The 141,959-nt window shown below is 33.8% G+C and overlaps 14 protein-coding genes, 3 long non-coding RNA genes, 9 other non-coding genes and 1 pseudogene across 28 annotated transcripts; 9 read left to right on the top strand and 18 right to left on the bottom strand.

Moving 5' to 3' along the window:
• The first annotated feature begins 575 nt into the window (after window positions 1–575).
• On the top strand, window positions 576–2,051 carry LOC146952334 (protein BIG GRAIN 1-like A). Its single transcript, XM_085700965.1, has one exon. The coding sequence runs from the start codon at window positions 838–840 to the stop codon at window positions 1,939–1,941; it is 1,104 nt and encodes a 367-aa protein (XP_085557091.1). The 5' UTR covers window positions 576–837; the 3' UTR covers window positions 1,942–2,051.
• A 6,423-nt stretch (window positions 2,052–8,474) lies between these two features.
• LOC146952333 (uncharacterized) lies at window positions 8,475–9,156 on the top strand. The gene has a single exon (XM_085700957.1). The coding sequence runs from the start codon at window positions 8,578–8,580 to the stop codon at window positions 8,953–8,955; it is 378 nt and encodes a 125-aa protein (XP_085557083.1). The 5' UTR covers window positions 8,475–8,577; the 3' UTR covers window positions 8,956–9,156.
• Window positions 9,157–9,222: 66 nt separating this feature from the next.
• On the bottom strand, window positions 9,223–13,749 carry LOC146952332 (thermospermine synthase ACL5-like). The gene is made up of 10 exons (XM_085700949.1): window positions 13,512–13,749; window positions 13,237–13,303; window positions 12,803–12,897; window positions 11,905–12,007; window positions 11,064–11,152; window positions 10,772–10,928; window positions 10,428–10,503; window positions 10,037–10,095; window positions 9,816–9,952; window positions 9,223–9,721 (listed from the first exon to the last, which is right to left on the bottom strand). Exons 1-10 carry the CDS (start codon window positions 13,691–13,693, stop codon window positions 9,643–9,645), a joined length of 1,044 nt encoding a protein of 347 aa, XP_085557075.1. The 5' UTR covers window positions 13,694–13,749; the 3' UTR covers window positions 9,223–9,642.
• A 23,978-nt stretch (window positions 13,750–37,727) lies between these two features.
• Window positions 37,728–41,279, bottom strand: LOC146952323 (uncharacterized). The gene is made up of 2 exons (XR_015005806.1): window positions 40,531–41,279; window positions 37,728–39,627 (listed from the first exon to the last, which is right to left on the bottom strand). It is a non-coding gene; the product is annotated as an uncharacterized LOC146952323 (long non-coding RNA).
• On the bottom strand, window positions 38,228–38,314 carry LOC146952331 (small nucleolar RNA R38). Its single transcript, XR_015025284.1, has one exon. It is a non-coding gene; the product is annotated as a small nucleolar RNA R38 (small nucleolar RNA).
• Window positions 38,422–38,507, bottom strand: LOC146952330 (small nucleolar RNA snoR20a). Its single transcript, XR_015025078.1, has one exon. It is a non-coding gene; the product is annotated as a small nucleolar RNA snoR20a (small nucleolar RNA).
• On the bottom strand, window positions 38,573–38,648 carry LOC146952329 (small nucleolar RNA snoR64a). Its single transcript, XR_015025101.1, has one exon. It is a non-coding gene; the product is annotated as a small nucleolar RNA snoR64a (small nucleolar RNA).
• Window positions 39,054–39,134, bottom strand: LOC146952328 (small nucleolar RNA R16). The gene has a single exon (XR_015025293.1). It is a non-coding gene; the product is annotated as a small nucleolar RNA R16 (small nucleolar RNA).
• Window positions 39,199–39,282, bottom strand: LOC146952327 (small nucleolar RNA R16). Its single transcript, XR_015025295.1, has one exon. It is a non-coding gene; the product is annotated as a small nucleolar RNA R16 (small nucleolar RNA).
• LOC146952326 (small nucleolar RNA Z278) lies at window positions 40,579–40,694 on the bottom strand. Its single transcript, XR_015025274.1, has one exon. It is a non-coding gene; the product is annotated as a small nucleolar RNA Z278 (small nucleolar RNA).
• On the bottom strand, window positions 40,779–40,870 carry LOC146952325 (small nucleolar RNA Z223). The gene has a single exon (XR_015025103.1). It is a non-coding gene; the product is annotated as a small nucleolar RNA Z223 (small nucleolar RNA).
• On the bottom strand, window positions 40,980–41,118 carry LOC146952324 (small nucleolar RNA snoR134). The gene has a single exon (XR_015025315.1). It is a non-coding gene; the product is annotated as a small nucleolar RNA snoR134 (small nucleolar RNA).
• Window positions 41,280–42,661: 1,382 nt separating the features above from the next.
• LOC146952322 (uncharacterized) lies at window positions 42,662–43,369 on the bottom strand. The gene has a single exon (XM_085738444.1). The coding sequence runs from the start codon at window positions 43,367–43,369 to the stop codon at window positions 42,662–42,664; it is 708 nt and encodes a 235-aa protein (XP_085594570.1).
• A 4,944-nt stretch (window positions 43,370–48,313) lies between these two features.
• Window positions 48,314–49,026, bottom strand: LOC146952321 (uncharacterized; annotated as a pseudogene).
• A 3,327-nt stretch (window positions 49,027–52,353) lies between these two features.
• Window positions 52,354–56,242, bottom strand: LOC146952320 (uncharacterized). 2 transcript variants are annotated; one of them, XM_085700914.1, is made up of 7 exons: window positions 56,105–56,217; window positions 55,976–56,018; window positions 54,995–55,096; window positions 53,750–53,812; window positions 53,211–53,318; window positions 52,797–52,849; window positions 52,354–52,673 (listed from the first exon to the last, which is right to left on the bottom strand). In XM_085700914.1, the coding sequence occupies exons 3-7, from the start codon at window positions 55,086–55,088 to the stop codon at window positions 52,533–52,535; spliced, it is 459 nt and encodes a 152-aa protein (XP_085557040.1). In that variant the 5' UTR covers window positions 55,089–55,096; window positions 55,976–56,018; window positions 56,105–56,217; the 3' UTR covers window positions 52,354–52,532. The 2 variants fall into 2 exon arrangements, with proteins under 2 accessions (XP_085557040.1, XP_085557046.1); XM_085700920.1 differs by lacking the exon at window positions 53,750–53,812 and having other exon boundaries at window positions 56,105–56,242.
• Window positions 56,243–64,324: 8,082 nt separating this feature from the next.
• LOC146952319 (B3 domain-containing transcription factor VRN1-like) lies at window positions 64,325–66,547 on the bottom strand. The gene is made up of 3 exons (XM_085700906.1): window positions 66,297–66,547; window positions 64,871–65,329; window positions 64,325–64,781 (listed from the first exon to the last, which is right to left on the bottom strand). Exons 1-3 carry the CDS (start codon window positions 66,399–66,401, stop codon window positions 64,521–64,523), a joined length of 825 nt encoding a protein of 274 aa, XP_085557032.1. The 5' UTR covers window positions 66,402–66,547; the 3' UTR covers window positions 64,325–64,520.
• A 484-nt stretch (window positions 66,548–67,031) lies between these two features.
• Window positions 67,032–73,664, bottom strand: PEX10 (peroxin 10). 2 transcript variants are annotated; one of them, XM_085700902.1, is made up of 11 exons: window positions 73,433–73,664; window positions 73,310–73,341; window positions 72,860–72,949; window positions 72,132–72,226; window positions 71,823–72,024; window positions 71,454–71,523; window positions 71,293–71,371; window positions 68,968–69,101; window positions 68,388–68,479; window positions 67,451–67,542; window positions 67,032–67,340 (listed from the first exon to the last, which is right to left on the bottom strand). In XM_085700902.1, the coding sequence occupies exons 1-11, from the start codon at window positions 73,629–73,631 to the stop codon at window positions 67,238–67,240; spliced, it is 1,188 nt and encodes a 395-aa protein (XP_085557028.1). In that variant the 5' UTR covers window positions 73,632–73,664; the 3' UTR covers window positions 67,032–67,237. The 2 variants fall into 2 exon arrangements, with proteins under 2 accessions (XP_085557028.1, XP_085557029.1); XM_085700903.1 differs by having other exon boundaries at window positions 71,823–71,902; window positions 72,132–72,219.
• Window positions 73,665–73,757: 93 nt separating this feature from the next.
• Window positions 73,758–73,829, bottom strand: TRNAD-GUC (transfer RNA aspartic acid (anticodon GUC)). The gene has a single exon. It is a non-coding gene; the product is annotated as a tRNA-Asp (tRNA).
• A 5,275-nt stretch (window positions 73,830–79,104) lies between these two features.
• Window positions 79,105–81,323, top strand: LOC146952316 (uncharacterized). Its single transcript, XM_085700897.1, has 2 exons — window positions 79,105–80,913; window positions 81,007–81,323. Exons 1-2 carry the CDS (start codon window positions 79,409–79,411, stop codon window positions 81,179–81,181), a joined length of 1,680 nt encoding a protein of 559 aa, XP_085557023.1. The 5' UTR covers window positions 79,105–79,408; the 3' UTR covers window positions 81,182–81,323.
• A 3,882-nt stretch (window positions 81,324–85,205) lies between these two features.
• LOC146952315 (uncharacterized) lies at window positions 85,206–88,121 on the bottom strand. The gene has a single exon (XM_085738150.1). It carries the CDS (start codon window positions 88,119–88,121, stop codon window positions 85,206–85,208), a length of 2,916 nt encoding a protein of 971 aa, XP_085594276.1.
• Window positions 88,122–93,836: 5,715 nt separating this feature from the next.
• On the top strand, window positions 93,837–94,272 carry LOC146952314 (uncharacterized). The gene is made up of 2 exons (XR_015005758.1): window positions 93,837–93,876; window positions 94,155–94,272. It is a non-coding gene; the product is annotated as an uncharacterized LOC146952314 (long non-coding RNA).
• A 2,177-nt stretch (window positions 94,273–96,449) lies between these two features.
• On the top strand, window positions 96,450–97,412 carry LOC146952313 (uncharacterized). The gene is made up of 2 exons (XR_015005757.1): window positions 96,450–96,760; window positions 96,847–97,412. It is a non-coding gene; the product is annotated as an uncharacterized LOC146952313 (long non-coding RNA).
• A 386-nt stretch (window positions 97,413–97,798) lies between these two features.
• CKX7 (cytokinin oxidase 7) lies at window positions 97,799–103,645 on the top strand. The gene is made up of 4 exons (XM_085700863.1): window positions 97,799–98,583; window positions 98,829–99,104; window positions 100,350–100,612; window positions 103,133–103,645. The coding sequence occupies exons 1-4, from the start codon at window positions 97,909–97,911 to the stop codon at window positions 103,446–103,448; spliced, it is 1,530 nt and encodes a 509-aa protein (XP_085556989.1). The 5' UTR covers window positions 97,799–97,908; the 3' UTR covers window positions 103,449–103,645.
• Window positions 103,646–115,100: 11,455 nt separating this feature from the next.
• LOC146952311 (F-box/LRR-repeat protein 15-like) lies at window positions 115,101–123,075 on the top strand. The gene is made up of 17 exons (XM_085700848.1): window positions 115,101–115,716; window positions 116,192–116,429; window positions 116,556–116,688; window positions 116,876–116,972; window positions 117,046–117,243; window positions 117,327–117,597; window positions 117,697–117,795; window positions 117,884–117,972; window positions 118,122–118,221; window positions 118,308–118,478; window positions 119,071–119,223; window positions 119,809–119,969; window positions 120,047–120,245; window positions 121,056–121,522; window positions 121,602–121,665; window positions 122,443–122,529; window positions 122,655–123,075. The coding sequence occupies exons 1-17, from the start codon at window positions 115,373–115,375 to the stop codon at window positions 122,739–122,741; spliced, it is 2,958 nt and encodes a 985-aa protein (XP_085556974.1). The 5' UTR covers window positions 115,101–115,372; the 3' UTR covers window positions 122,742–123,075.
• A 2,034-nt stretch (window positions 123,076–125,109) lies between these two features.
• On the bottom strand, window positions 125,110–125,643 carry LOC146952310 (uncharacterized). Its single transcript, XM_085700854.1, has one exon. The coding sequence runs from the start codon at window positions 125,558–125,560 to the stop codon at window positions 125,225–125,227; it is 336 nt and encodes a 111-aa protein (XP_085556980.1). The 5' UTR covers window positions 125,561–125,643; the 3' UTR covers window positions 125,110–125,224.
• A 3,805-nt stretch (window positions 125,644–129,448) lies between these two features.
• On the top strand, window positions 129,449–131,529 carry LOC146952309 (F-box/LRR-repeat protein 15-like). The gene is made up of 9 exons (XM_085738049.1): window positions 129,449–129,508; window positions 129,774–129,906; window positions 130,004–130,100; window positions 130,174–130,260; window positions 130,452–130,722; window positions 130,822–130,920; window positions 131,006–131,094; window positions 131,256–131,316; window positions 131,407–131,529. The coding sequence occupies exons 1-9, from the start codon at window positions 129,449–129,451 to the stop codon at window positions 131,527–131,529; spliced, it is 1,020 nt and encodes a 339-aa protein (XP_085594175.1).
• LOC146952308 (F-box/LRR-repeat protein 15-like) lies at window positions 131,256–135,375 on the top strand. The gene is made up of 9 exons (XM_085700841.1): window positions 131,256–131,355; window positions 131,444–131,614; window positions 132,130–132,282; window positions 132,727–132,887; window positions 132,968–133,166; window positions 133,694–134,160; window positions 134,240–134,303; window positions 134,960–135,046; window positions 135,190–135,375. Exons 2-9 carry the CDS (start codon window positions 131,582–131,584, stop codon window positions 135,274–135,276), a joined length of 1,251 nt encoding a protein of 416 aa, XP_085556967.1. The 5' UTR covers window positions 131,256–131,355; window positions 131,444–131,581; the 3' UTR covers window positions 135,277–135,375.
• The last annotated feature ends 6,584 nt before the right edge of the window (window positions 135,376–141,959 follow it).

The following is a 141,959-nucleotide window of genomic DNA, read 5'->3' as shown; positions in this document are numbered from 1 at the left end:
TTAAGTTACTTTTTGGTTTCGTTTTGGTCCCTTAACTATTAAAAGTTTCGTTTTGGTCCCTTAACTTATTTTTTGATTTCGTTTTGGTCCCTTAACTTATTTTTTGGTTTCGTTTTGGTCCCTTAACTCTTCCTCCGTCAACCATTTTGGTCCTTTACGTTAGAATGAATGTATTAGAGTTAAGGGACCAAAACGAAACCAAAATATAAGTTAAGGGACCAAAACGAAACCAAAAAAATAAGTTAAGGGACCAAAACGAAACTTTTAATAGTTAAGGGACCAAAACGAAACCAAAAAGTAACTTAATGGACCAAATTGTAACGTTAATAACTTATGGGACCAAAATGTAACCAACAAATAACCTAAGGGACCAAAAGAGTAATTAAGCCTATATTTTTATACACTTAGCTTGAATCTAAATAGGGAAAATGAAGGACCCTTTTGACCATTTGTGAATGCTAACTAACTTAACCTGACATGCCAATCTGTTGTTGCCACATCAGATGTACAACAGGACCCACACTCACTAACCATTGAGTTACTAGTTATGTGACCTATATAAAGCCACCCTCTCCCCTTCATCTCATTTCAACTACTTTCTCCACACCCTACCTCTCTCTCACCCAAAATCTGAAAAACCATCATCAACTACTTCCTACATACATATGCCTTCCCCTTTTTCTCCTGCAATTCCCAAACACCTCCTTAAGTAACCATTACACCATTATAACCAACCTTTTCATAACTCTCTTCTTAGCCTTTATTCTCATAATCACCACAATTCTTGCTCCTTTTCACACATATACCTTTCCTTTTTATTTGTTTTACCAGCAAAAGATGTACAAGTATGAGAAGAGATCAACAAACCACGAGAGGTTCATAAACCCTTCATTCTCTTCCACCCTCTTAGACCAAATTTACCGTTCCATCGACGAAGGAGAAACAAAATTAACCACTGAATCAACAAAATTTTACAGAGAGCAAAAACCAACGATTTTAAACAAACCAACAACCGACAGAAAACATAACAATAACAACAACAAACCAAAAATCGAAAAAACTGTTTCTGTCGCGAAAGAAACCGACAACAGAAAATTCCACCTACGTGATCACGACCAAGATGCTCTGTTCTTCAGTTCCACTTCAATTTCTTCGGATTCTAGCTCCGGTGGATTCTCCTCCTCCGACACAGATTCATTATACGGAACGAAGTCACATGCTTCGTCGTGCTTCATTCCACCTAGGCCAAAACCGGTTAGAACAAGCGTGTCGGCATCATTTAGGCTTGAAAAGGAGAAACAGGGGAATCACGTTTTCGACAGGTTTTGTCGAAGTTCTCAAAACAAACAAAGCACAGAAAATCACGGCGAGGAAGCGGTTTTAATAAAGAACAAATCAAGAGCGGTTAAGATTTACAATAACTTGAAGAAAGTGAAGCAACCGATTTCGCCAGGTGGAAAACTCACGAGTTTCCTCAACACTCTATTTGCTAATAGTAACAATGAGAAGAAAACGAAGACAGAGAATCCAACAAAGACGAAGAAGCAGATGAACACATGGGAGACTCATGAGGGAAAAGTAGCTTCCACGTGTTCATCTGCTTCTTCGTTTTCGCGGTCTTGTTTGAGCAAAACCGCCTCATTTTGTGGTAGAAATGATTACAAAACGGTACGTTTTTGTGGAGTGGAAGAGGGTAGGGCTAAGGTGGAGGAAGCTACTAGAAAGTTTTTGAATGAGTACCAATGTTATAACAAGAAGAAGAATGATTTAGTTTTATTAAAGGATTTGTGTATTAATCAAAAAGAAGAAGAGGATGAAGATGATGATGATGTGGCAAGTTGTGCAAGTTCTGATCTTTTTGAGTTGGATCATTTGAGTGTGTTTGGAGATAGTAGGTATTGTGAGGAGCTTCCTGTGTATGGAACTACTCGTGTTAATTAGTTAATTATTGATGGATTAGTACTAATAGTGTCATTGTTAATGCATGGGCTCATCGTAGTCTAGTTAGAAGCATATATCATAGATACATGAATAACAGAACCATTTTGATATGTATTTTTCTAAGTTTTTTTAGTGGTTTTCTAAATTATACTTTGAAGCAATTAACTTACCAATGATTGCAAGTGTGATGTGAACAAAAAGAACAAAAATAGAGTAATGTTTAACTTCACGAATAGTTGTATCGCGAGATGTTCACGAGCGACAAGACGTGTCATTTATTTTGACCCCAATTATACCACGACAAATCCTTTATTCCACCAAATCTAGAATTAACACTCTTTCTAACATTAAACATGTCTGTATTCGTGAGTTATTGGGACGTTTTCCTTCGCACTATATGGTAGTGCTGAAAAATATACAGGATAAAAACACAATTGTTAATGTAAGTAGTCGATCATCCGCACTCTCATGTATGGTCAACGCTATTGGTCAAATATCTTATTTTTATGCATTCTTCTTTTTTTTTGTATAAAACTTCTTTTTTTACTGAATTTCTTGTATAAATCCATACTACTCTCCCATTAATTTGCAGATTGGTTTATATAATCCCAAAGGATACTTGAAAGAGATATAGGAGGGCTCTATAATAACAAGTGTAGTTTGAAACAATCAATCTCACAAATTACAATTATCATAGTGACAATGAATTAACTTGCTGAGCCGATTGGCTCATGATTCTCTAGCCTTTTAAAGAATGATCATATACTTTACCCACTTTTTGTCTCACTAATAGGATTACCATCACAAGCTAGCATATTTGCATTAGGAAAAAAAAGTTGAAACATTTTACAATGGTGAAAATGACTTGTGAAAATACCTGATTAATTTTACAAAGTGTTTCAAAAAGACTTTTTCAAATGCTTACAAGTAGTTTTTTTAAAAAATTATTTGATCACTACTTTTTTTTTTTTGTTACCATGTTATTGGTGCGAAGTTTCCACAACTGTTTAACAATGTCGTCGACAACATTAAGATTTTTTTATATCTATATAAACAAAACAAGATTGCTTAATTATGTAATTAATTTTGAAGTATCGTACGAAACCAAATTGATGTAAATTATATGGTGAGTTTATATAAGTTTAGCTATTATGTTTTCAATGAGTTGAGTATGATGAAAAGGACATTGCTAAATTATGTGGAGGTGAGAACATATAACTAATCTAAAGCCTCTTATTGGTAAAGCGATGTTTTTCTTGGTGTATGTGTATTGTGTATTTTTGTAGTTGTCATAGAATCTGCTATTTTTTTGAAATGATCAAGAATATGATAGAAAGAAGAGTAAATGGGGGTACTTTGATTGTTATGATCAAAAGAAAGTGTTGTTGGGATACGTTAATTGTCGATCATGATAAAGCATTCCAATGGAAACTTACTGACAAGAATAGGTTTGAGAAAAAAGGAAGAAAAAGAAGAGGGAAAACGAGAGATTCGAGATGGCAATCACAAGCAAACTGAGTGAGAAGGGTTTGATGCTGATGGTAAAGGCAAAGGCAGATCTTCATCCATGGGAAAATGAGAATAGAGAAAGTGATCCAAGACTAAAGCTTTTGCTTTATCTCTTTCTTTATTTCTTTCATTCTAAATTCTTGATCCTATTTTGAAATTTACATATCCCCATTAACTTGTAGATTGTGCTACCACTTGTTCTGGACCTAGCCTGGACCCAACTTTTAGTGGATTATGTTACGATAAAATGTTGCAGCGCCAACACACCTAAGCGTTATCATCCCAAAGACGAATCACCACATGATCAACATTATAGGACGATCCGTGAATTGTGACGAGAATCTCTCAACGACTTCAATGAAATTCACCTTAATCCTCTTGAAATGTCACTTATAAAAGGATACTTGAAACCAAGAGAAAGATAATCATGATAAAAGCTAAATCTAATTTCTTACACAATCAATTGTTATGTAAATGCAAGACACTTGCAATATGTTATTAACTAGCTTATGCCTAAACAAATCCGTTCATTGTAAAACGAAAATCAGGCCTCTTTATTGAAGATTAAAAGCGAAAATGGATTAAGTCGAATTAGATTTTGCAACGTCTATTGTTCAAAAAAATTCAAAGTCATGTTCGAAATAAATTATTTTAAAAAAATGTTAACTTGCTATAGAATGTGAAATTCAAGGGACTTATCATTGGAGTGCATATTAGGGTCACCCTTCTTTTGAAAGGCAAAGCAAATTGGGAAGCTCGTATGAGAGTTTTGTACTTTGAAGGGTGCTGGTTAGTTATAACTAACCATGTGATAAGTAGGCCTCTACAAGACTGCAAAAAAAGTGGTGGAAAAAGTTGGGTTGAATGAAAAACATTGGGGTCGCTAATGATGTGGCTTGTTTTTGTGGTCCAAATCAAAGTTCACACAATATTTAGCTTTGTTATGCTGGAAAAGACAAAGTCATGAACATCATTGGCGATCCCGAGGTTAGTTTCCAACAAGACCATGGATCCACTTTTCCTTTATATCCTCCTAGAACTAGAAAGAACAAGTGATCAAACTATGACCATGGTCATGATTGAGATACTTTTGTATCCACATTACAACATTTTGAGGCTATGTCAACATTAGTACCCTTTGAATGAGAAACTTTGTTCCTAAATATAAATATTTTTCAAATTACTAGATGTATTGATGATCTTTTTCTTTCTAAACATCACCCCTAATTAGTATTATCAATTTGTACAGGAACATAAACAATTGACATCAAATACATCTATGCACAAAAGACAATTTAATAATATTTCTACATAATCCTTAAAAATAAAATATTTCTACATAAATTATATATATTAATTGCACTACCATTTTTTTTTATTACCATGATATTTGTACGAAATTAGCGCAACCGCTTACCAGTGATTAATCTCCGTCGGAGAATCTGTAGGGCACACAAGATGGGTTCTCCTCTCCGAACTTTTCTTAATAAATGTGAAAAGAATACTACATTCAGTCATTATTATAAACAAAAAAAATCACTTTTTAAATTCATTGAATAACTAATGTATATGATTTATAATCTAGAGCAGATACATCAATGAAACTAAAAAATAATTTTTTATTTATAATAATGACCAAAGGAGTACAATGGATGTTTATAAATAGATGTGCGTTATTTGAACAGACATTTGCATGACAACTTATGGGAAAATCATAGATTTACAAAGAAAAATAGATGTTGACACTAAAACCAAAACAATATAGAGAGAAAGTAAAAATATAATGTGAGTATGAGAGAAAAAATTATCACAAAAATTGTCACAAATTAGTTGTACAAATATCATTTCTCTCGTAAATAAGGACAAAGTGAGTTTCTTTTAGTGGTGAAAAACTATTGTATTATATTAGGTAATTTCGAAGAATGTGATTGTTGGCATTAGGGCGTAAATTTACTTTTTCGTAGCATATTATACTTTATGTCCACAAATATTAACTCAACTAGCAATAATGTCAAAATTGTTAAGTCGGACGTCGTGAATGAAGTTCAAACCTTGACTCATCCATTTATGTGTGTGAGAGTTTTCAATGACTTTTGTCCTTTCGTTAATCAACCAAAAAAAATCATACTATACTACTTATCTTATGCTTCAAGTATCTTCTTGTAATAAAAAAAATTCTTCTATTCCCCCCCCTCTCTCTCTATCTCTATCTCTATCTATCTATCTCTCTCTATCTCTCTCTCTCTCTCTCTCTCTCTCTCTCTCTCACACACACACACACACTTTATAAAAAATTCTTCTATTTCCTCTCTAAAACCTACTCCCTCTGTTTTACAATGAGTGTCGTTTAAGGTTTTGACACACAAATTAAAAAATGGAATGAAATAATCATTAAACATAACACTTTTACTAAAGTGCATTTACTTTATAAGAAAGGGTCATGTTAACCAGTGCCCCCGGGGCACTGGTTAAGGAAACTAAAAAAAGAAAGTTTTAAAATGAAAGTAACACTTTTCATGCTTTTGAAAAGTTGACAGCACAAGTTTCAATGTACATCTTACCAACCAGTGCCCCGGGGGCACTGGTTAACATTACCATATAAGAAAAAGACAAACTTAAAGTTGTATAGAAAATTATGTAAGAGAAAAGTTGGAGTATTTATTGAGGGTAAAGTTGGAAGTAAAAAATTAAAGTTGTATTGGAAATGTAAAATGACATTTATTGTGAAACAAATTTTTTTATTTTTTGCTAAAGTCACACTCATTTTGAAACGGAGAGAGTACTTATAAAGATATTGAACCGATTTTAAAAGTGTCCAACGATAGTTAACTGCCGCTAGAAAAGTTGAACGGTAGTTAAGTCAGTACCAATTGTGTTGTTTTTGAGCAATTTCATAACTGAGAAGAGTAAAAATCATATTGTGGTCGTATCACGGTCCACAATTTGAAACAATACTTATTAATAATAGGCGACAGTGGTATTGACTTATGACATATGAGTGTGCTTCTTCTCAAGATTTTAAGTTCGATTCTCTTTGATGTCAATTTAGTTGGGCTAATTTAGCTTCTTCAAAAATAATAGGCGACTTGTGTTTTTTTTCCTTGATATAATTTTCAATTTTATTTTCCCTCAAACACTTGATCCCTCATTCTTTGATATTTCTTGACTCTTTTTTCTCTCTCTCAACAATAGTGTTTCCCTAATTTTTCTCTCACAAAAAACACGGTAAAGGAAGAAGAAAGAAAAAGCCTCTCTTTTTTCTCTTCTCAATGCTATTCCTCTTTTTATTTTCTCCCAATTTTAATTTTTACCGCAGCACTTGAGAATCATATCCCTTTTATCAACTTCAAATGAATAAATCCAAAAGAAATCCAATAAAAGTGCCAAGACCAAAACAGAGAGGATGACTCTTTAGACATCTAGTAATTGTTTAGAGACATCTAAAAAAAACATCCTCGAATGGCAGTTAACCATCACTCACTCTAAAACGGTAGTTAACTACTACCTCCGTCCCAATTTAATTGACCTACTTTGGTTTTTCACACAGATTAAGAAAAGTGTATAAATAAAAGGGAAAGTGGAATATATTGTATTGGGAATGATAAAAGTAGTATTATTTAGTGTTATATTGTATTGGGAATGATGAAAGTTGTATTGAAAATTGAAATGGGTCAGTTATTTTGGGACACTTTTTTTTAGAAAATGGGTCAGTTATTCCGGGACGGAGGGAGTATTGTTTTAAACTTTTTATATCAGTTAAAATACTTTTTAAATTAGCTTAATCGATTTAAAAAGTGTCTGAACAACAATTAACTATTGATGAAGTGTTTTAGTTGCATGTGAGCAATCTTCGAACAAAGAAGGAACAAGGATAAAAAGCCCAAACTATAGATTAAAGGCCCAAGACTACCAAAGTGATATGTGAATCACACCCCACACTATCTCCTTAATAGAAAAGACACTGTTAAGATTTTATAAAATTAAAGTGGATAGTAAATCTATCAAATTATTCATCAACTATATACGTACTCGCCTTTATCATAAATTCAAAGTGATAAATATTAATTTAAGATTGATACACATAATATTAATTAGATAGTATAATTTTGGTATAGTTTTTCTAATAATTTGGTCAAAAAATAGTTTAAATTTAATAGTTTTTTCTAATAAAAAATGCAGATGAATGTACTTTTTCACATGTTCGTATTAAAATGCTCTATCACCTGGATACCTAAACGATCAAGTACATTTTTGTTTTGTAAGTAGTTTAGTGGTTAGAAACTCATATCTTAAGGTATATAAGTGGAGTGTTTGATGTTCGAACCCATATCTTTACATATATTATGCAATGTCTCTATCAATTGAACTAAATTCTCGAGGATAGTCGGGTGCTTGTTTGATTCAATGATGGAAATACTTTTAAAGTTTGTTGTTTTCAATGAAAAAAAATACTTTTAACTTTCTTAACTAGTGTCTATGAAGAACTAGTTAGCATGACCCTATTTATACGGTCAAAATGTGATTTTATCATAATCCATATTTTTATGTTTGCTTTTTAATTATAAGTGAAGAAATTTTGGTTTTTGAATCAATTTTAAGCTTAAACAACTATTCATAGTTTTTCTTCTCTAAAAAAACATTTTGTAGTTTTTCTTTTGAGGTTGAATCAGTTCAATCTTTTTGAAAATTTTTAACTCCAAGTTAAAATTCTTTTTAGTAAATTACAAGTCAAAAACAATTTTGATTTCAAGTAGTCAAAGACTCAAATACATATAAACCACTTTCACATAAATGCTTCCTAACATAAATTGCTTTAAACTAAACTCATTTTTAGTCAAAGTTAATTTTACAAACAATCAATTCATTTAAAACTAATTTCCAACTCCTAACAACCAAATACACACTAATACTTTCAAGAGGCTTTGAATAAACCAAAAAAATCAAGAGGATAACCTTATCTCCATTCACAAGTAGAATAACTCCCACATCATCAAAAAAATCTCCATTTTCCATCTCACATCCAATTCCACACATTTCTTCAACCACTAATATCCAACCCTCATATATCCAACCATGCATCACAAACACTTATCTCAAACAAAAGCAAAACCAAACCAATAATCAATAATGGCTTCAGCTTCTGTTTCAATGTCTTTACCACTAACCCAAGCCACCCACAAAAACCTTCACAATCCTTCCACCACACCCTTCTTGAAACCATTGCCCTTTCCACAAGCAAAGAAGACACTAGTCAACAAGTCAACTTCAAAATCCAACCTTGTTGGAATTCAAGCATCATTGAAAGACAAAACAGTGAAGGGTCTAACAGCTTTTGCATTAACAGCCTCTATGGTGTTACCAGATGTTGCTCATGCAGCTGGAAATGATTTTTCACCATCTCTTAAAAACTTTTTGCTTAGCATTGCTGCTGGTGGTGTTGTTCTTACAGCTATATTGGGTGCTGTTGTTGGTGTTTCCAACTTTGATCCTGTTAAGAGAACTTAGTTAAACTATGTTGTCACAATCTCAAAGGTTTATATTTTAAGTTAATCATGTTATTTTTTTCCACCTTTTGATTTGTTTGCAATTGTTTCTAATACAAGGTGAATATATACCAACAATTGCCGAGAACGTTTAAAATTGATTTAGGGTATATGTATAATATGAACCGTTCAATCTTAAATAAATGGTCGAGATTGATTACTATATGAGATTTTTAACTTTGAATGGCGAATCTGAGAAAACTGAATGAAACCTACTACTCAAGCCAAGTTGATGAAACAATTTGGAACTGTTTATTATTGAATTATTTTATGGACAATACTTAGATACCGTGCCTTAGACACAATTCATCAGGTTTGTGACATGATTTGTTCTAAACAACATCGTATATGTCTTTTTTTGATGCAGCTGTTGGAATATAAAATTGATAGTTTTTGATGAGACAGTACCTATAGAACTTTACCTAAGTATTTTCCTTATTTTATCTAGGTAACTATGCTGGCATGCTTTATTGTTCTGAAACTATACATCAAATTCTTACACACTCTAACACCATATGCAAATTAATGAAAACATGCATGTATTACATAAATTGAATTGCCCTACAGATTGACCTTAAAGTCAAATCTGGACTAATAATATAGCGCAATACTTTGGAGGTGAGAGCATGCAAGAGTCATTTCCTTTCCTTTAGGGACGACATGCTATGCCATGACCAGGAATAAATCTAGCATTATCTTCAGTGTAAACATGAGTTTCATTCTTCAGCCTGAAACAATAATAATTTGGATGTCAAATTCTTTAAAAATGGACACGGTTAAATTACACTAGAGGTCCTTTAAATTTGAGGTTTGTACACTTACGATTTGAACACGGTCTTATTCATGATGGTAGATGAATGGAACCAAGCACCGTCTAGATAGAGCAATTTTCCTTTTATTCTTGCTTCAATTCTTTTGTCCATTTCCACAGCATCAATCAATATTGGTTGGTCTGAAGCCTGAATTCAAAGCATAGAAATTTTATAAAAAAAAATCACAAATAATCATAATAAAAAAAGCATGAAGTATATTTTTTTGCTTACCATAACCCATCCCCATGAATCAGCAAATGATGGTACATGAGTCGAGTATGCCACCACATCTGCACCAAATGGGAAAGAAGGAACGAAAAAGAAAACCAAAAGCACGTAAGCAAAACATATTTTAGTCGAATGTCAAATTGCGCGACACCCACAATTTCATGTACTGAATTGTCACGAAATGTCCATGTTTTGTTTGAACAAGTGTTTTAAAAACTGAACTGAAGATCGAACGATGAGACATCTGAAGTCTAATTATGTTCAATTGGGTTAAATTTTTTGTGTAAAAGATAGAAAAAAAACGAAGCAGTGAGCCAATAACAAATTCAACCCGGTTCGATCCGGTTATAACAAACACCTACTAGTAAAAGATTTGAGGTAGATCTATTCTTACATTTGAAGACCTGTTTTATGGTGTTGTGTATAGAGGTGAAGACCTCTTTGTGTGAAAAGATACCTGCTGGTCCAGCCTATAAGAAAACATACAAAAAGGAAAATGTGAAATGTTAAATATTGATTAGATGGGTAGTGAGAAAAGCGTGGTAACAAAAATATGGTTGTTCAATAGACTCTTCAAAATCGCTCACTTGACTGAAAAAAGAATACCAGTCAGGAGTTACAACTCAATCGGATTTTACACAAAAACAGTTGATCAGAAGTTGTGATACAATCGGAAGCGAAATTTAGGAGCCTATTGAACAACTGTCTGACATAAAAGTGTGTTCCTCAAAAGTCTACCTGGGTCACAAAAATGCCATTGTCAGTGAGTTTAGGCTTCACAACTTTCTCATAGAAGGACTTGGTGTAGAGCTGATAGCAAGGACCATCTTCAAGTGGGTCAGCCAAATCTCCAACAATGATATCAAACTTCTCCTTTCTTTTCTCTAATTCAGCCCTTTAACACAAAATTGTGAAGCAATTTTTAAGTAAAAAAATCACCATGAAATCCACACACACAAAAAAAAAAAAAAAAGTAATTTTGACACAAAAGTAAATAAATTCCTATTTGCAAAATGAGCTAGCTTATTACTTTGCACAGTTGATGACAAGGTCGAGCTTCTTGTCAGCAAATGCCTCCTTATTTGCAACCAGGTATTTTCTGCAGAAATCCACCACCTCCTGCAGGAATATTTTTTTTATTAATTATTAATTTGAGCATATATAATACAACATCAATCTTAGAATAAGTTTTAAAGTTATTAATGAACCATGTCTTACAAATTCTTACCAATATTCTCTCTCTGTTCCATTTTGTCTGTCCTTTTAGCAAAATATTTTTGTTCAACTTTAATTTAAAATTTTGTTCAATAATCACACATTTTTCTATTATACACACTTGACCATTACTATTGTTTTAAAAAAAAAAACTTGACCTTCCCTAAAAAAAAAATAAAAACTTGACCATTATCAGTATATAATTTTATCAACTTATTTTTTCTTAGAAAACTTAAGTCATTTAAGGGATACTGGTATAGAGTATATTGAGAAAATACATAAAAAAATTATAATAAAATTTATAACATGAGTTTTTAAATGTATGTATCAAAACAAATAAATTGAGACAAAATGGCTGTCAAACATTTATATATTTTTATAAACTTCTAAAATTCGTTATGAAACAGACAGTCAACATTAATATTTTAAATGCTTAAAAAACACTAAAATTATATAGCAAAGTGTCCTTATTTTTCTTAAACAAGGGGCACTGCCCACATCAATATGGATATTATTATTAAGTTTTCAATTTGAGGGACGGCTAAGTAGAATATGATGATTTTGCTCAAAAAAAAAAAAAAAAGAAAAAAAAAAGTAGAATATGATGACATACTTTGAACCCCCAAAAAAATAAGAATATGACTTAAAGAAGTAACCTTGTCAATATCGCACATAACTACTTTGTCCATTGACTTGTGCTTGAGAGCTTCCCTAGCTGCTGAACCTTCACCACCTCCCATTATAAACACCGTCTTGGGGCTGCCAATATATTACCACACATGCCTCTTCATATTAGTCCAAGGTTTCATCAAACATAATCCCAATCAAGTCTATAAAAAAGCATAATGGTGTGCTATTAATTTGTAAAAGGATAAAAACATAGGTGGATTTTTTTAGGTTTTTTTTTAATGATTCTTAACTAAAAATACATTTTTTATGACTTTGACAATCTTTAAAAAAATTATGAATTTGAAAAAAATCATATATAGTTTAGACTAGAATCATACGAAAAACATATAAAAAAATGTACCATAAGTTTTTTCCTTTGTAAAAATATCCAATTACTAGTTTTTTTTTTTTCTTTTTAAAATGACGATGGTTAACCACACTTACTTTGTCAGACTCTTTTATACTCTCTTGTTGGATATAAACATTGTATACATAGGTCCAATATAAAGTGGTATGGTTTATATAAATTTCATCTGATAAATGAACGATGTTCAATTGAGTGTTGCTATCAATATTTTTGCGGTTTTGAAATGAGTTGTCAAATATTGATTATTTTATTCACTTATTACAAAGATATTATAATACTATAAACAAAATGGAATAAGAGAATATTACATCAAGGAATAAGAAAGTATAGAAAACAAAGAAAAAGTAATTTGAATTTATACATATAAATTGAAATGACATAATTTTTTTTCATTTTAATATACATGGACAATTCTCATAACGTCAGACCAAAAAGAAAAAAATTCATATTTCATTTTTATTAGTAAAGACAAAGAAAGAACTATAACATCCTCCCCTGATATTATAAAACAAACTTACTTTGGATGACATAAAAGAGAGGGATGAATCAAGCATTCATGATAAATGAATTCATCTGCTTCAGAACTCTGCATCTTTCCATCAAGCATCAACGCCTATATGCAGCATAAATAACAATCAGTCAATCACATACTTTTTTTTAGAGGAAGAATCACATACTTAGCAATTGCTATTCAAAAAATAAAATATAAAATACTTTAACAATTATTATTTCTTATAATTATGTATTATTGAAGAAAGAAATACATAATTTTTTACTATTAAAAAAATAGAATCAATAATTCATATTTTGATTCGCAACGAGTGTGGCACGATCACGGTGGTTCGTAATTTCGATAAATCTACGGTGATTCCAAACATATACTAAATTTTGTTGTTACTTTAATTCTTTTTGTAGTATTTTTGTACTTATTTAAGAATCAAAGCTTGCAAACCTTTCCAAAACGCTTTGTATCCAAGAGAGCAATGTCCTGGTATTCACTAATCGCTTTATGAAGCACACTGTTAAAAATAATAAGAAAATTATGAATTAGTAAGAATAATAATAATATTAATAATAATAATAATAATAATAATAATAATAATAATAATAATAATAATAATAATAATAATAATAATAATAATAATAATAATAATAATAATAATAATAAAGATAATAATGTACTATATCATATAAAACAGAGGAAATTAAAAAGGATAAATAACGAACCTGTTGAGTTTAAAGGACCATTTGAGATCATCATCAATGATTTCCTCATACCATGTGGAAGAATCATCAACGTTGTTGACATGGTTTGGTTGAACTTCAGGGACAACCTTTGCAAACTCATTAACGTAAAACATTTCTGGTGCCTCTCCCATGGTTTTATTTGTTGAAAATACACCTCCCATAAAACAAAGAAACAAGTGACAATGGTGGGTGCAAAGTGCAATGTGGATTGAGGGGTGTGGCAATAGTGGGTAGCACTTGGTTTTATAGCAACAAGAAAAATAAAAAAATGGATAATATTTAATTAAAGGTCTCTCATGATGACTATAAAAGTAAAAAATTATATATTGACCAAGTTGATGACCATACTCTTCAAAAAAAAAAGTTGATGACCATATTCATTTTAATTTTTGAAATGATGACTATATTCATTTTATTTTTCAAAAGGTGATGACTATATTCATGAAGCTTTTAGATTACATTTTTAACTTATCATATAAAATATTATATTTATTGTCTGATTAACTTCAATTTTTATCAAAAATATAAATTATTCTATAAAAACATCAAAAAATAATATATCTATTGTTTTATGTGATAAATACTTGCTCCTCAACACTTTATAACAAAATAATGAGGTATACTCCTTCGCCTAACTCAAATATAAGCAAAAATAATACACAAATTAAAAATATTATTACTCAATTACATTTTTTAGATATAACCAAAAACTTAGATTCTCTAAATTACCTTTTCTCTTTATTTAACTTTTTTTATATTATTTTTTTACAAAAACAAAACGATGTCCATTCATTCAAATTAATAGAATACATCATAATCAACATCGCTAAAAACGTAAAGGATGAATCTGCGAACAAACACACAATACCCAAGTTAATAGCATACAACGACCCAATGCCTACAAACAATATGATAAAATCTAAATCACCAGAATACCAATGTTTCTGAATCTGCAACGTTGACGTCCAAATCATTGATTGAATATGTGATTGATTGAAGTTGATCTTTCAATATGAACCAAATGAACACCGTAACAAGACACAAAATCAAACAACACTGCATAAGACGACGAACAACACAACGCCGTACTCAGACGACGAAATCACAAAAAAAAACTTGATATATGTGAAATAACTTATTTAGATTAAAAGAAAGTGAAAAAAAAAGATGTAAAGTGGTGATTCTAGGTCAAAAAATGACTTAAAACCACCCCTCCTCGACGAGTGAAAGAGAAAGAAAACTTAGAGAGGAGTTGGAGTTCTCTCACTAAAAAAACTAGGGCCGGCTAACATTGAAATAGTTGTTGTTTATCTCGTTAATTAACTTTTTTTTATATGACATCTGCTTCATGTGAAAGTTAATCAGAAGGCATAATCTTTGGCTTTCAATTATGGAATGGTCAAAAAATAAAATAAAGATTATTGGTAAAATTTTAAAGTTAGTTGATTTTTTTTTTTAAAATTGATGGTATATTTTTTAAATTTCATTAAAAGTAAAGGTTATTGATTTCAATTATGGCACTCATAAATAATATGTTATATGTTAAACACAAGCAACTAAACATCCTTGAGTCACATATCGAAAAGAAGAGTAACCAAAAAAAAAAAAAATCCTTGAGTCAATCATATCAAACATCCTTTCAGTGAGGTGTCTCTTAGATCATTACCTAATTATTTGGTGCATCTTGAATTATATGCTAACACTGAAAATGGTTAATCTCAATGTCGCAATGCGTCATCAGACTTCTTGTGGAGTCTTGAGATGATTGTGGAGTCTTGAGATGATATTAGGCCAATGTATAGATTGTCACATAATGTATAGATTGTCACATAAATAAGCACGAATATAATATAACTTCTGCCTAAAGATTTCAACAAGTGACTCGGTGTAACCGACCATTCTACCTCGTGTAACACATGATAGTGGACTTTGTTGAAATTGATGTCTAACTTATCCTTACAAAATCGGTTCATAAGGTGAGGAGTGACTCCTCTTTATAAACTATTATCAAGAGTTTTATATATCTGATGTGAGACTTGAGTTTTTCTCGATACACCCACTCACGCTCATCACTCTTTTTGGACTTGGTGTATGGATAGGTAGGTGACCCTTGAATTCAACAAGCTCTAATATTATGTTAACAATATTGGGTTTAAATAAGAAATAACAAAGAGACAGGTAGGGTTTCCAATAATATTGATAGCTTAACATTACAAAAGAATAATAGAGAATATATATAAACCCGAATGGACTCTAAACTAACTGACTCAATAGCACAACCCATTACTTTATTATCTAACACCTACCCTCAAACTCAAGATGCATCAACAAAACGCATTTTGAGTTTGTCAAACAAAATACTAAAAACATATTAAATAATATAAACTTCTAACATTACCCCTCAAGTTAAAGCTGTAACACCCCGTTCTCCCAACAACGTAATATTAATTATTATAATCAGAGTAAACCATACAACGGAGTGTCACACTGCTAATCAAAATTTCATAAATAGAAAATAGCTATTTATTTAAATCAACATTTAAAATATCTCCAAAACTGCATCGGAATAATTCTTTAGGAAATACAATTTCAACCAAATCCAACATAAAGGAAAATCTTGGCACAAAGGCCTCAACGTAATCAACATTATTTTTAACAACGATAAACTCCATTATTAAGTCTTTTCCCAAAAATATGATACATAAAAGAAATGAAGAAAACGAAAACATTCGCGACGAATCACCATCCTAATATGTATCAGAGCCCTAGACACTTGAGCCAACCAACCTACAAGCCATCATTACCTGCAAGTTACCCATACGAAGGGCAACATTTTCAAGCAGAAGGGGTGAGAAACTTATCCAATAATAATAATAATAATAATATATAATTCATCAAATTAATGAAAGCAACAACATATCACAACATACATCATTAATAATGTATATAAAGAATACATATAGCAACAACATAATCATTTTCCGCAACAAAGAGCAGCAACAACAACAACTTCATTATCAACAACTACACCGACAACTCGACAATGCAACAACGGCAACAACAATTCGACAATGCTACAACGACAACAACAACTCGACAATGCGACAACGACAACAACTAATGCATCATGCAGGTGATACCAATCTACGCGCGTTGAATGCTAAGCATTCCAGGGCATAAGCCCCCAACAATTTTGATGGTTAAAACATCCCAGGGCATAAGCCCCCAACAGGTGAATGATAAACATTCCAGGGCATAAGCCCCCAACAGATGTGAGTATGCAAATGGACTCAACTTGTGTATATCAACATACAACTTCAACAGCGACTACAACAACAACATATGTGCCTACAACAATTATGACACACTCCCCAACTTCGACATTAGACGATACAACAACGTCAACAACGGAAATCAACAACATAGTATATATAGAAATCAATTACATTCATCTCAAAGTCCAAAACATCCTTCAAAAGCAATTAAGTTTTGATCAATATGACATAAGCCAAATACCCATAAAACACCTCAACTAAATCCCTAACACTTAAGTTTGAAGTTGGGAAACCAACCTTAAGTTTTTGGACCAACTTGGGATTAGTTATGCTAAGTTTTCTTAAAGTTTTATGAGGACCCACTTGGACTATTTTCATCATAACTCAAAATCTACACATAATTTTCTAGTCACTCCAAATCCATTAGAGAGCTAACTCAATTATCTACAACTTTGATGTTTACACCGAAAGCTAATTCAAAACAGAAATGAGTGAAAAATAGTGAGCAATCGAGGAAAAAGTTTGCAGAAAACGTGTCACGATTTTGGAAAACGTGCCACGTTTTTACGACCAGAAAAACCCAACTTTCGACATTTTAAAATCGTGCCACGATTCCCAAAACGTGCCACGTTTTTGACAGTACCAGGTCAAAAAAACAGCTTTTCAAAAGTGCGATTTTTACCATTCTAAGCCCTTCTTGGGTTCATAATCGACCCTAACTTGACTGAAACGATGTACTATGGTTACCCTATGAACTGTAAACGTTTTTCCACATCAATTCTATGGTTTTTCATCATCTAGTCATCAATTCACCACTTTTAACCTAATTCTCAAACAACCAAAACTATGGATCTCTACATAAGATTAACCCTAATCCCCAAATGATTTGCAATAATGTTTATAGGTTCTATGGGAACATAGCAGTCAAAACAACATAGAAAACATGCATTCTCAACATAATTAATTTCATTATAGCAATCTAGCATAACTTTCTAACCCTAAAATCAAGAATACAACAATTCATCAAATTTCAGAATTATACATATTATTAGTGAAAGGAATCCCACCCTTACTTTATCTCAGCAAATTCTACAGCAAAAACGGTTGGATTCTCTCTTCCTAGCTCTTCTCCTAGCTTTCTCTTGGTTCTTCTCCTCTTTCTCTCCAAAAACCAGTTTTTCTCAATTGTACGTGAAAAATGTTTCTGTTCTCACTTTTTCTTTCTTTTACTCCCAAAAATATAACTCCTTTATTTTCATTTAACTCCCACTAAACTCTCATAATTATTTACTTAATTCCCATTAACTAAAATAAATAATAATTCTACCTATGTCTATTTCTCCTATTATTTCTATCAAATAATAACAACATTCATTTAAATATTATACAACTCCAAAAATCATATAATAAAATAGTATCACACCATATATCACATAAAAATCATATAATATATATATATATATATTTCACATAAAATCTCATATATATAACAAATAAAGTCATATAAAAATATTCATCTATCTACTAAAAATAATTAGAAATAAAATGGGGCGTTACAAAATCTTACTAAGCTTTAATCTTGTTACAAATTAACCCAGAAAAATAAAACAAATCAACTGATAGCAGAACCAGTGGATATCAGCAACCAAAGTAAGTTGTCATCATAGAGAGTGCAGCAAAGACCATCACCAATAACCGGCAAAAGAGAGAAACCATCCAAACAAAGCTTTAATCAACTGATTAGTAAGCTTTAATCAACTGATTAAAGCTTACTAAGCTTTAATCTTGTTACAAATTAACCCAGAAAAATAAAACAAATCAACTGATAGCAGAACCAGTGGAGATCAGCAACCAAAGTAAGTTGTCATCATAGAGAGTGCAGCAAAGACCATTACCATTAACCAACCAAAGAGAGGAACCATCCAAACAAAACCAAATCAAATCATTTCAATCCAAACCGAATAGAAGAATTAGTAAGGAGAAGCAACCAAGACAGAAGAAATCAACACAGAGATAAACAACCAATCAGAAGAAACCAATAGAGAGATACAGTCAAATGGAAGAAACCAAATAGGAAAAAAGAAGCAATCAAACAGAAGATCTAATAGATAGATACAATCAAAGAGAAGAACCAAATAGAGAGAGGATCAATCAAACAGAAGAAGCCAATGAGGGAGAATATAAATCAAAGGGTTAACAGTGTTTTTCACCCCTGTAATATAGGTCATTTCCGGTTTTCGCCCCTGTAAAATTTTCTGTTTGATTTGCATCCTTGTAAAAAAAAAAAATTCCAGAAAAAACCCCTCCCCAGTCCAACTCAGCAAATTCGCTTACGTGGCGCTGATTTGACATTTTTTTCATTTTTATTTTTTTATTATTTCCACATCATATTTTAATTTTAAAATATTTGAAAATAAATTTTTAAAAATAAAAAAAATCATAAAAATATTCAGTTTTTTTTCAAAAATTTAAAAAAACGCAAAATAATTTTTAAAAAATTCAGAAAAAATATTAAGATTTTTTCCAAAAATTAAAAAACAGAAAAATAGTCATATTTTTTACCAAAAATTTAAAAATAGTCATAATATTAAGATTATATGATTTTAAAAATTATTAACATATTTTTTCAAAATTTAAAAAATTAGAAAAAAATCAGAAAATATAATCATATTTTTTTAAAATTAAAATGATTTTAAAAAATTCTGGAATTTAATTTTCAAAATACAAAAAAATTAAATTTTCAAAATAAAAAAAAGGTCATAAATTCTGGAAAAAAATTAAAAAAATTCAGAAAAAAATTTAATTTTTAAAAACCTGGATACAAATTTAGAGGGTTTTATAAAAGTCGTGGAAATTCCATTTTTCCTAGAATTAAGATCTTCCTTAGAGGAGGTAGAAATCATAAATCTTATAAAATATTTTCACGACGATGGCAAAACCCTATGATATTATTTGAGAATAAAAAATCATATTATAGCCCCAAAATGGAATTTTGTTAGAATCATTAGGCAAAAAAAATTTTGTGGAATGAAATGATTTTTTTCCCAATATTTTATTAAAATTGTGGTATAAAATTTTCGAATAAAAAATCTAAATTTTTTCTATATTTGTATACAGTTTTTTAAAAAAATTTCAGATTTTTTTTTCAAAAAATCGGACCTCTTTTGTAATTTTGTAAATTAAATTCCAGAATTTTTTAAAATCTTTTTAATTTTTAAAAAAATCTGATTATATTTTATGATTTTTTCTAATTTTTAAAATTATTTTTTTTCGATTTTTAAATTTTTTGGAAACAAATATGACTATTTTTCTATTTTTTTATATTTCAGAAAAAATCTTAATATTTTTTCTGAATTTTTTTTAAAAAAATTCTATTTTTTAAATTTTTGGAAAAAAACTGAATATTTTTATGATTTTTTTATTTTTTAAAATTTATTTTCAAATATTTTAAAAATAAAATCTGATGTGGAATTTTTTTTTCACCTGGCCATTTAAAAAAAAATGTCAAATCAGCACCACGTAAGCGAATTTGCTGAGTTGGACGAGGGAGGGGTGTTTTCTGGAAAAAAAAAGTTTTATAAGGATGCAAATCAAATCGAAAATTTTACAGGGGCGAAAACCGGAAATGGCCTATATTACAGGGGTGAAAAACACCATTAACCCTAAATCAAACAAAGAAGAATCAAAAGGGGGAGAAACCAATCATAAGAATCAATAGAGAGAGGAGCAACCAAACGGAAGAATCAAAAGGGAGAGACAATCAGTCAGAAGAATTAGAAGAGAGAGAAACAATCGATCAGAAGAATCAAAAGAGGGAGAAACAATCAATCAAAAGAATCAGAAGGGGGGAGAAGCAATCCAAATTGTGAGTACTTTACTCACGAAACAACCAAATTGTGAGCACTTGACTCACCAACCAAACAAACAAATCAATTGTGAACGCTTGACTCTCACCAAACAAATCAAAATCATGGGTAACCAAGTAAAACTAAAACAAACTAAACCAAACTAAAATAAATTGAAAAACCATTATGAATCAAAACGAACTAATCCAAACTAGGAGCAAAACATTATATATTCAACTTCCACAATCCACGGTTTGAATTTTACAACTCACCATACTGTGACTTTAACCAAACTCACAAATTCCAAAATTCCAAGCTCTTGCAAATTAATTAACAGCCACGTGTGTCAGCGGCTTTGAAAATTCCAAATTGCCAAATCTTCCTTCAATATGAACAAACCGAATGACAAATAGCTCTATCAAAAGACCAATAGAGGAACAACCAAAATAACAAGTTGGGAGAACCAAATCATAATTAATATAATCAATCTTCAAAAGGAAAACCAAACACAATCCCAAACTGATGGGAATCGATAACAGAAGCGACGAGTGGTTCAAAGCAGATTGAAAAGTGTGATTTTGTTTTGTAGGAACTTAAAATTTTTGAATATTTATAAGGACCATTTACTTAATTAACCCTTTTTAGTTTTACGAGATTGGGCTACTCTCGAAAAAACAACTATAGAAGAATTTTTTCTTAGCACGTGTCAAATCTTTTTAACTAAATAGTTTTCTAATTTTTTTTAACATCAAAGTTTATATAGAATGGGAGAAGTACATACTATATTTAACCCACAAATTAGAAAAGGTACAAGGAGTAGTCCTTTTAGACAAAACATACACCCTATATTAAATATTAAGGCAAAGAAGATGGTTCGAAAACCATTCAAAATACATAAAAGCCCCTCCATTTTTCCTAGTGATAAAACACCTCCAAGAGATAGATTTGATATCATTAACTATCTCTTCCACATGTGGAGTCTTTGAAGAGAATATAATCTCATTGCTAGCCTCCCATAATCTTCAATTTGTTGCATGCCAAATAAGAGTTAACCATTTACGATGTTTTTTGTTCGAAGATGATGATGATGATGATGAAAAGCAATAAAAAATAGTGATCACCTTTCGTGGAAATATCACACCCGTTTCGATCCACTTAAAAATCAAGTATCAAACCCTTATGTACTTGCAGTGAGTACAATCTAGAAAACTAGGGTTTAGTCTGTTTTGGTCATGCATTGAGAATGATCTCAAGGTCGGTATTCATAACCCTTTTTGGGCTTGTATTTCCGTGACTTAGGCCCTACGTAACTTAGGCCCTAATTCACTTTTCTTATGTAGAACACGCGCTCTAGATGCTTCTAAAAGCCCTGAATGGCGGTGGCGAGAGCTTAAGGGAGAGGGCGCGTCCCGGGGCTAGCAAGCCTTTATAAAGGGGTACTGAACCCTTGGTAGAATATTGATGGTCCACCTTCCAACAAAGTTACATCTACAAAACAAATGGTCTTTCACTTCAAGGATTTCTTTGCACCATAGTTATCCGAATTCATACATACCCAACCCAAGCTAGTAGGATGAGATAAGAAATTGTCAAAAACTTTTGGTGACTGCGGGGAAGTAGCAAGCAATAGCAAATTAGCAATTGTACCTTAGCACGCGGGAAGTTGGGGGTTGTAGTGACATGCACACGAGGGCATAAAAAGTGACACGCGGAGTGAAGTTCTTGTTATTATACAGTTGGATTAGGTCCAATGAAAAATATATGGTGGGGACTTTAATCCATTCATCACGTTGTACAATTTTATTTCTAATTATTATTTGTGAGACAGCACATTAACTAGGTTGTGTTCAAGCCAATCTTTGATAATACCACCCACAATGTATTCTTGTGTTGTCTGTGGGGTTAGTGAGAGTGGATCATGAATGTGTTATTTTACGATAATTTCCATTAGCAATCTTCAAACATAATATACTCAATCCAACAGTATTCAAAAACACTAAACCTCCAAAGAAATAAATTTGTGCATAGTACAACATTTACATTACTGGTGGTGCACTATAAAACTAACCTCCAAAAATTATTTTTTTATCAAAACCTCCAAAGAAATAGTATTAAATAAAAAAAGTTATAGCTGTCCCTTTATTGTTTTAGTTTAATTTTTCACCGATATAAATGCTTATGTTCATAATAATAAGAGTAGTATCATTTTTATAATCACATATGTTGGTCGTTAATTTGTTAAGGTCCAATTTGAGAGTTTCGAAGGAGAAGAGAGGTCGATAGAACAAGAGATGAAAATTTATAGAAGGAGAGAGAAAAGTCTTCTGCCTTATTTAAGAGTATATTTGTGAAGGACAGGAAAAAAAATATCTAATGTTTAATATATTATAATTTTGAGAGTATAATAAAAATATTAAAATTATTTAAAGAATTTCTTAGGCGTTCCAAAATCTTCAACCAATATTTTTTTGAGGACAAAATATTTACTAGGTTTTGACCTCTAAACTTCCTACACATGACTTCTACCGTCTCTCAATCCATATATTGGACTATACCATTAATTTAATGAGCAAAATTTTTACGGTTTTGTTTTGTGAAAATATTTTTTATTGCTTATTTTTTAAAATTTATATTAATTTTGTATGTTAACAAAGAGAAAAGTGATTCATGAAGTGAAAAATAATAATTGTCTTGCATTTTCGCTAACAATTGAAAATGCTGAAATATCTATTTTTATTATTTTACGAAATGCATCATGATTAACAATTTATCTTTCTGTCAAAAAAAAAAACAATTTATCTTCTTCATCTTATTGATACTTTAATAGTCTTTTTCCTACTTGCTAACAAGTAAAACTCACACAAATTTTAGAAAATTGAAAGTATTTTCATAAAGTAAACAAACTTGTATTATTTTGTTCCTAAGATGAGAAGTGCTAACAAATCTTTTTCAACTCACTATATATAATTAGTTGAAATTGTGATGGGACTACTAAATCATGTAGGCCCTAGAGTTGACCAATTTGAATTCAAACTAACTAGAGACGGTGATTTGAAAAGAATATGTTGCTAACCTAATTCTTTTAAGATTTTGTAAAGAAAGGCATACGAAAAATTTATTTGATTAAATATGTCTCGGTCAATATATGCAAAATAATTTATTTGATTAAATATGTCTCGGTCAATATATGCAAAATACCTCTCATTTAAGATTAATATGTTCTTCCTTAAAAAAAAGATTAATATGTTCTAATTTTTTTCTCCCTCAAAAAAAATGTTCTAATTTTTTTCTCTTAAACTTGGACCTTACATGTTATATTTTTTTAAAATTAAAAATAATCATGTGTTTCTCTATTAAAAAAAAGTTAAATAAGTTTTTTGACCTTGAAAACTTACCAAATTCCGTTTTTCATCCCCACCACCAAAAATCTGCATGCTTTTGTCCATACAAAATTTTCTTGCACGCAGTTTTAATCTATATGGGTTTCAATTTTTTTTTGTGAACAATTCAAAATTGTTTAGTTATCCTTAGACTTTTGAATGATTTTTTTTAGGTATGTTTAGAAAATTTCTTTACAAAACTTTAATTTTTGTTTAATATAGGATGATTTAGATATAAAAATTTTAAAATTTCAAAAGTTCAAGATAAAAGTAAAGAAAATCTCGATGCTTATATTGAGATACAACGAAATTGCAAAACATGTGTGTGTCAAACAAAAGAATTATTATCATTGATTTGGAAAAAACAATAATACGGGCATAAAGTAGTATTTATTTTTAAAGGACAAAGTAGTATAGTTGTTTACGTACGTATGTGAGAATTATTATCCATCAATGTAAAAAATGAGCATGAAATATTATGTGTGGGGCCATGCAAATTGAGGAAGGGCAAAGTTTGTGGTTGAGTTGAGCGTGGGTTAACTCCACTAAGGAATTTGTGGAGAATCCACTCTTTAAATTTGTATGTCCTATATAGTGTGTACTTACTCACTTCTGTAGGTCCTTATTCTTCATAATGAATAGCAATTCTTTCTTGATAAAAAGAAAATCTTATTATGTTAATTTAAAGGAAAATGTTAGATATCAAGAATGGATTTTCTTGATGAATTCAAGAATGACATGGCAGAATAATCACCCTTAGATTTTAATCTTATTTATTAAAGTTTCATAAAAAAATATATATATAACACCCACCACCCCATGATTTCCGGTCAGGCTGATATTTTATTGGCTAACATTAATTTCGGGACAATTTCTTGATAAAATCTTTCTTGATAAATAACATTGCTCTAATTTAAAAGGATACACACGAGAAAAGATAAAGGAATATATGAGACTCCCTTCTTTCTCTAGTGGTTCTGAAATTTCAATTTATTATTATTATCTCTATATTTCTCATGCTTGAAGAATATCTCATTTACACGTTTTGGAAATAGTGGTAGAAAAAAGGGTGGGATTGTGGAATCAATAGTGAAGATTAATTGTGCAGCAACAAAGTAATAGGTTTGGTGGTAGTGAACACTTTATAAGGACAACGAGATTAAGATCTAAGATCAAGTGGTCACGAACGGTATTATTAAATGGAAAATGTTACTTCTCAAGAAAAATAGCTTCAAGAATTTTTCAAGACACAGTTGGCAAATTTTAATTGGATGATTTATTTGTCCACTTCCTATTTCCAGCCACACCTCCTTGAATTGTGGCAAATCAAGTGGTCACGAACGGTATTATTAAATGGAAAATGTTACTTTTCAAGAAAAATAGCTTCAAGAATTTTTCAAGACACAGTTGGCAAATTTTAATTGGATGATTTATTTGTCCACTTCCTATTTCCAGCCACACCTCCTTGAATTGTGGCAAATAGTGCATTGTGATTGGTTACTCTTTATTCTTGAAGAAGTCTTGATGTTATTTTTCTAGAGATATAGCATTGCTCTTATTAAATACTCTCGTGAAATTGTCTCGTACGTACTACTGATCATAATGTAAGATAGTGCAGGGAAATTTGATATATTTGATGCATGAGTTTGAACATGTATTACTCTTCAACCACTTAGATTGATCTAATGGCGTTGGTTTGAGAACTTGTAAAATTTTAAGTTTGATTCTCTTTGATATCAATTTTGGTGGACTAGTTTAGTTTCTTCAAGAAGAAGAAGACATGTAGTACTCCTCTTTTATGTACTTGGGGTATGTGATTTTTTCCACCGGGCATAATTAACGTTTCAAGTAAACTCATTTAAACGAAAAAATTCTGAAAAACTAAAAATCAGTATACAACAACTCCTTTAGACCATTTTGCAATGTGAGAACTGTGTGAACTTTATAAGCTCCATTTAAATCATAATTTTAGGCAATGTGACATTTAAAGTTTCTTTTTCCAATATATATATATATATATATAAAGTCGATATACATTGACACTAGGTATAAGTCAAAAGACTTGCAACATATCTAAACTGTTTGATCTAATCCATCCAATGGTCTCAATGTTTAAACATAGAAATTTAATAGAAAGGAATGCAGTGAATTATTTTCCTTTTTTGCCTTGATAGTCTTTAATGGGGACGAATCAAACTGCCGGAGCAGCTGCAAACTCAAAACAGTCTTACCATTCTGCAAATGTAGGGCTTATAACCAACAAACTAGCCAACAACCAATGACTACATATGCATGCATTATGTATAACTTATAACCAATAATGAATGACCGGTTCTTCATATATTACATGAATATATAGATAAACAAGAACCGATACATTGTTATGTGTTGCATGAAACATGCTCAAGTGATGCATGAAGGTATAGATAAACAATATCAATGATGTACATGTGACATACTTATATGTTGTGGTGAAGAACACTCATACTAAATTTTCATATTTATGATAACTCTTCACTTCGCTTTGTTCCACGCTACACAATGCGGGACTTGGATGAATACTTACTTTTAGACGACATATCCTCATTTCATCTTAAGTCTCACATTTTTTCACTTTGTCATCAATTTCATTTTCACATAGTCAAAGATCACATTGCACAAGAGATAGGCACTCTTCAACTTTTCTATTTTCTGGAACCAAATAGCCTTGGGTGGTGCATTTCAATAAAGATACATTCTTTCATCAAACAAAGGAACATTCAACTTCAATGTTGTCATAACATATATAAACAAATACTCCCTCCGGTCATATTTATAAGCAAAAAAGCACTTTTTAGATTCATTGAATACATAATGTATTTGGTCTATATATTGACCAAATACATTAAGCATTGAATGAATCTAAAAAGTGTTTTTTTGCTTATAAATGTGACCGGAGGGAGTAGATGAGAACTAACATGTCTTCATGTTGGATGCAATACACTATTTCGACCCACTCTAGATACACAATGTGCATTTTAAACTTCGGATTTTTAGGGGTATCTATTCACCCACTCTAGATACAATTCGATCGAGATTATGATAGATTGAATTGAAACTTGCCAAGTGTTGGGATTTTAAGGGGTGCCTAAAACCCTGGCATGGATCAATTTATAAGATTAAGAGAGACCATACAAGTTGGCTTGAAAAATAACATAAGTTTGTGTTGGAACAAAATGTGTTTAACAATGAACCTTAAAGAGTTTTGATGATAACAAGGTATTAAAAATTGTAAATTGGACTAGCTAATATTTGTTCAAGTGTACAGGACCATAATTATAAAGTCACATCATCATTGGTTCTGAATGAGCAAATAAAGAGCAAAAGAAAATGAAGCTTAGATGATTCTGAAGGCAAAGCGCTCCTGAAGTCAAGCTGCTCCTGAAGAAATAGCGCCCCTGAAGTAAAGCTGCTCCTGAAGAATAGTGCTTCTGAAGACAAGAGGTCCAGAAGCCACATCATCAGAAGCTGCATCATCAGAAGCTGCCTCATCAGAAGCTATTTCACCAGAAGCTGAATCTCAACTGGATTTGCAAAAGATTCAAGAATTGAAGAATTATCAATGCAAAAGCTGTCCATTGGATTCGAAAACACAAACAAAGGATTAGTGGAATTTTGCAACGGTCATTTCAAAGGTGTTTGAAGGCTTGTGCTTGCATTTTGGACGAAAGCGTTGACATTGTACTTTGTACGAATTGTACAACCACGTTCTCCACTACTCTGTTTTGTGTCCACGCTTCAAGACAAGAAAACAGCTCCAGAATACGGTCTCGCCTGCATATATGTTCCTTTGGATAAGGAATGGATTTCAAATTGGTTCTTCATAGGACAACAACCAAATCAGGCAAAAGATCATTGGTGAAAGATCAAGCTTCACTAACGACTCTTTGGTGTGCTGGCAATTTCATAACGTCTCTTTCACACCTCTATATAAAGGAGTGAAGACCTAGAGAATTGGTAATGCAAGAACGCTAAACGAAAGACTCACAAGATTTTCACAAGTACCAAACCTCTGCTGAAATTGTTCTGCATTCACTTAGAATTTCTGTGTCTCAAAGTCATATCTTAGAAATTCTTAAGTTCATTGAGTCTGTATCTGATTTGTATTGTGAGCACCTCTGATTGTATATCAAGTGTTCAACCTTAAACAATTTTCTGTGTAATTTTGTTTAGTTAGGAAGTCTCTTGCAGTTGTGCTTGAGCAGGAAGTCTCTTGATTGTGTTCTTGAGCAAAGGAAGTCTCTAGCTTGTGTGCTTGAGCAAAGGAAGTCTCTTGCTTGTGTGCTTGAGCATTTGTAATCAGATATTACTCATAGTGAAATCTCCTTGGAAGTGCAAGGGGGACTGGACTACTTCCGGATTGTGGAAGGAACCAGTATAATTGCTTTGTGTCGTTCTTCTTCTCTCTCTCTGTTTTATTCCGCTGCATTTAGATTCTGATTATCACTTCAGAAGCTGTCTCACCTAGCTTCTGATCAGTGTGTTCAGTTTTTAGGAGAAACGAAGAATTTTTCAAAACACAATTCAACCCCCCTTCTTGTGTTTTTCTCACCTTCAGTTTGATTACTAACGTGGTCTATCTGGGAGGTAACCCAACCCTAGTAAAAGTAGATGTCTCGCTATCGACTTGAGGATTAATCTCATAGCGGGATCAAAATACCTAAGCCATATGGGTATCTTTGGATGCTTAATTACATTAGATTTGTAAGAACAAAAAGTAATGCAAAGTTTATGTGTTTCTTTCTGTAATATCCCGCTTATTATTACTATTAGACTATAGTAATATTTAACCGAATTAGACAAATTCTTGAGAGAAAGGCATAATAGTCTTTACCTATCCTAACTATATAAACAATTTCCCTACATTTCCTCTATTCCAATTCATTCATTCAAACTTAACCAAACTTCTTCCTCTCAAGCCATATTTTTTACATCAAAATCGAACAAAACAACCAGTTGTGAATGAGTTTAGTTCACGAGTTAGGAATAAAAAAATAGTTGAATAAAAAATCAACAAGTAGATAACAAATTATAACAAGAGGTGTAACTATGAACAAATTTGAACAAGCAGCAACAAGCCAAGAACCTCATAACCGCTAGACAAAGGTCATGGTGGTGGTGCAAAGACAAAGATTGTGGTGGTAGTGCAATGACGGTAATGGGTATGTGGTTTTGTGATGATGAAGATCAGGTTATTGTGTGGTGGCCCACTGATGAACGATTTAACAAGTGTATTTAGTTCGTCTTCAAGTAATAAAATTTAGGCTTAATAGCAGTTTTCGCCACCTAACTTTCATGAAGTTGCGATTTTGGCCCCCTAAGAAAAAAAACTACAAAACCGCCCCTAAGTTTTGCAACTGTAGCAGTTTTGGCCCCCCAAGACCAAAATAAATAAATAAAATAACACGTGGCACCTCACTTAGGGTGCCACGTCAGCGTAGACCGAGTTAAAATTTGCCTTGGGGGCCATAACTGCTACATGTGCAAAGCTTAGGGGGCGGTTTTGTAGTTTTTTTTCTTAAGGGGCCAAAATCGCAACTTTGGGAAAGTTAGGGACTAAAACTGCTATTAAGTCTTAAATTTATAATGTTTGTATCCACTAAGATTGTGTGATTTCAACAATATTACTAAGATTATGATTAATATGTGTAAAAATAAGGGTTGCACTTGACAAATTAAACTTTGCTTCATTTATTGTCCATTTACGAGAGAAATAGACACATGTAATAGTTTAGTAAAATCCATTAATGGGACCCACTAAATCACTAATCTATTTCTTGTGTATATCTCTCTCATAAATAAACAAACATGCCATGGATCACTTTGAGGTATGAGGAGCAAGCGTGCTTGGTGCGTACTGGTTACTGCATGGTGAGCTGTCTGAGCACTATGTTCTTTACCTGTCTCCACTTCCAATAGTTTCCCCTCTCCATATTGTCTTCCTTCTTAAAGAAAACAAAAGACAAACCAAACACATAAAATGCGCACAACATAGACATACATAGCGACAAACTCATTCACAAAATCACTTTTCCTATGCTGGCTGCTGCTATGCTACTTCCTTAGTGCTCCTTGCTTGGTGTGCTCACTAAACCACTTCTACATTTTCCTTTTCAAGATATATTTATTATATACACTCTTATTTCTTACTTTTTCTATTCCATAATATAGATAAATCACTTTGTAAATAACACATGAATTAAGGGGGGGGGGGGGGGGGAAAACAAAATAAAATTGCCATTTTTCTGTGTTTTTTTTTCTTCTGATATAATTATCCAACTGAAAAAAATAGTAGTCCATTAACTTTGTTGGTTATTATGACATGCCGTCAATCTGTCTTCCGCACGTGCTGCTATCTTTGATCTTCTTACTAACCTTTGCTTTTTGCTGGTTGACATTTGCACAAGTTTGAAGTTTCTCAAACCAGAGACTAGCTAGTCACATACATTAATAATGTGTGCTTCTTATAAGTCACTTTCAAAAATTAAGAAAGAGAAATGATAATTTGTGTCTTTAAAATATATGTTAAAGATTTTTGTTAGTAGAAATTATGTATAAAAATTGTGTCAATCTATTTAACCAAAAGCTGAAAATTTATATTTTTCAATAAATATTTTTTATTAATGGAATCTTTAACATGTGTCTTAAGAACATACGTTAGCATGATCCATTAAAATATATATATATATATATATATATATATATATATAACATTTTTTATTAATGGTATGGAAAATAGAATTGAAAAAATATATTATAATAATAATAATAATAAATATTAAATGGTATATGATATAAAAAGAAATACCTTAGTCCCTTATTAATGGAATATTTTGTAAAATTTACGGATATTAAAAAAATGTATGCAGTAATTTATAGACATATTTATATTTAGAGATAATTTTTTTACAAATAGTCTTCAAATTAAAGATGGAAGGAATATTAATATTTCATAGATATTCTAAAACAAATTATAGCCTGAGACAAAGTTACTTTTAATTTAAGTTCGATGGAGTATTGACTAAGTTAATACAAGTTGACCCTAGATATCACACAAATATGAAAACAACTGATAAGATTTTGCCATACCTAGCTTTCCTCAAACACCAAGTGTCGTAACTTTTTTAATATGCAAGACAAGATATACTCAATGAATGATATCACTGTCACCCCTTTTTGTGTGTTCTTTTCTTTAATACGTGGGATTTTTATCCAACATAGATCATAATTGGCTTTCCATAACAAATTGGATAGAGTGCAATAATATTTCATAAGGTCTATGCATTGCAAAGATCTCCTCGGACACCAAATAATCACCATGTTTGGTCTCCTATTGGCCACTACCAATATACTATTAAGTGACCAAAACCAAAGAATTTGGCCTTACACAATATGGATAATCACATACTAGTATTTTTCTTTACATTAGTTTTTATAGTGCCGCCCAACCGAATATTGCAATTAATAAACTAATCAAATTAATTAGTTACAATGATCATCAACGCATGCTTCTAATTTCTTATAGCACAAGAGAATATAAAGATCGTATGGTGATGTGAACAAAAGCAAGAGTTGAGATTGAATTGAAAATGAATAAGGAATATACCACCTTTCGCCTGCCGTCATAACTAACATTGCATCTTAAACAAGTAACCACTGTTTTATTTACAAAGATACTATAATTGGGACAAAATGGAAAACCTTTATTAAAAAACATAAAGTATTAAGGTATTAACCAAACAATTGAACTCAAGTAGTTAATGAATTTTACCATAGACGAATCATTTGGTCGAACCCGAATTCGATTCTTGATTAAAACAATTCTTAGTCAGGTTATCTTTATTTCACGGTGGAACCACAGATTATCAAGATCTCTTTCTCCTCAAGGACCAAAGAGTTAACTCAAATATAAAAAATACATAAGATATTTAATATGTTTATAGAATTTTGTTTTTAGTTACCCGTGCCCACCTAGCTAACCATGTTTAATACCCACTTCTTCACATTATGAGTATCCTATTACAAAAAGGATGTCTTAAATCAAGTGTCATTTTCATTTCAATATAGTATTAATTGCTTCATTGTTTTTTCAATTTGTGACCTTAAATTAATATATGCATTACTTTTAACCGAGCCATCCATAAAAACAAAATATTAACTAGTTGAAACTGATTAACCTAAAAACAAAATAACTAGGGAATTTTGGAGAGGGAAAATATGAAATCTCTCTCTAATTTGATCGCTAAGTTTTGTTACTAGGAAATTAGTGAGTGATATAACCTTTTTTAAGTTTTAGGGAAATGTTAACGAGTGCCCTCGGGAGTATTGTGGTTTCAGGTAAGGTCAATCCAGTTTGTTCGGCTCCGCTTTAAAGTTTACTTTAAGGGTATGTTCAATGATCAAGATATAATAGAGACGAGATAAAAGATATGGAGTTGAATAGAGACATGATAAAATATAAACAACGTAATCATTTATCATTTTATCTAAAAGTGATACAATCAAATGTGATACTTGCTACCCAAAATAAGAATTTACATATATGTTCTTTCCAGATGAGGAAATGAATATAAAAAATACTTGAGAGATAAATTAAAATAAACTATTCCAAATACAACTTTAGTTCTGTCATTGTCATTTTGCTCTATGTTGGTCGTTGGCTTGAGACGTGTATTTTCTAACCATAATCCAGGTGACAGCAAGTCAACGAGTGTTGGCTTTTGTTGGATTTCAAGCTGCCTGTCCTTGATAAGGGATTTATTCATTAACTAATAGTCCTATAAACTTATATTAACCCAAAGCATGCTCCCCTTCTTTTTAACTAACAAAAACAATTATAAAGAAATGTAACCATTGTTCGTTGATATGCAAAATCAACGTATTCAACATACATTGTCGTCTCCTAGTAATCACAGAGAGCCCATGCGTGGTGGTAGAAAGTTGGACTGGGTTAAAGTTCTATACTTAAGACCCATGATGATAATTAGGTCAGATCCTGCTAATCATAAAAATATATATATATATATATATATATATATATATATATATATATTGGATAGATTTATTTCTATAAAATTAAGCTTGAACTTTTACATCGCTAATCGCTATGAATTTGGTAATTTTCATATTTGCACTATAATTGGTTTTGATAAATATGATTTAACCCAGTACAAAAAATAAATGCAACATTTTTTAGTATTTGATTACTCAAAGGCAAAATTATTTTTAAATGAATTGATTCTAACTACAAGTGGGTTGGATGTAAAGTAATTTATCTTGTGATACGATCGTGTAAAATTGAATTTAACACTAAAAATCAATTGTAGAGACAAAAGGTCAGAATCATTTTTTAGAGTCAACATCAATTATACTCTAAAACATCTAAATTATAACATTGAAAACAATTTGTCTCTTTTAAAAGTGGAACCAAACATTTATTTTAATTGTTTTATTTCATTTTAAATATATGAATGGGACGCTGATATATCATTTGAAATTTGGGTTAAGAAATTGAATCGGTTAATGTGCATAAGCGGTGTTTTAAAAATAAGACCAGAGATCAAACTATTGTACATGCGAGTAGTGGTGGAAATAGTCTGGATTTGCAAAACCTAAGTTTGGTCTGTTGAAAAAATTGAAAACTTAAGCTTGGCTTATAGTGTATCATATGTTTATTTTTTAGAGAAATGATATTTGAACAACCATTTTTTGACAACTTTTGTGACAACTTTCTCTCTCATACTCACATTATACTTTTACTTTATCTCTCTATTGCTTTGGTTTTCGTGTCAATACCTACTTTTCTTGATAAATTTATGGTTGTCCCAAAAGTTGTCACCAAAATGGTTGTTCAAATAACACATCTCTATTTTTTATGTCTAAGTATGATCTAGCGAAAGCATAATATAATATGTTATGAAGGTACTTAAATAAATAATCTTTTTTATAGATAAATAAATAATCTAATTTTTCTTTAAATAGGCTAATGAGATTAAACGATCAATTTTGATATTTAACATGACATTTCTAATAATTATAATAATTTTGTAATGTAAACTCAATTTTGATATTTAACACGAAAAGTGGGATGGAGGTAAAATTGATACCACGGTTGATCCAAATAATAAATAAATAGTAAAATATTAAATACGTCTAAGGCTAAAAAAAAAAATTTGAATGGCAAAATATATTATATATAAGGGGATTAAATTCCAATTATTACACAAAAAGAGGAAATAAAAACGCCAAAACCCCCCAAATAAAAACCACCATCACCCACAAAATGCCGAAACCCCTAACAATAGCTCATCAAGGAACCAACACCACCAACAGTGATCAATAAGACACCCGAAGTGATTATGCTTCTAATTCTAAAATTGTTAGAAAAAATACGTCTAAGGCTAAAATTGTTAGAAACATAATGCAAATCATAATTTGTAACGTAAACTTCATAAAACTCGAAAAATTACAGAGAAAAAAAATTCATACCAGATAACTCGTAAAAATTACAGAGAACAAAAATTCATACCAGATACATAAGTTAAAAGAACAATACATATAAATTAGGACCAATACTAGGATAAAAAAGTGGTGGCATTTAGGGTGGGAAAGGGAAGTTTTTTCCCACCATAGGAAAGTTAGATTTTTACCATTAGATTAAAGAGGTCTATTGATCTTATCATGGGGTGTCCACATTATATTTTTTTCTTTCTCTTTACCATTTTCTTCAACCTCCATCAAACTACCATTGACCCAACACCGATTCACCACCAATAACTTCAGCCATGAGTACTAATATTTTGAAACAAAAAAAGTCTGAAGGAACTACAATGGTATTATGCTAGTAGAAACGTTCCTTGTCCTCAATTTCAGTATCACAAAATTCAAGTTCTGATAGGTGTTGATGGGTCACTTTACAGTGATATCACTTGAATTTTGGTATGGCAGTTTGATGGTGTTGATGGGTCACTACCATCAAACTTGTATTTTGGTATTCTGCCATAGCTTGAAGCCCGTGTGCAAGAATACCAAATTGATCTCCAGTTGAAAGGGACAAAACAATGTCAACAGATAAAGGTCGTCGGAAAATTGATATACTGGCCATGGTGGGTAGTGGTGGTTGATTTCTAGTTGAACAGTTGATGTTAAAATTGGGGAATATTAGTTTAAGTTTGAACATGAACAGTGGATCTTGCGGTTGTTGCGGTGGTTGGGCAAGGAGAGAGATGGGTTGTAGAGGGTGAGTTGTTAGATCTAGTGTTGACAGAGCATGATAAAACTGTGAACTTGATTTGATCTAGTGGTTAAAAAAACACTTTCCCATGGTGGGAAAAAAGTTTCCTTTCCCATGCTAAACCCCACCTAAAAAAGTAGGCCTAATACATACTTTCAAAAGAAAAACTCCACCTGCCTATGCCTATCTCCTGAGAAGTCATTTGATTGAGAGTTTCTCTCTTCAACCTTGAGAAATTTAGTTCGAAACCCGACAACCAGAAAAGAGAAACTCCAACTTAAGTACCTTTTCATGTTTATTTTCTTGAAATGTGGTTTCCTAAGTTAGCTAATTCATATGCACTCCCCTTATTCCCCTACCCACGAACTGATTGTGACGGTGACATCGGAGGTGGATGGCAGGCAAGACTTGAACCAGCCCGGTTTCCGATTCAATCAATTGAGCATGTCGGAGTTTGCCGCCAAGACTTTTTTACTCATTATTTTTTTTTATATTAAAAAATTTATCATAAATGAATGAAATATTTTATTTTATTTTTTGGTTCAATCACTTTAGTAAAATTAATTTGTTCCAAAATTGCCTTGGTATCCGGTATTTGTTCCGAAAGTTGTTTGCAAATATCATTACTACACTACACCCAAAAAAATAGACAAAAACATAAAGGAAACCATATTCTTATCAAGTTTAGGAGTAATGTGTGGGTCAGATACTGAATGTATATGTGCTCTGCTCTGTAGTCAACTCAATTTACCTCCTGATCAGAACTCTCGACAATGTATTTTTAGCAAAGTGAGCAAGGTGGCTCCTAATTCCTGACATTCATAAAATGATGGTAAAGCATGATACAAAATGATGGGAATGACAGTAGGCCAAAGTGCTTGAGAAAAACATTGTTGTGAACAAGTTTCAGGAAACTGGGATGTCAAAATCTTCATTATTATTGTTAATAATCTTTAGGGTTAAGTATGCGATTCGTCCCTGCAAATAGGGGTCGTTTAAAATTTCGTCCCTGCAATCGCTAATCCTTTTTTTTTGCCCCTGCAAAGCTTAATTAGTTAAAAATTCGTCCTTTGACCCAGTTAATCACTGCCACATCAGCAATTTACCAAAAATGGCATGAGAATTGACGAAAATAACCCTGGCTTATTTTTTTTTCCTTCAAAAAAATTTTTTTCCAGATTTTTCCCGAATTTTTTTTTACAATTTTTTCTCCGAAAAATTTCAGTTTTTTCAGTTTTAATTTTAACATTTTTTTGTCCGAAATTTTTTATGATTTTTAATTATTTTTTTAATTTAAAAAAAAATTCAAGGAAAAAAATAAGCCAGGAGTATTTTCGTCAATTCCCATGCCATTTTTGGTAAATTGCTGACGTGGCAGTGATTAATTGGGTCAAAGGACGAATTTTTAACTGATTAAACTTTGCAGGGGCAAAAAAAAAGGATTAGCGATTGCAGGGACGAAATTTTAAGCGACCCCTATTTGCAGGGGCGAATCACATACTTATCCCTAATCTTTATTATTATTATTATTGTAGGCCAAGGTGCTTGATAAAAAGATGGTAGAGGAATGAGAGTAGGCCAAGGTGCTTGAGAAAAACATTGCTGTGAAAAAGTTTCAAGAAACTGTGATGTCAAAATCTCTATTATAGTATTAAGGGTTAAATATGTTTTTGGTCCCTATAAAATGGCGACCTTCTAAGTTTAGTCCTTACTTAATTTTAATAGCTTTTTTAATCCCTACAAAAAAAAAATTTACTTATAATTTTAGTCCCTGCTAAAATAAATTTTGTTTAATTATCCTTAAACTCTTAAATTTTTTAACGATTCTTTTTATACAAGTTTAGAACACTATGAACGGTTCATTTACTAAAATCTATAATTTTTTAACATGAAATAAATTAAATATGAATTTTTTAAAACGACAAAAGTTTAAGATATAAGTAACAAAAATATGGACGTAGAAATCAAATTTTTGCGAGATTTTTTTCGGAGGACCTTTTAATAACGTTCTTAACATGCCCGTAAAAAATTGTTTAAAAACTTAAAAGTTTAAGCATAAATTAAACAAATTTGGATTGAGTAAGGACTAATATTAAGTACAGAAATTTTTTATAGGAATTAAAAATGCTATTAAAATTAAGTAAGGACTAAACTTACAAGGTCGCAATTTTGTAGGGACCAAAAACATAATTAACCCTAGTATTAATAAGTCTTTTCATTTTCTTCTTTGTTTAAAGTATCATTGACGTTGTTCTGGTTGGTTCGGAAATCTTGAAAGAAGCTGAGAAGATACAAAACTGGTTTAATCCAAACAATGAAGGCAACTGGTAATGTTGGTTTAATTACGAAAATTTATCTTGTCAACAATAGGCAATTGATCCATGTTGATGGTGGTGTTAGTTTTGATTACTAATAAGAATATGTCACGTTAATATTGGCCAATTGAAGCCTTCTGCTATATTAATTATTAATTAATCTTTACAATATTAATATTTAAGAATGATTTAACAACAATCAAAGAGTACGAAAAATACAAGATGCCAAAAATACCCCCCAATTGGCCCTAATAAAATACATTTTTCTCGTCCATGCTGCTCAACTTATTCAATTGTTCAATCATATCGTATTTTCTAATGGCTTTCTCAAGTCAAGGTACTTCTTTGATGCTGCTATCTCATGCCAAACACAATGAACTGTGAAGCAAAAGAAGAAAATAGCAACAAATGCTTAGGAAGGAACATCTAGAAAAGCTTAAGTCAATTGTTAGGAATAAAAATGAATTTAATGAAAAATTGTCCACTAACTTGGCTAGGACCGTAAAGCTTCTGCTATGATGAAGATGCATGAATATAATCAATAACTTTCTTAAAACGCAAGAAATACAAATATACCCCTAAACAATCAATTGATCAAATTTGAACCCATGAGTGTCAGATTACAAATTTTCAGCACCTGCACTGCAGTATCAGACAGGGATAACTGTAAAAACTTATTCTCATCATCCACGGCAAAGTTTGATTCAAACAGATACTATGCTGTTGAAAATGAATACAGATACAGAAATCACACACACTTAAATATAAAAACAAAATACTATGTTGAAAATGAATTTAATTAGCCTCAGACCGTCCTAGTTCAAAATTTTCAACAAATGCAAGAAAAACTTGGATTTCAGAACCATATATATAGTTTCAATCACAAGCTACATTGATGAAAAAAATAACAAAACAAATAAAAGATATCAACAGTTGAAGAAAAAACAAAGGAGGCATCAAATCTTCCTATTCAAATAAAATATTCATAGAACTCAAATCAGTGTTTGAGGTCTCACTGATTTAAAACATTCATCATTTGGTCAATTAGACTGAAAACATATTGACAAATGATTAAATGAAATAATTATAAACAAGCGATAATACTGCTCATATGTCCAGACCGAAATAATGCAACATAATCATAGCAGAACTAACACAACTTCAAGTGAACATTCCAAAATAAAACAAGATAGTATCATTTAAAATTAAAACTTTATGCTATTGATTGAATTTGAATCTCAGAGACATTCCATAGTTGGAAGTGGCAGACAATCAACAAGGCATCATTTCAGTCCGCCCGTCTGCTTTTCTACATCATAGATCAATCAATTACAAAAAAATATCATATCAAATTAAATTTTACATATCAATCAGACAAGTAATACAAATATTAAAAATAAAAAACTGAAATCAAATTAATAAAGCTAATACATGGAAGGCAGATAATAAGCGGAGTTTTTTATCATCACAGAATAATATGTCTAGAAGGAGAAATTTTTAACATCATTTGCCAACCCTTATAAAAACCAACAAGATTAACAAAAACAGAACAAAAAATAATAAAATTGAGGAAAATGTAAATGGCATCAGTTAGTCAGAGGTTTTTGTCAACACTTTTATTCAGTATATCAATAAGTGTTAAAATTAATCGTCATTTGCCATATGCTTTCCTCATTGAAAAAAAAAAAAAATCATTGATCATTGAAAAAAAGTATTGAACAAATCCATTTGACCCATTGCAATTCTTTTTGCAATCCTTTAATCCACAAGTGTTGTTTCATAATATTCTATACGTGTACTGGGTGTATATGATTCACATTCTGTCATTTTATCACAGGCAAAGAAACAACCAAAAGAAAGAGTGAACTATCTCCAAAATAGATGAAAACATCGTCACAGTTCATTACTCTATTTGTCCCCAAGGATCTAAATGAATCGTTCCATTTCCATTGAAAACATATCCACGATCCCAAAATGCTAATAAAACATCTTCAAAACCATGCATTTCCTACAAATGATGGTGCAAAAAGGAACATAAGAGAATATTCCAAACTCCAATCACATTTTCAAAAAAGCACAACCCTAACTAATTCCAACTAATAACAACCCTTCCATGTGGAAACAATGTTCCTGAACTTCTATTTTTTAAGGTCACGCATATCAAATTCCCCTATATCTTAGTGGAAACAGCCCAATGCTCTATTAAACCAAACAGAAAAGATCAAAACTAGTATTCCAATTTAGCATTTTCAAACAAAACCAGTTTAATATGTAATTAAAGGTTATTATCAAACAGGTTATGAACCGAACTGGTTGAGTCAACTAAGAGAACCAGCTTAGTTGCAAACTGCTTTGACTAATTCAGAACCATTTTAACTAATTCCAAACCAGCTTTTGACCTGAAGCAATTTCTAAAACAGTTGTGTTAGAGCTGGTACAATTAAAATGCCACATTCCATCAAACTAAGAAGGCATATGAAAACAGCAACTAAGAGCCTATAAATCCTGATTGTAAAAGAAATATCTAACTAAACACAGATATGATTGAAGTGAAAATATAGAGATGTAGGAATAATCCAAACTCCGAGCACATTTCAATCAGCACAAGAAGCCTAACTAATTCCTATAAATATTTATTTAGAGCATTATCAAAAAAAGAACTCCTCAAAGCTTATGAATAAAGCCATGGGAAGACATTAATGCTCATATGTCAAAATAATGTTTCTTCAACAAATGTCATAACTCATAACATCACATCTTTATGAAATGAAAACCCTATTTTTATATAAAAATAATCTCACATTTCAATCATGTATTTTAAGGGGCTAATATGATATCAATAACACTGATTGAAATTGAACCATAAACAATAAGTGTAATGTCACAAAACCATAATTTATATGAAACTCACGTATCAATAAATGTGGAAGATTCACAACCATTGAACAGAATCATGTATGCCTCAGTGAAATCCATTGAAGTCATATGAATGAAGCTTCACCAAGTAGGTTCTCCCTGAAAACAGGGGCTTGGCTCCACAACACCTCAAACAAGTTGGATTATATCATCATAGGCAACAAATGTTAATAATCATGTTAATTGAAATTAGACATTATACTAAAATAATAATTTAATTAAATATTGAAGAGTCTTATAGAAAAAAGGCTCAGAACATTTCAACAGCTCTAACAATCACGATTTTTCAGAAGCAGAACTGGCATTAAGCTGATTATTCATCTTCACAGCCAATGAAGCATAATTCATATAAATAATTCAAAAATAATCATTATAAAAAATTTAAAAAGAATTTATTAAATATCAAGATCTGGCTTGAATTTCTTTATATGAGAAAGATCTAAACGATGTAGCCATTACTTTGACACAGATCAATCGTGAAATTATCGAGATGAACTGCAACACGAATGGCATCGATTTAGCACGTGCAATGGGGCTTTCACTTCCTTCAAATTTCAGAGAAGCCCGGGGTTGCAACGTGCGTTTAATTTGAGGAAGAAAAAAAAAATGACTGAAATTAAAATATCTATGCTAATTAAAGTACAGGGAATGGTTCGGTGCCAAACAACTTCTTTTTTAGTTGAAGACAACACAAAAATCATCTCAATTTGAATCGCTGCCGCAAAACCCTAATCTAGCTATGTTGAAAGAGATAGAAGGCAGGGTATATTATATAGGCACAAACTAAACCCTGAAAACAGTTTAGGGTTGTGATCGGGCTTTTGTTGATGGGTTACCCGATCCAGTTGGATTGGGCTTAACTTATATGGTCAGGTTTTAGGAGTACTGCTCTTTACCCAAACGATTTTGCTAATTCCCAAATGAAGAGACTAATATACCCCTACACATGTTTATTCACACTAGTGCAAATGTGAACGTAAGTTAACACACGTTGCGTGAGTTAACATGCGCTAGTGTTAATTGCAGCGTGAGTTAACTCACGTTGCCAATTGCACTAGCGTGAGTTAACTCACGTTCATAGCAAACAGCAGAAACTGCATTAAATGCAGTGCAGTACTGAACAAGTAATTGGAAAGTCAAAAATGACCCGTAATCACGCCACATTCATAACTTAATCGAATTATGCCAGTTTTACAACATTATCAGATAATATGATATAATAGATCCAAATTACACAAAATCATCGTTTTTCTCACAATCACGTAATCACCAATAAACGATCCAAACGGTCTAAATTACACAAATTCGCCGGTAATGACTCGTAACCACTTAAACACACTTATTGACATGTAAACGATCCAAATTACACCAATTTGTCCATAAATTTCTAAAATTACATAATCTCACATAAACTGTCAAAATTACCGAAATTCATCGTTAAATTACTTGAAACACAAATTCATTAAAATTCAACAATACGGACACAAATTCGGAAAATATTACACTGTTACACTTAAATAATTACTACACTTCAACGGATCGGACAAAAAGATACAAAGTGTTATTCTCAACCATTAACCTAAACATGTAATCAATGTCGCTATCATCTTTGAGAAGTTGTGAATAATACACGGTCTTCCAAAAGTCCTCTTTTTATTCTCCCCCAAGTCCACGCCTGACACATTTACTATCACATCACGTGTTCTATGATTTGAACCAATATGGATAAAGAAGTCGTCAAGTAATGTCTTCAACTCGTCCAACGTGTCGGTTGGGTTTACAGTCAACCAAGCCCTCGTTTTCACATCTACATAACGAACTTCAAGTTTAACTCGATCTTGTGCATCTTCAAACATGTTTCACTTCACAAAAATATAATGAAAAACAAATATGAGATAAATGAGATAAAATAAATAGCTAAATAATTAGTGACAAAGTAATGCGAGCAATAATTGGTGTGACATAACCGGCCACCAAGAAAATAATTCATTTCATATATTTATATAATATATAATATTAGTTACATATTGACCATAAATATTCAAATTACACAATCGGCCACCAAAAAATATGTCGAGGTGTAATACCACCAAAAAATAGGACGAACACCAACCGACCCAAAAGTGTCATAACCTATCTAAGTAAACTAGTGATAGTGCATAATATTCGTCTTCATCCATGACTTCAAAATCTTGCTTTGGTTTTTTCGGAGTTGGAGTGTCACAAGTAATAGGATTGTGCTCATTTGTTGGTTTCTTTGGCGGCTTCGACTCCTTAGACATGAGATCATCGAAGGCGGCTTGTCTATCCATAAACTCAAAATGCCATTTCTCCGCCTCACCAATCTTGTGAGTCATCCACTCCTTACAAGGAGGTGGTAGCGGACAATCTTCTTTCAACTTCACATGAAGAAAGTGGTCTGGAATTAAGCAAAGGCGCATTATGTTGGAATGTGGCATAAGTGGTGGAGCACTCCGGATTGGAAAATATGTCTCACATGAACCACCTATTTCAGGGAAAGTCAATAGAACAACCGCTCTATTGTAGCAAGTAGCAATAATGTGACCCATATCCGGAGTGGTCAACCACTTCTCTACCGGCGCAATACCACTTTTACTTGTTAGAGGGTGTAAACCATCCAAGATAAGTTTATAACGCCTCTCGGTGCCATATATCGGAAAGTAGTCACTCTTATGATTTTTCAACTCATTAATAAGTGCATGATGAACCAAAACATGATCTTCCTCATTTAATCCCATGTGCCTAGCTATGACCCGGAAACCACAGTTACCATCCCCTCTAACATTCACAATGTCTTCAATGTAAGGTCTCATCAGATTTGGAATTTGTGAAATGTATGGTATTTGCAAATAAGGTTTTGGTTTTGAAGTAGGAGTCGAAGCTTGTGACTAGGAGCAAGTGCCAAGACATGAACCTTTACTCTTTGGAAAATTACTCTTGCCATGTGAGCATTGACTATCGGGATTTTAAGGATCAATAGTCTCCCACCTAGAGGGGATTCGACCCGAGGACTTCGTTTTCGGTGTAGACTTCACCCTTTTAGGTGCTCCCTTGGTGGCCACTTTTCTCGGAGGTGGCTTCAATATTGTGTCCTCCGAAAATCCTAGGTCACGCAACTTTTCTTTGATGAAGAGTTTCATCTTGTAAGGGGCCCTCTTAAGACGTTCTTGAATGGTGTCCCATTCCTCCATAACGGAAAAATTGGCATCAACCTCTTCTCCAATTACACTTAACTTTCGCCAATGAGGGTGTATTTCATCCAAAAGAATAGGCAATTTTTTCTTTCTCTTCTCAACAAGAATACAAGCACAAGGCAACCCGAACGTTGTCATTTGCACACAACCACAATCTTCTTTAGCAAAGCCGAATCTCCTAGAGCGTTCAAATTCTTCACAGATGAAACCCAAAGCAGCCTTAGAGACATACCCCTCCAACTCTGAGAATAATTTGTTTTTTCTGTATTTGTGTACCATGACGGTTATGCTCCTCCCAAAACTCCCTTGTATCTCATCGAATTGGTTTTTCAACATTTTGTCAATTTCATCCCAACATGATGCCAAATCTCCCACACTACTCCTCAAGTATCTTTTCAATTGTGCATGAGCCGATTCAACAATGTTGGTGGTTCTACACCCTAGATGCAAGTATTTTTTTATCCATGCCCTCACAAAATGCTTCTTAAGGGACAAAACGGTTTCCTCAACATATTTAACAAACAATGGAAATGGTATGCATACCTCATCTTTGAATGTCAACCATGCAATTGCAAATGAATCCTCCGTAGGAGGGTTAACCACATCTCTTCAAGCCCTCACTATTTTCTTAACAAGTGATGACATCTTGTCATTACGTAATTTCTTATGTATTTTGATAACAAAAAGGAGTTCACAAGAAGACTTATGCAGCAAAAAGAGCAGAAAAACTGAAGAAAATGCAAAGAAAGGAAACGTGTCACGATTTGGTGCAAACGTGACACAATTTGGGAAGCATCAGAAGCATTGATTCGACATTATGGAAACGTGTCACGATTGGTAAAACGTGACACGATTTGGTGAAACCCTAATTCAGTTTCTTGCTCCATAAGGTAAAAACGTGTCACGATTCACTTAAAACGTGACACGATTTGGGCGATATTCTGTGCCTATTTAAGCTGAAGTCTATTCCAAAAACCAGGGTTACGAATTAAGGAGAGCAAAGTGCGATTTTGAGACTACAAGACGACCAAGGAGGACGATTTCTTCATCCTTCCACCACTTTGTGTATGTTTTAATCCCTCTAATGATTATGTTATTTGTAATCACTATTATGAGTAGCTAAATCCATTAGAGGTTAGGTCTGAGATGATTCTTTGTAACCCTAATTGATACATGATGTTGTGAAACTCTATTTATTGTGAATGATTATTTAGTCTTTATTCAATTCAATTGTTCTTAATGCTTTTTATATCCTGATCAAATATAAACATGATTTAGTGAGAATGAATGACTACTGACCATAGCTTTCTACTTAGACTTAATTGAATTGTTCTAATAAACATGGTTAGTCTAGGAATGGATAATCGTTTATTAGTGATATTAGGTTAACGTACTTTAAACCTTCAAAGATTATTAGACCACCTAAGGGATTACGGGTTGTAGTTTGAGAAGAGGGTCCTAACTCAAGGGATTGATTAGGACTATTTTGTTAACTATCGTGGGACTAGAAAATCATTCATACGAATAGGTGCAACATACCAATTAGCGAAACATTGATGATTCGAAAAACCTAAACTCATCTCTCTCTTATTCTTAAAAACCAATTTTATTTTCAGCAATTACTTTTATGCAATCAAACCAATCTACTGCCTAGCGGCGAAACAAAACAACCTTTATACATCCTAAAGTACAACGTAATTGAGTTATTGAGATCAAAACAGTCCTCGTGGGATCGATATTTTTACTACTTCGATAGTATTTGGTGCACTTGTCAAACGCCTATCAACAAGCTCACAATGTTTTGTCATCATCCGCTTCCTTCGCATCTTTGCCAACAACTTTTGCTTTTGAAGGCTTGGCATTGACTCTACAATCCGTGATGCACCTAGATTCGACATTCTTCTCGATATGAAAATAGCAAAGTACATGGTCTGTTTTAGGGAGAACTTCGGCAACGACTTTCATCAAAGCAGGGTCCCTATCGGTGACAATCACCTTAGGCATGTTGCGTAAAGACCAACCAACATCTCAAGTATCCAAATGAAAATATTCTCTTTTTCAAAGGAAAGAAAGGCAAATGCAACCGGATAGGTCATTTTGGTAGAGGTGACACCATCAATCTCAAACAACGGCATTCGGTAGGTGTAACGCCCGTCATAATTATTTAATTATTTTAATGAGTTTTAGCATATATTTATATGAATTATGTGATTTATGAGAGAATATATGATTTTTGTGAAGTTATAATGATAGTGCGACTTATTTTATTATTAAATAAAATAAGATTTGAAAATAAAATAATTATTGAGATGTGGGGATGTTTTATAAAGTTAGAGAGTTTAGTGGTCTAAGAGGAAATAGAAAAGAATAGAAGAGATATAAATAAGAGAAGTTAGGTAGAAAGACATAGTACGTACGTTTTTTGTGAAAAAGGGAGAAAAAGTCAGAGAGGATGAGAAGACCTGGAGAGTGCCGATTTCATCTGTTATAAGGTAAGGGTGAGACTAACTTTCAATATTATTAAGTCTATGATTCTGAAAAATAGATTTAGCATGATGTAGGTAGAGTTTTATGAGAATTGAGAATTAGGGTTAGAGGCCGATTTGATGATTGAACGATGAAAACTAGTTGAATTGATGAATTGTGTACAAACCTTAGATAATCCATAGGGTGATTATTATAAGTTGTTTTGAGGTTAGAACCATGAGAATAGGTGAAAATTTGATGAAAACTGAATTCTGGCCGAGCTGACCTTCATTGCTCGCAATGGCGAGTAGCTTAGCTCACCTCGCAAGCTATGAACTTCAGCGCTCGCCTCGCGAGTAAATCAACTCGCAACGGCGAGTAACCCAGTGAGAAAATCATGATTTTGTAATTGATGTTTTAGGCCAAGTTTTATATGGTTTTGAGTGCCTTAATAGTTATAAGAATGATTAGGCAAGTTTTGGGGTCAAGATTGGACCCAGGGAAATTAAAAATGGGATTTTTGGGTGAAAAATGTCAAGAACCCGAGAGCATCCAAACTTCAGCTCGCCTCGCGAGCAGACCAACTCGCAACTGCGAGTAGCCCAGAAACATGAACTCGCAATGGTGAGTAGAAGAGCTCGCCTCGCGAGCAACTAAAAGGCAGATAACCTTGTTAAGTTTTGCGATCCTTTTTGCACGTGTAGTTATGAGTTGATCCTAGAGGTAAAAATGAAGTTGTTTAGAATGATTAAAGCTGTCCAGAATCTGAAATAGATGACTAAGATTATTAATGAAGAGATATTGCTATTATACACTATACGTGTTATTTATGATGCTTATGTTAATGCGAATCCATTCTTTAATGATGATATGATATACAAGCACTGTTGTATGCTGCGTTTGTTGTTGTTTGCTGCTGTTGACCATTTAATGTCACAGAGTTGTATAAGTCGGTCTAAGTTGTAAAGATTTGAGAAGTTGTCCATAATAATGGAAATATAAGAGATGTCCATGAAGTTGTCTAAGTTGTAGGAAGTTGAGTCCATTGCATACTCATTAAAGATGGGGGCTTGATGCCCTGGAGCTTTTGCTCAACTACGTTGGGGGCTTGATGCCCTGGAGCTTTTGCTCACTTTTGTTGGGGGCTTGATGCCCTAAAGAGCCCATTTACACTCATATATGTTTGGGGCTTGATGCCCTGAATGGTACCACATGCATTTGCATATCAAGAGGTTTTAAGATGATTTAAGATGTTAAGAGTTGCATTGTCAAGTCGAGGCGCATTGTCGAGTCAAGTTATGAAGTTGAATTTTTACAGTGAAATATGATTTTGATGATGATGTTTAATTATGAATTGATTATGATTTGATATGATGCTAAGTGATAAAGGTTTGATAGGTTAATGATGTTTAATGTTGTTAAATGTATTTTGATGAATTATATGCTTAATATGTTGTTTGTGAAATCTCACCCCTTCTGCTTGAAAATGTTGCCCTTCATATGGGTAACTTGCAGGTAATAAAGATTAGAGGCGGTCGTGAGTGGACTCCTCACATTGTGTCTAGGTGCTCTGATACGTAACGGGATGGGACTTTGACTTTACTTCTATTCCTTACGTATTATCTATGGATTTTTATGATTAAATGTTGAACCAGACTTATGAGATTTTATGATGAGGCATGCGTGCCAAAGACTTTTATTGATGTTGAACTAATTCCGCTGCGAAGTTTTGAAACAATTATGTTGAATGATTTTTGAAGGTTAAGTTGTTATTTATTTAATTTATGAATTTTTAAGAAGTGTAGCATTCCGTTTAAAGTTGATAAACTCTGATTTTTAATTGAGAAATTTTTATGTTGGGCAAACGGGGTGTTACGGTAGGCATTGGTTTTGTAAGTGGAGTCCATGACCAAAACGGTGGGAAAAGTGTTAAGCATATCAATTGAATCCGGATGAGCAAAGAATAAGTCTTCAAGAGTGGTTTCCTCGCTATTTGCTCTTGTGAAATAGACATAGTGATGCTTCTCAAACTTTTTAATCAAGTATTGCAACTCTGTCTTGTCCTCTCTTTGCCCCTTGCGCCATCTAGTTCGCACATTATACACTTGCTTGATTAGTGTCACACTTTCTTTGTTTTTTTCCTTCAAATCAGTGAGAATATTCCTAGGCGCAACCAAGCTCTTTGTCATGTCGATAACTCTTTGCTTCTCCTCCGCTTTTAGTCGACCCGCAAGAAGGTGACCGGATAACTTTGGCGCCAAGTCATGGTTGTGAATTCCACAAAGCATTGCAATCCACCAATCTTGTGTTTTTTTTTCAAAGAAGCATTTCAACCTAAACGGACAATTACATTTCCTTGAGCCCGTGCTTTCAAGCTTCGGTTTCTTCCTCGTCTTAGGCGGCTTGTATTCACCACTCCTTTCACATTGCATCGTCATGTATAGCGTTATTGTCCTAGATTTATCTATAGAAATAGTAAATCCGGCCCTAGCCGCTTGTCGACGAACCCAACCAAGTAATTCTTCTCGATCTTTCCATCTTTCATTTGTTGTAAAAAATGACCCGGTGTTTACTTGAATAACACGAACACCGGTAGGTACCGGTTTAGGTTTTTATTCAAAGTTACCGGTAGGTACCGGTTTTGCTTGGTTGTGAACAATGTGAGCTTGAAAAGGAATTTTCACTTTAAACTTCACATCATTGCTTGGTTTGACATCGCCGGATGCTACGCCGGAACCTACGCCTACGCCGGAAGCTTTGCTTTTGCCCGGTTTCGGTTCAACGGCATCCTCCGCCACATTTTCAACCATGTCACTCAATGTCTACTCAATAAAAAAATAACAAAGAAAAAGTAAATAAATAACTTGTGCTGCAAGCAAAGCAAGTAAAAAAAGTGGCGCAAAAATTCAAAATTTGGGCAACACAGTAGCGTGAGTTAACTCACGCTAGTGTTATCTTCCTGCACAAGTTAACTCACACAGCACTTACAAATAGCGTGAGTTAACTCACGCTCAACCCTATCGCCTACTGGAAAAAAAAATGACGTAAGTTGCAGAAAAACCAGGAAAAAAGGATGAGTTTTGACGGTACATTACCTGTTCTTTGATGCTTGATGAATGTAGAAACTTGCTTCCTGACGATTTGCAATGATTTGGAACGAAGATTTTGACCCAAAAATTCGCACTTTTTGGGTTTTTGGAGGTGGAGGGAAAGAAAAAATGGAGCTGTGTGGTTGTCTGCTGGGTTTTGATCGAAAATAGTACCCTGCGTGACTTAACTCACGCAGCATGAGTTAACTCACGCTACGTAAGTTAAGTCACGTAAGGGCAAAACCATCTTTTCATTTGGGAATGAGCGAAACTGTTTGGGTAAAGAGCAGGACTCAGGTTTTAGAACTAATTGGTCAGTTGCTCTTTTGACCCCACAAATGCACAAATTGCTATAGATAATTTTTTAACGACATTTTTTTTTGTTTTTTAAAGATTTCAGAAGGTGACTTCCAAAATTGTTTTTTTAGGATGAAGAGTAACTAGTGGAGCCAAAGTAACATCTATTATTGTCCGTGTGAGTTTAGCTCAGTTGGCATGTAAATTACATGATATATGTAGAGTCTGGGGTTCGAACCTCGGACACTACCACAACAAAAAGTAACATCTGTCATTAATCTTAGATACGTCAATCAACTTTTCACAAGACCCTTTATCAGTTTTAGGGTCTGTTTGGTTCCATTGAAAGACAAAAGAAAGAAAGGATAGGGAAAGAAATTGAGTGAATACAGTGACTTTCCACCCTTTGGTAGCACTTCCAAAAGAAGAGGAAAGAAAGTTTTGAAGTGGGACCCACGCTCAAAACCTTTCAACATGGAAAAGGCACCAATTTCATGAGAGAAAGTCCAAAATAGCCTTGTTGTAATATATTAATAACATAGTGCCATTTTTTTTACAAGCATACTAGGCACTTATGATTCACCGAAAAAAAATACTAGGCATTTATGATTTTGACACATACTCTCAGCGTAAGAAAAAAATTAAAAATTGTTATATCTAAATTAAAATATATTTAAATGTGTAATTTAAAATGATATGTAGCTAAAACTTTTCAAGGAAGTAATTGTCCTTTTACAAATATACACATTATTTTTTCCTTCCACTTTCTATTCACTCTCTCTTATACCAAGCAACTAAAAAGATCTTCTCACTTTCTACTATCATTATTTCCTTATACTTTCATTTCATTCACTTTCTTTCCTTAAATTTTCTTCCGCAAACCAAACATACCCTTAGTGTATGTCCGTTCAAGTCCCAGCTTCTTCATTTTAATTCTTTTAATTCTTTATATTAAATATTAAGGTTTAAAAATCAAATGCGGTGGATAGTGAGGCTGGGGATGTGTAGGATATTACATTTTAATTCTTTTAGTATATTATATTAATGTTTATTCTAAATGTTCCGTCGCCGATAAAAGGGTTATGTGGGATAAGTTGGTGTGTCTTAAGACCTCTCTTGGGGGTGATGTGTGGTGCGTGGCTGGGGATTTTAACTCGGTGTTGCATGAGTCTGAAAGAAGAGGCATTCCTTTTGGGAGTGGTAGCCCTTTGGCCGCGGAGATACGTGACTTCTCACTTTTTGTGCACCGTATGGATCTTCTTGACTTTCCCCTTCTTGGTAGGTTGTTTACTAGGCTCCAACCAAATGGGGGTGCGATGAGTAGGTTGGATCGCTTCTTTCTTTCTGGGGGTTGGTGGGACCTTTGGGGTGATTCTACTCAGTGGGCTCTCCCTAGAGATGTTTCAGATCATACCCCTATCGTGCTGAGGTACTCTTCTCAAAGCTGGGATCCAAAACCTTTCAGGTTTAACAATTTTTGGCTTGCGCATCGGGATCTTGATGATGTTGTGAATCAAAGTTGGACCCGCTCGAGACCTCCGGAGTGGATGGCGGTGAGGCTCTCAGCCAAGCTTAAAACCCTCAAAGGTGATTTGAAAGGGTGGCACTCCCGGGTTTTTGGTGGTTTGGAGGGTAAGATTGAAGTGCAGGTGAGTGCTCTTAAGATTCTGGACCATAAGGCGGAGGCGAGTACTTTGTCTTATCTGGAGACTAAAGCTCGCTTCAAAGGTTTTCATGATTTGTGGGCCCTTTTGAGAGTGAGAGAGTCCCGAATTTTTCAGCAGTCCAGGACTAGATGGTTGCGCGAAGGTGACGCCAACTTGGGGTACTTCCATGCTAGTTTTAAGATGAGGGGGCGAAGGAACTCTATTCTTGCTCTTAGGGTAGGGAACAGATGGGTTGAGAAGGTTCCGGAGGTTCCTGCTGAGATTGTGGCTTACTTTAAGGAGCACTTCTCCGAGTCTATGATACATCGTCCCACTCTTGATGGGGTCTCCTTACCTAGTATCTCTGTGTCCGAGGCAGGGGGTTTGATTTTGCCTTTTACTGAGGAGGAGATCACCAGGGTTATTCTTGAGTCGGATGGGAATAAGAGTCCCAGGCCGGATGATTTTAATTTCTCCTTTTATAAGAGATTTTGGGAGCTGCTGAAGGGGGAAGTTGGGGTCATGTTCCATCAATTCTTTCACTCAGGTAGCCTTCCAAGTAGTTTTTCTTCTTTCTTCTTAACGCTCATCCCCAAGGTGCCATCCCCCACTCGTATAAGGGATTTCCGTCCTATTTCTCTTCTTGGGTCCCTTTACAAGTTGGTGGTTAAGGTTTTGGCTAGTAGGTTGGCCCCTGTCATGGATAAGCTTATCTCTAAAAATCAATCGGCTTTTATTAAAGGTCGCCAACTGGTGGATGGGGTGGTTGTTGTGAATGAGGTTATTGATGGTGCTAGGAAAACCAAACATCGCCCATGTAATCAAAAGGAATACGTTTTGGGTTTACAGGGTATGGCGATCTGAAACAAGGACCTTACGCATACTACCCAAACCCTAAACTATCAGACCAATCGTAGGGGCTGTCCAAAAGGGATTTTAAACTACATTAACAACAACAACAACAACAACAACAACAACAACAACAACAACAATAATAATAATAATAATAATAATAATAATAATAAAATATGTAAATATATCATTTCTAAAATACAAATTCAAAAATTTACTCGAGATGACAACTTTTGAAAGCTTTCTATCTAAATGACGGAAAAAATGATTGCCGTGCAAATCAACAATCATATGGTTCAAGTAGATTAGAATAATTGGTATGCAAATCATACCATAACCCACTAACACACATGATTCCAACCTATGAATGAAAGTACTCAATTAACTGCTGATATAATAATAACTACTCTTATTGCTCTTCCTTTTCTTCTTCTAGGCCATCCCATTCTTGTTCCCACTTATTTCATCAGCTCTTGGGTCCATATCAGTAGCCACGTCATTATCAACCAGTAAAACCTTCTTACGCGAGATCTTGCTATGTATACTCAACCCATGAAAATCGGCAATGCTTTCCTGTGGGGTTGGATATTAATATTAAAGAATTGAAATATGCAAAAAAGATAAATTTGTGAAACTTGTATCAAAAGCAATGATAAAAACCACATTAACATAGTTAAAATTTACGAAAGAACTTGCCTTACGAACACAACAAGGGTTGATCTTCCACCACACATATTGCTTCCTTATTTCTGTTTAAATTTTTAAACAAATAAGAAGTGAAAGGGTGAGTTTCTTTTAATACGGCTGAAAGTTAAAAAAAAAAAAAAAAAAAGACGAGGCACAACAGCCATAAACAAAATAGAAAATAATAGAAATATAAAATGGGATAAGTTTCCCAAGTATGGCAACAATACCACCATAAACATAACCAACTTATGTGAAAGGGTGAGCTTGCATTGTAATAAATAGGAGAGCATAAAGAATTGTGTCTTCACATGGTTTTAAAGTCAAAATCTAAATCATAACAGATGGATGAAATGCATGTTAACCCCAAACTAATTTCACTGCAAAGAACGTATTAATACATCACAACATTGAAGTAAAACTTACTTTTTTCCTTTTGCTTCTCAGTAAGAGGCTTTCTCTTTGTGCTCCCTACTTTTTGCTTCTTAGGAACATCATTTTTTATGTTTTTTGAGTGATGCTCCTTAGCAAATTCTGATTAATGTTTTGATCAAATAAGAAACAAAAGGGTGAGATTATTTTAATACGGCTGAATGTCAAAAAAAAAAGAAAAAGATGAGGCACAGCAGCCAAAAACAAAATAGAAGACAGCATAGAAAAAAATAGAGAATGAAATGGGCTAAATTTCACTAGTATGGCAACAATAGCAAAATAAACATAACCAACTTATGTGCATATTAACACTCAATCAAGAGGTTGCATTTTCATAAAATAAGAAAGCAAAACAAATTGTAGCTTCACATGGTTTTAAAGTCGAAATCTAAATCATAACATATGAAAGAAATGCATATTACGCCAAATTAATTTAACCGCATAGAACATATTGATAAGAAGTGCAAATTACAGCATTGAGTAAAACTTCTTCAAAAAAAAAAAAAAAAAAAACAGCATTGAGTAAAACTTACTTTCTCCTTTTTTCTTCTTAGCAACTTCATTTTTGCTGTTTTTTGAGCGACGCTCGGCCAATTCTGTTTAATGTTTTGATTACATAAGAAACAAAAGGGTGAGATTATATTAATATGGCTGAAATTAAAACAAAAAATAAAAGATGCACAGCAGCCAAAAACAAAATAGAAGACAGCATAGAAAATAATAGAGAATGAAATGGGCTGAAAGTATGGCAACTTATGTGCATATTAACACTCAATCAAGAGTTTGCATTTTCATAAAATAGGAAAACAAAATGAATTGTATCTTCACATGATTTTAAAGTCAAAATCTATATAACATATGGAAGAAGTGCATGCTAGCCCAAATTAATGAAAGTTCAAAGAACTATGAAGAAAACTAAACCACCCAAAGCCCTCCCTTCCCAAAATTTTTAGTCCCCCAATTTAGGGGGATTTTGTATTATGAAGAAAACTAAACCCCCCAATGCCCTCCCTTCCCAAAGCCCTCTATTCTTTGCACTTCTTCCTTTATTTTATTAAATGGGCCTTGTTCTGACCCTTAGAGTAAAACGGGTCATTTTCTAACCTGAGCCTTGTAACTCTTCTAACTTTCTAACCCGAACCTCTGAAACAGATCATTCAACCTGCAATCTGTAACTCATCTCCAACCATAAAGGGCATTGTCATGAGTTATATTGTTACGACTGGAATCACATGATCGATTGGATGAATGTAGATCTCCAGATTTTAAGGTCTGATATACACAATTATACAAAAACATACTCATAATCGTTAAGGGTTGATTAATCTTAAAATCGTATGATTTTAAGACTGAAAACGCTATTCTGCCTACCATGCTAATATATATATTTTAAATTTTAAATAAAATACAAACATTATTTTTATCAAAGATCTATATTGAAAAATAAAATATATATGTACATCTAAATTGAGCAATTTGGTACACTGAAAAAAGGTTCTTAAACAACATTTAACAATTTTTCACCTCATGTCATACGTCCACCTACTATACGGAAAAGTTAAAAATGATGTTATCGAATTTAATGTCTTCAACCCTTTCATTAATCAACACTACTTCAACACATCTTTAAGTCCTATAGAAGTGTAAAAGTGTGTAGGAAAAAAAATTATATTGGAACACTTGCCTAACACGTGTCGTACAGGTGTCGGACTCCTGGCATGCTTAATTCTAGGCAAAGAACATATTATTACAACATTACGGCATTGAGTAAAACTTACTTTCTCCTTTTTTCATCTTAGCAATTGATGATTTTAACGTCAAATGAGGCTCCTTAGCAACTTCATTTTTGTTGTTTTTTGAGCGACGCTTCATAGCAAATTCTGTTTAATGTTTTGAAGAAATAAGAAACAGAAGGGTGAGATTAATTCAATACAGCTGAAAGTTAAAAAACAAAGACAAGGCACAGCCAAACAACCACAAACAAAACTAGAAAATAATAGAGAATGAAATTAGCATAATTTCCCTAGTCTGGCAACAATTGCAAGATAAACATAAACAACTTGTGTGCATATTAACACTCAATCAAGAGCTATCTATTTCATAATATAGGAAAGCAGAAAGAATTGTGTCATCACATGGTTTTATGAAATGGGATGAATTCCCCAAGTATGGCAACATAAGCAAGATAAACATAACCAACTTATGCGCATATTAACACTCAATCAAGAGCTTGCATTTTGTAAGCAAAAAGAATTGTTATCACATGGTTTTAAAGTCAAAATTTAAATCATAACAGATGGATGAAGTGCATGTTAACCCAAACTAATTTCATAGCAAAGAACATATTAATACAACATCACAACATTGAATAATAATAATAATAATAATAATAATAATAATAATAATAATAATTATTAGTCCTTAATAGCCCCAATTCAAAAGGATTTAATTAAATCTTACTCCCAAAAAATTTAGAACAGATTGAACTATAACCTATAATTGAAAAAGTAATGAAAATAAGTATAAAATTACATGACAAACTCAATTTCACACGATATCTGAAAAAATAAACCAATTCAAAGGTTTTAAACCCTTATACTCCAAAATATCAAAACCTATCAACTAATTAAAAAAGGCAGTGTCGGGGTGTAAAATGACATGATCACAACTAAGATTGAGAAAGGAACAAATAACATGACAAGAACTTCAATTTCACAAAATCTATATAAAAGAAACAAACAATCAGAGAAGATTCATACCTTGAACAAAGTGAAGAACGATGTGCGTGTAACAGTGAAGAACCTGAAAATGGAACAAATACAAACTCAGATTCAACAGCATGCCTAACATGAAGAACGAATGGGGAGAAAAAGAAGAGTAACACCAACCAGAAACGCAATACGAGAGAAAAATCTGAGTGAACATCGGCAACCTAGAGTATATATGAATTCTATATATATCTCGATAAATTGATGGGTTACGCGGCCCAATTCTGCTTTATTGGCGCCCATGTTTGTTTTTTGTGTTAATTAAATGAGGGAAATTGCTCTTCTCCCATCCAAAATTGCTCTCTCCCATACATACTGACGAAAATACCCCTAAGTATGAGTATTATGTTCTTTTGTTTTTGTCCATGCATGTTTTTACAACTCCTTTCTCCCCTAAATGGAAAAGGGACCAATCAAATCAGAAAATTGTTGTTGACACATTAGAGAAGGCTGGGACACACATGTAAAATACGCTTTTGCCCCCTCGATAGTTAACTGCCGAGGAATTTAAAATCCGGCTGCAGTTAACTGCCGAGGATTTCCTCGGTAGTTAACTGCCGAGGTTTTCTGATTATGTTCAACACGAACAGAAGCAGTTCCAGTTTCTTTCTTTGTCTTCAAACACATCCAAAACCACCCCAAGTGCCCTTCAATTTCGATTTTTGAGCAAAATCAAGTGCATCATCTCCATTTAATCACAAGTAAGTATCTTGACTCATTTTTAATCATAATGTTAGTTTGTGTAGGTTTTTTTTTTAAAAAAAATTGGTAGTTTGCATGTGGTTAGGGTTGATGTTGGAATTGATATTTAGATGATTGCATGTACTGTATAATTGAATGTAGGTGTTGTGAATGTTGTTTGAATGAGTTTTAAGTACAATGTGGTTTTGAATGATGCCAAATTAACACAATTTGAATATGTTTGAAACTTTGCACACAAAGTGTTTGAAAAAATGCCCAAATGAGAATTGTATTGATTTTTTAGTTAGTTATGTACTTAGAGATAAATGTAGTTGATGGAAATGATGTTTAGATTATGTTTAAGTCGAATGTGGTTTTAGAATGTGATGTCAATGGTTAGAATGTGGTTTTAGAATGTTATGTACTTAGAGATAAATGTATTGATTTTAATGATGTTTATTTGTTAAATTTTTGTGTAGATATGTCTAATCAAGAGCCACCGATTGATCCATCTAAAATGATTGGTGGTAGGCGTGCGATGACTCAAAGCCACCGGAAGGAGAGGCAAAGGGGGCACATCCCAAAGAGGGGAAGAGGTCGGAGGACGGATGGTTCAGGGACTTCTCAGGCATCTGAGGCTTCTCAGGCGCATCCTGAACAGTCGCAGGTGGTTGACCCGACCCAAGAGGTGGAGTACCTGAACTATCAGGATCACCATGATGTGACTGATGGTGGGTACGACGAGCAGCATATGCCAGAGCAGCCGCATATGCCAGGGGAGCCAGACGAGGATGACATTGCTATGGCGGCTGCCCCCGGAGGTGTTGCCTACGGACGCTCCCTTTCCTGGAGGACCGCAGGACATATCTTTGCTTCACTCTTATGCCAATCATGTGGCATTGCCGCTTTGGTATAATAAGGATGACGTAAGTATTGTTTCTTTAAATGTTCTTTCTTTATGTTTAATTATGTGTGTGTTTGTTTAATTATTTTCTTTATTTTTTCTTTCTTGATTTAATATGTTTTCTTAAAATGTTTTCTTTATATGTTTTCTCCATTTTATATGTTTAATATGTTTAATTATGTGTGTGTTTGTTTAATTATTTTCTTTATTTTTTCTTTCTTGATTTAATATGTTTTCTTTATATGTTTTCTTAATATGTTTTCTCCATTTTATATGTTTAATTATGTGTGTGTTTGTTTAATTATTATTAATATGTTTTATTTATATGTTTTATTAATATGCTTTTTTTTATATGTTTTCTTACTATGTTTTTTTTAATTATTATATCAACTTTTATTAATATGTGATTTTGTTTATATGTTTTCTTTATTTTTATTTTAGAACATTACATATGTTTTCTTAACGTTTTCTTCACACTTGCTCGTTTCCGTATTATATATTCAATTTCAATTATGTTTGTAATTTTATTTGATTAGCTTTATGGTTTGGCATCGAAACAATGTGTTTACAATGTGTAAAAACACATTGTAAACAGGTTCTGCCTACAACAGGTTCAGCAAATTCTGGGTTCAGGACGACTCGGCAGTTAACTGCCGAGGAAATGATGAAACCGGCGGTAGTAAACTGCCGAGGTTTTCCTCGGCACTTAACTGCCGAGTTTGTTTTTTTTAATTTTTTTTTGTTTTATTTTGTTTAGAATAGAATTGTGGTAGAAAATTATTAGAAATTTTAAAAAAATTATTTTATGTTATTTAAAATATTGCGATACAGGTTTCGTTACATTACATAAATATTACAATAGCATGAATTCGTTCGAATAAATATTGCGATACAGGTTTCGTTACATTACATAAACGACGTATTTAAAAAAAAAAAACAATTACATTACATTCCTGAATGTACCTTCCAACTGCAACAATTATCTTACCACTGAATGGGGCAAATTCAAACTTGCTAAGCAGCAGGACTCCAACATTCGATGGTCATCTCGAACGATGGTATTCAAGTGCCAACGAAATGAGGTCCATTCCTTGACACTTGAATACCATCGTTCGAGATGCCCATCGAATGTTGGAGACCTGCCGATTAACAAGTTTGAATTGCCCCATCCAGTGTAAGACAATTGTTGCAGTTGGAATGTGCATTCCAACTACAACAACTGTCTTACCTCTGAAATGGGGTAAATTCAAACTTGCCAAACAACAGGACTCAAGCATTTCGCCTCGCGTTCATGCTTTCCTTTGAAAAGAATAAATTTTTGTCAGATTTGATTTAGATGATGGTATTCAAGTGCCAACGAAATGAGGTCCATTCCTTGACACTTAATACCATCATCTAAATCAGTCTAACAAGAATTTAACCTTTTCAAAGGAAAAACATGAACGCGAGGCGAAATGCTTGAGTCCTAGCCGTTTGGCAAGTTTGAATCACCCCATTTCAGAGGTAAGACAATTGTTGTAGTTTGAATGCACCTTACCCTAACTAATGACGATCTTCTAGCGGAATCAAGTTGTTGATGATATCTTCAGTTGATCTCAGCAACGTCACCCGCATATCGATCCACTGGAACTTGGTGTGCTCCCAAAACATACTCGTCACGTTTTCGTCGTTCTTTAACTCCACCCAAGTGAATGATACGCTCCCCTCGTCGAGCTTTGGACGTTTATTCCGAACATTTTGCACCCTTCTTGTGTCTCTTGGGTTGACTCCTTGGTTGAATTCATTCAGTTGATCCTTGAGATCTCTTAACGTTACATCAAGGCACCGAACCTTCAACCTTTGAGGTTCTCCTCCGTTGAATGTTGCATGAACGTCGATCCATCCGGCCATTGTTTCAAATCTACGCACATAGAAATTCAAAATAATCAATGAAAAACTCATTCAAACATTTCATCAAACACTTAATGTGCAAATTATACATAGACTCTAAAAATCATAAAAATAACCCTAAAATGTAATTGGCTAAAAAAAAAAATTAACGTAAAATATAGCAAACATGCAAACATCTAATCTAAAACACCAAATTAAAATGTAATTGTCTAAAACACCAAATTAAAAAATAACCCTAAAATTTTTAAATTATAACATAATCATCATGCAAACATTTTAACAAAATTAATCAACTAACATCTTATCTAAAAATGATTAATAACATGTAAATCTAATTAAAAACTAAAATAAAAAATTAATTTAAAACACCAAATTAAAATATAACCAATAAACTTTAAACTATAACATAAACATCATACAAACATTTTACTCTAAAAATGAATTATACTATGTAAATCTACTCAAAAACTAAAATAAAATAAATATACTCAAAAACTAAAAAATAAAAACATTTATAACAACTAAAATTTAAGTTAATAGCATTATAATTACTTACTTGTGATTTTGTTGAATAAATTTGGTTGGATTTGGTTGGGTTTTTTAGAGAGATTTGTGAGAGAGATTTGAGAAATTTTTTTTGAAGATGTGATGAATAATGGAGATGAGAGAGCTTCTGCCAGACTTGTAGCAGAAGATCCTCGGCAGTTAACTACCGAGGAAATCCTCGGCAGTTAACTGCAGCCGGATTTTAAATACCTCGGCAGTTAACTGCCGAGGGGTCAAAAGCGTATTTTACATGTGTGTCCCAGCCTTCTCTAATGTGTCAACAACAATTTTCATCAAATCATCAAAGAAAGGGTGAATATGGTTAACAAGGACCAATGAAAGGGTGAGTAAGGTTAACAAGGACCATATTGACTTTGAGGATTACATTAGACACTTATAGGTTAAAAGTTCTTAAGCATGGTAGGATTGTTCTTTTTTTAGAATATTTTCTCTATATTCACCCATAAAATTATTTCTCTATCATGGAGAGAAAAAAAATCCCCTTGTTTGCATAATCCAATACCACTGTTTAGGATTGTTCTTTTTTTAGAATATTTTCTCTATATTCACCCATAAAATTATTTCTCTATCATGGAGAGAAAAAAAAATCCCCTTGTTTGCATAATCCAATTCCACTGTTGTCCGGATAATCCTTCTTGAAGTGACCTATCTTGTGACAGTTAAAGCACTTAAACTTTAACTTGTTACCACTCTTTCCCCAGTTACCTTTACCTCCATCATTCCCTCTTGAAACACTCAAGCCTTCGCCATTTTCATCAGTTCTAAGTCCTTTGACTTGGTCAACTTCTTGGTTCTCAAAGCCGATTGAACTTCTTCCAAGGTGACAGTGTCTTCTTTGCCATAGAGCATGGTATCCTTGAAAGATTCAAAAGAACTCGGTAGAGCACACAACAAAAGTATAGTTTTATCTTCATCCTCAAGATGCACCTCAATGTTCTCCAAGTCATCAAAGATTTTGTTGAACTTCGTAAGTTGCTCCATGATGGCTTTTGACTCTACCATCTTGAATGATTAGAGTTGTTGCTTTAGGAATTGTCGATGAGCCAAAGATTTGGTCATATACAACGACTCTAACGTTGACCACATCGATGCCGCAGTTGGTTTTTTCATTACATCTCTCAAAACTTTATCCCTGAGACACAAGACAATGGCACTCTTGGCCTTGTCCACCATCTCGGTCTTCTCCGCTTGTGACATGATGACCAGTAATGCACCATCAAGCTCTACAAACTCTAGTTTTCTTGTTGGTTTCTAAACCCTTATTTTTTTACTCTCTCTTATTTCATGAGATACAAGATCTCTATAAATAGAGAAATATAATTCATAAATTTGGAATAGATAACAAGTCGTTAACCATATAAACTTACATAACAAGCTCCAAAAGCTTGCTCAGGGAGTAAAAAGTGTTAAAGAGTATTATAAGTTAATTTATTTGTGCTATTATTTCTTTTGATTTATTAGTTTATAATAATTATATGTCTTATTTTTCCAACAGGAAATAGCCAACATAAGAGCTAACATTTAGGAAACTGATGAGTTAGCCATGTCAACTGGCTTGACTTATGAAATAAGGGATGTAGTGGAGTTGCAAAATCATCTTGATATGAAGGAATTATTCCATCAAGCTTTCAAGATGGAGCAACAATTGAAAAGAAAAAATTCCTAGGAAAAAAAATCAAATTCCATATACAACACTTCCAATTGGAAGGACAAGCCAAAGAAGCACGGAGCATCTACTTCCAAGAATGGCTCACCCACGGTGGAAGACCTATCATGCTCTCCCACCCTAGCCCGAGCCTTGTAAATATATGTCTAACTCAAATTCATCTAGTTCTACTACTTCTATGAAATGTTTAAGCGTCTTGGAAGGGGACACATTGCTTCCCATTGTCCAAACAAAAGAGTTTTGGTCATCAAGGATGGGTTACTTATTACCAAAAGTGAAAAAGAGAGTTTCAAAACAAATGGATTCTAAACCAAAACAGTTGAGTAAAAGGTCAGACCAGATTGAAGAAATTAGCTTGCTTATATATTTTTACAAATAAAAATGTTACTTGTAAATAGAACCCAATACAAGCAAAGTTACAAAAATAATGGAGTACAATATCAGTGTTTTTCCATATATAAAGGAAATGAAATCCACAATGACCAACCATTCGTTTAAAAAATGGCTCTGCAACAAAGATTTAGTTACCTGTCACAATTTATAGTTGTTGTCCAGAAACCCCCAATTTTGTTAAAACCTTAATATAATGTTAAAACTATTTATAAATGCCTAATCAACAGGGTAATGTTCTGAAATTAGGGATGGCAAAAATGACCAACCTGCCCCGTCCCGGCAATAACCCATCTAAAAAGGGGCGGAGCGGGGCAGGCCAACTAAAGAAACAGGGTTAAAAATCTCATCCGCTCCATTTTATGACGGACGGCCGGGTTGACCCATCAATGTTTTTTTTTAAAAATTATTAATTAAAATCTTCACATAAACAATGTAAAAATATATAAATTTAAAGCAGATTTTTTTTTTGGTGGTGGCCGGGTTCGAATCCCCGACCTTACATATTTTTATGCATCGTTCATACCAACCGAGCTAAGCACATGAGGATAATTTAAAGCAAATTTAAATATATAACTAATGACTCCACTAAAAATATAAAAATAATTATTCAAACATATAAATTACATATCTAAAATTCTATAATAAATTAATAAGACATTGAAAATAAAAACTACATGAGTTATAAATTAACAAGTTGTTAAAAATATAAGGCTAAAATCATAAAACAAAAGTGATAAAAGTAATTGAACTTTTTTTCCCAATATATAGAGGTGAAAATTGGAAAATTGATCGTGACTTATAAATAAAAAGAATTGAAAAAGAGAGTAACATATCAACCCAATGGACCCCCACCCCGTTTTTAGTGGGTTAGGCGGAGTGGGCACCCTACTTGTGGCGGGCTCAAAATTTCAACCCACCCCGCTAAAAATGGCGGGTTAAATGGGCCAATCCGACGGTCCAACCTATTTTGCCATCCCTGTCTCAAATATTATGAATTGAAACGTAAGACACAACATGAAATGTGAAGGCCTAATTCGGTCCCTCACAATTTTTTGACAAAAATAAACTCAAATTAGTATCCGACAATTTTTATACTAGGAATAAATTAGTCCCTAACTCCTTATTTCGGAGGGATTAATTTGTTTTCAATATGAAAATGCCTCAGCCAAATTTGGTTTATTTATGTGACATTTTTACAATGTTAATCAATTGAATAATGCTATATATCGCTACAAAAACAAAAATGAATAGAAAACATTTTTCGGTGGCAAACGGGAAAGGAAGCTTCACTTTAAGGGTGGATTGGACAAAAGTACAACTTATATTCACTACAATGAAAATGGTTCAGCAATAAACCAAAGTTGGAATTTTGAAAATGTTTTAAATTACGGTGGATTAGACAAAATCACGGTCACACCTTGATTTTGTTGAATCTAAAAAGTGTAGTTTTTGCAAAATCACAGTAGCTCGCCGTGTTTTAGTCTGATTCAGCACGATACCAAACAAGCACATATGTCGCATCATAATCCTGTATCCACTTTGGTTTCAACTTGTTGTATTTATTTTTTCTGGTTTATAGCACCGATATGGTGTTTGGACTGATAGCAGCTCACAAGAGTTTATGTCTTTCTAGGAGTTGCCTAAGGCAACCTCCAATTTCTCTGTAGTTTTGGAAAATCCCACCATGGCTATTCTCCGTGTGATAAGAAAGGGGAATTTGGAGCCTCACTTTGAGGAGATCAAACATCTTGAATCATATTTGTTTATGTAAATTACATAATTAGAGTAATCTCTAATGAATCAACTAGTGATTTTGAAGGTACCAAAAATATTTACTCATACTGTTAAATCGAAAACTCAAGCATTAACAAAGGCAGAATGTAGGTCAATGTCTTGTCTCACTAGTGAACTTCTCTTGATCCAACAACTTCTTTATCCTTTGAAATTAAATTTCTTCCACTATGGTGTTCTATGATAATAAGTAACCAATTTAGATAGAAGATAATCTAACAGCAACTGAAATATCTAAACACAGTGAGTGGATATTGATTGCATCTTCATCAGACAACATTTAAAATCAGAATTCCTCAACCTCACTCCTCACATATACATTCCAACATGTAAAATATAATGTTTTTTTAACCCTTCTAGCCATTAGCCATTGGTCCATTATAATTTCTCATCACAATCATCTTAGTTCGAAGAAAATTCTTAGTCCAACAATTCTCCAAGTTGCTGATAGGTTTCTAAATTTCTTATGTTCTACATTGCATCATTAACCAAAAAGGAAAAACATCCTTTTAAAGAAATCAAACATATACTACATAAGTGCCTACTACCAGTTAGCGCATTCCACGTAAGTTATCAAATACCAAAACAACATACAGCATGCAACATCATGTCTCATCATCATCAAAGTAGAGAGGATACATTTGTTAATCAAGATAATCAACTACACGAAACATTGTGACCTTTAGCACAATCGGCTTCTTTTTTATCAGCTCAAACGCACAATAATCTCCACGCGACAGATTGTTGGCCCTTTGAAATTTAGGAAATCCTCGTGCCATTTGCATTGATAATGATTCGGCATTACAAAATACACAAGAAACTTCCCATTGCTGTCCATGAGAATTTTGGAGTTTGATAGGAACATTTGGCTTCAGGTACTTTTGAGCAAATTTAGAAGTAACACTCTACAAAATGAAAGAGAGATCAATTTAAGTGGCAACATAAATAAGCCAACATTTACTTTAAACCAAAAACTCCAAATTATAATCCTCACCGTTCGATTTGCCTTAGCAATTTTTGAACGAAAAAAAGGGTTTATTGGGTTGAATTCATTGGCAGCCTTCTCTGCTTTTTTAGAAGCACGCGTAGACATGTTTTTGTCCTTTTTCCCACGGCTCTCACTTGTTTTAACCTTGGACCTTTTCCTAGGACTAGGATACTTTGTTTTTGGTTCTCCACTAGTACTTAGAGTTTTGAACGGATAGCAAATCTCAACAGAAGTTACATCAATTATAGTAACACTAAACTTTGAATTTCCTTCATAATTGAAAGAAAGGTACCAACCATATCCTATTGAATAGTATTCTATGAACTCTTGCCATTTGTTACAAAAGAAAACGTCATTGCCGCATTTCTTCAGTTCCATTTCCCAAATACAACCATCCGGAACAGTAATTGTAGCAACATTCTTGAGTTCATTTCCAAATCTTGCGATAAACTCATTTGGAATTCTCTGCATTGATAAACGATAAATAACACACCGCCTGATATACTAAAGACCAAACTTCAAAAGAGAATTGGTACAGCTAGTGCATATTTTGATTCACTTTTGTGAGTGGAAAAAGTGATTTAAGATGCATAAAATAATTTTGATACTTTTAGAATTGCTTTTGACACTAATAATTTATAATTTGAAATTTAGATTTGAAGTTTCCTACTCCAAACATGATTTTTAGCCACAAATTTACTATTGATTTCACTTTTAAGGGAATAAATCATACATAAGTACATTCCAGATTCAACTAAGTGTGTACACTGTAGATCACCTTAGATTCAACATAGGGAATGCAATCAAACATAAGCAATGTTTAGGCAAAACCTCCGAATTCTAAGTTCAAATTAGAATCAATTATGAAGACAAAATCAAACCCGAGCACATTCCAAATATGTCAATTAATTCTACATCTCTAAAATCAATTTTGTCTTGTGCAAAAGTAAAACCAAACATACATGTGTATATTGTTGGACAATAAGGAGAAGCCACACTATGTTGGATCATCACATTGGATTAAAAACAACTACACAAGTGAGTTGGAAACCACATGTTCACCCAAAATCTAAGACAATAGACACTTATGTTGTTCAACATCAACTCTTTCATCTAATGTGAAACTTTAACTCACACTCGACATATCATAACATATATTTTGCATCACAATAGTTGTGCCAGAACCACAGCTAGCTAGCATGATTATGACAAACTTAATGTGATACCAAACATATCAAAGATTTGAAATCAATTATTACAAGCTTAGAACCAAACAGAAAGAGTGATGACCTTCAATGGAGTTAGTACTGAATGTTGAAACATGCACTCAATGCATGCATGGATAAGAGTACAAAACAAGCGATAAAATTAAAGAGTCGTCAACTTAGCTACAAAGACCATACTCAAAAGAAAGATAGAAACCGAAACTTACTATTTGAGTGGCATGAATGGGTGAGGGAAGTATGGCTTTCATAAAATGTTTTGATACGTTCTCCGGCGCCAATGACCGGACAGGTCTTCTCCGGCGAGGCTTCATTGCAGATTTTCTGTTGGGGTTGTAGTAATCCTCTTTTTTGGACTTAGATCGTCTTTTATTAAAAAAAAATATCTTTAAAATTGCCGTGCAAATAAAAATTAAATAAATGGTAAGTTTAAGATCTTAAATGAATTTTTTTATAAAAAAAAAAAAAAATATTGTGTGTTTAATGCAAATGAAATTGTAGTATTTAACTTTTTTGAAGAAATAATTTCTTAATTTAAAATTTTTAGTGTTGAGAGACATTTATTAGCAAAGACTCATAAATTATAATCCGTCCCTATATTTAAACACATTTTCCTTTTTTCACATTTCTTAAAAAAAATTGTTAGTTCAATTAATGTTCTGTTTTGTGTGTTAATATTATCAAATTGTCCTTTAAATTTAAGGTTTTTATGAATAAATCAACTCTCGCAGAATACATGCATTTGATTTGTTTTGGGGCACCTTCTAGGATTGGGAGAATATTTCATATCTCAAACGGTGGTGGACGAGTGAGCTTACAATAGACATGTTTGTACTATATTTCTATTCCTCTTCAACTATAATTTTTATTTTTATTTTACAAAACCTCTTCTTGAACTTGTATTTTGAAGCTTCATTTTGTTTCCATCTACTAGCACCACCAAATTTAGAGAGAAATAACTAACGTAGAATCACGGTTTAATGATAGTTGTACAAAATTGATTGCTGAAATCAAAACTTTCTTATTTTCTAATATAAAATTAAATTGCTTAAATGTTCATATGATACAATCCTCAAGCTGAAGAAAAACGTTGCCTTTCATGCTATCTTCTTTCCATATACAAAAGTCTACAGCTGACGAGAAGCAGATTCTAGAAGTCTGAATGATAGACACAAACTAAACTTGAGTGTGTTATAGGGGTGCGGCAAAGAGGGCACTCTGGCTTTTCGTTGCACCATTCTGTGATACAGTTCCTACATGGATCACATCAAACAGACAAGATGCAATGTGAATGGATAAGAGGTTTGAGACGGACAAACAAGCGGGGAACGTAAAAAAGCAGCAAGAATGCAGAAGACAATACCAGCAAAATACATGGCCACAGGAAGTAGCTGTTGGGTGTTGACGATTACTCAGGCAAAGTGTGCATTTGCTTACCCCATTAGTTGCATGATGCTGCAAAAAGAAAAATGATTCAGCAAAACACATAGTGCAATAAGATGATATGATGGATGCTTGGACCCACCTAATTCTCTTAAGGCTTTTTATTCGATTCTGCTATGATAAATAAACTTTCTCAATAGAAACCAGCTTTCTGTGAAGCGTATTCGATCAGAGCAACATAGATACACAATATATGTTATGTTCTTTACATCACCCAAAATGGGAGGGTTTGGAACAGAGCCAAAGCACAAATACTTGCTCATACAAGAACCCATACAAGTTACAGACACGAGGGAGAAACACACTAGCTTTGTAATCGTACAAACCAGAAACATACAAATTATAATTCAGTAACAACCAAAATTGCAAGAAACATATCTACAATCAAATAATACACTGTATTTTGTTATCTCTGCCCTTTTTACCGATTTTCTAACGAGTGTTCTAAGATTACTAGCTAAAGAGTATTTAAACAAAAATTATTTTTGTATACCTAATAAAATGAATGTTGGACTATTCCTTGAATTATTTTTGTATTCCTAATAAAATGAATGTTGGACTATTCCAATACTTCTCACTCCTTATTTCTTTAAAGAGCGTCCTAAAGGCACTTCATTAAGAAAACCATATTTTTATATCCAAAAAGATCCTCATATTTCCAAAACATTGGCATTTTAAACCAGAATGGATCAACACAACTGTACAAGTCAACAGTAATATATTTATCCCACTGCTGATCTTAAATTTTCCAAGTGACTTATGTATGACACTTTAACTGCAAACTCTGTCAAAACAAAGCAACAAGCATGCACTAAATAGCATTAAAAGAAAAAGATAATTTGATGAGATAATTGAACCTCAGAAGATGAGGATCCAGAGACCCAACTTCCTTTGTCAGCTTCTGGAGATGCCAAATTACCTTCTTCATTTAGAACAGGCAAACCGTGTCCTATAATACATGGCAATGGAGTCGGGTTATGACAATAACTAGAATCAACCCTCAACTTAGACGCTCAAAGATTAGGGTGCCGCCACATTAGTCGTCCATTTTTTTTTGTACCAACTTAGTCCCTCAAAGATTGAAGTGCCACCATATTGACCCTACAGAGTTTTTTAACAATTAATCCCTCAAAGATACACCATCATCACCAAACTCTTCTCTGAAAAGCATTAAAGTGATGACACAAAATGATGGACTTGGTGACAATCATGTATCATTGAGGGGATAATATGATGACTGATGAATCATTTGGAAGACTAATGTGATAACGCCCAAACCTTTGGAGGACTGGATTGAGGGTTTATTATAAAAACTAAATGGCAAAACAAGAAAACATCCAGAGCATACTAGACACATAAATTAAGAAACAGGAAAAACGAGAAAAATATCTAAATAAATAATTAGTTAAAAATAGTTAGCTAAGAAACTTTTATAACCTGCTGATGTATGGTGGGTTGCAAAGGATGCCTGATGAACTGAAGCAGCGATCGATGAAAAATTTCTTCGACGCAGCCCTTCAGCAGCTATTACACAAAGTTGAATCAGCAGAAATACTCCCAGTATTTGATATCTGCACAGAAGCAGTGTTATAAAGAAATCAGAGTGGTTGAACAAAAACACAAACTGTCATGTGCAGTAAGAACTATAACAGAGCAATTTAATAGAGTCACCTACACCAAGATTTAGTACATGAAAGGTAGAGTTTATTAAAAATTGAAATTACATAAAAAGAAAACATCATTATGAATAAATAACATAATGATCATAATATGGAGTAAAAGACAACAACTACTATTTTTTTTTCTTTCTACTAAGTGGGATTGACTACACAAACTAAATGTCGACATTATATTCTATCATGAATAATTTTTAAAGACATGCCATTTAATCCAAATCCTTTTTAATAGTTAAACTTTAAACTATAGTTTTCTGTGGTCTCTCCTAAACCACCTAACACGAGATTCTACCATCTACTCACAACTGGTGCTAACTCAACTTTCTCTCTAGTGCTTTCATTCCAAATCCTATCTTGTCTAGCATGACCACTTGATAAATCTACATCATGAATGTAGACTAAAATGGTTGATTTTGCTGTGAGTGTATGTATAGGAATTTAATTAGGACTTGGATAAATTTGATTTTGACTAGTTGAATTTATTCTCCTTATGGATTTGTATTTAAGAGCGTTCTTACACATCATCATCTTTGTACCTCAGTTTTTGTAGGAATTGAACAAGGTAAAATAGCAAGTTGCTTAACCAGCACCCAACATAACAGACTTAGTGGTCGGTCAGCATTGGTATACAGGGATTTTGCCATTGGATGCATAAAGGTAGGTGTTGAAAAGCCACATTGATGGGCAAAAATTGCATTTGCTATGGGAAGAGTTGTTCCTAACATTAGTGAGCTGTGCCCAGTGCTAAACAAAGTAATTCAACACTGCTTGTCGCACATTCAGCGCCAGGGTTTAGAACTAAGCATTTGGAAGTCAGCACTCAGCACTGGTAGTTACATGTTGGATGATATATATACCAAGTCTAATAATTTTTGGACGATCTTTGCAGGGAAGATCAAGGAGACCTCAGCATTTTTATAGCACGAATAGCTAAACACTTTAGATTAGGCTAGGATGACCCTTGGCTAAAATCTATTGTAATTAATTTCCTAACTCTTAATGCATGCATTGTTTATTTCATTATAATCAAGTAATTGTGTCTGTGTTTAATGTTTCCTTAAAGGGGATCTTGAAATTGATTTCATACTTGATTGCTTAGCTGGAAAATTGACTACTGAGTTAGATCCTGCAAATTACCATGATATTGATGATGGGATAGGATATGGACATTAAGCACTCTTTTGAATTTTTATAGTTAACAATTGCCTTAACAAGGATCACTTAAGGGATTGGAGTTCTTAACCAGATTCAAAGGGATTGTTTTACAAGGGATTTAAAATAATCCAACTTCACCTATTTGAATGTTGATTAAGTGAATTGAACTGGAATTAAGGCTTGAATCAATTATTACTTAGAAGGGAAACTAAGGATAATCCAAATCTATCGCTTTAAGCAACTAAATTTTATTTTAGATATTGCTTTTGGTTCCTATTACTGCAAATTTTAGTTGTCAGTCATAATCTTAATTCAATCATCATGCCATTCTCGAGTTCAAATTGAAATTATCTTGTAGTTGATGATAATTGAATCCAATTCTCATAGGGAAGGAGGTTTCACTCTCATTATGTTCCTTTGTTGCAACCGACTTACTTGTCTAGTGGTTTTATAAACCAACTAATACCACTCATCCACTGTAACATTTCCATCTTTACAACATTTAACTTAATTGTTTGTTACCGTTTTCTATCTAGCATTCAATCTCATACAACATTGAATGTCTTGTATACATCCAACCAGGAAAAAAATTTCTTAAGTTTGACCGGTAATTTTATATCACAAAATACACAAGCATTCCTCTATTTTATTAATTTTGCTTGAATCATATGACTCACATTTCCCATTATTTTCCATCATTTAATATAAAGGATCCAAGATACTTCAACCGTGGGATATGTGGCATGGTATGTTCTATGTTTACTTTGAGATAGAACTGATGTACCCCTTGCTTGACTTATCCTCCACATGCTTTCTTCTCCTTCTAACTAACAAAAACCATGTAATTCTACTTAAATGACTGAGAAAATTCCCCAGTTGGTGGCCCATCATACTTTTTAAAAATATTTTGTAAAGTTTCAAAACATGATACCTGGGTCTTTGATTTGATGCTTTTCCAATGAACACATAACGAATGCCTGCAGCACGTTTGGATATATGATAATATAGGCCTACAAAAGAAATAATGGCAAGATTTAGAAAACTTGCTTTTCCATGTCTAATAACTAGAATGAGTGTTAAGCAAAGGATCACCTTCAAAATAAAACAACATGAGGTTAGCACGAAGAAGCAACTGCAATAACTCGCGAACAAAAGGGAGCATCTGGTGGGGAGCATAGAAACTAGATTTAGCAACAAACGGAAACATCGCTTCCAACTAAACTGATTAAATATAGTCAGATTATGTAATAAAATACAGCTTTAAAGGGGATAAGACAAAAGTTATTATACCGATAGAGTGGTCATTTACTGTGTAACTTGAATCTTCCATATAATTGACAAAAATAAAATAACAGTATATGGTTGAAACATTTTTGTAAAAAATAACCAAGTGATTACGAAGGAGAATGTAGTAACTTCTTGATCATTGTTGAATGAGAAACATCAGCAGGAGTAATGTACCGTAGGCCATCTCTGAACCAAATGCAACCAAAATCCTCCGAGTTTATGCTTCAACCTCGTCAAAGTTGATGTAGACTGTCCTGAGGCAGATGCAGAAGAAATTTCAGAAACCCGAGAACTACTACTCCCATGGGCATTTTCACCGTAAATCTCAGCAGACTCATAGTCAGAAAGGATAATGCCTCGGGAAGCAATTCTAGAACTGTGAAATTAACATTCAATTAATCATAAAACTAGACGCGAGTGCAAACACACACACATAAAGCTCAATCACATCAATGATTAATTAAAAGAGAGAGGAAAATCAACCTGATTCGTTCTGCAATATATGGAATCGCTGATTGATATACAATGAACAAAGCACGCCTGGCTGGTGTAGGAGGAAGTCCATAAGGTCCTGCAACCTAATAAACCAGTCAACAACTATCAGATGTTTTTAAACAGTACATAAATCAAAATCATCTAATTATGTACACAAAAATCAAGTAGCAACAACAACAACGACCAAGCCTTATCCCAGTAAGTGGGATCGGCTACATGGATCAAACGACGCCATAATGTTCTATCATAAACTATATTTCTAAACAACTCATTAATCTCTAGATCTTTCTTAATAGTTTTTCTAGGTCTTCCTCTTTCTCTAGTGGTCTGATTACCCTCCATCTGATCTACTCTCTTTACTAGAGAATCCACAAGTCTTCTCTCGACATGCCTAAACCACCTAAGTCTAGTTTCCGCCATCTTTTCTACTATAGGTGTTACCTCAACTCTCTTGCCGTTTCTAATCCTATCATGTCTACTGTCTAGTCCTACCAAACATCCAACACAACATTCTCATCTTTACAAAATTAAACCTCCAATATCATTTAAAATTACAACAGCGGTGTAAAATCAACAGAAAAAAATCAAATTCACCAAATCAGGTACGAAAAAATCAACCAATAAAACAATATGTTAGAACTCCAATGTAAAATAAATCACTTGCAAAATTTAGACGAACACTTACATGAACAATTAACAATGAAGGACGAAATTACCTGAGTGATATCACAGTATTCCTCACCAAGTGTCTGTTGTCCTGAGCCTGTTGTGAGAACGTAGTAAAGCATTTGCCCTAAAAGTTTCGTCTGCAAAAACAATTAACACTAAAGCACGATTACACTTGGTGTATGTTTGCATGTTTGATTGCTTTAGAGTAGAATTGATTTTGCCTTTAAAATTGATTCTAATTTGAAGCTAGAATTTATAGCTTTTGCTTCTAAAATTGAATTTTAGTCTTGAATCTATCATTCAACTCACTATTCATTTGAAGGTATCCATACTTAAATAATTTTGCATTCAACTCACTTTTAGCGAAATTCAATTTTACAAATTTTAGAATCAATTCATTCAAAATCAATTTAAGTCACCGTAAAGCCAAACACACATTCAATTAGGAATACATAATCAAGAATATAAACAAGATAAAGTGATTAATTATTGATTACCTCGTTTTGATAAGCCACCGCAACTCTAGTACCTACACCGAAAATTTCACAAAACTACTTTACATTACCGCAAATTGAAATTCGTAATTTGAAAGTTAGTTAGATAGAGAGAGAGAGAGATACCGAAGAGATGGCGGAAAGCGTCGCGACAGGCATCGTAAACGAAAGAGGCGTACTGATCGTCTTTTTCAGCTGCTCGCATCATTTCCGGTTGAGCAGCCGGAGGAAACCGCCGTGACTCCGCCGCCGTGCTAGTACTCGGAGCTGCATCGACGTCTGTAACGGATTCGGAGCCATTTCTTCCAAGGTGACCCCACCCCATGGATTTTTCTGTTAACGCAATTTTAATGAAGTTAGTGTTATCTTCAAACTCTTGCTTCTAAATCCTTCCTTCGTTTTCATTTTTTCAAAAAAAAAAAAAAAAAATTAAAAAAAAAATAAAAATATTCGCCGTTGCCGGGGATCGAACCCGGGTCACCCGCGTGACAGGCGGGAATACTTACCACTATACTACAACGACTTGTTGCTTTTTTATTCATGGTAAACGTATTAATACGTATCCCTTAAAAGCTATTGCGTTGTTGTGAAAACTGAAAATGTATTACACTTTAATTATTTTTTGTGTAAGCTATTTTCAAAAGTTGTTTTGATAAATATGGAATAGCTAATCTGATTAGATCTTTAAGAAAACCGTTTAAATAGAAGAGAAAGAAAAATATAGATATTGAGTATATTTGTTATTTGGACCGTTAAGACGTATTTTTCTTAATTGTTACATCTTAACCACACATCTAATATATCCTCTTTTTCTTTATAATTTAATCTTAAGTTATTACTCACTTTTAACTTTTAAGTGACATTCACAAAATAAACTTATATCAAAATGCTTTTTCATTCTATGCGTGAGTAATTAACGAGATCAAGAAAGAAAATGCAAATAGAATAAATCTATGCAGCTTTTGATTGTCTTCCCGTGTTTTATGGATTAAGCATGTGTTTGGTATAGAGTTTATAAGCCCAAAAGCACGGCTGACGTGATTATCAAAGCAAAATTGTAGTGACTTTATGAAACTAGCCTTTGAAGCTTTTGTGCCAACGTGATAAATTAACGTGGTTTTCTATAAAACGTGGTTTGACAGACGCAATAGCAAACATGCTATAAGCTTCATTAGTAGTTTTTTTATATTATAAAATTCATCTAGTAGTTTGATTGCACCTTTTTTTTAGCATGGTGCAAAAACACTAACCATCTATAACCACAACATCCGCCTAATTTCTACCAATTCAGTATCTTATATTTTGAAAACGCAAATCTACTCATTTAATTAATTTTCAAATAATATCCTCCACGCACTACTTCGTTAAACCTAACATATTTTTATGTCGAATTCTAGGGTGATAAATGAGACAAGTCTTGCATTATTTACATAATAGTTTTTACCATTAGATCAATAAATCACACAATTAAATTAAATGAATTATGATGTGACATTTTTATCCAAAGATATAGAAGACGCTTGTGGATAATGTAAAACCATTTTATTTGTATGTTAGACAAAACCACTCTTTCTACCAAAGAAAAACCTAACATACTCTAAAAAAAAAAATCAACAACTTAGTAACACAAAATGGTCAAATGCTTTGATAGTTCAATGAGCTAAATCAAGCACTCACTACATATTTTAATATCAACACTCATTCACATGCTTCGAACTCCTCTTGTATTACAAATCATGAAAAAAAAATGAAAAAATTATTTTGACGATAAAGTGGTTTGAAACATTTCACGGTGTTGTTTGGATTCTAGAATCCAAAATACTTACTTTTTTGGATTTCAATATCCAAATTGAAGAAGAAAAAACAGTTACGCACGGTTGAAAATAGAGGAAAACCTCATTTTATACTTTAAAAATAGACAAAAAAACCTCATTTTAGATTTCAAAATCCAAAAATCCAATGTGCGAAAAAAAAAATCTCATCAAGTTTACATTCCAATGCTCTCTCTATTGTTCTTGATTGTCCATTTCAAGCATACTTATACTTCAAGTATATCCCTGTGCTCGAGATAGAAAAACTCATCTTCTGGTTCCATGTTGACAATATATGTGCTCCAAGAAGGGCTCCATTTTTTATTGGAGAAAAAAATTCGGTAGAAAACCACTTCTTGTTGATTTTTTTTCTTCCCCAACCTTGGTCAACATGTGTTATCATTCATATTCCTCCTCTCTCTCTCTCATAAAAACATATTCCTATTCTCTGAATCATTTGATCAAGAACCACAACATAAAGTTATGTTGCCATTGTCACAAACGAACAAAGATATTTCTATTGCATTGCCCCGCAAAGCAAAATAAATACGTGACCAATATAGCTTGGTGATTCCATGAACTAACCAATAAGCTACCTACAACATATGATGTTGTACATAAAAAAGCATAGCAAAATGTCGACACCAAAAGAAACAAAAAATGTACTATAGCTACCATCTCATTGCTGACAAAAGTGAAGGTCACTCAATTCAAACTCCTATTAATCATTCAACTTGGAGAAACAACATAGTCTAACAGTAACATGAACGAAAGATATTGCCAATATGAATTCTATTATGACTATCTATAGTTATAAAAGTGATTATAATTGAAAACGATTGGTTCATTGAAAAATCAACCACTTTTCAATTTGATACCAATTATATCTTGAAAACATGAATGGAGTATCTTGAAACATGAATGGAAAAAAATGAAGTGTCTTAGTTAAGATTGAGTTTGCCTTTAATACCTCAAATTTGATTCATCCATTGGCCATTGGTGGGAATGATGAGTGGATAAGAATATATGAGGAAAATGTCATTTAGCAATTATGGGCTGCTTGTCTTTTGGATTTGAACCGTCAAATATACAAATATTGGTTCTTAAATTCAGGATTTTTATTTGACTCTGACCATACTTTTCTAGAGAGTCTATGTATTAGATGAGTGGATTTGAATACACTAACACTTAGAAGAGGTATTTCACTAATCAAATGATGAGTTTTAATTTGTTAATAAACTCCACTTAAGGGCAATCGTTCGGAAGAATCTCAAATTTAATTTTTGAGTGAAACAATCTTTAACTTTGAAATGTTACAACATTACCATAAATTTGTGTAAACTTATTATTCTTTTAGAAAAGAAATTGTTTGAATTCAAAAATAGGTTGGAGAAAAAAGAAGAAAAAATGAAAGGGAGGGAGGGACAAAGGAAGAGGAAGAGGGAAAAAAAAAGGAGAGGAGTGGAGTTGAAAGGATAATGGTTGAAAAATTGAAAATGAGTTAATGGTATTTTCGCCATTTTAAATTGTTTGATTCATACAATTTCAACGATCAAATTGGTGATTCACCTTATGTTTGTGTTATATACTCTCTTTGGTCTTAAATATAAGCAATTTTTCACATTCATTTAATAAATGATGTATGTGATCCATATTATAGATCACATACATTATTTATTGAATAAACCTAAAAAGTGAAAAGTTGTTTACATTTGAGACCGAAGGAAGTATGTGACAAAATATTTAATTCATTGGTTCATCTCAGCTTGATGCTTTGAAGTTAGTCTCATCTCCTCCGATGGAACTTGATGCATGCATTGATCCTTACTTGCACACAAGCTCAAGATTGTTTTTCCTAGAGATTAGTTTGCTTTGTTTTCTTTCTTTTTCTATTAAAAATTTAAGTCAGAGGTTTGATAGATATGACTCTTCATAGTTTACAAAGAGAATCATTTTTCAACTTAAAATCCAATTTTGTAAAGAGTAATGATATTTTGACATCCATTTGATGACAACTTTGTTGACAACCTTGTTTTTCTCACTTTTTATTGGTAAAAAACAATGGAGAGAGAAAAAGGAAGAGAGATGATAACAACATCATGTGAGTATGAGAGAGAAAGTTGTCCAAAAGTTGTCAAAAAATGGTTGTCAAAATATTATTTCTCTTTTGTAAAGTTGAGTTAAACTAAAGTTTAATTTGCTATCATAGCCTATAAATTAGAGTCACCCACAATTTAAACATGCATCAAGCCTAAATCTGTTGAGTTTATAAAGAGAAACATCTATCACCTTACAATTCAGTTTTGTAATGAAAGTTACTCACTCTTACAAGCCGGTTTTGTAAAGACAAACATTCATCACCTTAGGTTGTGAAAGGTTAAGTTAGAACCAACTTCAACTTTTCTTTTTCTTTGTTTCCTTATACAACCAAAAATTGTAAGCAAGAAAAAATGATTTGGTGGTAAAAATAAATGCATAAATCTCAACTAATTCTATAATTTTTAATGATATAATTTCTTAAAACACCCATCAATTATTTTAGATTTCATTTTTCTATATCTTCCATGCCTATATGTGAAACATGTTTCAGTGAAAGGTTATTTTGTTGAGTATATGAAGGTAATTTTGAAAAATCTATTTATTTTTTAGTTTATATTAACAAAATTAAATAGACGATTTTTTTATTTAGTGTGAATTATATTATTTTGTTACTTATGTGATTCACAATCGGTGTGTAAGAATAAGAATGAGCGACCACTATCATTATATTCTGGCCCTATATTTGATTGAGCCTATGACTTGAGTAACAAATGATCACCAAATGGAAAATAAGAAATCCAGCATTTTCAACACACCCAAACCAAACTCACAACTTTTTATATCAGAAAAATATCATAATGAGGACAACATCTTAGGCTAAAATCAATGACACGTTTAAAAGAATCTAAACTACAACACCAATAAAAGTGCATTATTATAGTACACAAAAAGTGTGAGATTCTAAATCAGTACAGAAACTCACTAAAGTTAATACTACCTCTGTCCCATATTATAGGACCCTTTTAAAAAAAATTCTTGTCCCTTATTATAAGACCATTTTGATATTTTCAAGTGCATTAATTATTTCTTTACAAAATTACCCCTATTTACTCTACATATTTTTTTGAAAAGCAATAAATTCTTTTTTTCTTTGAAAAGCAATAAATTCTTTTTTTCTTTGATGAAAGAACAGCATTAAGTTTAGTGGGAAAAAAGAGTGATTCCAAAATTTTTTAGAAAAAAAAAACAAAAGAAAGGGAAAGGTTATTCAGGTTTCAATTTTTTGTGTTGTTTTCCAACTAGTCTACATTCAATATACAAGGTTCATTCACGTTCATTTTCAGTAATGGGTACTGTACTTTCAAAAAGTACGGTAAGGAATACTGGGATTCTAGGGTTTTAGACTGATAATTGGATGCCTTGGGAATGCTCCCAAGAGTGGTATTTATAGCCTCCTATGGGCTTGGGCTTTGGTTACTTGGTTTCCAAGTAACAGGGGCATTTAGGTACTTACGTCAGCCCCAGGCGGTTTCTAGAAGTTCAATGAGTCGGTGCCTTTCAGCAGGGCGCGCCCGGGCTGGGGAGCCCTCTTGGAGGGCGACCTGGCCCTTCTGGGGGTCTTAAACTTCCAAAAGTGGGTCTGGAGCCCTTCTGGAGGTCTCTTGGGACTTTAGGAATATTATGACGGTCCACAGCCCCCCAAGCACGAGTCTTGGGACAAGGCGAAGTGATGATGTCGAGGGGATAGACCTTCTGGAGGCCATTGAATCCCTTTAGGAGGTTATGGCGGTCCACAGCCCCCCAAGCACGAGTCTTGGGACAGGGCGAAGTGGTTTGTATGCTTTGCTGTTAGTTCATACATGTTACTGGCGTTCACCGTTCCCGCCCGCAGTCTTAACTGGCGACGAGTACATTGGCGTCTAGATGAAGGCGTTGACTCGCCTACCGGACATTTAATATTCCTGTGGAACTCGATGGTGGCCACGTGTCAAGATCTGAGGATGTTGTTCCACTCAATCGTCTCGGACACGCTTCCCGAGGCGATCTGGCCTATTTAAGGAGCGCGTTTGGCTTTTTTTCTGTTTATTCCATTTCTTTGCTTCCACTTGCTTGTGCCAAGCTGCTTCTTTCGTCTCTCATTTTACGGCTTCGCGGATTCAGCAGACGTTTCTTCCTTCTTGCTCAGGTATTCCCAAACTCCTATCCTATTTACTTCGTTTTTTTTGCGCTTCGAGATAGCTCGATTTTAGGTATGGTGTTGATTAGGGAGTGCGATGAAAAGGGGAAAGTGATTCAACCCATTGATCCAGTTGAGAAAAATCGTTTGAGGAAGGAATGTTTAAAACATGCCACTGGTCCTGATGGAATGATCAATTGGGATGTTTATTATGATGGTTTACTCGGGGAGGATTTATTTAGCGATTTATCTAGTGAGTCTAGCGCTAATTCGGGTAGTGATAGTGACTGTGTGTTATTGTCTGCCACTTCAGGGGCGAATTGTAAGGAGGACGAGTGCCAAGAGATTCGTCCGCTTCACGCTCATTTAGGGTTGGTTGAAGGTGAACACTTTCTTAGGTTAGCAGAAATGGCCCCTTTTGCCGAGGAAGTGCGGTTGGAAGAGTCGTTGTACGTTGATGTTTCTGCTTTGGACTCTTTTCGGAGTAAATTCGATATCTCGGCGACTGGGCGGGAGGAGGATGTAGTCTTGCTGTCATGTGACCCTGACGAACGAGCCTGTGATCAAGAGATGATGGGCGAGGGTGATGAATCCTACTTCGTCTATACCGCGGTTCTGGAGGAGTTTGGCGTGCAAGTTCCTTTCACGCCTTTTGAAATGGATGTCTTGAGGCTCCTTAATGTGGCGCCCACTCAAATACGCCCTAACAGTTGGGCGTTCATTCGTGGTTTCGAGGTTCTATGCAAGTCCTTGGGTCTTGAGCCCGCGGTTGGCGTATTCTTCCATTTCTATGGAACCAAGGACGTTAATAAAGGTACATGGATCTCTATTTCTGCCCATTCTGGGAAAAGGCTTTTTCCTACTAACGCATGCAACTTCAATAAGGAATGGCGGGATACATTTGTTAGGGTGAAAGGGGCACCGGAATGTTCTACCTCCTCTGTGTTGGTGAACGGCGTACCCAAGTTTCCACTTAGATGGACGAGCACCCCTTTGGCGGTGAAGGGTTATGATCGTGGTGCAATGTCGCCCTATGAGCGTGCACTTGTGGACTTCTTGGAGGAGGCTCCACTAACCAATATTCACGAGCTGTTAAATAGGGAGGGCGACGTCATTCGTCTGAATGCTTACTTACGTGAGTGTTTGCTTAATTTCATATTGAGTTCTGATCGAAAATTGTCATACGTTTCTATTAACTGGTTACACTTGGTTTTCTTTTCAGAGGAGATGTTGCCCCTTACTGGAGCAGAGATGAGGAAGTACCTCGCCGAGGTCGAGAGGAACAAGAATCCTGATGGCTATGTGTCCAGTAGCTCGGCGGGTGTCTCCTTAAGGAAGCTAAAACGCAAAGAGCCTTCTGGAAAGGGCGAGGCTGGGGTTATAGAGGTGGACGATCTGGAGAGCGCTGGTGGGGCACACAACGTTGTTGCCGTTGAATCTCCTTCATCCAAAAAGTCGAGGACAGCCCGAGGTGCTAAGGGTGTTGGAGGTCGCCCTCCGTCTGGGAAGGAGGTTGGTGGGACGTCACTGAACGATGAGGTTATGGAGTCTTTTTGGCATTCGAAGTTCGACATTCGTCGGTATGTGTTTTTTGGTTGCCTTTTAGTTGATTTTCTTCATTTGTCTGGAACGAGAGGTGACTCATTATGCCATTATGGTCTGGTGTCTTGTAGGTACATGAAAGAACAAGTGCCATTTGCAAAGGTCGATGTCGAAGCTGGGGTGAAAGCCAAGTGTAGTGACTTGGTGGCTGACATTGGCACTGCTGCCTTGAGGACCTTGTTGCTGACTCACTGCCTGGAGATTAAACAGGATTTAGTGGAGAAAAAAATACAAAGATGCGGCTGAGGACGTTGAGAAGTGGAAGCATAAATCCACTGGGCTAGACGGCCGCCTGAAGGAGGCGTTGAAGGACAAGAAGGCCGCCGAAGATGCTCTGGAAGAGATGAAGAAAGCCAAAGAGGCAGCAAAGGCGGAGAGGGATGAGACTAAGTCCGTTTTAGAGAAGTCGGAGGCGGCTGTGGATGAGGGGAGGCGAGCTCTTGCGATTTATTTTGAAGATGGCTTCAGGCGTGCTAAGGAGCAAGCGTTTTTCTTCAATCCTGAGGCCAAACTGGAAGAGCTTGATCCTTTTAAGGTGATCATTGATGGCGAGTTTGTTGACGACGAATGATTCCTGCCAGTTCTGATAATTTTTATGGTTTTGTAACTTAAATTATGGCGACTTACTACAGCGCCTTCGTGAACGATTTAATGTTAGTTTTCTTTTGGATTTTGTATGGAAACTCTTTAGTTTTTAAATCATGACGCACTTTGATGATCGCACTCGTATCAGCCTGCTGTTTGTTTTTATTGTCTTTATGTTGTGTGATTGCCCTCTTGATGCGTTCTAGTTTTTTTGTCGAGGTTTGAATTTGTTCAGTCTTATTGGGACCTTTCTAAGGGTAACGCTGCGTCAACCGAAATTACGCGAGCTTTTGCTTGGGCGACTATCATAGCCTTTACAGGGTTGATGTAAATTACCTATGTCAGAGCCCTTTGACGGAAGTTGGCGATCGTTCATTTAAAACTTTTACAATGATATTTTATTTCGGAAGTGAGCATACAGAAGTAGCTCAGACCATGTTCGCCGCTTTGCTTTGAGAGTTTTGGGGCCTATATCAATTTTTTGTTAGGCGAGTTTTGCTCCAAAGTTGACGAGTCTGCTTTGACTTGGCGAGACCCTTCAGAGCCTTGCTTAAAGGTTGATGGGCTCGCGGGTCCTTTGAACCTCTCTTCAATTCGTCAGAGCCTTGCTTAAAGGTTGACTATTTCGACTTGGCGAGACCCTTCAGAGCCTTGCTTAAAGGTTGACGGGCTCGCGGGTCCTTTGGACCTCTCTTCAATTCGTCAGAGCCTTGCTTAAAGGTTGACTATTTCGACTTGGCGAGACCCTTCAGAGCCTTGCTTAAAGGTTGACGGGCTCGCAGGTCCTTTGGACCTCTCTTCAATTTGTTAGAGCCTTGCTTAAAGGTTGACTATTTCGACTTGGCGAGACCCTTCAGAGCCTTGCTTAAAGGTTGACGGGCTCGCAGGTCCTTTGGACCTCTCTTCAATTTGTCAGAGCCTTGCTTAAAGGTTGACGGGCTCGCAGGTCCTTTGGACCTCTCTTCAATTTGTCAGAGCCTTGCTTAAAGGTTGACTATTTCGACTTGGCGAGACCCTTCAGAGCCTTGCTTAAAGGTTGACGGGATCGCAGGTCCTTTGGACCTCTCTTCAATTTGTCAGAGCCTTGCTTAAAGGTTGACTATTTCGACTTGGCGAGACCCTTCAGAGCCTTGCTTAAAGGTTGACGGGCTCGCAGGTCCTTTGGACCTCTCTTCAATTCTTGCGGACAACGAAGTTCTATCTGTAATGAAAAATAAACAATGGCGAGCAGACAACATATATGAAAGGAATAGGCGCCTCGTTAAAAACCCCTGCCCTTGCAGGGGAAAAGAGTGCTACCTAAACCCTGTAATACTAATAATGTTTAGAGATAACATTTGGTGTTGCATTTGCATACATCATTATTGTTGGAAATACTAGTGATAGGAATATAAATAACAAAAAATTAACTATAGTAGTGTCTTAGATTTGCCACGTTCCAGGTACGAGGTACTGCCTCTCCACTTAGTTCTTTCAATTTGTACGCTCCGTGATTGCACTTCTCCCGTATTCTATACGGTCCCTCCAAGTTTGGGAAAAGTTTTCCTATCCTGGTTGGGGCGACAACTTGCTTCAAGACCAGGTCGCCTTCCTTCATTTCTCTAGGTACTACCTTGGAGTTGTAGCGGCGAGCTGCTCTCTGTTTGGCGGCAAACTCCCTGATGTGAGCTTGTTCTCTGACTTCATCAATGACATCCATGCTGACCGCCAAACCTACTTTATTTGCTTTGATAAAGAAAAAAGAAATTATAAACTCAAGTCTTTGTAAGAATGATAGACGTTCCTGCATACATAGAGGTTAGTTTAAACATAATACTTAAAAGGTGATACCTTCTTCAGAAAAGGACTCTCGTCGCCAAGTGGGAGTATCTATTTCTACTGGGAGCATGGCGTCCGTACCATACACCATTGTGAATGGCGTTTCCATTGTCGTAGAGTGGGGCGTCGTGTGATAAGACCATAGTACCTGAGCTTATGTTGATTGTTCATATATTATACCACAATATTTAAAACAGACGGGAATGAGAGAGAAATTAAATTGCCTTCTGAATTTATGTATTTAATTTTCCAAACGTTCTTACCTCATGGAGTTGTTCTGCCCAGAGACTTTTGGCGGCTTCTAGCTTCTTTTTGATTCCGTTGAGGATAACTTTGTTAGCGGATTCAGCTTGTCCGTTGGCTTGTGGGTGAATTACAGAGACGAATTTCGTTTGTATTCCTAAGTGCTTGCAAAAATCTATCACTGTTGAACTTGCGAACTGAGTTCCATTGTCTGACACTATGCATTTCGAAAGGCCAAAACGGCATATGATCTTTTTCCAATAAAACTTCTTGACTCTTTCTGCTGTTATTTTGGCGACTGCCTCTGCTTCAATCCACTTGGTGAAATAGTCTACTCCGACTATGAGGAACTTAAGTTGTCCTGGTGCAAGAGGAAATGGTCCGACGATGTCAACTGCCCACTTGTGGAAAGGCCATGGAGAATAAACAGAAGTCAACTCTTGAGCTGGGGCGTGCTGCTTATCTGAAAATCTTTGACATTTGTCACACTTTTTGACGAATTCGGAGCTGTCTTGAAGCATGGTGGGCCAGAAATATCCAGCTCGAAGAAGTTTTGCGGCTAAGGCGCGGCCTCCGATATGGCTTCCACACACTCCTTCGTGTACCTCCAGAAGAACTAGGTGAGTCTCATCCTCGCCTAGGCAGCGTAATAAAGGAGTCGTTCGTCCACGCTTATATAACTTGCCGGAAACTATGATAAATTTTGAAGCTCGCCTTTTGACTGTTTGTTCTTCTTCGCTATTGATGGGCGTGAATGAACCGGTCAGGTACCTCAGTAATGGTCCCATCCAGCCTTCTTTGCTTTCGGTGATGTGATGGACTTCTTCAATCTTCGTGCTGGGAGCAGTGACTACCTCCTGGATAACGGTCTTGTTGTTCCCGGGTCGCTTGGTGCTGGCGAGCTTTGCCAATAAGTCTGCCCTGGAGTTTTCCTCTCGTGGCACGTAAATTGCTTCGAAGAATGTGAAGTGTTTGGCGAGGTGCTGTACCTTAGCTAGATATCTGGAAAGTTGGGCGTCCTTTGTCTGATATTCGCCCGAGATCTGACTTGTTATGAGTTGGGAGTCACTCTTAGCTCTCAAATTTTCAGCCCCCATTTCTTGGGCCAAAGTCATGCCGGCGATCAATGCTTCGTATTCAGCTTGGTTGTTGCTTGCCTTGAATTCGAACCTGAGGGATTGTTCTATGAGAATGTTGTCTGGTCCTTCCAAGATCACGCCTGCACCGCTGCCCTTCAAGTAGGAAGAACCGTCTACAGACAGGAGCCATACAAAAGGGGCTTTTTCCTGAGCTGGCGAGGAGAGCTCTACGACGAAATCCGCCAAGACTTGAGTTTTGATGCTTCCTCGAGGGACAAATTGTACGTCGTACTCAGATAGTTCAATAGACCATGCTACCATTCTTCCTGCCAAGTCTGGCTTCCCAAGTACTTGCTTGATGGGGTAATCGGATTTTACGACAATCTTGTGGCTCTGGAAGTATGGTCGTAGCTTCCTCGCCGTTGTTACTACGGCTAGAGCTAGTCGCTCTATCTTCTGATATCGTAACTCTGCGCCTTTAAGCACCCTGCTAACGAAGTAAATTGGTTGTTCTCCTGCTTCTGATTCTTCTACCAAGACTGTACTCATGGCGTTTTCTGAGACCGCCAAATTTTTGACAAAAAACTCTTTATCTGCTGGAAAGCCTCCTCACACTCTGGCGTCCACTCAAATTTTTCCTTCTTCTTGATGGAAGCGAAGAAAGAGAAAGCCTTGTCTCCAGCGCAGGATAAAAAACGAGATAATGCTGCTAATCTTCCCGTGAGTTGTTGTACTTCTTTGATGCATGAGGGGCTTCTCATGTTGATGATCGTCTGACACTTCTCGGGGTTTGCTTCAATGCCTCTTCTGGTTAAGAGGAAACCTAAAAATTTTCCCGCCTGTACTCCGAAGGAACACTTTACTAGATTCAAACGAATTCTGTATTTCCGAACCTGGCTCAGAATCTCTTCGAGGCCGTCTGCATGACTACGCCCTTCTTTTGTTTTTGCTACTAGATCATCAATATACACTTCTAGATTGCGCCCTATCTGCTGAGAAGAAGCTGTGTCCATAGATCGTTGGAAAGTGGCGCCTGCGTTCTTGAGGCCAAAAGACATGACTTCATAGTGATAGTTCTTGGTGTTGGTCATGAACGCCGTTTTGGGAGCGTCCAGGGGGTCCATACGTATCTGGTTATAGCCGGAATAAGCGTCCATAAAACTCAGGGTTTTGTATCCAGAGGCGTTGTCGATCAGGTGATCAATGTTGGGGAGGGGATAAGGGTCTTTAGGACATGCCATGTTTAGGTCAGTGTAATCTACGCACATTCTCCACTTCCCGTTAGCTTTCTTTACGAGGACCCTATTGGCCAACCAGGTAGGGTACTTTATTTCACTTATGAAGTGGGCGTCTACCAACTTTTTTACTTCGTCGTCTACATCCTTTCTTCTTTCTTCGCCCATTTTCCTTTTTCGCTGAACAACTGGTTTTACGCCGGGCTTTATTGACAAATGGTGGCATGCTACGTCAGGATCCATTCCTGGCATTTCAGATGGCCTCCAGGCAAAGAGATCCAGATTCCTTCGCAGCAAGTTTATCAGGGCGGTTTCTTCCCCAGGGCTTAGGGACGTACTGATCTTCGTGGTATGATGAGTTTCTGGTCCAATAGAGATTTCCTTTAAGTCTTCGGTGAGCTCCAGGCATTCTTGTTGAAAATCCTCCCTGGGGTCTAGGTCGATCATGTTAACCTCATGTGTTATCTCGTTATTGGGCTTCTTCTTTGTTTTCTGCAGGCGCAAACTATTGTGGTAGCATTCTCTAGCAATTTTCTGATCACCTCGGATGGTGCCGACTTTCCCATCATTCAACGAATATTTCATCACTAAGAATTTAGTGGACAAGAATGCTCTTAGGAGATTGAAAGATGGCCGCCCTATGATAATATTGTAAGAACTAGGCGAGTTGATCACGAGATACCTGACGCGAATGGTTTTGGCGTGAGAACCACTTCCGAAAGTTGTTTTTAGGGTGATATAGCCCCTTACATGAACCTGCTCGCCCGTAAATCCTGCCAGCGTCCCTTTGAAAGGTTGTAGTTGTTCCGGGTCTAAACCCATTCGATCAAAGGTGTCATAGTACAGTATATCGGCCGAGCTGCCTGGGTCTATTAAGACTCTCTTCACATCCCAGTTAAAGATCTGCAGGGTGATGACCATAGGGTCATCATCGTGTGGCACAACGTCTCGGTAATCTCTGGCTGAAAAGGAAATGTCAGGCTCGCGCTGCTGATCATGCTCCTCATACTCTTGGCACAACATCACCTGGCGCACGTACTTCTTCCGGGATGAACTTGACTCGCCCCCTCCGGCGAAACCGTCAGATATAGTGTTCAATGTGTGCCTTTTTTCTTCGGCGACTTCTTCCTTCTTGCTCGCCTTAGGCCTTTCATCCCTTCTGTCCCGAGCGTATCCCCGCAATTTTCCGCTCTGGATTAGTTTCTCAATTTCCCGGCGAAGATGTATGCACGAGTCGGTGTCATGGCCCCTTAGTTTGTGATACTTGCACCACTTGTCCCTGTCTTCCCCCATGGTGGTGCGTTGTGTCGGGGGCGGCTCTGGGATCAGTTTTGTTTCGTAGATTTCTTTCATGATGCGCTCTGGCTTTGTGTTCAAGGGGGTGAAGTTCTCCAAGTTTGGCTTGCGATAGTAGGGATTGAAAGGTCGTTTGTCTGTTCCTCTGTAGGGGGCGCGGTCCCTGCCGCCTGGCGGTGGGTAAGGACGCCGCTCCGAATTGTTGGGCGCACGTTCCCTTGCGTCTCTTGCTTTCTTCTCAGCGTTACTTTCTTCACCTTTGATATAGTATTCTGCCCTGGCCATGATTTCTTCCATGGAGTCGGCGGGCTTCTGGGCCAGGGACTCGTTGAATTGTCTTGCTCTTAGACCGTTCTGGAAAGCTCCTACGAACACCTCTTGGTTAGGGTTGGTCACCTTTATGGTTGTGTCGTTGAACCTGGCTAAATAATCCCTGAGGGATTCGTTGTGTCCCTGGCGCACGTTAAATAGGCTGGTTGCTGAAACTTTGCGGTGGCGGCTGGCGGAGAATTGCTGGGTAAGTTTCCTGGTCATGTCTTGATAACTGAGGATGGAGAACCGTGGAAGGCTCATGTACCATCGTAGGGCGGCGTCGGAAAAAGTACCCGCCAGCAGTTTGCACTTGAGGGAGTCTGGAGCTCCGACTACGGCCATCCGAGTGTTGAAGGCCGTAACGTGTTCCATGGGATCACTCTTGCCGTCGAAAACGAAGAGGTGGGGAGGTTTGAAGTTCTCTGGGACTGGCGCGTCCCAGATTTCGGCGGACAGAGGTTGTGGTTCGGGATCGTCCATCTCGCCCTGATTCGACTCCTCCTTTTCCTCTAATTGTTTCTGTTGAATGTTCTCCATCAAAGCTTGTAAGGCATCGTTTTGATCCTGCAGTTGGGCGAGTTGGGTTCGCATGGACTCCAACTCTTCCTGTGTTGCCATGAGGAGAGGCTTTTCTCTAAACCGTACGTGGGGTGCGATTTAGGTTGGTTAAGAGGGGCTAGGGGTTTCTAAATCGCAAGGGAATTTTACGATTCAGAGGTCTAGTTTCAGGGTTTCCGATCTGGCGATTCAGAAACGTGGTCAAGGTTAGTTTTACCTTTTCCCACAGACAGCGCCAACTGTACTTTCAAAAAGTACGGTAAGGAATACTGGGATTCTAGGGTTTTAGACTGATAATTAGATGCCTTGGGAATGCTCCCAAGAGTGGTATTTATAGCCTCCTATGGGCTTGGGCTTTGGTTACTTGGTTTCCAAGTAACAGGGGCATTTAGGTACTTACGTCAGCCCCAGGCGGTTTCTAGAAGTTCAATGAGTCGGTGCCTTTCAGCAGGGCGCGCCCGGGCTGGGGAGCCCTCTTGGAGGGCGACCTGGCCCTTCTGGGGGTCTTAAACTTCCAAAAGTGGGTCTGGAGCCCTTCTGGAGGTCTCTTGGGACTTTAGGAATATTATGACGGTCCACAGCCCCCCAAGCACGAGTCTTGGGACAAGGCGAAGTGATGATGTCGGGGGGATAGACCTTCTGGAGGCCATTGAATCCCTTTAGGAGGTTATGGCGGTCCAGGTACAATGATAAATTAATTTGGTGCATTATTCAAGTACTAGTGGGTAATTAATATAGGAAAATAATGAATTGTGATTTCCTATATTAATTTGGTGCATTATTCAAGTACTAGTTGATAGTAATAATAAGACTAAATTGCATTTTTGGTCCCTTAACTATTTTGCTAGTATCGCTTTGGTTCCTTAATTAAAATTTGATTTATTTTAGTATCTTAATTTTCTCTCCGTTACACATTTTGGTCCTTTATGTTAGTTTTAATTAAAAAACGTTAGGGTTTTTTCATCTCATTCAATTATTGTTTTGTTAACCGGGAACTTTATGAATACCTACGAAGATTAATCATTCGAGTAGGGTAAGATCAAAAAATATGGTAAAACTTTCCCTTAAGATATTTAACATTGTTGTATTCTCATGACTGGTTTCAAACTCGTCATTGGTTAAACTTGAAGAAATTTCTTATCACCTCATTCAATTGCTCGTTTTCCATGCATGAAAAATCAAGAAGTGGTTGTTAGTTCCGATTATTCTATCACTTTCATCGTGACCTTGAAATATATTTTTTAAATGACAACGTTTTTTTGTAACATTCAATGACAAATATTAGGGGATTATTGTTAATTTGTTAGTGAGCAAGTATAATATTTATGTTACACGAGGAAAAAAAATGAAACTAACAATGAAAAAGCATCACACCCAAATCATCAACAATGAGAGTAATGGATCCCCGATGGACAAATCAGGAGGGGGGGGGGGGGGGGGGGGGGGGGGGGGATCTATTGCAAATGATCTATTGCAAAATTTACCAAAATGATCTAAACAAAGTCTTGAAGAGGTTGAAGCACATAGCTTTACCAAATTATCTATTGCAAAATTTACACGAAGTCTATAGGTCAACTTGCCATCACAATCTAAATAAAAGGTGTTTGATTCTACTAAAACGATGATGTATGTTTCTAGGACTCTTAACAATATCAATTACATGATTGCGTTAGAGAAACAATCGACCTTCCTATAACTAAACTCGAGCATCGTTGGAGCCTATGAAAAAGAGCCAAAATCTTCGTGTGAACAATACACGAGCTACCATTACTGGCATAGCAACCATGTAGGTGATCACCAAGATGTTCACAAATGAGACATTTAAACCCCTAAACTCCATGTCTTACAAAAGACATTACCATCCACATTCAAAGTGTACAATTCCCTCAAGCGGTCGACCAAAAGACGGTTCTCTCAACATGCGTCGTATGCTCAACTCTACTTGAACCAAAAGCAATTAAAGACACATTTTGAAGGAGAGAAAAATCTTGTGCCATGTCGCGTTTACTAACTAGGTGGTGTCTATGAAATATACTCATGTTACACGAACACTATAGTTTTTAAAGAATAATCGGAATTATCACACCAACATTCTCAATAAGATCCTTAAGCCATTAAGAAAAAAAGACCTAGCTGACGGGTGAGGGGCAATTTTGGACAGCAAGTCACACATTGAGCACACATCTTAAGTAGTAAAGCCTTGATGCTTTCTTTTTTAAGAAGGTAAAGCCTTGATTTTTTTTTTTTAAGAAGGTAAAGCCTCGACACTTAGGCTTTGTTTGCGAGTTTGGAGGGGAAGAAAAGGAAAATCTTTGAGGGGTGCAAAATATGAAGAAAAATAGAGAAATCTTACAAAAATTTTAAAAGAGTAGTTTTTTAGAGAATGATAAATTAATGCATATGATTACTTTATTTTTAATTTTAATAATATTATAACAACATAAATTAAATTTAAAGAATTCTTATTAACCCTCCATAACCCCCCAAAACCCTTCTCCAATATAATTTTTTAGTTCCTCCAAATGAGGAGGATTTTGTATTATGAAGAAAAGTTAACCCCCCAAAGTCCTCCTCTCCCATTTTCCTCTATTTCTTCCACTTGCTCATTCTTTTTTTCCCAAGCCTTCCCCTCCCTTCCCTCCAAACTCGCAAACAATAATCCCTCAAATAATAAAAAAAAAAAAAAATCCATTCAATAAGAAACTTCTAGCACACATTTCACACAACAACCAACTTTCCTTAAATAAGACTAGGCCCATTGTTCCCTACTTCCCTCTGTTTCTAAATATAAGCAAAATTGACTTTTTAGGTTTATTTAATTAATGATGTATGTGGTTCAAATTATGAACCACATACATCATTAATTGAATGAACCTAAAAAATCAATTTTGCTTATATTTAGAAACGGATAGAGTATATCCTAACTTTTGTTGCATAACTTCAAGAACCATTGGATTTGTACACACATGCAAACACACGATTTTATTGAATGTGGGGTAATTTCTTCTTTAGTATAGTGTCATTAGAGTCGTTGAGTCCTTAATAAATATTTTTATTTAAAAAATTTAAATAAATGAAATATACATGTTAGATTCATTTAAAGATCTTTGTTAGTTTACTATCATTGTGGATGCTCTTATGTTTTCAAATTTTAATTTAGAAAGAATTAAATCGTAAAATTTGTAAGAAAATAAATTTGTTAAGGTTTCCACAAAAAACAAGTATCTAATCTTCCATCCTTCAACTTTTAATCCATAATTTTTATCTTTGGTAGTTGGTACTTTAACATGTTTCCAAAGAGCAATGTTAACATCGTCCAATAAATTAGAGGAGAATGTCATCATATACTAAAGTCGCGTGTTAAAAGAACTTAATATAGAACTATTATCTTAACAGTCATGCATTTAATGTTTCATTTGTTAAAAAATGTTTATATATATCAAAGCAAAATTACTTTTTTTTTCTTTGGAGTACATGTTAATGAGACCTTAAATTGAAGGGTTATGATAACAAGTGTCCACGTGACCTAAGAGCATTCGTTAATAAGATAAAAATAAAAATAATTGATGAGTTTAAAGAAGCAAAAGTCAATTTTTAAAGTTTCAATGTAATGTATGTATAATTTTTAAGATAAAGTTTTCGCATTAGACTTCTTATCAAGCCTTTATAGTCTGTTTGGATAAGTTAATTGAAAATTTTAGAGAAATTAGAATTTTAAGCAATTCAAATACTTTTATTTTTAAATATTTTTGTTTGGATATATTAGTAAATAATCTCATTGTTATTATTTTTTTGGCTACTTTTATAAATTTTGTTATTATTTCTTTCTTTCAAAAAAAATTGAAATTTTTGGACCGACTTTGATTTTTTTTTTAAATTTATTTTGGGGTCAATTTGAAAAATTGTATGAAAGGAGAAATTTGAAATTCTCTAAACTTAACTTGCACAAAATACTTAACAAATTTCCGTCATTTTGAAAATTTTCTAAATTATCACCTAAAAGCTTTGAATTCCCTCAAAAAATTACATTACGTCATAACATTCTCTCGTTCAAATAACTATTATGAGGGAATGTAATGTTATGAGGGAATTCAAATACTTTGAGGTGAATTCCATTGTTTGGATGGGGGAATGTAATGCAATGTTGAGGAAATGTAATGTTATGAGGGAATTCAAATACTTTGATGTAAATTGCCTAGAATTTCAAATTCTTTAAAATTTTCAAATTACCTCATCCAAACACACTTTTAAGGTATTTGTTAGCATTTTCCTAAATTGAATCATAACGTAGGGAATAATTTCTTAATTAAAAATGCTTAAAAGTTTTTTAATTAAAAATGCTTAAAGAGTATTCCAAAATAATTGTTAGTAAGACTCTAGCATTTATTCTTTAAACACTCCTACTTAGCACATTACTAGCATGCCATAAACATGCACAACTCAATTGAAGAAAGTCATTTTGAAATTCTAAATTGAAGAAAAAAATTAAGAAATGTGACATTATCTTCTTATATATAAAAGTTAACACGGGTGATTATTTTAGCCCTAATTTTAACCTAAACCCTAATGCTTGGATTTACTGTTTTAACCCTAATGCTTATTTTCAAATATAACCTTATCTGCTTCTTACTCTTTCTCCTTGATCTTAAACAACTTCTCTTCTTATTTTAGCCCTAATTTTAACCTAAACCCTAATGCTTGGATTTACTGTTTTAACCCTAATGCTTATTTTCAAATATAACCTTATCTGCTTCTTACTCTTTCTCCTTGATCTTAAACAACTTCTCTTCTTATTTTAGCCATAATTCTAACCTAAACCCTAATGCTTGGATTTACTGTTTTAACACTAATGCTTGTTTTCAAATATAACCTTATCTGCTTCTTACTCTTTCTCCTTGATCTTAAACAACTTCTCTTCTTATCTTCTTATATATCTTAATATATAATACTAAGGTTCACAATGCATGCTCATTATGAAACCCTAAACCTAAACCTAATCCTGCCTTTTTTGAGAGTGAGAGGTTTAAAAAATCTTTCTGAAAATAGTCTCTACAGGGAGTTGAACTCGCAACCCATAGCCTTCATCCAAGCACTTCAACCACTTAACCAGTAGTTGTTTTAGTGTTATAATATCGCTTCCACTAATACATTATGATTGAAATGAATGAATAGCATATCATGAACAAACCAACAATGAATTAATACAGCAGTTGATATCAACAATTAAAAAGAATACACAAGGTCAAGTAATACAAGACACAATTAACTTTTAATTTGACGTTATGCCTTTTGTTTCATTTTACGTTATACCTCCTTCACACATTCTTTACATGTTTATTATGGATTATGGATGGATGGATTCATTTCTATCATAACCTTTGAACTGCTTTTTTTTTTATTCCGTAACTCATTTTTTAATTATGACCATACACTCACTCATTATATATACAACCACTAATATGATCTCAATATTTTTAGTTTCTACATTGAAAACATTGTGTATAAATATGTGATTTTGTGCATCATATTTTGGGTTTTGTTCATCATCACTTTCAAGTAACAATTGGATAGTTTATCTTCAATTTTGTATTGTTGTTTTTCCACTCACTTTTACTCTTCATCTTTTGATTATCAAAGTCTAAAACAAGAGTGTTCTATTTGTGGATTGGAGTTTTCAATAGGACAAGCTTTAGGTGGCTACATGAGGAGACAAAGAGCTTCAAATATGAAAGGAAATAACAATATTCACAATTCTAATAATACTATGTGATGGCAGTAGTCTTGATTCGCTGCAAAAGATGAAAGCTAGAAACCAGTGAGTTTTGGTGTTGGATTTGGATTTGAATCCATTTTTCAATATTTTTGATATTAATTATATGACAAATTATTCATTAGTGTAGGTACAATTTTTCTCTTTTCTCTTGATTATTAACTGGTTTCTATGATATGATAATTGATAGGGAGTCAAGTTACTCTTAGATTGATCAAATAGTTAAGCTTCAAATGTTTATTAGTCTATTTTTCGAACTTTCTTTTATATATTTTTTTATTCCTTAATGTGTATGTGGATTTTTGATTTTTTTTGTGAATTAGGATAAATGATGCTTCTATTTTTTATTTTGTTGCATCATTGATGGTGAGGAAGAAGCTTATTAAAAATGGTTGTTTATCGTCACTTTCTCCATGAAACTATTGGATGATTCCTCTTCAATTTGGTGTTATAGTTTTTCTTCTCTTTTTTACTCTTTATTTTTTGGCTATTAATTAATACAAATTGGTAATATAAATAAGGGGTATATTTATAAATAATACTGTTTTTTTATAAAGGTGAAGACAAGTGTCTACCATTTTTTCGTATAAAAATAATAATAAACATATTACTCCAGGTATGATGATAGAGATAAACATTGTGTATGTGTAACTAAGATAAAGATAGATAAAATTGAGATGAATAAAGAATAGTGCCTCTAAAAACAATATATAGAGAAGGTTAAAGGATATGATCCAAGTTACACATCTATCTCTCTATCTTCTATGTATTTATATATCTTTGAATTTGTACATCTAAAAAAAATTTACACTATTAATTAACAACTTGACTTTCCAATTATCTTTGAAGAATTAAAGAATTAATTAATTATCAAATTGAATAATTTCCTCCACTATTGAAAAAAAAAGGAACTTCCCATTCTGCATGTCACACAAAATGAAAGGAGAAAACAAAGACTTACTTGACAGTTAGTACTATATACCTCAAAGAAAAATATGTATGCTACAATTATTAAATAATTAAATCCATATGTCCACATAAAATAAATAAATAAACGTACACACTGATCAAATTGTCAGAAAATTTAGGAAAAGTCAGTCCTAACATGATAAGAAGATTAAAATGATTATGATATCCAAAAAAAGTTCCATTCATTAGATTGGAAACTCTAAAAATGAACGTTTTAATTTTTTCAATAAAATCTTGCCCCAACTTATCTTATATATGCATGATTTCCCAACTCTACTACCATGATCATTTATGCTTTTCTGCTTTGTTAAGGTGATGTGGTTTTACTTTCCTTTCCTTATTTTTTGTGTTTGGGTATACATTTTCGGTCCATAAATTGGTTTTTTTTTTTTAAGGAAGGTCCTTAAATTGGTTGATATGTTTTCTCAAAAAGAAGTTCATATATCCCACACATATAGCATATAAGATTATACATAGAGAACACATTATTTTCTTAGACTAATACAATTTTATTTTCATATTTTATCCATAACAACAGAGAGAGGTGTGATCACTAAGATTTACTTTCAAGGTTTGATACTTACTATTAAAATTTGCTTTTAGGATTTACACATATGCAATTTGTATGAGCCGTGCGGCAGCACGGGTGCAAGGACTAGTAAAAGTTAACACGGGTGATTATTTTAGCCCTAATTTTAACCTAAACCCTAATGCTTGGATTTACTGTTTTAACCCTAATGCTTATTTTCAAATATAACCTTATCTGCTTCTTACTCTTTATCCTAGATCTTAAACAACTTCTCTTCATATATATCTTCTTATATATAAAAGTTAACCTGGGTGATTATCTTCTTATATATAAAAGTTAACCTGGGTGATTATTTTAGCCCTAATTTTAACCTAAACCCTAATGCTTGGATTTACTGTTTTAACCCTAATGCTTATTTTCAAATATAACCTTATATGCTTCTTACTCTTTCTCCTTGATCTTAAACAACTTCTTCCTACTCTTTCTCCTTGATCTTAAGCAACTTCTTCCTACTCTTTCTCTTAATCCTACTCACCAACACTCTATAATTGCTTGATGAATGTTTAGCAGTCCTATTAGTATTAACCGATACTGGTTTCTATTTTTAATTTCTATTACAAACATTACAAGCAGATTATTAAGACAAGGGTTTCACACATATATGCTAAAATGTCACTACAATTTGTTTAATTCTTTTATTTCCAATACTGTCAACAATAGTAATTTGCTTTCTACAGTATGTATATATGCTAATTCCCTTTCTTTCTTTTTTTTTAAACAAACTACTAACGTAACCAAACATGAGACTCCTTCACATCAGAATTACTTCCTCTCCTCTTACTTGCACTTATTCATCACTAGTTTAAAGTATAAATCATTCTTTCAATCCCTTTCAATATTTTGTAGGTCCTTTCGTGAAAAACCCGGTTTCTGATCTTGACAAAGCAATCAACAAGCTGAGACTCAATTACAGATCATAGATCGTTGAATATGACATTGATGTTGTATGTGTTTTCTGCGAAATAGACCTATTCTTAATTATTTGCATTCTATTTTATCAATGTTTGTACTGTTTCAATTTTATCAACATTTGTGATGTTTTTGTTTGTTATTTATCAAGTTTGAAGTATTGGTCGACAAAGTAAACAAAGCATTTCTCCTCACAAATGGATGGAAAGAAATTCGTGACTTTTACAGAATCAGTCTTGGTGCATGGATTACCTTGGTTTTTGTGGGTGACGAGCAATTTGATATACGATTGACTGATAGGTTTCACAAGAGTATCCCCTACCCCGTTTTTGATCCCCCTTATGCATTTTCTTCTTGACAAGATGAATATGCAAGCAACTTTCGATGACTATCTCCCCCCAATAACATCTCTTCTCGCTTAGTGTGGGTGGTGCTGCGCCAGACAATTCAAATGTTCAGATGGTAACTATTACATTAATCTTTCGTGAGTCCGTAAAGGTTTAATCCGTAACACATTTGATGAAATTGTTTGTCGCAAATGTCTGTAGGATGTACCAGAGGTTGAGGACTCATGCAGCAATACATGTGTGGTTGACACACCAACCACCAAAACAGGTGCTAAGAGGTCCTATAATAGCATTTACTTTGTGGCTGTTGATGATGGTGAAGCTGGCCAGGCGTCGGCCACAAAACCTACCAGATTTCTTCGTGTCAAAATTGAGCCTAAGGACGACAAAGATGTTTAGCTTGCTCGAATGCTGTAGCCGTTTGCTTTGTTATCGAATTCCTTCAATCTGCATAAATCAGACATTTAATAATTCGTGTTTGGTTCAGTCTTTGAAAAATGTTGGTGTCTACCTACTGTCTCCTGTTTTTTCACATGGACAATTGTATGTCGCAATATCGAGGGTTACTTCAAGGGATGGTTTAAAGATGTTGATCAATGATGAGGGCGGCCAAGATACTGATGTGACATCAAATGTGGTCTACATAGAAGTTTTCCGTAATGTGTAACACTTTGTTTTGTGGTATTGTTGTTATTGCATATTGGTACTATTTTTATGTTGACAGACGTTGAATTTTCTTTTCTTCAATAAACTATGTCATTAAATTTATGTTATGTTACCGTAACAGGGTCGATGTCGTGGAAATTGTTTAATATGGTACATTACAAAGGTTTCTGACAATTTATTTTATGAATTAAATTATACTATTTTTTCGATTCAAGTAAAATGTTTACTTTCATATTTGCGTAATATTTGTTCTTTCGTATGACCCGTGCATTAGCTAGGGTCGATGGTATAGTTTATTTAATTTAACTAAACAAAAACATACGTCATGTTATTAACTCTGATTTGATGATAGAATCTCAACAATTCACAAATTCCCATAATCCCATTAGTCTCTTTTCTTCTTGACCAAAAAAATAAAATATCAATTTATTATCAGAAAATCCAAAACAGCAGCTATTTAAAGACCAAACCATTCCTACAGCAAACCACTTCACTTACTTCTCAAACCCAAACTCTTCAAACATAAAACGACGCCGTAGCTTCCCTTTTAACTGAAAAAACCGAAACTCTTCTTCATTTCACACAACCCAAACAAACATGATAGCTTACCTTGAACACTTCGTTCATGGAAACGACACAGAATCACCACCAAACGACGACGTTTCATCTCTCCAATCTTCTTTCCATTTCGCCCCTAATTCCATCGCTAGTAAAGACTTTGGCGGCATGAAATCCTCCACTCCCCTCGCCGTACTCCGCCCTTACACCACCGCCGATGTGGTAAAAGCCGTAAAAGCAGCAGCAACCACCACAAATTTAACAGTGGCGGCGCGTGGTAACGGTCACTCCATCAACGGCCAAGCCATGGCGGAGAAAGGACTTGTCCTCGACATGCGAGCCACGGCGGAGGAGCCTTTTCAACTTCTCTACGTCGACGGTGTTCCACACGTCGACGTTTCCGGTGGGGCATTATGGGAAGAAGTGTTGAAACGCTGCGTTTCGAATTTTAAGCTTGTTCCGAGGTCGTGGACGGATTATCTTGGGTTGACGGTGGGTGGAACTTTATCTAACGCCGGTGTCAGTGGTCAGACTTTCCGTTATGGTCCTCAAACGGCAAACGTAACGGAATTGGAAGTTGTTACTGGTAAAGGTGATAGTTTTGTTTGTAATGAAAATCAAAATTCTGAGCTCTTTTTTGCTTCACTTGGTGGTCTTGGTCAGTTTGGTGTCATCACTAGAGCCAGAATCGTTCTTCAACAAGCCCCTGATATGGTAATTCAAATTATAGTTATCAATTAGTTCAGATAATTTTAGCTGCAGAGACATTTGATATGCTCAGACGCGGTGTATCTGTAATCAAATGTCTCAGCAAGTAAGTTTAAATGAGTTGGGCTCAGAGTTCGCAAGAGTCCGGACATATGTCAAATCTTTGTTATTATTGTATATGGAGTAGTTTATGTTTTGGATTTTGATTTTGATTTTGATTTTGATTTTGATTTTGGGGTGATTAATTATAGGTGAGGTGGATGAGGGTGATTTACTCGGAATTTGAGGACTATACTAAAGATGCAGAGTGGCTGGTGACACTACCAGAAGGTGACGGTTTTGATTACGTGGAAGGGTTCGTTGTGGCTAACAATGACGACCCTTGTAATGGTTGGCCCACAATTCCGATGGGTTCGAACCAAATTTTCAACCCGGTTTGTCTTCCTTCTTCAGCTGGACCGGTTCTCTATTGCTTAGAGCTTGCTCTTCATTATCGTAAAACCGCTCGATCTTCTGAAGTTAATACGGTAATTAACTAACTTAACTAATTAATCAATTTATATACCCATTTGTTTTTTTAATCTTTTTAACAAAACTAGATTTTTGATCCGTGCTCCGTTCGGGTTTATTGTAAAGAAATTGACATACGAATAATAAAATGCAATATATAATTGCTAACGTTAAAAAAAATAACACGTGATAATATGTATAAAACCTGAATATATTATAAAAGAAAATTAGGTTAAATTGCTGCAGACTTAACAAAATTAATAAATAAGGATGTATTTCAAACCATTTTCGTGTTCTTTTGTCTTGTCTAGTATATGGGAATTGTAAAGGATCCGACGAGTCAGGCATAGAAAACATGTTTGATGTCTAACATGTGTTAGTTTCCGAAATTTTACATGACACCGGCATATTATGTTTGATTAGTTCATTTTTCCAAACTATTACTAATATCCGTATGTCTATGTTAGTGTCGTGTTTGTGTGACTACTTCATTTTATAGACAATGACACAATATTGACCCTGGAAGCTGCTAAGTACAACTTTAATATTGATTGACCTAGCTTGGCCATGATTTTTTTTTTTAGAAAAAATTGGCTTACCAATTAAGTTGAAGTTAAAAATGAAACCATTATTAGTGGTAGAAAAACAAATATAGGTGGGACCCAAGTAAAAAGTCAAATATACGTAGATTTCACCTACACATGTACGAAGTTGAGATATGGAAGAGGCTTATTTAATATTCTCTTCTACAACAAGCTCTATCTATAGATAACGTCACATATCATTTGGGTATAAGTGTTGGTTTTGGAGTTAGAGATTTTATTGTATCAATTTACAATTTGAATTTTTTTTTGCCAATGGTTGGGGGAAAACTGACTACACGGTCGTAATGTATCTTCCATTGGATTTTCTGACACATTACTTGTTACTAAAAAGCTTGTATTGTTGGTTTCAAATTACCGAATAAGACACTGTACTTTGCTTAGTTCATACCTTAGCTATTAGCATAAAATAGTAACATTGAATTTGAATTCCTTTATGGTTAAGGTTAAAATGGTCATGTAACTTTAGTGAGTGCTCCATTTGCTCTGATTATTGAGATCTTGCTGACGTTTTGGTCCCCACAGTTCCGTAAATGGCCAAAAAACCATCATTTTCTGGAATCTGTAGTATTAATATTTTAAAAAATTTATATTAAAAAATAGAAAATATATTCATATATGAATATATTGAATGACGTAAATATCCTTGATATATTGTAGAAAGTGGATAGATTGCTTGGAGGGTTGAGATTTGTTGAGGGAATAAAATTTGAGGATGATGTGAAGTACATGGATTTTTTGCTACGTGTAAAGCGTGTGGAAGAGGATGCTAAAGCCAAAGGTATATGGGATGCACCTCACCCATGGTTGAACATGTTTGTGTCCAAGACCGACATTGCTGATTTTGATCGTGAAGTGTTCAAGAAAATCCTCAAACATGGGGTTGGTGGTCCCATTCTAGTGTACCCACTATTGCGAAGCAAGTAAGTACACTAGACACATTTCTACTTTGATTATCACTATGTTACATAGAAAGGTTTAATTAGTTGCCATTGTCTCATAATTTTTAATACTTGAAAATTTAGGTTACATCGATGTTTTTGCTAAAAAAAAAAGCTAGATTTAGAAAGATATATATTTTTTTACCGTGAAAGGGAAGGAAAGCTATGATTCACAAAATTTTATAAATGCGTTAGTTGGGTTGGTTGTGTGATTTTGACATGAACTGCTAAGGTTGGCTGTGTGATTTTATCATGATTATGACGAGGTTAATTAATTAAAAACTAGCTACCACTAGTGGTAACATATGAACAATGACAATTTTGTGTGACACATAAAGCAAGAGAGATATGGACCAAGGGGTCCACTAGGAACACCCAACTGTGACCTTGGTTGCAAAGTATATGAATCACCTGAGCCATTTGCCTCTTTCACCCTAATTTGCTTCAAGGACCACCAATTTTAAACGGGGTGGGTAAGATTTGGAGGGTGGGTTCTATACTTCTATTGATATTGCACTTGTGTTGAACTAGAAAGGTTAATAAGCCAAAATGGGACCCCATTTCCCATACACTTCACCATCTATTGGTCGTATGGTAACCTCAGCTGTTTCATCACACTGCGGTTGTACCTTCTTTATCTCATCTTGAATTGGTACTTTATGGCACCTATATGTATAGTATTTTCTATCCAATTTTTAAATTTTTCCCTATTTTTTTTAGTTAAATTGCTTCTTTTTGGTAGTGGTCAGGGTTTGAACCCGCATTGCATATTTTATGAATTGTCCCAACCAACTGAGCTAAGCTCACGATGACAGTTAAATTGCTTCTAAAATGAGTAGTTTGTAATGGTTAAAAAAAATTATTGTTGATATTTTATATGCATATAACTACAACTATTTATTTGTTCGTAAGTGTTATATTAGTGATTTTGTTATCCTAAAAAGTGTTACCAAAAAATTACCCTAAAAAAAGTAAGATTTTCACTTTAAAGTAGCCCAATTTTTTAATAAAATCATTTCTCCTTTTCTATCTGTTTTTTCTCACATTAATCATCACATCATTTTATTCTATTGTAAAAAATATATATATACGACAATCTTTGTCATGTACCTATTATTCACTATCACTCCTTGCCTGTGGTTGGCCAATAAGGCAACTGGGAACCTACATTCCTTTCCGGTAGGACAGCCATATAATCAAAGCTAATTGCACAATGCACATAAAAATAATTTATACTAGTTGATTACTATCAAATGTGGATGAGTGATAGAATAGTTAAGTTTTTATTTTTATATTAAAAGGTGCCCCTTTTTCAACTTTATCTATCTTAAATTCTGATTTTTCAACGTCAATTTGAAAATTCTGGAGCCACTTTTTTCTGTGCATGGCACTATGTGCTTATTTTATAAAGCTAGCTATTGTGTACTTCCAAATGTTTTAAAATCTTTTTTTTTTTTAGGGGAAGGAAATCTAGTAATCAGGTTTTTTCGGAGAGTTTCTTTTTCCGTTGAGCTCGTTGATCTCTTTGGTGGAGCTCATTAAACGCAATTAGTTGGTTAAATGTTTTAAAATCTTTTAGTAGTGAGTAATCCTTTGTGATCGATGAAAACGAGATATTGGCATTAATTTTGCATTCCAACAACGTATCTTTCATGGTCAGTTTTGCCAATAAGAATGGACAAGGATATTTATTCGCCAACCGGATTACAGTGACACCAGGTTTTGTATTTTCTCTTGAAATGGGATTTGATTTCTGACAAACAAAAACAAAATCTCCCTTGTGGTTCCACATACACAGGGATATTGATGCTGCTTTTTCTAAGGATTGGAATTTGGTTCCCTCTTCAAGGGTCCCCTCCCCTCTCCCCCACCTTGCCCAATCTGCAACTGGTTTAAGTCATGCGCGACCCATGAATTGACCTCATGCATTAATTCCCCCCACCAACATTATTAGAACATTGCATCGCGTAGGATCGAACCATAACCTCCTACATAATATTCCTTTAGTGTCTCGACTTAAACCAATAATACTAGTAGCAGGATCAAAACCTGACCTTCTACATAATACTCCTTCAATGTCTCGACTCAAACCACTAGGTTACTCGATCGAGGTGTGTGTATGTATTATAAATAGTATCAATTTACATTTTAATCAACAGTTAGTCAAGGGGTTAAATTATCTTTGGATTAGTCTCAAAACTGATTATCAAAATATAAATATTTTAGAGAGCCAATTAAAGATAATTCAAAGTTTTATTAAAAAAGACTCGTATACATTGAATGATATATATACTATTTCATTATGTTCCTTAAAATGATGAAAAGTAAGTGCAGTATGACTTATTTTACTCTAGGTGGACCAAGATCCTGTTTTATTTTCTCTCTAGAAATTTGTGAAATCAATACTAGTACTACTATTCTTGTCATGATGTACCCTAAATTGTGATTGCAATTCTAATTGATTGATTAATAATTAAGGTTGTTGTTTTTATGATTAATCAGGTGGGATGATAGACACTCGGTAGTGGTGCCAGACAGCAACATTTTCTACATAATAGCATTACTCCGATTTATTCCACCACCACCTAAGGGACCACCTACTGATAAATTGGTGGCACAAAACAATGCAATTATTCAATTGTGCTACAACAAGGGATTTGATTTCAAGTTATATCTTCCTCACTACACGTCTCAGGAGAATTGGATGCGACACTTTGGGGATAAATGGACTAGATTTGTCCAGAGAAAACAAAATTTTGATCCATTGGCTATTCTTGCACCTGGGCAAAAAATATTTTCCAGAAACCAACTTAAATAATATTAATTAGATTATTAGTTTTATTAGCTAGATAGATTGTTTCTCAATTAACCTTGTAATTTTGTTTTCATATTTTTTTTCCCCATCGATCTTGTTGTTGTTTCTTTCCCCAACCAATTACTACAATGGTTCATCATCCATATTATAAATCAATATTTTTGGGAGTAAATCAATGTGAAATCTTAATCCTTTGCGTATCCTATATATAAAATTTCGAATATTAGAAGAAAAAAAAAAGTGTTGTAATTTATTACTCAGAAGAATTTTAAGTTCAAATTATGATTTATTATGTTTTACTTACTTCTTAATCGAACTCCAAATTATCCGACCCCATCCTTAAAAATATGAGATTAAGACAAACAAATCTAAATCAAACCCACGAGGAGAAAGTGTATATATGAAAACAATTACTATAAGTAGAGGTTCAAAGCTCTCTCATTCGCTTGTAAACAAAAATTGATTGAGAGATGTCGAATCTTTGTTGTTTTGATCTCGAGCAAATTATTATGGATGAAATTAAGGGGTCAAGATTATGATGTATAGAGGTTCGAACTAATCTTGGTGATGCATGACACGTATATGGACTAGCTAGTAATTGGATAAAGCCACTTTCATCCTATCAAGCAAACTGGCTAGTGCTTGTCAACCAATCATTTTCCTTTGGTCTCTTTGGATTTTTAGTCTTTATTAGAATCTATCTACGTGCCAATTAGCCATTTGGACCACGCACTAAATTTGTATATGTGCCTTATACACCCTCCGGTCACTATTATAAGCAAAACTTTGCATTTTAGATTCATTCATTAAATGATGTATGTGGTCTATAATAAAGACCATATACATCATTAATTCAATGTATCTAAAATGCAAAGTTTTGTTTATAATAGTGACCGGAGGGTGTATGCATTAACAGGGCTATGATTTTTGTTGAAGTTAGTTTCGTCCCTACCTAGTGGTTAACACTATTTCTTTCTCATATGTTGATTTCATCGAAGATAAACATGTTTAAAGCATTTTCGATGGATAAGTCTATACAGAATTTCTCTCTAGCTTTAAATGGGGTTTGCAGGTGGGCAGTGGGATTGGTCTTCTTGAATTAGTGGATTCTTAGATCGGATACCGAGTTTTAAAAAAAAAAACATGTTTGAAGCATTGTTAGACACTAAATATTGGTACTATATCCCAATCGAATTTAAACATTGATTTTTTATATTGTATAAGTTTGGTTCATTTGTTAGATCAAACTTTTTTTAGGGGTGATCAAATTTTTAATGGTGTTACTATCAAAGCTCAAATAAACTTAAAAGGCTGAATGAATGCATACATTTGATTTGAATGTAAAAGCCACTAGGGTTTGGAGTTAGGTATCACGGACTCTTTATTGCTACTTTTGTACCTTTTTTTCATATAGAAAGATCAAATCCACATCAATAAAACAAGCTAAAATCTCAAAGGGAAAGCTATCACTTTCTCTTTTTTTCCCCTTCCCCCCTTTGAACTGGTTTCCACACAAATCCTCGGGCTTTGCTAGTTTGACACAAAAATCAAACAAAATCTACTTGGCTTCATGATTCTCCACTTTCATATTGTTTCTTTTGGTAACTTTTGTTTCCTTTCGTCTTGTTCTTTTTCTCGCTTCTGTAATTTACTTTTTACTCATCGTATTAAAAGTAGAGAAAATTAAAGTAGATAAAGAATAATTAATATTTTGGGGTCCCCTACTTAGCTTTAGAAGGCAATAATAAGATCATGATTTCTTGTAAGAAGCACCAACCAATCACAAAGCGTTACGCAATGAGACTCATGCAAAAGTATCATATACGTTCAACAATGGTAAACGTGTCATGCACGAACGTGCTTTTTTTACAATCTGTATTTTAGGTGTAACATTGTACGGACGCGTAATCCATGCGCGTGTAACTTGTTAGAGTAATCTTAGTTACAAGGTTTTTATTTTTGTGTGCGAATCTTAGTTACAAGTTGCAACTTCTATTTTTACTTAGGAGAGTAGTTTAATTAGTGTCTGCTATTTCAATATGCTTTGTTTGGTTTAATGATTTAAAAACAGAATGAAATTTAAGCGAATCATTGAATATTCAAACACGGTATGTATGTATGTACACATTAGTGTGAACTAATAGTAGACTTAAATACACTAGTCGCATCTGCCACAAAACTGCGAATGTTAATCTCCTTTAGATATATAAGAGATCTACCACACATCGATCAAGAATTGAACCCTGGACAAACGGCTAACAAATTCAATATCTACCATTTATATATCACACTAAGTTGGTCTGGTCCCCTATTTTAACTGTACTTTATTTTGAAATCTAAAATTTTGGTATTTGTTTAACAAATTTCTGAATTTCTTTCCATAGCTTATTTGAGGTTTATTTTTTATGTATCATATTTTATTAATGATGTGAAATTATATTTGATGATTTGACGTTGTTGATTTGGACTAGAAATCATGTTACATTTTTTGTTTAGTTTCATTGATCAAATGTAAACGTATTTTTTTAAATGTAATTTTATTTTTGATGGTGGTCGGGGTTTAAGCTTCATACCTTACATATATTATGCATTGTTTCTGCCGACTAGTTAAGCTCACTGTAACTTTTAAATGTAATTTAACATCATTAATGAATATAGGACATCATAAAAAAAAAACTTTAAAATGGGTTGCCGAAAAGATCCTAAAATTTGGGAAATATATTAATTTAAGACTTTTTTGTTTTTTGGAGCAATAATTTAAGACTTAATATTAGTATTATTTTCCTTACAATTAATGTGAGGAAACAACTCCAAATGACCTCGAACAGGGTCGTCCTAAGTGATACATGCAATGATATACTCATAATTTAAAATGTTTGTTCAACAACCATATGAGACAATTGGGAACATAGTACACAAACACAAAATCATAAAATATTGCATTGAAACGTGTGAGTGTTGCTTTTGTGGTGAAAATCTTTTACCAAATAGTTTGTTGACTGTTTTATTTTAAACTAAATTATGGTTCCAGTTAAATAAAACATAGTTTTGATGACTTTTATACGAGTTGAACTTCCATATACGTACCCTATGCATGCAACTTCTTCTCTTAGTATATAAGATTGCTGGATTGAGTAGTTCTAGGTGATGTCTTGCAAAATCAGCCTTCCTTTTTTTCATTTTTTCTAGTGTCTCCATGTTGAAGCACGTGATTATCTTCTTTTGTTGGAAGAAGAATATTATCAATATTTTGTCAAAAATAAAAAGAATTTGAATTGTTTGAAAATATGCTTTTGAGTTATAAAATATACTTCAAAAGCAGAGCTTCTTTTTCAACCATGCATGGAAGACTATTGGCAATGGCATCAATTCTGATTTTGTTCATTTGGTTACAATCCATGCATACTCAATTTTTGATAAGATTGTGTTTGTATGCCAAATGAGATTTAACTTTACGGGACTCTGCTCTATTCATGTTCCCCCCATAAAAGAATATTCTACTTTTCATAACTGAATATAAAAAATACAAAGAGCATAGTTAATTTGACTTGAATAGTAGATATTCATGCTTGTTGAATGAAAGAATTGATTCTTTGGTTTTGTACTATTGGGAACATGTGGTTCTTCTGCAAACAACTATTAATGGTTATAGGGATAGTCCAAACGGTAAAGTAGTTTTTTTGAAACATGACTTTGGAAAGAAAAAAAATGATAATATTTGACTCAACATTGTCATATTTGTGCTTATTAAGCTGAGTAAGAAGTGTTTAATAGTCCTTTGTTTGTCACATCGCCTTTTTTGAAACGGAACTTGACATTAGAGACTAAACATAATGAAAATAGACTTTTGGAAGTACAAAAACATTTATAGGGATCAAAATAAAATAAAAAAACTTTATATTTAAACATAAACTCAAATAAATAAGTAAATAAATAAAGTGTTTGATATTTGCAGCAAGGGATGATATTGATTGCTTCAAACAAGAAGGGATGATATTTAAGGATTATAATTAAAAATATGGGTTGTTTTAATTTTATGACCATTTTTAAGGAGGACTTATGATGTGTGTGTGTATGAAAAAGGTAGATTTTATTTATAATTAGAAGTAGGGTCATGTTAACTTGTGCCCTTAGGGCACATGTTAAGCAACATAAATAGAGCAATTTTGCATTGGAAAACACAATATAACAACTTTTAAGAAGTTGAATGCACGTCTTTTGATATGTGTATTTCTATAATGAGTATCTTAACATGTGCCTTGAGGGCACAAGTTAACATTAGCCTTAGAGGTATTAGAAAGTCATTTTTATTTATTAAATTATTGAGTTAAGTATGTTTTTGTCGGTTTTCACAATTTTTCAACTTTAGTCTCTACATAAATTTTATTTAGTTTTTGTCTCTCTTGTACTTTTATTTTTAGTTCCTAGACGTTTTGTTGGATATTTATTTAAAATAAGGATCAAAATTGAATGAAATTTATGTTTAGAATAACTTTGATGATCGGGATTTTACTAACACTAAAAATATACTTTAGTCAATAATCTATTAGAATAATTTTACTACATAAAAGTACATTTAAATTTGTCCAATGCATACCGATAAATCTAGCTATGCCTTACATTTGATAATCACCTTTTCAATAGTGATAAGAATACTTTTTCTCTAACACTCTCTCACGCTTATTTTTTATATATAACTCAATTTTATAGTATATGACTTACATAATAAAAGATAAGTGTAAAAAGAAGTAAAGAAAAAGTGTTCCTAACTCTCCCCTCTCACTCTCATCAAAGAATATTATTGATTTTGATATTTTTCACCATAATAAGTCTATTTAGGGTGCATGATGCTTAAAGTAATTTGAGAATTTTTTTAAAATGTGGGGGTATATTCATTAAGTATGCGTATCCCCATCAAAATTCATATTTAAGTTACTGTTGATAGAATCCTGCTCTTTACCCAAACAGTTTCGCTCATTCCCAAAGTAAAAGTCGAAAATGCCTCTACGCAACTTAACTTGCGCAAAATCGCAATTGAAAAAATAAAAAAAAAAAATCGACACTTATTCTGAATGTTACTAAACTTTGTACATCATCTATATGTATTTTTATAGAGGTGTCTATAAAGTTTCGTAGCATTTCAACTAAGTTTTGATTTATTTTGATTTTTCGACCGAACCATGCAAAATCCCAATTTTTTTCCAAGTTCGAGTCCGAAAAAGTGTCCTAGAGGTTGAACTTTTTCATGATTTTTTGCACTCATGTTTAGAAAAAAAAAAATAACTTCTCCCACAAAAAAATTGAATTTTTCGACAAGGGACAGATTAAATATGAATTTTTAACGCGCCTAAAACTTAAGACACGAAAACATCAAAACATCAACCTAAAAATTGAATTTTGAGCTTTTTTTGTAGACACCTCTATAAAAATACATATAGAGGATCTGCAAATTTTCGTAGTATTTCGAATAATCCTCAATTTATTTTGAATTTTTTACTGAAACGCGTAAAATCGCAATATTTTTCCAACTGCGCGTCCGGAAAAGTTAAATAGAGGTTGAATTTTTTCATTATTTTTTGCACACATATTAAGAACATAAAAAATACATTTCCCGCAAAAAAATTAGGATTTTTCGACAACGGATGGATTAAATATGAATTTTTAATGCGCCAATAACTCAAGAAACCAAAACAATAAAACGTCGACCTAGAAATTAAATTTTGAGCTGATTTTTTGCAGAAAGCTCTAAAAAAATATGTAGAGAGGGTCTGTAAAGTTTTGTAGAATTCTGAAAAAGTTTCGATTTATTTTGATTTTTCGACCAAAAGGAGTAAAATCACAACTGGAACTGCACTTAAGTGCAGCAAAGCCAGAGGCAGTTAACTGCCTCTGGAGCCAACAGTAGTTAACTGCTGCCGGATATGCCAGCGGTAGTTAACTACCACTGGGGTAAATTCGTAACTTCCATGTGTTATTATGAACATTTTGATGTCAAAACATCAATTTTCTAAATTGTTTATGATAAATGCTAATAGATGTCCTTAAGACACTTATTAAGAAGTTTAAAATAAAAACTTTATTTTAAACATCGTACCTTCAACATATTCAAACAACAAAAGGTAACTCTCTATGCATAAATTTTATCAATCATTTCTTATTTTAAATCCTTATTAACAAGTGCCCTTAAGACACATTTGTTAGCATGACCCATTATCTATTAGAGTTTCTTCTATTGGCCAATATCATATTCTTGCTAAGTGTCTAAGTCATGAAGTCTAAGTTTTTTTCTGGTCAACATGCAGTATTATAGTTTGTGTTTCCATGAAACAAATGTAAACCGGATAACATTCCATAAGTTTTTCAGCATTAATTTTGAAACCGGAATACTTCGAATCTAGTTTCTTGGAAAGTTTTGTGAACCCGACAATTCAGTTTGCGTTTAAAATTTTACTCTCTTTTGCTCTTGGAAAATTTGAAAAACTCAAGAGAAAAATGTTAAAATGAGATAGGTAGTTTATAGATGTTGGCATAATGGGAAGTTTTTAAGAAAAATGTAGGGAGTGAAGATATAAATATAGAGGTGTGGGATAGATTTGTCCGGCCTGTATTGCATATAGCATGACTACAACCGGATATTGGGCTTTGCCCATGTACAATATCGCCATGCTTCTTTGAAAGCTATGTAGAAGATTTTACAATCCACACCCCCTATTCTAATTAAACAGCCCGACAATTTAAAAAACTACAAAAACCCAGAACGTTTTTATATTTCACTTTTTGAATTTTCATGAACATTCTTTTTTAAATTCTAGTAAATTTTATTCATTAATACAATATGTACTTATTTTATACAATATGATCGGGTTTTGGACGCTCGATTTTGAACGATAAAATATTTGGAGTTCGATCGTTTTGGCTCGGTTTCTTTCTGAACATAGAAAAAGAAAATCAAAGCAAATAATTGCTTTCGTTGAATCTTTGTGTTCGTCAAATCATTGATCTCTTCGTCATGTACATGTTTTTAATACCTTTTCGATCTTTATGTATATGTTACTATCATAAGTTTTAGCTAGTTGTAGGCACTAATTAAATAGATTGTTATTTTAAACGATTAGGTGTTGATGTATTGAATTTCTTAAGTAACTAAACAATTTCTTGTACTTTTATTTTTGTTCATTTGTTTAGCTAAGCAGCTTGATTGTTTGAAGTGGGTCACTTCGATGACAGTTACATACTCATTGATGTGGAACTAACTCATGGAAAAATGCAAAATTTATGTTTGTCATCGCCTCGATGTAGGATTGGCTCGTCTAACTTATTAGTGTAATAAAAATATTTCTGTCTTCTTGTAATAGATGTCTTCTGTCTCATAAGTTCTAGCTCAACTGGCAAAAATATCAAAATTGTTATGCTGGATGTCATGATCGGAATTCGAACCCCTGTACCTCCACTTTGTGTGTGAGCTTATGATGGTTTTGCCATCTCGTCTATCTACCCAAAAAAAAATGTCTTCTTTCATATTTTATCATGTCTCAAATTATTAGTCCTTTTTATAATACAAATAAAATATATTTTTTTCACTAACATATCATTATCTATTACATTTTGATCATTTATAGCTATTCCACTAACTATAATTAATAAACTTATTTTAGTAAATGGTACATATTTTGCTATTAAACAATCCTCGATCCAAGTCGATATAAAATGATGGAAGGCAAGATTTGGGACACATGATTAGGTTATTCTCGTTGTGGTAAACCATAATTATTTGGTGATCATTTTTGTATGAAAGGCCAACTGTGAAACCATGACATCATAAACTAGGTACAATTTAGATTAATTATGACCTTATCTAGTGTGTGTGTATATATATATATATATATATATATATATATATATATATATATATATATATATATATATATATATATATATATATATAAAACCTGCCGCCGTTACAACGGGAATAACCTAATATGTTTAGAGTCCAAAACGGTGGCAAATGGAAATTTTGAGGGCGCGAAAAACGACTTTGGTGGAAAATAAATTCTCCGAATAAGTGGTAGTTGGTTTTGATTCATTGATTTGGCCCCAAAAAAAAAAAATATAAACAAACCAATTTGTTCAGTTTGGATTGGATATTTGGATTCATCATATCATTTGTTTGATTTTTATATCACTACTTTTTTTGAGCAAATTTTATATCTCTGCTTACATCTTTTCGGTCTGATTTATGACAAATGCTAACTTATGTTCTTAAGGGCACGTGTTAAGAAACTCATAATAGAAATATATGTATCAAAAGTTTTGCATTCAACTTTTTAAAAGTTAAACTCACAATAGAAATAAAGAAATAATATTTGTACAACTATTTTCCAACAATTTTTGTGACAGTTTTTTCTTTCATACTCACATTATATTTTTAGTTTCATTTTTTATTACTTTAGTTTTCGTGCAATACATAATTTTCGTTAAAAAAATATGATTGTCCATTTGATTGTCAAATTAATTGATGTTCAAATAACACTATATAAGTATATGACATAATGCACAAGAGTCTCTCCTCTCATCGTACATGGCAATTAATTCCACACACTCAATTAAATTTATGAAGAAAATTCAATATAGTGGGGATTTAAGTGGGACATGATGTTGGATGTTTGTCCTCAAATTTATTTCTCAGTCCAACACAAGTAAGCACACGTGGGAAAGAGAAATGCAAGTTGTAGAAGTTGTTGCCACCACTTTAACTTAGCAAAATCTAATGTCACAGTACTGTCACTTGTGTTCGCGTGTGAATGAAAGAAGGAAACACACATAATCTATGTTCCATACTAGTACTAGTAAAAATCTCATGATGATGACTTCTGCTAAGCAATTGATTATATAAGCAATTGATTATATAAAATTGAGAAGAGTTATATTCACACTTTCTTTTTAACACATTTTCCTTCATTCATTTAATGAAATTCAAATGAAACTCATACTTTGTAAATAGATCTCATATAAAATGGTGAAGTCACCTAATAAAAAAATGAATGCTAAAGTGAATGTTAAAAAAAAAAATAGTATTTTTAACATTTTTCTTTAAAAAGTTGCTAATTTTTTTTTATCTCTAATAAACATGATCGAGATAAAACCGTCCAATACTCTTGATATTAATCTTTCAAAATTTAACATGTAAAACTAAAAATTATAATTATCAAAACAAAAATGCTTTCCCTAAAGTGCTTTCCCTAAAAAAAAAAAAAACATTTAAAGTGCTTTCCCTAAAAAAAAAAAACATTTAAAGTGCTGAAAAAAATGCTACACCAAAGTTTTTCCCTATATACATGCGTGTGTAGGTGTTTAATATAAAAAAAATTGATCGAATAAAAAATAGCAAAATTGTAAATTAACTTGAGCTGAATTGTCAAAATTAAATATAACAATGAAACAAAAAAAAAACTACCAATAAACTAAACAATAGACTCAAATGGTTAATGAGCTTGACAAAAAACGTTTTTGTTTAGAATAACCGAGTTTAATTTATAGGTGAAACAATTCTCAGTCAGACTTTGCTTACATCCTGACCGAATTTCAAATTATCAAGTTATCTTTTCCAAAGAACCGAGAGTTAACAAAAAAAAAAAACTACCAATACATGGTACTACCTTCGTCCCTATATATAAGACCCTTTTGCTAAAATCATGGGAATTAAGAAAGTTGATATTTGTATTAAAGTTGTTTGTAAATACTATTGATTTTACAATTTTATCCTTAAGAGAGAGAGTTGGTGTATGTTTTCATATGTTATTTATTGCTGATTGAAGAAAAAGATGTATAATAAATAGGGACATGTATGTAAAGAAATAATTAATGCAGTTGGAAATAACAAATGAGTCTTATAAAAAGGGACAAAAAAAAATTCTCAAAAGGGTTTTATAATTAGGGACGGAGGTAATATCTTTTATAAATACAGGGTGTAGATCAAATATTAATATCGGGGATGGGTAACTCACTTGAAGAGTTAAGAGATTAAAGGAGTTAATGAGTTAAAAGTTTAGGATTTAAATCCTAATAAGGGAGAAAATACTAACGAATATGAATTTTGCCTCATAAATGAGGTATATTTATATCCTAGAACCTCGGACAATTCATTAAATTCGAGTTACAAGCCAATAACTAAAGATTTCTAAGAGTTTGTAACAACTATCTCTGACTGCAGAGGGCGCACGCTCGTGCTTGCCTTCAAAGCTGTTGAAATTCTGCAAACTGGGAAGGGCACACGGACGTGCTAGATAGTCGCACGAACCGTGCTCAACTCTCAACAATTTTGTCTGGTTTTTCTTCAAACAAAGCGCACGGTCGTGTGCCCTTTTCAACATTTGAAAATTCTTCCCTTTCTTCATTATTTTATCCTGAAAATGAAAACTAATGATTTGTAGTAAATTAGCTCTAAAGCAAGACCAAAATTCCATATATATTATTGAACTCAAATGCTAAAAACACCATAAACTATAACTTACCATAAACTATAAACTAATGCTATTTATGTGTTATTGATGTTATTTATATTTATAATTTAAATTAACGACGACTCTTATCAATATTTTGTATTTTTTTTAATACTCTAATTTTACTGGGACGACCGTGGGTTTGATACGATAATGTGAATTTTAACAAAAATAAAATAAAATTAAAGAGTGTGTTAAAAGTGCATGTTAGACACAAATAATGCCAGCACTCCTTATTGTTTAGACTCACACATTTAACTACGAAGACGTGAAGAATTCGAGTTCACACACATCATAGTCAGAATATATCAACGTATTTACCAGGTGTGTTTGCAATGCATATTAGTTCAATTTTGAGGATAAAAATCATCATAACCAAAATAAAAAAACACATGCGATTTAGTTTGGTTTAATTGACTTTTAAAATAAAAACCGAATCAAACCTTCGGTTGTTGTGGTTATTTATGATGTATTACAATTTCTTGTTGTCAACATGAAATCAAGTTAAAAAGTTAAAAACAACTTATTTTCAACCATGTTTCAAATTTTATCCAACATTACTATTTCATTTTTGTTTAACAGTGTTGTATTAAATAGAACAAAAAACGTACACAAAAAAACAACCACAATATGAAATGCAAAATACTAAAGTTTTATAATTATTTACAAGTTTCCATCAAGTTTTCTATGAAAAATGGATCGGATACATCCAATCCAAATTCAATTTTTTATTGGATTGATTCAATTTTAAACACGCACTCCCTCCGTCCTAAATTGTAAGAAAAAAAAATCACACTTATTAAGAAAATTAAAGTATAAGGATTTGAAGTATAGTTTTTTTGTGTTTTCTTTGAAATAAGTTTTATAGAAAGATGTAAAAACAATTTTCATTGACTATTGATTATGGAAAAAATGAAAGGAGAGAAAATTAAATATAATTTGCATTTAATTTCATGAGAATAAACAAAAAAAAATTCTTGAAAAAGATGGTAAAAGAAAAGATTAAATAGAATAAAAATTTACATTTTTTGCTTATATTTTGGACAAATAAAATGGGTTTTTTTACTTACATTTTGGACGGAAAGATTACAATACTTACAACCAATCGTAAATCTAGATGTCTAAACTATAAAAGAGTTGAGTGTACTAAAATGATAAAAACGATGTCGTTGAAATGGTCATTCCTCTTCTAACAAAAAAGTAGGAAGAAAATTTCAGATATCTTCTCTTAAACCAAACCAACATCTCTTCAACACACAAACCATCTTCCTCCAAGATCCGATCAGATCCATCCATTTCCACCTTCCATTTCCCCTCACTTTCTCTCTCTACCCCTTTCTCTCTCCAATTCACCCTTCAATTTTCCATTTCAACACATCTTCGAAAATTAGGGTTTCATCCAAAAATGCGACGGATCGTCACTCACGCATGAATCTCTGGTGCTGTTTATGGTTCAATCGAGAAGAAGAAGACAGAGAAGCTGTAATTCACGACGAAAGGTGTCAACTTGTTGAACCTGGTATGAACAACGACGACGAAGATATTTTCGGAAACGTTAATTCTGATGAAGATGAAGAAATTGAAGCTGGGAATTATGAGGAGAATTTTCGGAGAGAGTTTTTGATTGATGGGTTTAATTCCTGGCCTGCTGTACGGCGCTCGATCGGTGAAAGCAGCTCTGTTAGCGCCACTGTAATCCCGAATTCCGGTCCGGAAAGTCCTGTTGCTGATGAGAACCGTGATTCGTCTCATAAGCGTGCTAAGTTCTACAAGTGAGTGTAATTTTTTAATTTTTTAATAAAAATGCATTTTTTTTTATTTGGGTATGTTTATTTGCATTGTTACGAGAAAATGTTGAATTGTTGTGAAATGAATTGAAAAGTGGTTAATTTTAGTGTAATGCAATGACGTTTGATGAATTTGATTGTGATGATTAATGTTTCCATTTTTTTGTATGAATTCTCTTTTTTAATATGACAAAAATTCATTTTTTGTAAATTATTTATGATAGAGCATTATGACATTGTTTGATCCATAGCTGACACCACTTATTGGGATAAGGCTTGGTTGGTGTTGTTGTTGTGAAATGTGCACATGCATTGTTATTAGAGAAGGTTGTTTTGTTGAGAAATGAAGTGAAAAGTGGCTAATTTTACTGAGTTTGATTGTGACGATTGATTAAGAAAAACTTTTTTTGTGAACTATGAAGATGATGATGTTTGACGGGTTTGATTGTGTTTTCTGCAGTGAGTGTAACTTTGATGATCTGGCGTCTACGAGCAAAGTGAACTACTCTATGGATTATGCAGATTTTGACGGTTCTATTCAGCCTAGTAATAATAATTGTTATGGCGATTTTGCGTTGGTGTGTGGTGGTGAGGATGGTAATGATGTGGAAGACGGTGGAGGGAATGATGATGACAATTCAGAACTTGAAGACCAAGAGATTGTTAGGATGGATCTTACAGATGATCTCTTGCATATGGTAAGAGACGGTGAAAGAACCATTTTTTATATCGGTATCATTTATGTGTATCTTGAATCATTTTTGTGTGTTATGATATTTGGGTTTGATAACAAAAGTTTCACTTTCTTTATTTGTGAAATTTAGGTCTTCTCATTTCTGGATCAGAACAATCTCTGCAGAGCTGCCAGAGTTTGTAAGCAGTGGCGGGCTGCCAGTACACATGAAGATTTTTGGAAGAGTTTGAATTTTGAAAATCGGGACATATCTGAAGAACAATGTGAGCTTGAGTATATGTTGTATTTTTTATGAATGTTTTTAGTTTTATGTTTTTTCAGCAAACCTTTTAACATTCAAGTTTTGGGTATTGGAAATCGTGGATTGTTATTTGTAAAACTTTTGCTTTTGTAAAACTATAAAACTTAACAAGCAAATGTGCTTATTCAAAGTTCAATGTGTAATTACAGTCGAGGACATGTGTAGGCGTTATCCGAATGCTACAGCATTGAGCATATCAGGACCTTCTATTTATTTGCTGGTCATGAAGGCAATCTCTTTGTTAAGGTAGGTATTTTGTGCGACTTCCCATTGAATCAAGCCAGCTTAGACTCCAGCTGATTTGTTTCATTCTTTTCAGGAATCTTGAGGTTTTAAAATTGGGAAGAGGACAGATAGGGGATGCTTTTTTTCTTGCTCTACCTGATTGTAATATGTTGAGAGAATTGAATATCAACGATTCCACACTTGGCAACAGTATTCAAGAGATATCTGTCGTCCATGAGAGACTGTGTCATCTTGAATTAACAAAATGTCGTGTCATGCGAATACAAGTCAGGTGAATATGCCTCAAACTTTGACCGACACATAGCTGTCATTTTATTGATACGATAAAAAGTGATGGTTTATTCTTTTTTTCAGGTGCCCGCAACTTAAAACCATGTCATTGAAGCGCAGTAACATGGCACAAGTTGTGCTTAATTGCCCTCTTCTGCTTGAACTTGATATAGGTTCTTGTCACAAACTTCCCGATGCTGCTATTCGTGCAGCTGCAACTTCATGCCCTCAACTAGTGAAGCTGGACATGCGTAATTGTTCTTGTGTCAGCGATGAAACACTGCGTGAAATAGCACAACATTGTCCTAATCTTGGTTTTCTTGATGCATCATACTGCCCAAACATATCTTTGGAGGTGTGCTTCAAACTGTATACTTAGTTTTTGCATATTTAAGATTGCATTTTGAACAAGAGTTTCTAGCTTTGTCTGACATGGTCACCTTTCTCTTTTAAGTCTGTTCGACTCCCAATGTTGACAATTCTAAGACTTCATAGCTGTGAGGGCATCACTTCTGCGTCAATGGCTGCAATAGCTCACAGTTCTATGTTGGAGGTATGTTATTTGTTCCAGATATTGGTATTAACGATGTGTCTGAATTCCCGAGTGTTAGGACGAGTACATGATATCACTGCCAATGCAGGTTTTGGAGCTTGACAATTGCAGTCTATTGACTTCGGTGTCGTTGGATCTTCCACGTTTGCAGAATATTAGATTGGTGTACTGTCGCAAGTATGTTTCTACTTCATTCTCTCTCCCCCAGAAAACACAAAATTCCATTATTGATATTTGTCATACTCTGTTGCCTGTGTACTTAATGTTTAAGAAAATATCCAATCCTTAATTTATCTGATTAATTTTTTGAATGGTTTCCTTGGCAGGTTAGCAGATTTGAACTTGAGAGCTATATCGCTTTCTTCTATACAAGTGTCTAACTGCTCTGTACTCCACCGGATCAATATCACTTCAAATTCACTTCAAGTATGTCGTGTAATCATGTCTTTTTTAACTCCACATTCTCATATTGTATAGTATAGCCCTCAATAATGACCTTTGTGGTTATGCAGAAATTAGCACTGCAAAAGCAGGATAGCTTAACTACATTAGCACTGCAATGCCAATCTTTACAAGAAGTGGATCTCTCTGAATGTGAATCATTGACAAACACTGTATGTGATGTTTTTAGTGACGGTGGAGGATGTCCCATGTTGAAATCACTAGTTCTTGATAATTGCGAGGTACATGAACATATATATTATTTTGGCATTTCTTGGATTCACTTTCTAAAATTTCATTATTCGTGAGCTATGTTAGTACTATATTTTGACAATTCAAATGGGTGTTTAAAGTTTTCCTACTCTTGATCCTTTCCACACAATTCTTACTGTATTTATAAGCGATATAATCAACTAATCTAGTTGTGCCACACTGCCATAACTTACTGATTGAAATTTTGCCCATGGTTTCTATAATACCAATGTACTTTTTTATGTTATATTGATAATTTCTCACTTGAAGTTTCTGAAATGGTATTTTTGGTATTCTGACAGAAATCGCAATAGCAGAAAGAATTGTTGAAATTCATGATTTAATTGAAGTAATTTCATGAATCATTTAGTTATTACAATATCAGTATTTGAATGAATCAATTTGATACTATTTACTTAATAAAAAATGTTTCAGCAGTGGGAAATAATTAACTTTCCTGTTTGTTGTATTTGTGACAGATTAGGTTTCTTTAAATTCCTGGTATTTTGTCGGTGAAATGTTTTATATTCGTATTAATGGTAACATTTTTTTTTTATCATATTCGGTGTTTGCTACATGTAGAGCTTGACTTCAGTTCGGTTCATCAGCACCTCGTTAGTCAGTCTCTCCCTTGGTGGTTGCCGAGCAGTTACTACTCTTGAGCTAACATGCCCTTATCTGGAGAAGGTCATATTGGATGGTTGTGATCATTTGGAAAATGCATCATTTTGCCCTGTAAGTGATACTGATATATTAGATGCTTCACAGTTCGATTTTTATGAGAGTAAATCTTTTATTTCCTCCCTATTGAGTGCTTCGATTATTATGAGCTGAAATATTTTATTTCTTCTTCCCTTTTGAGTTGATCATGTGAAGAAATATGCGAGAAATTAAAACTACAGAATAATAGGTTAACATCTTTTGCTTGTATTTATTTAGCTATCTGCACAGTTGAAGTAATAGCTTCATATATTTCATTCCTAGAGGAGGTTGTGTTAGGGCTTTGTAATTGGGACCACTGTTATTATCAGCATGTTAAGATACATTGGATTCATTTGAATAAACCTTAACCCAATAGATACAAATCGTTACTCATATCTATTGACCTTGAAGCTTAACACAAATCTCGATTCATTGTGGCGAGTCCCAACCTGCCCACTGAAATTTGTGTAACCAACTGCTTTTTATTGGCTGTGTGTAGCCAACCACTTTCTTAGTAAAGATTTGATAAGATTTGTAAAATAGGTCTTTTCCGATTCATTCATGATTTGAATCTCAATCTGATAGCTAAGCAACTTCCGTTTTTCATCTACTTCTCAGGTTGGTCTTCGGTCTCTCAATTTAGGGATATGCCCAAAATTAAACATACTCCGCATTGAAGCGATGTTAATGGTCTCACTTGAGTTGAAAGGATGTGGTGGACTGTCTGAAGCATCCCTTAATTGTCCTCTCTTGACATCACTGGATGCTTCCTTTTGCAGGTGATGCTTTATCTGCTAGTTTCTTGGTTATCCTGCTTATGTATGGAGTATGTACTGATTGTTGTTTTGAATTACAGCCAACTCACTGATGACTGCTTGTCTGCAACAACCCGTGCCTGTCCACTAATTGAGTCATTAATATTAATGTCCTGCCCATCGATTGGGTTAGATGGACTCTGTTCCCTGCATTGGCTCCCAAATTTAGCTCTGCTTGATTTATCATACACTTTCCTGGTGACTCTGCAGCCTGTTTTTGACTCTTGTAAACAACTAAAGGTAAAAAGCATCATATTTTAGTTTGCATATTTTTTACTGTCTTGCAAATTACAAATAGTATAATAATAGTGAAGAACCGCTCCTCCCATCCTCAAAACAAATCTACGGAAGTGAGGGTTATTTAGTTTAAATTTAAAAGACCTAGGAAAGTTATGATATTACCATACACGTACAAGTTTTGTGTCAATCTTGTGATTTAAATACTTATACTAGTGATTGGATACAGATGGGAATAATGTGAGATGTCCATTAGTTGTTTTTAACATAATAAAACTCTAAAATGCTTAGTAAATAAGAGCTTAAATAAAATGTCTATCCAAGTACTCATAGTCCTTTACTTTCACCCCTCTAATCTTTGTGAACATGAATTTGGTTATTTTCCCCTTTGTGTAATGTTATTTGGCTTTTATTAAAACATAACGTGGTAATAATGTTAATTGGTTCACTTATGAATGTACTGATGATAATTTGTTACTGATAGTTCACTTTATAATTAATTGTAATTTTTTTATTTTATGTTTTTGGAGTTCAAAAAAACCATTTATTTGATTTTTCATCAGAGTTCAAAAATATTTTATGTCTTCCTGAAACAATGAAGACACATAAACTAACAGGAAAATGGAGATAGAAGGGGATGGAAAAGAGAGTGAGAGGAAAAGTGGGTAAAACCAAGATTATTTTGTCTAAAGAAATAGAATGTTATTGCACACTTGCTTACTCATTTCTCGGTCCACAGATTATGGAATGATGTATGTTTGTATCATTATTCTCTTTTCCTTTTTCTGACGGTAACATTTTTGTTTCTTGAAGGTACTAAAGTTGCAGGCATGCAAATATCTCACCGACTCGTCGCTTGAACCTCTTTACAAGGGTGGTGCTTTACCAGCTCTTCAGGAGTTGGATTTGTCTTATGGAACTTTGTGTCAGAAAGCCATAGAAGAGCTTCTTTCTTGTTGCACTCACCTTACACGTGTGAGTTTAAACGGCTGTGTGAATATGCATGATTTAAACTGGGGGCACAGTCAAGGGAAGTTTCCTGAGTTACCTGGCATAAGCATCCTATCCATTGCAACTTCCTACGAAAACAACCATGTGTCAAATGAGCAACCCACCCGATTACTTCAGAACCTCAACTGCGTGGGTTGTCCAAATATTAGGAAGGTTTTCATTCCATCAACAGCACACTGTTCCCATTTATTATTTTTAAACCTTTCTCTGTCAGCTAATTTGAAGGAGGTTGATGTAGCTTGTCTCAATCTATGCTGGCTTAATCTAAGGTATTGTTCGCCCCTCAAAAGAATGTGGATCGGTTTCTGACCTCATAACAAATTATAATGTTTTGACTTATTTCTTCAGCAACTGTTCCTCATTGGAAGTTTTGAAGCTAGAGTGTCCGAGATTGACCAATCTATTCCTTCAGGTTATCATTCTTATCTGCAATTTAAATTTATCCACACACATCATAATTGTTGTTTCTTGCAAACATATCATATTGTTCTAAATATACTTCAAAATTTATTGTGGTATTATGTTTTTTCATATTTTTTGCATGAAAGATGCTAGAAACACATTATCAGACACATTCTATTGTATATACTCTATTATTGGGTGAAATTCACGAGTCCTACCACTTAGGAAATGGTTCCCAGTTTCAACATAATAGAGATTGAGACTTGCATGGTTAATGATTTATTGAGACTCAACAAGTGAATTTTACCAAATAGGAGTGTGTCTGTGTTGGAAAGAATGCGTGAAGATCGTATTGCTAGCATTGCCTTCACTGCATTACAATTTAGAATTTACAACTGTCGGAAAGAATGTGTTAAAATTTTATTGCTAGCATTGCTTTTTTCTGCATTACATTTTATAGCTGTCATTGGCTATCATTATCTTTTTAGAAAATTATACGGTAGTGTTTTTGTCCCGATCTTTTGGCTGGTTTATCCGTCTGCTTTTTAAGAATGGGCTGTATACATTTTTCTTAAAAATTTAGGGTATGGGGTTGACCTCTGTCCTTCACCTAAAATAAATGTGACATTTGATATTCTTCAAATTATTTGAGGATTTTTTATTTTTTTTAAATTGTATTGACTTAACTTTAGTCATTCTTGCAACCCATCCTTTGATTCATTGTTGTGTTACTAGTTATTTGCTTTCTTATATGTTTGTTCGTGTTTGGACAATTTGGTTTTTTTAGGCGTGCAATATTGACGAGGAGGCTGTTGAAGCTGCTATATCAAAATGTACTATGTTGGAGACTCTTGATGTTCGCTTCTGTCCTAAGGTGAGAGCAAATGCATATAATATTTTGAAATGTTGATTTCGGTTCAAATGAACCTTTATTTTGCATATGGTTGTTGCTTGGGATGTTCTTCAATCATTTATGGGATATTTTATGGTGCTTTGCAGATAAGCTCAGCGAGTATGGGAAAATTTCGTGCAGCATGTTCTGGTTTGAAGCGTATATACAGCAGCTTGTCAACTTCATCAGTATGATTTATAATCTATGATGTTTTGTGGTGCTTGTTCACTTGGAGAGAAGGCACACTTGGCAATAAATCGGGTTATTCCTAATGTATTGTAAATTGTTATCTTTTATATTGTTGTGTTTGTTTGGCATATAGAAATGAGGTTATCTTCATGCATTGCCACAATAAGTTTTTGATGTTTTAATTGTTGTAAATTTTACATTTCAATTTGTTGCTGCATAGTTTATTCTGAAGTGTTCTGAAGAATAGGTGTTTGTTTGATCCTTGATATACATTTTATGCTGTAATATTGACATTTACATTTTGAAGAATAGATGCTTGTTTGAACTTGCATTTTACGATGCATGCGGCAGCGTATTGACATTTATAGTTTGATGTTTCCTGTTTCTTTAACATGAATGCACGTTTACAATTATATTTTGATGAAACTTTCATATATGCACAAGATCAAATTGAACATTTTATTTATAACGTTAACATATTATACCAGCCAACATTTTCATTCCACATTCATCTTTAGCGTTCTACCTTTTGGGATTGTAGTGTCTGATGAGTGGGTTAGGAAGACTGATTTTAACCAATTTCCTGGTTGGTAGTGGTAATTATCACAGATATGTCTATCTGCACTTCTGTTGAGGTGGAATAATTTTATAATGGTTGGAATGTTTAGGGTACGAAATGATATTTCATCTCAACACAGAAGAAATTAATGTATGATTCCATTTTATTAAGCTGACTACCAAATGAAGATCAAATGTAGTACTCCTTTACCTAATCTTTCAGCAAATTATGTTATTAATCTGAATTCTGAAATTCAAATTTAAGTCAGTGCTATCAGTCATGGTCCTAAGTGAAGTCCCTTGCATTACTTTATAATAATACAACAAAATTAAACCAAATGTATAAACTCAAGTTTTGATTTAAATGATTATTATCGTACAACTGATTTAATTCTTTAGGATCCTATATGTTAAACAAGAAACTTCAGTAGGAATCCCTCAAAAAAAAAAAAAAAAAAACTTCAGTAGAAAATGAAGCAGAAGAACTGAGGATGGCATTTTGATGGAATTGAAAGAGAGAATCTGCTGATAGGTTTTCTCTGAGGGATACCACCAACCATTCTTTTAATTTGCCATTAATGATTTATTTCTTGTTTTTATAACTTCCAAGAGCACCGGAACGCAACTTCTGAGTATTTGAACACCATTTACGAATGTAACTTCTGAGTATCTGAAAGCAACTTCCGGTAGTTATGTATACGGGTATTTTTGAAATTCTGTGATAACCTACATAAACAACATATAATAAACGGTCCTTAAATATTTTTTAATGGAAGTTCATAAACTATCACTTTTTTCTTTCTATTTGAAAGTAATTGAGGGACTAACTAAGTGTAATTTACATACTATTTGTTGCTGCATTGTCTAAAGTGCATAAATAAATTACTATTGCATCATGCACAAATTTATTTATTTTACTATTGGATCAATAAGTCTTGTCACATTTCGTTTGATTCAATGATGAAACTTATTGACATAATGATGAAAATAAACTTGTGCATGATGTAAAACTCGTTTCACTTATGCACCACGAACTTGACCATTTATTGGCCGTATATTTTTCTAGTTTATGGCCTAAATGGGAGAGAAACAATTGTTTAGGGATCAAAGAGAAATTTTCCCAAATTTGCTTATTGATTTTGTCCCGAAGTTGCAGTCTAGCAAAATTAAAACCTTCATATTTAAACTTAATTTAAAGTGGATGCATTGGATTATGCGAAAAAGAATATTTCTCTAATTTCTTTTAGCCAAATTTGGTTCTTTCTGCAGTACACTATTTTATGTGCTACTACTTTCTGAGTTTTGGTTTTGAATAAAGACTTGGTTCTTCTCATACTTTGAATGTCTATTATGCTTTTGTTTTATCGTAATCACGTGTAATTTTTTTAATTCTGGTTTATTGATATTTCAAAGATGAATATTCACTAATCCAAGTATTTTCTTTTGTTGTAGGCGTGGTTCTTATTACTTCAGCCTTAGTGTTTACCTTGTTTACAAATGTAATGTCATATGTGTGTATGATCTTAGATATCAAAAGAATGATTAAAAGGTAAAGTCTGATATTAGATCTATAAATGTTAAACAAGAAAAGTAATACATTAAACTAATTTTGGTACAATTGCGATCTGAAAAGATAATTGCTCTTAATAGATTTTGCAAATATTTCTACCATGAAAATATGAAGTTTATTAGCTTAAATACATTATTGTACTATGAAAGAAGACACTAATTAGCTTTAAAAACATTAGTTTATCTTACATTTAATCACTCAAAAATTTAGTATTCAAATGTTAAAAATAAACTTTTACACAAGTGTACAAAATATAGAGGATATGATTAATCTAACTCAAAATGAATTAATATGATTAACATGCTCTAGTCGTTTCTTCACAAACATTCCTTGAGCATGCATGCATGCAAGGTTCTTACATTACAAAGATGCTCTACACTTCAAAACAAGAAAGAGAAGAATGAGAATGAAAACAATACCACCAGAAGAACCACCAACTCTATGAATCCAATTACGATCAAACCTTGTGAAGCTCTTATCCAAAAAAGCTGATAAAGATATGACTAAAACCAATACAAAAAGCAGCATAGGTAACCATAAAGTAACACTAATTGGTTGTTCATCATCTTCCAACTCACTCTCTGATCTGTTATCTATGTATAGAGGAGAAGCCACGGCTAGAACTACTAAGCTTATGGCTGCTACTCTCTCATAAGATGAAAATTTGTTTACCCTCCTATTTGCTTCAGGTTCCATTCAGAAGATTTAGATGATAGAAAATTAAGTTATGGTTCTCTAGTGAAATTTTGTGTTGTTAATTAAAATGTATGTATATATGATATGATATTATGGAATTGCAACACAAAAATGTTGATAAGATGAGTGGAATATTGCTTTTCAAAGTAAAGCACTAAAGAAGAGCATCAGATTCTCACAGATATATTCTCATTCATGTACTAATGTGGGACACGAATAAAAATGAATATCAATATGCGCAATCTTTTTTAACCATTTTCTTTTTTGAAAGAAAGAGAACAATCAACAAAGAACTAGAAACTCCAGAACCATCAGCAACTAACAAGTGATTAATCTAAGCAGGAGCTAGAAAGCTCATAGAAAATCGAGAAGAATAAGCTATCACAAATCATTATTGGCCAAAGCATAAGCGAAATTCCAACGGGACTCAACCTTGCTAAAGAGGCTAGACTCCTACAATATGATAAACCAATGTTTGAATCTCGACTATGAGAGGTACTCACAATAATGTCTGACACGTCTCAAATATGATTATATCTAGTGAATAAATATACGGAAAAAGGAAACATCAATGCAATGATTTGCTTCACAATAATAATGACAAATTTTTACTTCTCAATCCATATGTAAAAGCCTTCAAATCTTTAACGATTTCAAATCTTTTTTAACTTTGATTATAATAGTTAAGCTCACAACAAATCGTCCTTGAATTAATCTTTTCTTTCTTAGCTATAACACCTAGTCAAAATCCAAGTCCGAGAAATCCTGCCCACTACAAAACAAGTGAAAGACACAAATGTGGTACCATAAAGTGTGTTGGTTGAACTTAACTCAAAACCTACTTAATCCTAATTAACCACCCTAATCACTACTACTTCCGTCCGAAATTATTAATATAAAAAAAATTGTCTTAAATTATAAGTCGTTTTAAAATATCCATGAAGTATTAATATTATTTTTCCCATTATACTCTTAACTATTTATTACTCTATCTTCTTTCGATTATTTTATTTATCTTTCTCATATCATTAATGAAGGATAATTTTGTAAAATTACTTATAATTTCGTTTAATTATACAAAATTAATTACATTGATTAATTTGCGTGAAATGTCCAAAACAACTTATAATTTTAGACAGAGGAAGTGCCGCATAAACCAAGTAAATGAACAATAAATCGAGTTAAATGAAGCCGATAACTCTTATTTCTGAGAGTTATGAGTGGTTAGTGATCTCCCAATTACTAGAAATGTCTAAATGAATGATATACAATAGATATGACTCATATACTTAATACCTCAAGATTTTGTATGTATATGTGTTGTTAAAATCTCGTGGGAAACAAATTGCTTAATAATAGTGGTGTCCAAAAGTTGTGAAACTTTTCTTCAACTCCAAATAATATCCTTTTTAAACCATGTCTATTTATTGAAACATTTTTTTTAAGAAGCTAAATTAGCACACTCAAATTGACACTGGAGAGAATCGAGGAGGAACACACTCTCAGATTCCAAGCCAATAACACCAGATCAACCCAAGTGAGTTAAAAGATATAAGCAAGAATATGGTTCGCAAAATGCATTGTTGTGCATATATACATGATAAAATGATTTCTCAAGCTGCACGATCGTGAACAACTCAACAAAGACATGCACTACGTTGATTCAAACAGCATGGTCATGCATATAATTAGGACAATTGTGCTTTGATGTGCTTCAACAAATTCATTTTTGTGGTCAATTTATCCATGTAATAAGATACTCATTCGTACCACCCTTTCACACTATAAATTCTACCACGTCACACAAATTTTTATTCTACCACATCACCCCACACAAATCCTTCCATTCCTTTCAACACAAAACACGCAAATGGATGATTTACTTGCATTTCATATTTTTCAGTAACACAGATTTTTCAATGCAAATCCCAACAAATTTTATTACACGGGGAAGATGAAGATGGAATTGGAGATGAATATGGATTTAAGGAAGATGCAGATGGAATGCACAAACTTATATTATTAGTGGCATTTTGTTTCTATTTTTTTAATTTGTAATTTTCTAGTTGGCATCCAGGTGCGTATTTTGTTAGCCAAGTGTCCCTTTCAGATGATAAACTCACAAAAGGGACGAACAATTACTACAATGTTGTTAATGTCTTGGACCAACTTAAAACAATTAAAACATACAAATTAACATAAACTCTAAAATTAACATAAAAGAATGCAATCCTATATTTTACTATCTAGACTTTAATTTTAATATCGATATTCTATATCTTTAAATAAAATACGAGGAGATGCAACAAGTGGGGAGAAATTCAACACATGTCTATTTCTATGTTTTTTTAAAAAACTCAGTATCTTTTTACTTAGATTAGAGGTATGATGGAGCGGCATGAGACGGGTAAAAAAGACTTTGCCTTTAGTTTCTATTGATTTATAGAATGTGTATGATAGAGTGCATAGATAGATTTCATGGAAAGACCTAAAGAAGATAAGAGTTAGGATTACCTATATTCGAACTATCAAGGACATGTATGAGGAGACTTGAACTTGTGTGAGGAGCACGATGGGGAACGATTTTCCCGTAACAATAGGATTACAATAATGATCAACCTTAAGTCCATATCTTTTTACCTTAGTTTTGGATGTACTTAAAGAACACATCCAAGAGCTAGCACCGAGATGTATGCTTTTTGCAGATGATGTAGTCCTGCTTGGAGAGTTGGAGGAGGAATTGAATAGGAGGTTAGAGACAAGCCTTAAAAATGTCCAACTTCCGCCTAAGTAGAAACAAAACATATTATACGGAATGTAATTTTAGCAAAAGACGGAGTAATTCTACCTTAGAGATGAAAATTTGAGATCATATCATACCACAAATTACACACAGTTTAATACCTTGGGCCCATAAGATAAAACGAATGAGAAATAGAAGCAGATGTAAATCATCAAATTCAATATGAGCGGTTGAAATGGAGAAAGCTCATGTGCTTTATGTGATATGAAAATATCATTCAATTTGAAGGGATAATTTTATCTGACGACAGTAAAACCAATGATGTTGTATAAAACAGAGTGTTGGGTAGTGAAGAACCAACATGAGGATAAAATAAGTGCAGTGAAGACGAGGACGATGCATTGAATGTGTGGTAAGTCTAGATGGGGTACAATTAGAAATAACCATATTAACGAGAGTTTAGATAACACCTATAGTAGAACATATGGTGAAAAATAGGCGTAAGTGGTTTGAACATATATAGAGAAAAATGATAGAATATGCAGTAAGAAGAGTAGATCAGAAATCACTAGAGGTAGAAAAACTATCAAAGAAACTACTTGGAAAAATTAAGAAATTAATGAGTTGAACCAAAATATAGTTTAGAATAGAACATGATAACGTAATTTGATACATGTAGCCGACTTCCATTTAATGCAAAAATGTTTGGTTCGGTGAACTGGGGTCCAATTTCATCGTTCACATGCGGGGCCCATTTAAAGTTAAAAAAAGAACATGAGACCTTAGAGGGAGTATAATAATTTGGCTAAAGTGCAACTTTGGCCCCCTACCTTTCAAAAAGTTGCGATTTTGGCCCCCTAAGTTTGAAAACTACAATTTTGGTCCCCTATGTTTTAGCCCCTTTGCATATTTGGTCATTTTGGTCAATTTTGACCAAGTCAACGCATACGTGGCATGCCACGTGTGTAAGTGTGTAATTAATTAATTAAAAAATTAAAAATCGAAAAAATCAATTTGGCTAAAAAACATAGGGGACCAAAATTGTAGTTTTCAAACTTAGGGGGCCAAAATCGCAACTTTTTGAAAGATAGGGGACCAAAGTTGCACTTTAGCCTAATAATTTTGCTCGAAGCTACACGGCGTATATGGAACGAAAGAGCAATAATATTTGGGAGAACATCTTTCTCCTATATATGCATGCAAAGGTTCGTACATGGGTTGATGTGAGTTTTTGACCTCGACATAGCAGTAGGTTCAATCAAACTAAGATAGCGCCTCAAATAAGGACTCCAGAAGGGCTAGTTATGGTGATTTATGAAGCCGCCCAAATGGCACTATATATAGTAAGAGACGATGAAACAATCTTTTTTGGGACATTTACATGTTTTTATACATGTGAATTTAGTGTGTTTTGATATCAAAAGTATCATTTTTTCTCTAATGTTTAATTTCTCTACGTGTGAAATTTAGGTTTTCTCGTATCTGGATCAAACCAATCTCTGCAGAGCTGCTAGAGTTTGTAAGCAGTGGCGAACTATTAGTACTCATGAAGATTTCTGGATGAGTTTGAATTTTGAAAATCGGAACATATCTCAAGAACAATGTGAGCTTGAGTATATGTTGTATTATTTATGAAAGTTTTTAGTTTTATGTTTTTGCAGTAAACCTTTTAACAAGTAAATGTGTATGTGTAATTACAGTTGAGGACATGTGCAGACGTTATCCGAATGCTACAACATTGAGCTTATCAGGACCTACTATTGATTTGCTGGTCATGAAGGCAATCTCTTTATTAAGGTAGGAATTTTATGTGACATTGCACTGAATCAAGCCATCTTGGATTCCAGCTGATTTATTTCAATATTTTCAGGAAGCTCGAAGTTTTAACATTAGGAAGAGGACAGATAGGTGATGCTTTTTTTCTTGGTCTATCTGATTGTTCCATGTTGAGAGAATTGTATATTGATGATTCTACACTTGGAAATAGTATTCAAGAGATATCTGTTGTTCATGAGAGATTGCGTCATCTTGAATTAATAAAATGTCGTGTAACGCGAATATAAGTCAGGTGAATATGCCTCAAAGTTTGACCGACACTTAATTGACTCCGATGATAAAATAAAAAGTGACGGTTTATTCATTTTTCAGGTGCCCACATCTTAAAACTATGTCTTTGAAGAGCAGTAACATGGCACAGGTTGTACTTGATTGCCCTCTTCTACATGAACTTGATATTGGTTCTTGCAACAAACTTCCAGATGCTGTTATTCGTGCTGCTGCAACTTCATGCCCTCAACTGGTGAAGCTGGACATATGCAACTGTTCTTGTGTCAGCGATGAAACCCTGCGTGATATAGTGCAGCATTGTCCTAATCTTGGTTTTCTTGATTCATCATACTGCCCTAGCATATCCTTGGAGGTGTGCTTCAAATTGTATACTTGCTTTTTGCATATGTAAGCTTGTATTTTGAACTAAAGTATATGGCTTTGTCTAAAATGGTCGCTTTTCTCTTTTAAGTCGGTTCGAATGACAATGTTGACAATTCTAAGGCTTCATAGCTGCGAGGGCATCACTTCTGCATCAATGGCTGTAATAGCTCATAGCTCTATGTTGGAGGTATTTTATCTGTCTCAGATATTGATATTAACAACGTGTCTGAATTCGTGAGTATTAGTATTAATTTTTATCACCGCCAATGCAGGTTTTGGAACTACGCAGTTGCAGTCTATTGACTTCGGTGTCGTTGGATCTTCCACGTTTGAAGAATATTAGATTGGCGTACTGTCGCAAGTATGTTTCTGCTTCATTTTCTCTCTCTCCCCAGAAAAGCACTATAATTCTATTATTGATCAGTCTCTCTCTATTGCTTTTCTCTTTCTGTTTAAGTCAATAGCAAATCCTTTTTTCTATTGTTGCGTCTAATTTATTTTTTTGAATGGTTTCCTTTGCAGATTAGCAGATTTGAACTTGAGGGCTATATCGCTTTCTTCTATACAAGTGTCTAACTGCTCTGTACTTCACCGGACCAATATCACTTCAAATTCACTTCAAGTATGTGTTATACTTATGTCTTGTTTCATTCCCCATTCTCATGTATTCTAGAGTATAGCCCTCAATGATGAGCTTTTTGGTTATGCAGAAATTAGCACTGCAAAAGCAGGAAAGCTTAACTTCATTAGCATTGCAATGCCAATCTTTACAAGAAGTAGATCTCTCAGATTGTGAATCTTTGACAAATTCTATATGTGATGTTTTTAGTGATGGCGGAGGATGTCCTATGTTGAAATCACTAGTTCTTGATAATTGTGAGGTACATGAACTAATATTTCTTTTGAATTTCTGGATTTATGTTCCAAAATTTGATTATTTTGAGCTATGTTAGTATAGTAGTATATTCTGACAATTCAAAAAAGTGTTTTCCTACTCTTGATCCCTTTTACACAATTCCAATTGTTTTTTATATAATCAACTAATCCAGCTGTACCTTAACTTATAGATTGAAGTTTTGCGTGTGATTTACTAAAATGTACTTTTTTTTATATGTCATATTGATGAAGTTTCTGAAAGGGTATTTTTGGTATCCTCACAAAATCAGTTTAAAGAATTACTGAAATTTGTAACTTTAGTTGAAATAATTGCATGAATCATTATTAGTTGTTACTATCAGTGCTTAGCAGTAGATAAATAATGTCTCAACTTTTCTGGCTGTTGTATCTGTTGTGAGAGATTAGGTTTCTTTTCATTCCTGGGATTTTGTTGGTCAAATGATCTATACTTGTATGGATGTTAACATTTTTTATCCTGCTTGTTGTTCGCTGCATGTAGAGCTTGACTTCAGTTCGCTTCATCAGCACCTCGATAATCAGTCTTTCTCTAGGCGGTTGTCGAGCAATCACTACTCTTGAGCTAACCTGCCCTAATCTTGAGAAGGTCATTTTGGACTGTTGCGATCATTTGGAATATGCATCATTTTGCCCTGTAAGTGATATTGATTTGTTAGACAAATTAAAACTATCGAATAATAATACAACATCTTTTGCTTGTATTTATTTAGCTATCTGCATGGTTTAAGTAATAGTTTTATACATTTGCAGTCCAAGTGGTTGCTGTTATGTTAGGGCTTTGTAATTGGGACCACAGTTATTATCAGTGTGTTAAGATACCTTGGATTCATATCTTGATTTTGAATAAACCTGAACCCCTGAACCCAATATATAAAAATCGTTGTTCGTATCTATTTTGACCATGAATCTCAATTCATTTTGGACTTGCCTTGTGTGACCAACTGCTTTTTATTAACTTTATGTAGCCAACCACTTTTGTAGTAAATATTTGGATAGATTCGGAAAATAGGTCTTCTGATTCATGATTTGAATCTCGATCTGAAAGCTAAGCAACTCCCTTTTTTCATCTACTTCTCAGGTTGGTCTTCGATCTCTCAATTTAGGGATATGCCCAAAATTAAACATACTCCGCATTGAAGCAATGTTAATGGTCTCACTTGAGTTGAAAGCATGTGGTGGACTGTCTGAAGCGTCCCTTAATTGTCCGCTCTTGACATCACTGGATGCTTCCTTTTGCAGGTGATGCTTTATCTGCTAGTTTCTTGGTTATCCTGCTTATCTATGGAGTATGGACTGATGTTTGTTGTTTTGAATTATAGTCAACTCACTGATGACTGCTTGTCGGCAACAACCCGTGCCTGTCCACTAATTGAGTCATTAATATTAATGTCATGCCCATCAATTGGGTTAGATGGACTCTGCTCCCTGCATTGGCTCCCAAATTTAGCCCTGCTTGATTTATCATACACTTTCTTGGTGACTCTGCAGCCTGTTTTTGACTCTTGTAAACAACTAAAGGTAAAAACATCATATTTTAGTTCGCATATTTTTACTGTCTAGCGTATTACATATAGTATAATAGTAGCGGAGAACTTCCTCCCATCCTCAAAACAAATCTCCAGAAGTTGTGGTTATTTAGTTTAATAAACCTAGCGAAGTTGTGATATTATATTACCATACACGCGAGTTGTTCAGAAGAGCTTATTTGTGCCTATCTCATGTTTAAATACTTATATTATTAATGTTTAGATACAGTTGCAATTCGCGTGGCATGTCCATAAGTTGTCTTTAACATAATAAAGATCTAAAATAGCTTCTTGAATAAGAGCTTAAATAAAATGTCTATACAAGTGCACTCGTAGTTCTTTACTTTTCCCATTGTGAAATGTGATTTGGTTTATATTAACAAAAAATGTGGTTATGATGGCACATCTTGGAATAGATGGTTGTCCATTCCTTGGTCCACAGGTTATGGGATGATGTATACCATTTGTATAATTATTTTCTTTGCCTTTTTCTGACTGTGACATTATTGTTTCTTGAAGGTTTTAAAATTGCAGGCATGCAAATATCTCACCAAATCATCGCTTGAACCTCTTTACAAGGGGGGTGCTTTACCAGCTCTTCAGGAGTTGGACTTGTCTTATGGAACTTTGTGTCAGAAAGCCATAGAAGAGCTTCTTTCTTGCTGCACTCACCTTACACGTGTGAGTTTAAACGGCTGTGTGAATATGCATGATTTAAACTGGGGGCAAAGTCGAGGGAAGTTTCCTGAGTTACCTGGCATAAACGTCCTATCCATTTCAAGTTCCTATGAAAACAGCTATGTGACAAGTGAGCAACCCACCCGATTACTTCAGAACCTCAACTGTGTGGGTTGTCCAAATATTAGGAAGGTTTTTATTCCATCGACATCACACTGTTTCCATTTATTGTTCTTAAACCTTTCTCAGTCAACTAATTTGAAGGAGGTTGATTTAGCTTGTCTCAATCTATGCTGGCTTAATCTAAGGTATTGTTTGCCTTTCAAATGAATGTAGATTGGTTTCTGTCCTCATAACAGATTGTAATGTTTTGACTGATCTCTTCAGCAATTGTTCCTCATTGGAAGTTTTAAAGCTAGAGTGTCCGAGATTAACCAATCTATTCCTTCAGGTTATTATTCTTATCTGCCAATTTAAACTTATCCGTGCATATCATGATTATTGTTTTAGATATACTTTAAAATTTATTGCGGTAATATGTTTTTTCATATTTTCTGCACAAAAAATTCTAGCAACACATTATCAGACGCATTCTTTTGTACACTCTTTGTTATTGGGTGAAATTCATGTGTCCTACCACTTAGGAAATGGTTCCCAGTTCCAAACTAAAAGAGATTGAGACCTGCACGATTAATGATTTAGTGAGACTCAACAAGTGTGTAAAGAATGTGTTAACATTGTATTGCTAGAATGTGTTAAGACTCAACCTGTATTTGTGTGTTGGAAAGAATGTGTTAAGATTGTATCGCTAGAATTGCTTTTACTGCATTACAATTTACAATTGTCATTGGCTATCATTATTCTTTCGTCTTGGGTTATGTGACTCCTTTCAAGAATGGGCTGCATACATTTTCCTTAAAAAATGTTAGAGTATGGAGTTGACCTCTGTCCTTTACTTGAAATAAATCTGACATTTGATATTCCTCAAATGATTTGCGGAATATTGTTCAATTGAATGACTTAAATTTAGTCATTCTTGCAACCGTTCCATTAATTCATTGTTATAGTTATTTGCTAGTTCAAGTTTGGACAATTTGAATATTTTAGGCTTGCAATATTGATGAGGAAGCTGTTGAAGCTGCCATATCAAAATGTACTATGTTGAAGACTCTTGATGTTCGCTTTTGTCCTAAGGTGAGAGCAAATGCATAAATTTTTTGAAATGTTGATTTCAGTTAAAATGAAACTTTATCTTGCATGATGCAATGCGTGGTTGCTTGAATGTTTGTTTTTATCATGTTCTTCAATCATTTGTGATATTCTATGGTGCTTTGTAGATAAGCTCAACAAGCATGGGAAGATTCCGTGCAGCATGCTCTAGTTTGAAGCGTAAATATAGCAGCTTGTCAACTTCATCGGCATGATTTAGGATATTTGAAGTTTTGTGGTGTTTGTTCACTTGGAGAGAACGCATGCCTGACATTAAATTATTGAGTTATTCCTAATGTATTGAAGATTTTCCATTTTTTTTTCTTCTTAAAAAACTTGGTTTCTAGTCCAAAGAGCGATTAATTGAGAGGATCAATCCTACCGTTCACTAACGGAGGGTTCATTGTATGGACTAGTCCATGAAAATTGACATCAATATGGTTCAAACCTAAGATCTTGAGAGGAATACACTTTAAAGTCTCAAACATACACTGTTGCGAATTCGATGAGAAAACACACCAATAACAATCTTGATGTTTGGAGCAAGGGATAATTAAGCAACCAAAATCAAAGTGTATGGAACAGTTATAATCACAAGCCAAAAGTAGAAAACAACGAGAGAGAAAAGAAGAGAGAACACAAAAGAATTTGTTGACCCAGTTCGGTCCAAATTGACCTAGTCTGGGGGAGAGAGCAGCCCTCCGTTCCACTATATGATGAGTAACGTTACAAAAGAGGTATCAATGGGTTACAAGAATAAGTTTCCCGCCTAATTCTACCCAAATCTCAGCCTCTTCCCGTAACCAAGAGACTCAATCCTAATAGTGTTTCCCAAGGTGAATCAACCCTCAAACCCTAGTGTTTGTTCCAAAGAGATAAACTCTATACAAACCCTAGTTTTGTTGTTGCCATTCTAAACCCTTGTTTCAACCCCCTCTATCTCAAGGTTTACACTGATACAATGTCTATATTTATAGTAAAAGAATCTCTCATAAATTGGAACAAAATCAGGCCCAAAAATACGTTTTATTTTTTCTGAATCTGAGCAAAATCGTACTACGATTTTGCCATATCGACCTCTGATTTTTTACGAATGAAAGTGTCAATTCTGGTCCCAAAAATCGTACTCCGATTTCTCTAAATCGGGCTCCGATTTGACAGCTTCAGCAAACTTCAATTTCTCCAATTTTGAGTCACTTTCACAACAATCTCCACCTTGACTCCAAATTAGTGATGATGCCAAACCATCAACCACCATGCTGCTCTTTCCCTTGTTCCCACTACACCAAGTAGCTCCACAAGTTTACACCCTAATCCCTTCAGCCATCGGAATGTCTTCCGCCTTCTCGAAGGTACTTGCAGTCCAACTACACTAGGAATTTTAGGTAGTTCCACAAGCCTTTACCTCAACCTCTTCAGCCATCGGAACGTCTTCCGTCTTCTCGAAGAATCCTTGCAGTCCAACTACACTAGGAGTTTTAGGTAGCTCCACAAGTGTAACGCCCTCCTTTTTATTTAATTATTTTAATTAGTTTTAGAATATATTTATATATTTATATGATGTATATGAGGGATATATGATTTGTTGAGATTAGATGTCTTTTTATAATTTAGTTAATATATTTTGTTGAGTGATATTTTGTTATGTTATATGTTGGTATTTACTAGCATAATATATTTGTTAATTGTTATAGACATATATTTATTATTTGGTGTATTATTATATATTTAGTAGAGAAATATTATTTATTAGAATATGATGATTATTAGTGTGAATGGATTTGGGGGTTAGAATAGAAAAAAGAATAAGTTATTGGGCCTAAATATATTTAGGAAGAATGATTAGTATTATAAATAAGGAAGCTTAGGTTAGAAAGAGTTTTTACGTTAAACCGCTTTTTGGAGAAAGAGAAGAAAGAGGAGAACTCAGAGAGAGAGAACCCTAGGAACGAAGAACGCTGCTTTTGATTTCAGAAAAACAATCTAAGGTAAGGGTGAGACTATCTTTCACTAATATTAGGTTTGTAAATCATTAGATTGCATCTAACATGCTTTAGGATGAGTTTGTAAGGGGGGAATCTCTATTCACCATAAGGGTTGTATGAACATATGATTAGTGAAGGGTTTTTATTTGCTTTCATGATCATGTTAAATTCATGCTCCAATTTGTTGTTGTGATTTTGTGTATATTTTTATCTCTGAATTTATAATGTTGATGTGCTAATTTCATGATTGGTTTTTGAATAAGCAATTTGGTTTCTTCAAATACATGGCTGTCCGAGTAAGCAATTTTTGAATATGCCTCTCGTGCAATTGACAACATCGTAGTGTCCTTGTTTTTAATGTTTATTATAGCCATGTTTAATTAACGAAAAGAAAGAAAAAGAAAGAGTTAAAATAATACGGGTTAGTTAGATTAGTTCATTTGTATAGAAGGTATATTGACTAGGTGAATAGGAGAAACAAGGGCGGATAGATTTATTTTGTAAACATAAGCAAAGCTAGTGACACTTTGGGACATATTTATTGTGTTCTTAATTAGGAGAGTACTTTCTGTACTGTTGGAAAAATTAGCAAATTCTGATAAATATTTTTAGAAGCAAATATATATAGATAAATATTAGATTGGTAGTCATCCTTACTGATCGTAGCTTTAGAAACATGGTACTTCTTTAGCTTAAAAATATAATTTATTTGATAATTGATGCCACGCTTTCTTAATAGGAACAACAAGGGAATTGCTTGAGACTTATTGCCATTAATTTTTATCTTTTTTCTACTTTTGGTGAACGTGGCAATTTTTATTTATATCATAATTATTTCATTAATTATAATTGTGACAATAGTATGTGTTAGCATTATCATGATTATTATTATTGGTACATGGTTATGACCTTAAAATATTTGATGAATGTGTTATATAAAGATGTGTTATTTGAAGATGTGTGATTTAAAGATGAGTTATATAAAGAATGTGATATTTTTATTTATGCACTATATGTGTTAATTATGATGCTTATGTTGATGCGATGTTTAAGATGTTGTTGATTATCATTTGATGTTATTGTATTATGATGCTGATATGTGATGAATTATTTATATGCTGCATATACTGCTGAGTCTTATTTAAGATGTAAGTGTCGGTCTAAGTCAAGGAGTTATAAGATGTTCATGAAGTTCTAAGACGTAAGATGTTGAGTCCATTGCATACTCATTCAAGTTGAGAGCTTGATGCCCTGGAGCTTTTGCTCAACCACAACGATGGAGCTTTTGCTCAATTATGTTGAGGGCTTGATGCCCTGAAGCTTTTGCTCAACCACGACGATGGAGCTTTTGCTCAACCACGACGATGAGGGCTTATGCCCTAGGAGTATATTTATGCTCAACCACGACGATGAGGGCTTATGCCCTAGATTGGTACCACATGCATTTGCATTTTCATGATGATCAAAGATGGTTTAAGACGTTAAGAGTTGCATAGTCGAGTCAAGATGATTTAAGACATTAAGAGTTGCATAGTCGAGTCTAGATGCATTGTCAAGTCAAGTTGTTAAGTTGTAATGTTTTAACGAATTACTTTGTGATGCCTTTTAGTATGATGATATGTGACAATGATTGTGACTGCTTGTTAGCCAATATATTTTACTAGCTGTAATAAATGTGGTCAAAGTATAGTTGACCTAGATTTAAAGAAGATTCGAACAGAGTGTTGTGTTGAAAGCAAATATGGGTTCGAAGATGCTAGAAGACTTCGATAAAGCAGTTTTCGAAGGTGGTTATCAACAGTTATTCTTTAAGTCAGTTTTTATTTTAAGTTTGTTTTCAAATAAGTAAAACTGTCGACTTGTGGCAGTTGTAGTTTGAATTTCAAAGAAGTGTAGTTATTTCTAGACTTAGTATAAATAGTAGTTTTTCATAGGAAAAACGGGTCACAATTCCGTCATACAAACTTACACTCAAAGTATCCGTATGGAAGCGAGAAACGAGTCACAAGTTGCAATGTATGAATCTGTGTACCAACCTTTGTTTAATCAATGCAATTTACCCTTTGTTCTTTAAGTGTTCTTGCACTTTACTTTATTAAGTTCGATTGAGTTCAAGTGGATTGAATTCGATTGTTTTTATCATATTTCTTATATTTTTGACATCAAAAACGCAGAATTTCTAACAACAAGAACAAACACAATATGTCCTAAGATTTACTGGTTGATCTTGCAAGTTACCATTTGTAAACCAGCGGTTGTTTACGAAAATCCAACGTAAACAAATTGGCACGCCCAGTGGGACCGTTTGTGTTTTTGTTTATAGTTTTTGTTAGAGTTTCTTTTAATTCTGGTTTGTTTTGTTGTGTATGCAATTAAGAAACAAGAAATTGCTTCTTAATATGACACGCGCTAACAACCAAAAGAAAACAAATCCAACATCTTCAAATGAAGATGTGGATCAAGTGACGGTTGAAGATGATGTTTCATCCCCAGGGAATGTTAGAACATCCCAGGCTATTCCAACTAGTAATACAGTCATTCAAACATCGTCTCAGGCCATGCCTTCGATGGCCACAGTAATTTCTCAAGCCATGCCTTCGATGGTTACCCAAACTTCACATGATTATCCAAATAATACTTCTATTCAAGGAGTTTGGGATCATAGATCAATGCCATATGGTATGCCATCATCATTAATGCAAGGCTTACAAACTAGTGGTAATATGTTTTCAGAGAATTTAAATGTTTCATTACCACAACTTTTTGGTCCTGGGGTATCTACAACATATAGAAGTCCCCAACAAAATTTAACCAACGCTTCTATGGCTGCCATTAGGCAAACTATGGAAGAAACTAATCATGATATGATTAATATGATGACCCAACAAATTGGTACTGTCATAAATCCTTTAATTCGAGACACCAACACTAGTTATCAACGGTTGTCTGATCAAATGGAAAGAATTGCCAATTTCTTTGGCGCTCCACCAATCCAAAATACCCAATTGCCTCAAAATCGAAATGTGAGGGCAATTGAAATAATTGCTGATGAACCAATGGTTCGAAATCATGAAAATATTGTCCAACCACAAGTAGTACAACCACAAGTTCAGGCAGAACCTGAAAGGCAACCCATTTTGGTTAATAGAAACCAGGATGCCGATCAAGTGGTTTTACAAGCCCGTCGGAACAATTTCGATGGTCAGAATAATATAGCGGGTATTGTCGAGGCCTTGTTAGCCCAAAGTGGTTTTAATATGGGTTTACGTCGACCAAATTTTGCGTCTCCTTTGTCTGAGTATGTTTTAGATGCTGAATTGCCTAGAAATTGGAAAATTCCAAAGTTTACCAAATTTGCTGGAGAAACTGATGAATCTACTGTCGAACACATTGCTAGGTTTCTCATGGAAGCAGGAAATATTGCAGAAAATGAAAATTTGAGAATGAAATATTTCCCAAGTTCTTTGACAAAAAATGCTTTTACTTGGTTTACAACTTTACCTCCTCATTCAATTTATAGTTGGAACCAATTAGAAAAAGCTTTTCATGAACAATTTTACATGGGTCAATCTAAGATTAGTTTGAAAGAATTGGCCAGTGTTCGACGTAAAAGTCATGAGTCAATCGATGATTATCTCAATAGGTTTCGTCTCCTTAAGGCTAGATGTTTTACTTCTGTTCCAGAATATGAATTAGTCGAAATGGCTGCTGGTGGCCTCGATTATTCTGTTCGAAAGAAATTAGATACCCAGTACTTAAGAGACATGGCCCAATTGGCAGACAGAGTTCGACAAGTTGAAAGACTTAAAGCTGAAAAAACTAGAACTCATAACAAATTTTCTAAAAAAGAAAAAATTGCCTATATAGAAACAGGAGATAGTGAACCCGAATTCGATTGGGGTTTAGATATCGTTGAAGACAATGATATAAACCTGGCAGAATTAAAAGACGGACCTCCATATGCTTGTAAAATGTTGAGGCCATCCAATGGAAAAAATCCTGAAGATCCCAAGAGTGACAAATATCCTTCTAAAACTTATACTTTTGATATTACTAAAAGTGAAGAAATTTTTGATCTATTAGTTAATGATGGCATAATATTGGTGCCACCTAATATGAAGTTACCTCCTTTGGAACAAAGGAAGAAAAGAGGATTTTGTAAATTCCATGGTTTTTTAGGTCATAACCTATCTCGATGTGCTCGTTTCAGGGATTCTGTACAAAAAGCTCTTGATGAAGGGAGGCTAAAATTCGGAGAAAAACCAAAACAACAAGTGGATGGAGATCCTATGAAAAAGGCAGAGTCCATGTTTGCTGATGTGTCTACCAATGTGGTAGAATCCATGTTTGCTGGTATTTCTATCAATATGGTGGAAATTTCAGATAATATTGATGTAGAAATGGTTACTGAGGACCATCGAATTGAAGAGCCAGTGGTTACTGAAGATCAATTGGCCAAGGAAATGGAGAAAGCATATCCAAAGGCTGAAGAAGATTTGGTTGATTTTTTAAACCGATGTAAAATATCTAACACCCATGCTATGCTTTGTCCTCGATGTAGTGCAGTGTTCGATAAAGAAGCTGCGAAATCAGTTGAAGGATATCAACCTCAAACAAAACGTAAAGGAGGGTGGTTCGAGAACCGTTCTAAGTTTGGCTTTAACAAAAGAGGTGTTCCTTACAAGATGAAAACTTCAGAGAAGTATCAAGTGAAGAACCATAAGAAGACGTTCGTTCCTTCATCGAAGTCTCCTATTGATACTTGGGTTTTCTCTGGAGGCAAGAAAACTGGTCATTCTGCGCCTCCAGCACCACCAACAAAATGGGTAAAAAGAGCTGTCAAAGTTCCAGACCAACCAGAGAGTTCTAATCCTAACAAGTATGCTTACAAAAATAACTATAAAGGTAAGAAT

Source organism: Medicago sativa, chromosome 1 (assembly GCF_051527215.1).
Source record: "Medicago sativa cultivar Bolivia chromosome 1, Bolivia_mono, whole genome shotgun sequence".
NCBI lineage: Eukaryota > Viridiplantae > Streptophyta > Magnoliopsida > Fabales > Fabaceae > Medicago > Medicago sativa.
Note: the sequence above shows the minus strand (reverse complement) of the source record. Positions and strands in the feature narration are given on the sequence as shown.

What these genes read in the sequence shown, in the direction of transcription:
- LOC146952319 (XM_085700906.1), bottom strand. Translation starts at nt 66,401, where the DNA reads ATGAAGCCTCGCCGGAGAAGACCTGTCCGGTCATTGGCGCCGGAGAAC. An exon ending in CCATTCATGCCACTCAAATA is followed by an intron (nt 65,330 to 66,296) that starts GTAAGTTTCGGT and finishes TTATCAATGCAG; the next exon opens with AGAATTCCAAATGAGTTTAT. An exon ending in TTGCTAAGGCAAATCGAACG is followed by an intron (nt 64,782 to 64,870) that starts GTGAGGATTATA and finishes TTCATTTTGTAG; the next exon opens with AGTGTTACTTCTAAATTTGC.
- PEX10 (XM_085700902.1), bottom strand. Translation starts at nt 73,631, where the DNA reads ATGGGGTGGGGTCACCTTGGAAGAAATGGCTCCGAATCCGTTACAGAC. An exon ending in AATACTGTGATATCACTCAG is followed by an intron (nt 72,227 to 72,859) that starts GTAATTTCGTCC and finishes CTGGTTTATTAG; the next exon opens with GTTGCAGGACCTTATGGACT. An exon ending in TATATTGCAGAACGAATCAG is followed by an intron (nt 72,025 to 72,131) that starts GTTGATTTTCCT and finishes TTAATTTCACAG; the next exon opens with TTCTAGAATTGCTTCCCGAG.
- LOC146952332 (XM_085700949.1), bottom strand. Translation starts at nt 13,693, where the DNA reads ATGGGAGGTGTATTTTCAACAAATAAAACCATGGGAGAGGCACCAGAA. An exon ending in TGGTCCTTTAAACTCAACAG is followed by an intron (nt 13,304 to 13,511) that starts GTTCGTTATTTA and finishes TATTTTTAACAG; the next exon opens with TGTGCTTCATAAAGCGATTA. An exon ending in ATTCATGGGGATGGGTTATG is followed by an intron (nt 9,953 to 10,036) that starts GTAAGCAAAAAA and finishes CTTTGAATTCAG; the next exon opens with GCTTCAGACCAACCAATATT.
- LOC146952316 (XM_085700897.1), top strand. Translation starts at nt 79,409, where the DNA reads ATGGTGTTGATTAGGGAGTGCGATGAAAAGGGGAAAGTGATTCAACCC. An exon ending in TCGAAGTTCGACATTCGTCG is followed by an intron (nt 80,914 to 81,006) that starts GTATGTGTTTTT and finishes GGTGTCTTGTAG; the next exon opens with GTACATGAAAGAACAAGTGC.
- LOC146952310 (XM_085700854.1), bottom strand. Translation starts at nt 125,560, where the DNA reads ATGGAACCTGAAGCAAATAGGAGGGTAAACAAATTTTCATCTTATGAG.
- LOC146952315 (XM_085738150.1), bottom strand. Translation starts at nt 88,121, where the DNA reads ATGGCAACACAGGAAGAGTTGGAGTCCATGCGAACCCAACTCGCCCAA.
- LOC146952311 (XM_085700848.1), top strand. Translation starts at nt 115,373, where the DNA reads ATGAATCTCTGGTGCTGTTTATGGTTCAATCGAGAAGAAGAAGACAGA. An exon ending in TCACTTCAAATTCACTTCAA is followed by an intron (nt 118,222 to 118,307) that starts GTATGTCGTGTA and finishes GTGGTTATGCAG; the next exon opens with AAATTAGCACTGCAAAAGCA. An exon ending in TGACCAATCTATTCCTTCAG is followed by an intron (nt 121,666 to 122,442) that starts GTTATCATTCTT and finishes TGGTTTTTTTAG; the next exon opens with GCGTGCAATATTGACGAGGA.
- LOC146952320 (XM_085700920.1), bottom strand. Translation starts at nt 56,227, where the DNA reads ATGGGCGCCAATAAAGCAGAATTGGGCCGCGTAACCCATCAATTTATC. An exon ending in TAAGATGAAAAAAGGAGAAA is followed by an intron (nt 53,319 to 54,994) that starts GTAAGTTTTACT and finishes AACATTAATCAG; the next exon opens with AATTTGCTAAGGAGCATCAC. An exon ending in ACCCTTGTTGTGTTCGTAAG is followed by an intron (nt 52,674 to 52,796) that starts GCAAGTTCTTTC and finishes CCAACCCCACAG; the next exon opens with GAAAGCATTGCCGATTTTCA.
- LOC146952333 (XM_085700957.1), top strand. Translation starts at nt 8,578, where the DNA reads ATGGCTTCAGCTTCTGTTTCAATGTCTTTACCACTAACCCAAGCCACC.
- LOC146952309 (XM_085738049.1), top strand. Translation starts at nt 129,449, where the DNA reads ATGGAACGAAAGAGCAATAATATTTGGGAGAACATCTTTCTCCTATAT. An exon ending in GAACATATCTCAAGAACAAT is followed by an intron (nt 129,907 to 130,003) that starts GTGAGCTTGAGT and finishes GTGTAATTACAG; the next exon opens with TTGAGGACATGTGCAGACGT. An exon ending in GCCCTAGCATATCCTTGGAG is followed by an intron (nt 130,723 to 130,821) that starts GTGTGCTTCAAA and finishes TTCTCTTTTAAG; the next exon opens with TCGGTTCGAATGACAATGTT.
- LOC146952334 (XM_085700965.1), top strand. Translation starts at nt 838, where the DNA reads ATGTACAAGTATGAGAAGAGATCAACAAACCACGAGAGGTTCATAAAC.
- CKX7 (XM_085700863.1), top strand. Translation starts at nt 97,909, where the DNA reads ATGATAGCTTACCTTGAACACTTCGTTCATGGAAACGACACAGAATCA. An exon ending in GATCTTCTGAAGTTAATACG is followed by an intron (nt 99,105 to 100,349) that starts GTAATTAACTAA and finishes GATATATTGTAG; the next exon opens with AAAGTGGATAGATTGCTTGG. An exon ending in TACCCACTATTGCGAAGCAA is followed by an intron (nt 100,613 to 103,132) that starts GTAAGTACACTA and finishes ATGATTAATCAG; the next exon opens with GTGGGATGATAGACACTCGG.
- LOC146952308 (XM_085700841.1), top strand. Translation starts at nt 131,582, where the DNA reads ATGTTGAAATCACTAGTTCTTGATAATTGTGAG. An exon ending in ACTCTTGTAAACAACTAAAG is followed by an intron (nt 133,167 to 133,693) that starts GTAAAAACATCA and finishes TGTTTCTTGAAG; the next exon opens with GTTTTAAAATTGCAGGCATG. An exon ending in TAACCAATCTATTCCTTCAG is followed by an intron (nt 134,304 to 134,959) that starts GTTATTATTCTT and finishes TGAATATTTTAG; the next exon opens with GCTTGCAATATTGATGAGGA.
- LOC146952322 (XM_085738444.1), bottom strand. Translation starts at nt 43,369, where the DNA reads ATGAGACCTTACATTGAAGACATTGTGAATGTTAGAGGGGATGGTAAC.